This window comes from Aegilops tauschii, chromosome 2, assembly GCF_002575655.3.
Source record: "Aegilops tauschii subsp. strangulata cultivar AL8/78 chromosome 2, Aet v6.0, whole genome shotgun sequence".
Taxonomy (NCBI): Eukaryota; Viridiplantae; Streptophyta; class Magnoliopsida; order Poales; family Poaceae; genus Aegilops; species Aegilops tauschii.
Genome location: NC_053036.3, coordinates 180,302,919 through 180,447,097, shown reverse-complemented (window position 1 = coordinate 180,447,097; position 144,179 = coordinate 180,302,919).

The window sequence follows — 144,179 nt, the reverse complement described above, 5'->3', positions numbered from 1 at the left end:
AATCATATCACCGGAATACCATACATATAACATACTTGGGATAGAAGTCGTTGCATATTTGCCTAGTAGGTTGTGCACAAGTTTCGTATCTGCCTATTGTGCAATCGTGCTAGCGTCTCCCTAGCGTCGTGCAACAAGAGCATTTTCGTGTATTCCACATTTTGGCTCATTCCTTGGTTGCACGACCCCACTTATCTATTTGCGTGTGTGTTTCCGTGTACCATATCTTGCTATTGGTCTACTTGTTGCATTTGCAAATTTGTGAATCTTTTTCAACATTATTGAGGCTCACTAACAATTGCATCAAATTTTGTGCCACCATCCTAACCGAGCTCCACCATAATCTTTTACTTGTGTAGGTGTGAGAACCGACAAGAATTGGTACCAATAGTGCTATTTCCTTGTTCCACATTTGAGTGATCATTGATCCATCTTCAACATCGGTCAAGGTACATTTGTTATAAGTTCTTCTCTTTCTCCCACTCACATATTTTCTTGGAATGATGGATAGGCCAAGTGCTTCTACCAACCCACTCTTCATCGAGCAAGACGACGACATGTCATCCTATGTCACCAAGAGCCACCTCTTTGGTGCAAAAAGAGCTTTGCATCAAGAACAACAAGCAATGAGCGAGCACATCGACAGTCTCGCCACCGACTTGCGACTCTCCAACCAACGAACAACAGACTACTTTGACATCAAGCTCGACACACACAAAAAACAGAACGATGCAAGAATGGACAAGATTCGTGCCTTGTTGGTAAACCACTCTTCTACCACTCCGTCCTACTCAAGACGGAGCCGCTCGAGTCGACACTCCGACGACACCCTCTTCGGTTCAAGTACACCGACATCAAACACTCTACACCGAGCCGCGTGCCAAGACCGTCAAGCAACTCACAATCCTCTACACGGCAATCATCCACAAGAGCAATTCGACGAGCAAGCACATCGTCATCGCCAAAACCAAGCTACTCTTGCACAAGTACAAGAAAGGCAACGTCAATGTCACCAAGAGGAAGAGCGAGCGCGTGAACACCAAGACGAACAAGATGCCGAGGCTCAACGTCTTCAACAACAACAATGTGAAGGACAAGCACTTGAGGTGCAACGTGCACTTCGAGAGTCAAGTCGAGCCGTCGCCAACCGCAAGCGAGATACACGCAATAAAGAAGAAGCACTTCGCGAAGAAATTCAAGAACAAAACTACCAAGCAAGAGTGCATCATCAAGTTCCTCAAGTTCCTCCACAAGATCTACAAGCTCCTCCACAACCTCAAGTTCACCAAGAGCATGATGACTATGGAAATCCTCCACACCAAGAGCAATACGAGGTTGACAATCATCCATGTCAAGGGTGTCATCATCATCCCCGACCCCAACACAATGAAGAGCAACGCTACGGCAAGCTCAAGTTCACCATGCCCAAGTTCAATGGAAGCAATGATCCCGAAGAGTAGCTTTCATGGGCATTGAAGGTTGACAAGATCTTTCTCTTGCACAACTATGAGGAAGAGAAGAAGATCGCCGTGGCATCCATTGAGTTCCAAGACTATATGGTGGGAAGAAGTCCTTGAGCACCGAGAAGCAAGAGGTGAACCACCAATCACCACATGGGATGAAATGAAAGATGTCATGCGAGCATGCTTTGTGCCAACATACTACAACCACGACCTCTTCAAGAAACTCCAACTCCTCAAGCAAGGAACCAAAAGCGTTGAAGCATACTACAAGGAAATGGAGATTGCCATGATATGAGCCAATGTCACGGAAGACGATGAGCAAACAATGGCCCGTTTCTTGAATGGCCTCAATCATCCCATCAAGAAGATTGCCGACTTCCAACCCTACTCCAACCTCATTGAGATAGTGCATCAAGCTACCAAAGCGGAATGTCAAGTGCATGATGACTTCAACTATGCCAAGTACTCTTCCAAGAGCTACGGCTTCTCCAACAACCAAGCTTCAACAAATCCAACACCTTCTACCTCAACCAAGCCATCTAGAAGCAACGGCGACAAGTCAAGTTACAAGAAAACTTCGACAAACTCAAGTCGTCCTCCTAGTACAAGAAACTTCAAGCCGAGAGCTTCATCATCTATTCCAACCGATGAGACCGTCAAGACAAGTTCCATCAAGTGTTTCACATGCGGCGGCCGAGGCCACAAGTCCTTTGAGTGTACCAACAAATGCACCATGATCCTCAACAACGACGGAACCTATGACTCCATGGGTGAAGAGGAAATGGAAGCCCTTGAGCAAGTGGTCATGCACCGGCGCATGAACGAAGATGAAGATGATCAAGTCTTTTGTGACGAGGATTCGAGCCCCACTCTCGTTGTCTCCAAGGTCTTGACTCTTCAACATTAACAAGATGAAGACCAAAGATGCCATATCTTCCACACCAAGGCCGGCATCAATGGAAGGTCCATCAAGTTCATCATCGATGGAGGGAGTTGCCATAACTTGGCAAGTGAAGAACTATGCTCCAAGGTCAAATTATTCAAGATGAAGCACCCACACCCCTACAAGGTTCAATGGCTAAGCGATTCCGGCACTATCCAAGTCGAGCATACGGTGAAAGTCTCCTTCAAGATCAAAGCATATGAAGACACTTTAGAGTGTGATGTTGTTCCGATGTCCGTTTGCGACCTCCTTCTTGGTCGACCATGGCAATTTGACCGAGGTGTCATCCACAACGGGCGTACCAATCAGTATAGCTTCAAGATGAAAAGAAAGGAGTACGTGCTATGACCTATGTCTCCAAGTCAAGTGATCGCCGACAAGCAAGCCACCAATCATGGAGAAAAGAGTGAGAGAGCGACCCACACAAAAGAGAGTGAGCGCCACAAGCCAAAATGGAGTGCCTCCACGATGAGCGACAAGAAGAACTTAGATCTATTTGACACCAAAAGTGAGATGAGAGAAGTGTGTGAGAACCCATCAAGTGTTATGCACTATGTCCTTTTGTGCAAGGACGAGGCACCAAAAACTAACACCTCTCACAGTCTACCTTTAGTGTTGTCTTCTCTTTTGCAGGAATTCCAAGACGTTTTCCCCGATGAGCTACCTCCGGGACTACCACCACTACGAGGCATCGAACATCGAATCGACCTCATCCCTAGAGCACCTCTACCTAACAAGGCTCCATACCGCGTCAACCCCGAGGAAACTAAGGAGATCCAACGACATGTACAACAACTCATCGACAACGGTCATGTACGTGAAAGCTTGAGCCCTTGTGCCGTTCTGGTAATCCTTGTTCCAAAGAAAGATGGTACTTATCGCATGTGTTTTGATTGTCATCCTATCAATGCTATTACCATGCGTTATCGTTATACTATTCCACGCTTAGATGATATGCTAGATGAACTTAGCGGAGCCACCATCTTATCTAAGATTGATCTTAAGAGTGGCTACTATTAAATACGCATCCAAGAAGGTGATGAATGGAAAACCACATTTAAGACCAAATTTGGCTTATATGAATGGCTTGTTATGCCAATGGGTTTATCCGAAGCACCCGGTACTTTCATGCGAGTCATGCATTTTGTTGTTCGACCCTATATTGGTGTATTTGTTGTGGTCTATTTTGATGATATCCTTGTCTTTAGCAAATCCGTCAAAGATCATGTCACCCATCTTAGAACCGCATTGCAAACCCTTAGGAAAGAGCGCCTTTATGCTAATATGGACAAATGCCTTTTTGGTGTTGATAAGCTTGTTTTCTTGGGTTTTATTGTGTCTTCTAAGGGTGTTCATGTAGATGAATCTAAGATCAATGCTATTAAAACTTGGCCCCAACCAACCAACTTGCAACAAGTGCGTAGTTTTCTTGGTTTAGCCGGTTTCTATCGTAGATTTGTGAAGGATTTTAGCACCATTGCTTCACCTTTGCATTCTTTGAGTATGAAAAATGCGCCTTTTGTTTGGGGACCATCCCAAGATACCTCATTTAATGAGCTAAAGAATTTTCTTACTCATGCTCCCATGCTTGCATTACCAAACTTTGACAAACCTTTTGGAATTCATTGCGATGCTAGTGGTAATGGCATAGTAGGTGTGTTAACGCAAGAGAAGCGCCCCATTGCATACTTTAGGGAGAAACTTTCCGGAGCGCAACTCAATTATCCCATCTATGACAAAGATATTTATGCTTTAGTGCGAGTTTTGCGTGAATGGGAACATTATCTTCGCCCTCATGAATTTATCATCCATACCGATCATGAAACTCTCAAGTACCTAAAGGGTCAAACTAAGTTGAACAAGCGTCATGCTAAGAGGAGTGAATTCATTGAGTCATTTCCTTGTGTCATCAAGTACATCAAAGGTAAGGAAAATGTTGTGGCAGATGCTCTTTCCCGCATATGCATGCTTGTCACTAAACTTGAATTAAATGTCATTGGCTTTCAGCACATAAAAGACTTGTATGCGCATGATCCTACTTTTGCTATTCCTTATGCCAAGTGTTTAACGCACACATCTTGGAAACGCTATCACATCAAGGATGATTACCTTATGAGAGCTAACAAACATTGCATTCCCGAGTCTTCTCTTCGTTTGCTACTTTTGCAGGAGGCTCATGGAGGCGGACGAATGGGACACTTTGGATGCGACAAGACATTCGCTATGCTCTCCAAGAACTATTTTTGGCCCAAGATGTTCCGCGACGTCTCACGCTTCACCAACCGATGTTCGACATGTCGCAAAGCGAAGTTACAAGCTCAGTCCCACGATTTTACATGCCACATCCTATTCCATATCAACCTTGGGAAGACATTAGCATGGACTTTGTACTTGGTTTGCCTAGAACCCAAAATGGAAAGGATTCTGTGTTTGTTGTTGTGGACTGATTCTCTAAGATGGCTCATTTTATCCCATGCAACAAGATAGACGATGCTTCACATATTGCAAATCTTTTTTGTAGGGAAATATTGAGCCTCCATGGAGTGCCAAAGACGATTGTCTCGGACCGCTAAGTCAAGTTCTTGAGTTACTTTTGGAAGACTCTATGCGCCAAGCTCGGAATCAAGCTCTTGTTCTCTTCGGCATACCATCCTCAAACCAACGGCCAAACGGAGGCGACGAACCGAACACTCTCCACTCTACTATGTGTGTTGATCAAGAGGAACATCAAGGAGTGGTAGGAGTGCCTACCCATCGCCGAGTACGCCTACAACCGTGCAAGACACTCCCCAACCAGCAAGTCCCCCTTCGAGGTCATCTATGGTTTCAACCCGTTGTCCCCATTGGACATTCTTCCCCTTCCACTACAAGAGCGCACCAACATGGATGCGAGTGCACGAGCAAGCTACCTCAAGAAGATGCATGAAGATACAAGGAACACCATCGAGCGCCATGTACAATGACTCGCGACCAAGCTCAACATCAACAAGCAACCCATGATATTCAACATCGAAGATCTTGTGTGGCTACACCTTCGCAAGGAACGCTTCCCCAATGAACGCAAGTTCAAACTTCTACCTCGAGACGATGGACCCTTCAAGGTTCTAGCACGCTACAACAACAACACTTACAAGATCGACCTCCCAAGCGACAAGTACAACGTGAGCGACATGTTCAATGTCAAAGACCTCTCGCCATACCATGGTGATGAAGCTTTTGGTCCGAGGTCGGATCTTTCCCAAGGGGGAGGGGGGGAGATGGTGCAAAGCATCCCATGATCACCCCCATGGATGTATCTACATCTCCCATGACACCACTTGGACCAATGACAAGAGCTCGAGCAAAGGCTATTGAAGATAAGGTGAACTCGCTCCTCTCCAAACTCCCATTCTCTACACATGAGACATGGCTACTACCTCAAGTGGAAACACTATGTGTGATCAGGTACTCGGAGGAAGGCTGCAGAACAGGTACATCCAATGGATAAGACGGCGGACACATCGAGTATGAAGGCCAAGAAGAAGAGCTATCGAAGAAGCTCCAGCCAGCGGACGTCCGCCCAGGACCAGATGACCGGCGCCTGACGCTCCAGCCAGCGGACGTCCGACCAGGACCGGACGTTCAGCGCCTTAAGGCCCAGCTGACCCAAGTCCCAGCCGACAAAATCTACAGCGAGCGGACGTCCGGCCCCCTCCGGACGACCGACCACACTTCCTAGCGAGCGTACGTTCGGCCGCCACCAGACGACCGGCAGTTCCACACCTGAGCCGATTCTACAAAAGACCAAAGTGACTGGACGACCGGCCACCTCCGGACGTCCGATGCAACTGTTACAGAACGTAATTAGCGGAAGTCCGAGCCTTCCGGACGTTTAGGCCCTCGCGAGCCACCGGACGTCCGCTAGCTGCCGGACTTCTGCTGCTTGTGTGTGCACAGCTTTGAGCCTGAGGCCCATGTACCCTTTCATTCCGCCCCCTTTTGCACTTAGACTATAAATAGACCTCCTCCTCCTAGTTAGGCTTAGCAAAGAATTAGCTCATATTTGTGTGAGAGCTTTGCTCATCCACTTGGTTACTTCTCCATCGAAGTTCACGACCTCTTTAGAGAAGATCCCCCAAGCGCATTCAAGACCCCATCATGAGAAGACCCTTCAAGACCTCCTCACGGAGAAGACCTTTTGTATCGTCCTTTGTTGACTTTGAATCGTGTATCACTCTTTGTGTACCGAGGATCTATCAGATGTGTGACCAAATCTTGTTGGTTGAGTGATTTCTCTCGTGTTTCCCCTCGTGTTCTTCGTAGGATCCCCTCCAATCGTGATAGATCGGGCATCTAGGGTTCTACCCTACATCAGTAGTTTAATGTACAAATATTGTTGACAAATGGAAATGTAATGAAGAAAAGGATGGGCAAGATATCATTCAAATATATGATGCCTGGTTAAACAGGATGCCATTGCATATTTCACATATATTATGACTGGCTAAAAGAGATGAGACCGCATAATTCCCATATATGATATAGAAACTAAACAGGTGGCATTACAGAACATGTCTAAACTAAGCAGATGAGATATATGATGTCGAAAGTAGGCACTTCAAAGTAACATATGATGATATGACTAACATCATCATGCCAAGTTAGAGCAAACACCTTGGGGGGTAAATAGGAGTAGTCAGCTGCATCTGAGTCCGCCTCGAAATAGATATCTTCCTCTAGACTACAATCTAGAGAGAGGGGGGGGGGAGGGTTTGCCATTGAACCCACCAGGGAGTGATGTCTGCATGACATTGTATTGCCGCGCAAAACTCTTCTCTTTTTCTCTACATGTTCAGCATGACTGTGTATAATATCTGACATGCATACGAAAAATATATAGTGAGATTATGTAAGGAGAGCATGCAGAAATCTAGAGTGATGGTAACAACTAGTGGATGGACCCAAAAATAATGATAGCAGGCTGATGATAGCTTTAATTTAATAAAAAGACAGATGATGATTGCTTTACTATTTGTTTCCCACCCAAGATGAACAACATAGGCATACCCTAGGTGAGCTAGATAATAGACAGAGATACTATTCATTGCTGCCTCGATATGTGCCCCACAACTAATTTTAAAACTCAAGTTTGAACATTAATTTGGACCTGACTTGGAGTCTAAGAGGTGAACATGATGATAAAGTAGCAGGTAATAATAAGCAGTGCATAACATAAGCAGAAACAAAATAGTGCGACCTGTCTTGTGGACCCGTGTACTCCTCAGGTTCATCTACTTAGTTGATGATGGTGATGCTGTTGCGGTGGATGCCGGCGGCAGGGAAGGAGATCTGAGGTGACGAAAGATGGTCAGGAGTCGTGATGTCTGGTTTGGTGGATGCTTCTGTCGATGGAGCACCTCAGGTGAGGTGGACGACGTCGCAGCAGGAGCAGGACAAACCACACAAAGTTTTCTTCGACACCTACCTGTATCTGAAATAATTCTGTAAGGGCTCCTTTGGCTTGCAGGATTCTAAAAACACAGGGATAGGAAAAATACCGGAATAGGATAGGAATGCACGTGGGAAATATAGCATTTGTAAACACAAGATTTCTATCAACTTGGGTGTTTGGTTCAAAGGAATTGGTAGAGCAGAGGAATGCAAAAAAAAATGGCCAAATTAAAGTGAAACCATATGAAAGCGTGTACAATTAGAATGTTATTCTGCCACTAATGCACTTGGTCTTGTTTTCGTGCATAGGATTTTGAAAAGTAGGTTCAGGTGGGTGTTTTGCTCCATGCATTTCAACGAAATGCATGAATAATTGAATAATAGAGTGCCATAGGAAAATTTCCTATTGATATGTTTTTCCTTAAGTTTTTCCTTTGAACCAAAATAGCCCTAACGGATCGACATGAATGTAGAGTAATAAGTGATGCAACAAGTGCACAACCTCTTTGTCGTAGCCGTGTCGACCTTGGCATCATTGGGTTGCTCGCTAAAGAAGTTGAGGCAGAGGTGGCTGTCGGAGGTGTGGTGGAAGACCTGAGGAATCTGTAGGCGACGTCCAGGGCACTGCTCTGTTGTGATGGATGGTTCCATTGTTGGAGCAGCTCCGGCGAGCCGTAAGACATCGAGGCTAAAGCAGTACAAGATAGACATCATTAATCTCAAGTGGGATTCTAATAGCATATCCAATAGATGATGTAAAATACATTACCAAAGAGTGATAGATGTAAAATTTACATCACCAAAAAACACCTGACTACAACTGTTGAATCTAGACTTAACTGTCGAAACTGAAATTTACTATGGAATCTAAATGTTATTGTCAAAACTGAACGCACCGGTAGCACAGAGGCACTTCACATGTAGTTTAGGCCGCTCAAGCACTAGTAGAAGAGAAACAATGATTAAAATCCGCAGGAGATCGACATGGAACACAGTAGCAGACAGCAGCCGGAGCAGTAGAGCCTGGAGGAGCAGCGCTAACTAGAACCCGAGCAGCAACTCGTGTAGCTGCAGCAGCCCATGTACCAGCATCAGCAGCGCGAGCGAGAGCAAGAGCAGAACAACAGCACAAGCGTGTGGGAGAGCAGAGCAGTAGCGCGAGCAAGCAAGAGCCGGAGCAGCAGCAGCAGATCCGGCTGGTATGGACGCCACCGCCGAAGGGGCCTCGTACTGGGGGAGAGCCGCTATGGAGATGTCGCCCGCGGCTCCGTCTTCAAGGTAGCCACGCCATGGGGGTGCGGGATGGAGCACCATCGGCGCCGGGAGGTCGAGTTAAGGAGAAGGTGTGATGCAATGAGTGTACAACCTCTTTGGTGGCGCCGAGTAGGCCTCGGCTTCGTCCGAGGAGTCAGTGAGGATGTTGCGGTTTCGGTGGAGCAGGTTAAGGCGGCGCAGTGGGGATGGAGCAGCCGCGATAGACGAGGCGATCATCAGAGCAGCTCCTTGGAGGTGGAGGACGGGGCGGCTGAACTGGCGGGACAACGAGATGGACGATGTATCCTCATCCGAGGAGGTGGATGAGGGACATCGAGCTCTCCCTCTGTGTGCTTATTTTCTTCACAAAGATCTACATGCCATCATGGAGGTGCCTCCCGAGCCTTGGTTCCAATGTGGTTGTCGGAAACCTTGGGCTCGAGGGTGGCGTGCTCCGTAGGGGTCGGGCAAGCTGCCCCGACAAGGTTCTTTCCATGGCTGCCCTGGCAAAGGTCCTGCCGGGGGAGCCTGCCCTGTCCTCTTGGTCCTTGTGTATTCGGCCTTGGCGTCGCTTTGAGCATCCTGCGGCCTTGACCCCTCCCTCCGCCCTGCTAAGTGTGGCCGCGGGCGCGGCTCTGACTGCCCGTGCACAAGTAAGGGGTACAAAGGAGTGCCCCTATTTTAGTACACCGTCAGGAGCCCCCGGGCCTGGGCCACACATAAGCGCAACGCGTTGTTGGGCTAGGCCCAAAACGGTGTGCGGGCAGGCGGAGCGGTTTTTACCGCAGTTACTTTTTCTGCCGCCGCACTTCCCCACGACCCGCGTTGAATGCGTGACATGGGGGTCGTGGGTGACGTGGGGGGCATGCATGGGGCAGTCAAATCCCCCTTGTCAGGGAGGCGGGCGGCGTCAGCACCGAGGCCCCCTTGTCGAGGACGTGGTCAAGGAATCGTCCGAGGAGGAGGCCGACGCCCCCTCGGCTATGAAGAAAGGACGCGTCCTGCATCGGGCCAGCTCTGGTGAGCCGGTCCGATCCGGCAGGGCCGAGTCGTGGCAAGAGGTTCAGGGGGAAACCGTGCGTGTGACGAGGGCCACGGTGGCGAAGAAGAAGGCCGCGGTGGCGAAGAAGAAGGCGACCGCCTCTTCTTCATCCAAACGCTAGCGGACTCCATCGCCTTCCCCTCCTCCCGCAAACGCCGACACGGAGGTCGCCTTCGACTTTTCGTGCATCATCCCGAGGAGGAAGAGGAAGGCAGCAGAAGAGGAGGTGGAGGACGAGTAAGAATTCCACCCCTCGTCATTCCCATCCTCTCCTATCGTGCCGCCTTCCTTGATTCATTTTTGTGTTTGTAGGGAAATGGAGACGCCCAGTGGGCAGCGAAGAAGGCCAAGGCCTCGACAGGCAGCCAGCCCCCGACGGGTACCTCAAAGGCGCCGCTGGTGGTGGTGAGCAGCCCGGATAGCAGCCCGCGGCACAGCCCCAGGCTCAGCCCCCAGCGTGCGTTCACCACCTACTCCCCATCAACGTGCGCCGGGGTGTGCCTTTCTGGTACTGACCTTGCCGTGGCTGCAGGAGGAGGACGACAGCAGGAGGAGCCACCAAGGCCCACCCCCACCACGCCGCCCCCATCGACCACACCGCCCCGAGGGGTGTCCCCGGCAAGGGAGCCAGACACCAAGCCCATGCGCACGGAGGAGGAGGAGGTAGACTTGGGCACTGGTGGCCCCGTCCTGGCAACAGATGTTGGCGGGGAGGGGGCCACTTCTTCTCATCCCGGCACGGGTGAGTCATCTGATTTTCCTTACTCTTCTTCTTTTTTGAACCTTGATCTTGGCCTCACCTCATCCTCCCTTCCGGCATCTAGATCCTCCCTTGGCGGGCCAAGGGGACATCGACACCGTGATCACGGAGGTCGCCAAGGACGCCGAGGTTGAGGCCGATAAGATCACCTCCGAGGAGGCTGCCAAGACCACGTCCGAGGATGCCACCAAGGGGCTTGCCAGAGAGACCGGCGAGGCTGCCGCCGAGGAGGCCGGCAAGGGCGCTGTGTAACGCCCACGATGCGGCTATATCTCCCACGTGTCGAGGCATGACTTAGAGGCATAACCGCATAGTGGTTTTGTCGCAAGAAGGGTCATCTTCACACAATCCCATGTAATGAACAAGAATGGGATAAAGAGTTGGCTTACAATCGCCACTTCACACAATACAAAAATATTAATCATACATCATCCAAAATACAATCATACATAGACCGGCTACGGTCAAAATCCAGATGAAAATAAGACAACCCCAAATGCTAGATCCCCGATCGTCCCAACTGGGCTCCACTACTGATCATCAGGAAAAGACACATAGTAACGACCACGTTCCTCGTCGAACTCCCACTTGAGATCGACGTCATCATCTGCACTGGCATCGTCGGCACCTACAACTGTTTTGGTAGAATCTGTGAGTCACGGGGACTCAGCAATCTCACACCCGCGAGATCAAGACTATTTAAGCTTGTAGGAAAGGATGGCGCAAAGAGGTGGAGCTGCAGCGGCAAAAGCATATATGGTGGCTAACTTGCGCAAATGAGAGCGAGAAGAGAAGCAACGGAACGGTCGTCATCTAGCAATGACCAAGAAGAGGTCCTGAACACCTACTTACGTCATGCATAACACAGACCGTGTTCACTTCCCGGACTCCGCCGAGAAGAGACCATCACGGCTACACACGCAGTTGATGTATTTTACTTGGGTCAAGTGACAAGTTATCTACAACCGGACATTAACAAATTCCCATCTGCCTCATAACCGCGGGCACGGCTTTCGAAAGATAATACCCTGCAGGGGTGTCCCAACTTAGCCCATCATAAGCTCTCACGGTCAACGAAGGATAAACCTTCTCCCGGAAAAACCCGATCAGTCTCGGAATCCCGGTTTACAAGACATTTCGACAATGGTAAAACAAGACCAGCAAAGCCGCCCGAATGTGCCGACAAATCCCGATAGGAGCTGCACATATCTCGTTCTCAGGGCACACCGGATAAGTCAAGCTACGAGTAAAACCAGCCCTCGAGTTTCCCCGAGGTGGCCCCGCAGGCTGCTCGGTTCGGACCAACACTCGAAGGAGCACTGGCCCGGGGGGGTTAAAATAAGATGACCCTCGGGCTCGCGAAAACCCGGGGGAAAAGGCTTAGGTGGCAAATGGTAAAACCAAGGTTGGGCCTTGCTGGAGGAGTTTTATTCAAGGCAAACTGTCAAGGGGGTCCCATAAATCACCCGACCGCGTAAGGAACGCAAACTCAAGGAACATAATCCCGGTATAACAGTAACTAGGGCGGCAAGAGTGGAACAAAACACCAGGCATAAGGCCGAGCCTTCCACCCTTTACCAAATATATATAGATGCATTAATTAAATAAGAGATATTGTGATATCCCAACATATCCATGTTCCGACATGGAACAAACTTCAACTTCACCTGTAACTAGCAACGCTATAAGAGGGGCTGAGCAAAAGCGGTAACTTAGCCAAACAACGGTTTGCTAGGAAAAGATGGTTAGGGCTGACATGGATAAAATGGGAGACATGATATAGCAAGTGATAGGTAGCGGAGCATGGCAATAGAGCGAACAACTAGCATAGAAAAGATAGAAGTGATTTCGAGGGGTGGTCATCTTGCCTGCAAGGTTCTCAGAGTTGTCGAAAGCTTGATCCTCATAAGCGTACTCGACAGGTTCCTCGTTCACGAACTCGTCTCCCGGCTCTACCCAAGACAAGAACACAAACAAACGGAACCACAATCAACAACGAGAAATGCACAAGCAACATGATGCAAAACATGTATGATATGCAAGATGTGATATGCGATGCATATGCGTGCTCCGGAAGGAAAATGATGAACGTGGCAGTAACTTGGCAAACCAAGAATGCCAATGGAAAGATGAGATGATTTCGGTCGAAATCGATATAAAGATCACCGGAATCGGATGCACGGTTTGCAAATGGCAAGCAAAACAAAAATGACACGAATCTGCGATTAACAGCATGATAGCACATAAAATTCAACAAGTAACAATGCTACGGCACTCCAACATAGCAACAAAGCACATGGTAGTAATCTACAGGAGATGCTTGACAAAAGATGAACACTGAGCTACGGCTAATTCACAACATATCAAGCTCAAACAAGCATGGCAAAAGTGCAAAAGATTACAGGTTCACAGACTTAGTGAAAAACTGGACATGGCAGTAAACAGCATCAGGTAGCAATGTTCGGAGCATGAAATCAACATGCTACAGGAATTTAACATAGCAAAACAAGGCATCGCAGTGTTCTACTAAATGCACATGACAAAAGTCCCTTACTGACCATAAGCCAAAAAGAACCAGAAGATATGATGGCAAGCATGTAAACATAGCAAGTTTCGTTATCAGGTTTCAGACTTAGCAGAAAACAGAGCATGGCAGAAATAATGATATGTAGGCCTCTTTGTGAGCTTGATGCACTCACAACAGAGCAATGCACTACAAACCAAGCACACCGACAGCAAGATGGCATGTTTATAAAGCTATCCATAGCAAGAACAATAGCATAGCAGGTATGGATCAACTACAATAAGCTTGGCAAAATTGCATGTCATGTTAAGAATCTGCCAGAAATATTTTATAGCAAAAGTAGAGCAAGATTCAGTCATGCTATGGCACTCCATAATTGCAAACAATTGCATGAATGGATCAATTACAACAATATCTACAAAACATCCTAACTGAACATCTCCAAAATATGCATGGATCTCTCTGTAACATCAAGTTTACATGGCAACACAATTACAGCAGATAAGGACTTAGAGAAAATCACTGTCCCTGAAATCAGAAACATTCCGGAGCCTATTTGCATGCTTGTGCTAGTCACCACAGAGATCACAAAAATACATGGCATATACCCTTGGAAAGATGGCATGGCATACAACAAAACACATGTAGAGCTCATGCCCATAAGATGCACAGAATAAATGATACAAAAATGACAAATCTCCAAGTTCTGATAAGAACCAGAGAATAACTGCGACTAGCCCTCTTCCAACAGAGATTTGGGCATCAAGATGACCTCTAAAGAACATGGTGCAATTGAACAAAACGAAGAGCATCACGATACAAACAATTTGACATATTACACGCGCGAATCGGAGCTACATGCAAGAAGTTACGCGCTATTGAACAGAGGCACATGCTGAGAAAATACCAACACTAGGGGTCGAGGGAAAGTCAACGTACGGTGCTATTACCAGATCCGATCGAACAAGGGTTGAGCGGCGCTTGCCGGCGACGGGGAAGAGGAAGGAGAGGAGGCCGGCGCGGAGGGGAGGTGGCGCCGGAGGAGGGAGGCCGCGGTGGCGCGCCGGAGGCGGCGAGGGGCGCCGGCGGGCACGGGCTCCGGCGGCGATGGCGGCGGTGGCGGCCGGCTTGGGAGGCGCGCGCGGTGGCCGGAGGCGTAGGCGGCGGTGGCGCGGTAGGGCGGAGGAGCGCGGGCGCCGTGCGGGCCGGCGGGCCCGCGGCGGGCCGCGGCGGTGGGAGGCCGGAGGCGGGCCACGTGGCGGCGGCGCAGGCGGGCGGACGTTGTCCGGCGCGGCCGTTTTCGTCCGGCGGCGCGCGGTGGAGAAACTAGGGTTTCGTCTGCGATTCCGTTTTTTCGGGATGCCCACATATTTATAGGTAGAGGGAGCTAGGAGACTCCAAATGAGGTGCGGTTTTCGCCCACACGATCGTGATCGAACGACCTAGAGCATGGAAGAGAGTTTGGTGGGTTTTGGGCTGGTTTTAGAGGGGGGTTTTGCTGGACACTCAAATGGACTTTGCGGATGCCCAGTTAACCGTTGGAGTACCAAACGACCTCCGAATAGAACGAAACTTGACCGGTAGTCTCCGGGTGGTATATTAAGGCCACTTGACAAGCCTCGGTCCATTCCGAGAAAGTTTGACACACGCACACGAAAGAAAACAAGAGGGGTGCACCGGAGGAGATAGGAGCGCCGGATTGGAAAACGGACAACGGGAAAAATGCTCGGATGCATGAGACGAACACGTATGCAAATGCAATGCACATGATGACATGATATGAAAATGCATGACATGACAAAATACAAAACGAAAGACAAAACCCGACCACGGAGGGAAAATCATAACACATAGCCGAAAATGGCAAGAGGCGGAGTTACAAATATGGGAAGTTACATCCGGGGTGTTACACGCTGCAGGGGAGGCCGGAAAGGCCGCTGCCGAGGAGGAGGTGGTTGATGACCAACCCTCCTCGTCCGCTGCCTCTGGCTCAGGCAAGTATCTGAAGGTGGGCGACGACTTGTTTGTCCACCTCCCAGGGACGGCGAGCACCAGGGCGCCAGCCGAGGGGGAGGTGTTCGATGACGAAATGCTCGCCGCCACCGGGCTCTAGGTCGTCGAGGAACCGGGTGTCGGTCGCGGTGGCACCCAGGAGGAGCACCTTCTTCGGGCCATGGGCGCCAGCTTCTGGAAGCTGCAGATGCTCCACCGCGCCCGCCTGGACAAGGTGAAGTCCAGGGAGGCGGTGGAGGGCAAGGCGGAGGCAGACCTCGGGGACCGCATCGCTGAGGCGCAGACCTGGTTCCACAAGGCCCACGAGGAGCTGAAGGCCGCCCAAGGCCAGCTGACGGAGTGCGAGCTGGAGCTTCTCCTGAAGCAAGGCGAGATTGAGAAAGCTAGGAGGCGACGAGGGAAGAGGCCACCAAGGCCGAGGCCGCCCGGTCCCAGTGGCAGGCCGAGATGGACTCTTAGGAGGAGGACCTCGTCGCCCGTGAGGCGGCGCTTGCTGCCACACTCCGCGGCAAGGATGAGGAGGTCGAGAAGCTTGCCGCGGCGCGGACCCAGGAGCTGGAGCATGATACGTCTCCAACGTATATATAATTTTTGATTGTTCCATGCTATTATATTACCTGTTTTGGATATTTATGGGCTTTACTTTGCACTTTTATATCATTTTTGGGACTAACCTACTAATCGGAGGCCCAGCCCGAATTGCTGTTTTTGTGCCTATTTTAGTGTTTCAAAGAAAAGGAATATCAAATGGAGTCCAAACGGGATGAAACCTTCGGGAGCGATCTTCTTGGAACAATTGCAAACCAGGAGACTTGGAATGGACGTCAAGAAGTCAACGAGGCTGCCACGAGGGTGCCTGGCGTGCCCTAAGGGGGTGGGCACGCCCCCCACTCTCATGGGCCCCTCGTGGCTCCACTAACCTACTTCTTTCTCTTATATATATCCACGTACCCCAAGAACATCCAGGAGCACCATGAAAACCTAATTCCACCGCCGCAACCTTCTGTATCCGCGAGATCCCATCTTGGAGCCTTCGCCGGTGGTCCACCGGAGGGCCTCTACATCATCTCCAAGGACTCTCCGATGAGTTGTGAGTAGTTTACCACAGACCTTCGGGTCCATACTTATTAGCTAGATGGCTTCTTCTCTCTCTTTGAATCTCAATACAAAGTTCTCCTCGATCTTCTTGGAGATCAATTTGATGTAACTCTTTTTGCGGTGTGTTTGTCGAGATCCGATGAATTGTGGGTTTATGATCAAGTTTATCTACGAGAAATAATTGAATCTTCTCTGAATTATTTTATGTGTGATTGGTTATCTTTGCAAGTCTCTTTGAATTATCAGTTTGGTTTGGCCTACTAGATTGATCTTTCTTGCAATGCGAGAAGTGCTTAGCTTTGGGTTCAATCTTGCGGTGTCCTTTCCCAGTGATAGCAGGGGCAGCAAGGCACGTATTGCATTGTTGCCATCGAGGATAAAAAGATGGGGTTTATATCATATTGCTTGAGTTTATCCCTCTACATCATGTCATCTTTCTTAATGTGTTACTCTGTTCTTATGAACTTAATACTCTAGATGCAGGCAGGAGTCGGTCGATGTGTGGAGTAATAGTAGTAAATGCAGAATCGTTTCGATCTACTTGTTGTGGACGTGATGCCTATATACATGATCATGCCTAGATATTCTCATAACTATGCACTTTTCTATCAATTGCTCGACAGTAATTTGTTCACCCACCGGAATACTTATGCTATCTTGAGAGAAGCCACTAGTGAAACCTATGGCCCCCGGGTCTATCTTTTATCATATAAGTTTCCCATCTATCTTTTATTTGCATCTTTTACTTTCCAATCTATATCATAAAAATACCCAAAATATTTGTGTTATCTTATTATCTCTATCAAATCTCACTTTCGCAAGTTTCCGTGAAGGGATTGACAAACCCTTTATCACGTTAGTTGCGAGGTTCTTGTTTGTTTGTGTAGGTATGAGGGACTTTTGAGGAGCCTCCTACTAGATCGATACTTTGGTTCTCAAAAACTGAGGGAAATACTTACGCTACTTTGCTGCATCACCCTTTCCTCTTCAAGGGAAAACCAACGCAGTGCTCAAGAGGTAGCAAGAAGGATTTCTGGCGCCGTTGCCGGAGAGGTCTTTGCTCAAGTCAAGACATACCAAGTACCCATCACAAACTCATCTCCCTCGCATTACATTATTTGCCATTTGCCTCTCGTTTTCCTCTCCCCCACTTCACCCTTGCCGTTTTATTCACCCTTCTTTTGTTCGTCTTTTCGTTTGCTTTAATGTCTTACTTGGCTCGTTTGCTCGTTTGGTTGGAATAGTTGTTTATTTATTGCTAAACAGAGAACCTAAGATCTATGTAACCTCCTCCGCTTGCCAATCATTTTAATAGATCCAATTATGATGAACACAATTCTAGTGATTTGAGTGCACTAGATTATCTTTATGAGGTTTTGCTTGAAATTCGTGAATCTGAAAATTGTGATGAAGAAATTTATGATGAGATTCACGATAGCTCCTTGAATAAAAAGCATGATTGCAATGATTTTGTCATAAATTCTATTAATGTCAATTGTGTTAATCAAAACCCCAAGCTTGGGGATGCTAGTTTTTCTATGTCCACTACTTGTTGCAGTGATCATGATTGGGGTGATTCTTCTTATAATTTTGAAATTTTATTTAAGCCCCATGATGAATATGAGATTGATAATAATGTTTGCAATAATACTGAAAGTGGGTTTGGAAGAGTCTCAACTTTCGATCCCACATATTTGGATAATGTTCAATCTTATGATGTTTTTGATAAAAGTGGGTTTGGAGAGGTCATGACTTTAGTTAATGATAATCCCACTATTTTGGAAGAGTGTCAACTTCACATGCATGTGGATCGTGTTGAGAATATGTTATGAGATAGCTATTTTGTTGAATTTGCCTATGATCCTACATGTAATTATTATGAGAGAGGAAAATATGGTCGTAGAAATTTTTATCTTACTAAATTACCTCTCGTCATGTTGAGATTGCTATCATCTCTTTCTTCTTCCTTGCATATGCTAGTTTTTTCTTGCCTTGCAAATTTGTTCGCTTATAAAAAACCTATGCATAGGAATTATGTTAGACTTAAGTGTGGTTGTCACATGTTTTATAATGCTCTCTTTATGCTTCAATACTTGTCTTTCATGTGAGCATCATTGAAATCTCAATGCCTAGCTAAAAAGGCTTTAAAGAAAAGCGCTTGTTGGGAGACAACCCAATATTTTTCCTTGCTGTTATTAAATAAATAATTCATCTAGCCTCTGTTTAGATGTGGTTTTATGTTTTAATTAGTGTTTGTGCCAAGTAGAACCTATAGGATAACCTACGATGATAGTTAATTTGATTCTGCTGAAAAATAGAAACTTTTGCACGCACGAGATTAATTTTAATAAATCACGGAAACGTGCTTTTGCGTTGATTCGTTTTTCAGTAGATCAATAGAAAAATTGCCCAGGACTTCCTATTTTGGTAGGATTTTTAGAGTTCCAGAAGTATTTGAAAGTTACAGATTGCTATAGACTGTTCTGTTTTTGATAGATTCTGTTTTTCGTGTGTTGTTTGCTTATTTTGATGCATCTATGGCTAGTATCGGGGGGGGTATGAACCATAGAGAAGTTGGAATACAGTAGGTTTAACACCAATATAAATAAGGAATGAGTTCATTACAATACCTTATGTGGTGGTTTTTCTTTCTTGCACTAACGGAGCTTATGAGATTTCCTATTGAGTTTTGTGTTGTGAAGTTTTCAAGTTTTGGGTAAAGATTTGATGGACTATGGAATAAGGAATGTGTTGAGGATATAACCACTGAGTGTAAACTGCCCAGGAGGGGCCGGTCCACGCTCAGCTATACTGAAGCCCATGAAGACAAGAAGATGGCGCTTTACTGATAAAGTTTAGAGGCCCAGAGCCCGGAGGCGGATTAGGGCCCATAGTGGTAAACCGCCATAGTTGTATACTTGTATTGTAAGTTAGGGAAAGGGAGAGACCGAGCCAAACACTTGTATGAGTCGGCCTCGGGACTCTGTAAACCGGCCGGGCGTCAACCTGTGTATATAAAGGGAAGACCCGGCGGCGGTTCAGGGACAACAGACAACAACTCGAGACTCAAGCAAAGCGTATTTGCTCCCTGATCATCGAAACCCCAATAATTCCATCACAACTAGACGTAGGCTTTTACCTTCATCGAAGGGGCCGAACTAGTATAAACTATCGTGTCCCTTGTCCGGTTTAACCCCTTCAGGCTAACCTCGTTGCGATGGCTCCACGACTAAGTCCTTCTACTAGGACATCTGACGTGATATTTCCACGACAGTTGGCGCCCACTGTGGGGTTATCGCACGATGGTTTCGAGTTCCTAAAGGGCAACTTTTAAGGACTCAAGGGGTACGTGGTTGGCCGGATGACCAAGAGTCGTCGCGACAAGCTCTACATCGACGATGCAGGCTGGGGCCCCGAGGCCGGCTCAATCGAGTACGGGTACCGGGCCCCCTTTGGCGGAATGCACGTTTTCATTGGCAAGATCGGCGAACCGGGCCCTGAGCCGGACATCTCCACCGACCTCGTCGAGACGACTCAGCGTGCAAGTCCTGCCCGGGTTCAGTCTGCCATGAGGCGTGCGCTCGTAGGATTCATCCATGGAGCGGAATCTGAACCGGTGTCCGATGGTGAGACGGCCATCTACTCAGATGGTGAATCGTCCACTGGCGAAACTGAGTCGCTATACCAACTGCACAATGACCGGTTTGAGGGATACTCCGATGGCGATAGCATTCCGGGTCCCCTTGAACCGCCAAACCGGGTTGCGATCTTCATGGCCGGTACGCAGCCCACTGTGCAATCTTCATCTACAGCAGCGATGGTCTCCGGATCGGTAGCCGCGGCAGGAGGCCCGGTGCGCCGGCCGGCTCAAGTTCTTGCCGGTTTACTGGATGATTTGACAGCATTGTTGACCACGACGGTGACTACAGAGACTCAAGTTCAGCATAATGCGGATGTCACGAAGCTAAGGGATCAGATATCTCAGGCCAAAGCAGACTTGGCAGCTGAGGAGGCCAGGATGGATGAAGAGCGGGCCGCTTTAGATGCCCAATCACAGCAGATCCAGGCGCAGAATTACCGGCTTATGTTGGATCAGAACGCATCAAACGATGTCATGAGAAGGAAGTACCGGTCTCGACTGTCGCAAATTTACGAGGGTCTGAATCTCTTCAGCACACCAGGAGCTGGGCCTAGCAATCCGGCAGGAGTAAACTGGACCGAGGCACCTGGGGCGGCGTCGGATCAGCCACGGACGATAGACCCGCCTCGACGGACGGACAACCCGCCACAGTATGTCGCAACACCACCGGGTCACTTTTCGAGTCCTTTGGATAACATGATTGCAGTAGTATCACGTTTGGCGGCTATTCCGATGGAGGGTGATTCCTTAGCAGCGATTGAGACTCGACGAGCCAGGGATCTTCTTCAAACCGCCATTGTACAACAACAGGCTTATTCCTACAGCCGAGACAGAATACATTCAACCCCTCGTCTGAGTAAGAGTTATAGCAGGCGCATAGACGAACCGGCTGTGTCAAGCAGTGCGCGGCGTCGTGATGCCCCTCGAGGACCTAATCCGGCGAACGGCGGTTTGAATGCTCAGGATGTAGTGGATAATGGCAGAGCACGAAGGGAGGCCGCATTAGCAGCACAATACGCGGGCCATCGTCAACCCGCCCCGGTTCAACCAGTGGCGTCAGTAGAACGAGGGACCGGGCTTGCCTTCAGATCCTGGGGAGTGCCGTGTCTCATCCCGGCTCTCCGTAATGTGCGATTGCCCAAGGATTTCAAGGGTCCGCATAAGGTGCCTAACTATACCGCTGATCAACCCCCCGAGGCGTGGGTTGAGAGTTATGAGATGGCAATGGAGATGCTGGATGTGGATGAAGCGGCATGTGCAAAATATTTCACCATGATGTTGGAGGGAACGGCTCGCACCTGGCTAAAGAGCCTGCCTGCTAACTCGATTAATTCATGGGCTGAGTTGAAAGCCAAGTTCGTAGCAAACTTCAAAGATACATGCAAGCAATCTATGTCCATTGTAGATCTGGCGGCTTGTGTCCAAGGAGAGAACGAGCCAACAACCCATTGGGTACGCCGAGTTTCAGAAATTTTGCATTCATGCGGCCGCATCAATCCGGATACAACAATTGTGACATTGGAGGGCAAATGCCGGTTCAAGTCCCTAAAAATGAAGTTGGGACGGCTCAAGCGTCATTGCAATGATATGGGAACACTTATGGCGGCTCTGGTTAAGTATGCTGATTCTGATAATACCAAGGACCCTGATTCTGATGAAGAGAAACAGGAGAAGGGAAAGAAGAATGCCGGTTCAAAGGGGCAGCATAATCAGGCGGGCCATGGAAACAATGGTAAGCGTAAAGCGGACAATTCCGATTTTGTGGCTAACACCAATGTGCAGGGTAATATGCAGCGTCGTACGGGTAAACCGCCCCAGCGCAGTGGAGGAATGAATCTGGAACACCTGTTAAACCAGCCCTGCCCAAAGCACGGGACAAAGGAGGCTCCGGCCACACACCTTTGGAAGGATTGCCACATCATGAGGGAATTGAGAAACTCTGATCTTTTCCGGTATGATCAGGGTCCACCTGGTGGTTCCGGTCCAGGATTCCATGGGCCGGGTTACGGTGGTGGCGGTTCAAGCTCAGGGTTTCAGAATAATCAGGGCAATCAGAACAACCAAGGTGGTAACCATCAACAGGGTAATCAGGGGAATCAACAGCAGTCGGGTTATCAGAGCAACCCAAAACAGTTAAACGGTGGACAGTATCATGTCTTCACTACTAGCTTGTGCAAGCGCGATCAGAAGCTCCATAAAAGGGCAGTGAACTCTGTTGAACCGGCGGTGCCCCGTTATCTACGCTGGTCTGAGCAGCCTATTGTCTGGAGCAGGGAGGATCACCCGCCCCGGGTTGACAATCCGGGTCATCTAGCTTTGGTGGTTGCACCTCAGGTGGGAGGTTATAAGTTTACCAAGGTACTCATGGACGGAGGGAGTAGTATCAATATGTTGTACTATGAAACCTTCCAGCGTATGGGGTTGACAGATAAGAATCTTAGGCCGTCAAACATCGTTTTTCACGGAGTAGTGCCTGGTAAATCGGCTTACCCAGTTGGTAAGATAGCTCTGGAGGTGGTTTTTGGAGATGATCATGATTCAAGGTCCGAGATGCTGTCCTTTGAAGTGGTCAAAATCAGAAGTCCGTACCATGCTTTATTCGGATGGCCGGTTTATGCTAAATTCATGGCAAGGCCGTGTTATGTTTATCTGCAGCTCAAGATGCCGGGTCACAAAGGGACCATTACGGTTCATGGCAGCCGTAAGATTGCTCTGGAATGTGAGGAAGGTGATGCGGCATATGCTGAATCGGATTGTGCAACGGAGGAGTTAAAGTTTTATAAGGACAATGTTGATCCGGCAGACATGACTTCCCTGAAGAAGCCCTCTACAGAACATGATCCGATCCTAAAGTTCAAACCGACTGATGAAACTAAACTTGTTGGTTTCGTTCCTGGCGATTCATCCAAGCAGTTTAGTATCAGCACAAATCTGGATCTGAAATAGGAAAGCGCGCTCATCGAGTTCATCTGTGAGAACCGGGACATTTTTGCATGGAAGCCTTCTGACATGCCAGGTGTACCGAGGGAACTCGCTGAGCACACTCTCGATATTGATCCCAAATTTAAACCGGTCAAACAGTTCCTTCGCCGCTTCAACGAGGAACAACGCAAGGCCATTGGAGAAGAGGTGGCCCGGTTATTGGCTGCTGGTTTTATCATTGAAGCATTTGAGTGGTTGGCTAATCCGGTGCTGGTACTTAAGAAAAACGGCACTTGGCGTATGTGTGTGGATTACACAGATTTGAACAAAGCTTGCCCAGCTGATCCCGTCGCCCTCCCTCGTATTGATCAAATCATTGATGCTACAGCGGGTTGTGAGCGTTTGAGTTTTTTGGATGCTTATTCTGGTTATCATTAGATCAAGATGGCAGTTAAGGACCAGGAGAAAACAGCTTTCATTACTCCCTTTGGAGCCTTCTGCTATGTATCTATGCCCTTTGGGCTCAAGAGTGCCCAGGCGACTTATCAGCGTTGTGTGCAGAATTGTCTTCATACTCAGATTGGGTGCAACGTTCATGCTTATGTAGATGACATTATGGTAAAATCCAGGAAGAAGGAGACATTGATAGAGGACCTCAAGCAGACCTTTAACAATCTTTGGGTTTATAAAATGATGCTCAATCCGGACAAGTGTGTTTTTGGTGTTCCGGCAGGCAAGCTCTTAGGCTTTCTGGTGTCTAACAGAGGCATTGAAGCCAATCCGGAAAAGATCAAGGCGATTACATCCTTGGCTAAACCGGCGTGTATCAATGATGTTCAGCGATTGGCGGGTCGTATTGCGGCTTTGAGCCGGTTTATCAGCCGTTTGGGAGAGAAGGCAATTCCTCTGTATCAGATGTTGAAGAAAACAGACAATTTTGTCTGGAGTGACGTGGCTAATGCGGCGTTTGAGGACTTAAAGCGGCAGTTAGTTGAACCGCCAGTTCTTGCTGCTCCGGTTGATAAGGAGCCACTGCTGTTATATGTGGATGCTAATGCCCGGGCTGTCAGTGTCACCATTGTGGTGGAGCGCAAGGAGGCTGGGAAGGAATACCCGGTTCAAAGGCCGGTTTACTATATCAGCGAAGTGCTCATTGAGTCAAAGCAAAGATATCCGCATTGGCAGAAGCTGGTGTATGGGGTGTTTATGGCAAGTCGGAAGCTTAAACAGTACTTTCAAGGTCATCCCATCACAGTGGCCAGTTCTGCTCCTTTGGGGGATATAATCCAGAACAGGGAGGCAACTGGCCGGGTTGCTAAGTGGGCTATTGAGCTTGGGCCACACAGTTTGAAGTATATGCCTCGCACAGCCATCAAGTCCCAGGCTCTTGTGGATTTCATCAATGACTGGACCGAGTTGCAGGCACCAGAAGACAAACCGGATAGTACATACTGGACTATTCACTTTGACGGGTCCAGGCAATTGGAGGGCTCGGGGGCTGGAGTTGTCCTTAATTCCCCTCGAGGTGATAACATTCATTATGTTCTTCACTTAATGTTCCCTTGTACTAAAAATGCAGCTGAATATGAAGCTTTACTCCATGGTCTTCGAGTGGCTAAGGAGATGAACTTAAGCCATGTACAATGCTTTGGAGACTCAGACTTGCTAGCCCAGCAAGTCTCAGGTACTTGGGATTCCAAGGATCCACTCATGGCGGCTTACCGACGAGAGGTGGATATTGTGGCCGGTCACTTTAAGGGTTATCAAGTGGAGCACATTGATCGGCGCAAAAATGAAGCAGCCGATGCTTTAAGCCGGCTGGGATCTCAGCGTAAACCGGTGCCACCCAATACCTTTTTGGACGTCTTGCATAACCCGTCGGTTCAACTACCTACAGAGGAGGACCTCGCTATTCCTGATCCGGAGGCACAGTTGGTGGCCGCTTTACATGTCATTCCGGATTGACGGTTCCATACTTGGCATATGTGAACCGGGGCGAGTTACCAGATGATGAAATTTTGGCCAGACAGATAGTCCGGCGGTCCAAGTCCATGGTTGTTCACAACGGTGAGTTACACCACTGCAGTGTTTCTGGTACGTTCCAGCGCTGTGTTTCTCCTGAAGAAGGCCGTGAGATTTTACGTGAGATCCACGAAGGAGACTGTGGTCATCACGCCGGTTCAAAATCCTTGGTTGCCAAAGCTTTTCGTCATGGCTTCTATTGGTTGACGGCTCACGCTGATGATGAGGACTTGGTCAGACGGTGTGACGGCTGTCAGAAATTCTCAAGGCGAGCTCACGTTCTGGCTCAGGAGCTACGAATGATCCCTATCACCTGGCCATTTGCTACTTGGGGGCTTGATATGGTGGGTCCTTTTAAGCGATCCAAGGATAAGAAGACCCACCTCTTGGTGGCGGTTGACAAATTTACTAAGTGGGTTGAAGCGGAGCCAGTAAGCAAATGTGATGCAGCCACGGCGGTTCAATTTCTCAAGAAAGTGATCTTCTGTTTTGGTTTTCCACATAGCATCATCACAGATAATGGCACGAACCTTTCCAAAGGCGAGATGGAGGAATTTTGTCAACGAGAGCACATCCGGCTTGATGTAGCGTCTGTGGCTCACCCCCAGTCTAATGGTCAAGCTGAGAGAGCTAATCAGGAAATTTTGAAGGGTATAAAGCCCCGGCTCATGGTCCCTTTGAAGCGGACGCCGGGTTGCTGGGTGGAATAACTACCATCTGTGTTATGGAGCATAAACACCACCCCAAACCGGTCTACAGGTTATACGCCTTTCTTCATGGTTTACGGAGCAGAGGAGGTACTCCCCACTGATATTCGTCATGACTCGCCTCGGGTTGCCAATTATGTTGAAGCGGACAACGAGCAAGCACGTCAAGAAGCACTGGACCTGTTAGATGAGAAGCGGGATATGGCTTTGGCTCGTTCGGCGGTTTACCAGCAAGACCTGCAGCGTTATCACAGCCGCCGGGTTAGAACAAGAACCTTTCAAGAAGGCGATTTAGTGCTCCGACTCATCCAGGATCAGACCGATATATACAAGTTATCCCCACCTTGGGAAGGGCCCTTTGTGCTAAGCAAGAATCTGCACAACGGATCATACTACCTCATTGACGTTCGAGAAGACTGAAGCACTTCTGAGGAGGAGACCCGGCGGCCGTGGAACATAGCTCTTCTTCGGCCTTACTACACCTGAGTTATAGGCTCTTCTTATGTACATATTATGACGATGTATATATTATGATCAATATAATAAACCGGCATCCTTGCTACAAGCAGGGCCTCTGCCGTTCTTCCAATATTTCTTGGTTACAAGGGGGCTTCTGCTTCCAGAGCGATGACCCGTTTTGTCCATTAAACCGGCTATCATGCCATCATACAGCTTGGGAGCTTCCCACCCAAGGGGCCAAAGAGAGTTCTATTGCTAAAAGCACGACTCAAACATAGGCACCCATTGAGCACAGCTCACAAAGTTACTTGGGGGCTCTTTGTGTAAAGTAACAAAGAGTTTGAAAGGACCCTTGCAATCGGGTATCGACCCACGGCTTGGAAGCCTGGTGTATTCACCTAAAACCCCGGGTTAACCTGCCTTCATCAAGTAAGGCACTCCTATTTAGGTAATCCTGGCACGACCCGCCGAACGTTTGACAAGTTACTCTCATTGAGACCCTGAACTTGTCAAAGTTAAAACGACGATTGGTTAGTTGGAGGCCCATCTTAAAAGGCTTTGTCAAATGGTTTAACTCAGCGGCCTGGCAGCCCACGAAAAGCCTCGAATTTGGGCCTGGCAGCCCTCGAAAAGCCTCGACTACAAGTTTTTATTTGTTTTTTGTCTTTGCAAATTTTATCCTTATTTGGTCACCTTTTAAGGTAAACCGACATCTCTTGATCAGGCCAGGCTATATGTCTTCATCTCAACCCGGTGTTTCTTAACCCGGTGTGGCTTACAGTTATCATCTATTAAAGCATATAATCAATGGTGAACCGGCATCTTTCAATCCGGTCTGGCTTTGACTACCTGTCGCCAGTATGATCATCCGGTGTTCATCACAACCCGGTTTTACTTCATACATACCAGCATTGCATGGTGGAAGTTGGGTATTCACCCTTACTACAAATAAGTTGGTAAACCAACAACATAATTTCATATCACAGGTATGATTTATTTTTGCTATTTTTACAACCTTGGTTATCTACCAGGTTGTGTGTTGGGCATTTTGACAGATCTTTTTATGCAGACACAGGGATTGCATAATATTATGAAGGTATATAAACCAGCACTGAAATTATCATGGCAGATCAAACAAAGTTACATCCCAGTGCACGATGGCAGCAGATCAAAGTATTTCAACTAGCCTATTACAAGGCACTTTAAGGCCCAAAATAAGCGATTGTTCTTTACACAGAACACAATCTGTGAATATCAACCCAGTTGCCGAATGAAGACTCATCGCCGGGTTGACGAGAGGTTGATGGATCTTCTGGTGTCGGTTCAGCCTCCTCCTCCCCATCCAGCGGCTGGAAGTCAACGGTGGTCCAGTCAACCCGGGTTAAAGCTTGAAAGACAGCTTCTTCACTTATAAGTTCGGACGGATTAACGTCAGGAGCGTAAGTGTGCTTACGGATTGGCGGGATTAGATTTTGCACTTCCTTTACAGCAGTGTCAACCCGTTGGTTGTTGGTGGCATAGAAGGACCGATGAACAGTCAAATTAGCCTCTTCCGCCAATTGACTTGCCAGAGGACGCATCTCCTTTGTCAGGACTTTGAGGGCTTCATTATCAAATTCTGCCCCGTTTTCTTGTTCACCAGGAAAGCCCTTGGCAATATCAATCGGATCCAGGTCAGCTATCCATGCTTTGGCTCGGGTAAGTGCCAACAAAGTGCCAGCCCTTGCAGCGGATTGCTTCATCTCTTCTATCTGCGCCGGCGTCATGGATAACCTTGCTAGAGTGCCTTGATCAATGTTGGGGCCGGTTTGTTGTATGAGACCGCACAGATAACCCATTGGGCACCGGTATACAGTTGCTCTATCAACGTATATGTTGCCTTCAGCTTCATTTGCATGTCAGAGCCCAGATGAGCAACACGGCCACCTACAACGGTTTAAGATTTTGATGTTAAACCGGCAATTTCAAAGATGGTTATTCAAGAAATCTTGGCAAGAGTATTTACCAAATATTGCAGAGGTCATGGCATTCACTTGGCGCTTCAACCCAGTTAGCTCTTCCACCACCGGTTTAAGAGCTGACTCGGCGTCTTCAGCCTGCTTCAGCAATGCAGTCTTTTCAGTTTCCCAGTTGGCACGCTCAGTCTTGAAACTGTCCTTCAGTTGTTCCATGGTTGTTAAAGCGCCTTTCAGCTCCTCTTTGGCCTTGGAAGTGTCTGATTGCTGGGACTTGATATTCTCTTGAAGATCGGCAATCTTGGAGTCTTTGTTGTTTATATTGGCCTACAAAAGATTAGATGGTGAGGATATTCTTTTTCAAAGTCCCAAGCATATAACTAGTTATACACTTGGCACTTGGGGGCTAATGCGGATTGCTTATTTACTGCTGATTGATTGAAGTCCCAAGGATCAATACAAGAATTAATCTTGGCACTTGGGGACTAATGTGTATTTGATCACAAAATACACAGACAAGGGAATTAACATAATGCAGTCTGGAACATCAAAGTCCCGGTTTGTCTTCAAGAGACAAACCGGCCCTTGGGGGCTACTCAGCCGAAGTTCTTTCTTTTTAAAGTCCCAGTTTGTCTTCAAGATACAAACCGGCCCTTGGGGGCTACTCAGTTGAAGTGTTCTTTCTTTTAAAAAGTCCCGGTTTGTCTTCAAGAGACAAACCGGCCCTTGGGGGCTACAATGGAGATATACAGAACAAGTAAGATTAAAGTGTTTGGAAGGTTACCTCATAGCGCTCCTTCATCATGTTCACCAAACCGGCCTCATAATCTCGGCTTGTGTAAAGACGGTGTAGGAAGCCGGAATGAAGCTCTTCGGCAGAAAGGTTGACATAACTCGATAAATATGTTTTCCCTTTCCCCTTGCCCATAGCAGCAAATTCCTCCTTGGCAGTATGCTTCGATAGGGCAACCGGATTGCCTGGAACGGAATGAGCAGTACCAATGATAATAACATCATCATCGCCACCTTTTGACGGACTCGGCGGATTGACAATATCCCTGGCTGGGCTCGGCGGATTAGCAGCTGGGTTCGGCGGATTGGCAGCTGGGCTCAGCGGATCAGCAGCTGGTCTCGGAGGTGTAGCATGCGGGCTTGATGGATCAATATGCATAGCTGGATCAGCTTCTGGCGGATTAGCATCAGTGGCTGGATCTTGTGGGGCAGAATCATCCATGACAACCTTAGTGTCTCTACCAGCATCTTCTAGGGTCTTCTCCGGTTCAACTTCATCAGTGGGGCCACTGGTCTTGGCTTTCTTGCTCAACCGGCCCTTGGCACTATAATATCGAAACAGAAGATTAGTATGGTAAACCGATGCATGAAGAAAAAAGTTAAAGGGCAGTATGCTTACCCAGCGACAGTCCTGAGGGGAGGCAATTGTGTGGTTGATGAGTCGCCAGATGAAGAGTTAGAAGTTACCTGATAATTTGAATCAGACGGATTAAGTGGGTATCGGAAGCAACCCGCCAAGGGACAAGGTTTATTAAAAGAGGAAGAGACCTCTGGACGACGTTTCCGAGGTGGAGTGTCTGGTAAACCGGAGGAAGTGACTTGTTGGCCACTGTGCCGGGTTGTGCGACGACCTTCATGTTGCTGTGTCTTCAAAGAAAATTGTGGATCCAAATGAGCAAGTGGGTGAGAGTGTTTTACTTTCCGAACTGCACGACGAAATTTTTGAACCGGAAGGTGATCTGAACCGGAGGAAAGGGAGATTACCTCAACATGCTCAGCGCGACTGGCTTCCGCATCATCCTGGTAATAGTCATTGTTAATAAGGTGTATGAAAAAGGAGCCAAGGGAGTCAAGTTCTACCTCTTGATCCGATTCCTCGATATCTTCGGGCGGATCAGCAGACTCGCCGGTTTTCTTTTTGGCCGGTTTCTTTATGACTTTGCTTTTGGCACGAGGAGCCCTTGCCGGTTAGTCTGAAGCTTTCGTTTTCCAGAAGGAGCTATTGGCCTATAAAATTAAAACAAAAGGTTTATTAGAACAATGTTAAAGCGGAGGCGGATCAAGAAAGCACAAGGTTAAAATCTTTACCGCTGGCGGTTTGTTGGAGGTATAAAAAGGGGCCAGCCCAGTTTGGCTGCATGCAGCGATCGGTTCATCTAGCATCTTCTTCACAGATTCAGTGACTTCATCATCAGTCATTTCTATCTCATTAAACCGTTGAGGATCCTTGGCATTGTCGGTATACTCGTGCATCAATCCGGAGCGGCGGCATATGCCACGCAACCCAGCAGCGAACGAGGTCAACACCAGTCAAACCGTTGGCTAGGAGAGCCCGGAGCTTGGCGAGTTGAGGTGCATAAACCTGTCGTTCCATGGCGGTGAGCCATTGAGGCAGTGGATGGCCATTGCTGAGCCGGTGAGCACGGTAACCCGGCAAAGGATTTTCTCCTGCAGGAGCAGTGTTTTGACAATAGAACCAGGTTAGATTCCAGTCTTTTGGATGGCTGTGGTGTTTGGCGTGAGGAAAATGAACTTCTTTCCTCTTCTGAATCGACACACCACCAAGTTCAGTGTTGGGGCCGTTAGAGAACTCAGTTCGGCCATTTAAGTGGAAGAAATCCCGGAAGAGTTCAACAGTTAGTTCCTCTTGAAGGTAAACTTCGCAGAACACTTGGAAGTTGCATATGTTGGACACAGAATTTGGTCCAATGTCCTGAGGATGCAGTTGAAAACTAGCAAGGACATCCCGAAAGAACTTTGATCCGGGAGGGCTGAATCCCCGGTCTAAGTGCTGCATAAATACAATCACTTCTCCGTCTTGAGGTTTAGGAGGGCACTCAGGGCCAGGGACTCGCCAATGAAGGACATTCTTTGAGGCTAAAGCGCCAGTTACAACGTATCCATTGAATTGAGTCTCTGTGATCCGGGAAGGAGCCCAGTTGCAAGCTGAGAATTGCTTAGTCATTTTGGAAGATAAACTGTAAAAGAAATGCGAAGGCCGGTTTAAGATTCAAGGTTGAGGTGCTCTAAAACGGTGTTAAACCGGGAAATTTAAAAAGGACAAATTTGAAAGTTGAACTGGATACTGCTATCCAAGTCAGAGTGGCGGTTTAAGTGAGGGCTAATGGTATCCGGCGGATTACTATTAACTAAAGGTTAAACCTCCCTTAAACAGAGGAGGCAGAGCTGAAATCTACTAAGTGTTTACAGAAGCAGGTTTCACAATATGACCATATAATTTTGGATCTACCGTGGTTTAATAAAGAAAATTTTTCTGAGCCCTATAATGGCACTAAGAGGAACAGAGAAGGTCCAGATGAAGTTTATCCAGGAACAGCAAGACGCTGTGGTGCGGCAGACTAAAAATTATGGATCTAGCCGCAAAAGAAACTAGCAGGCATATCTAGATTCAGTATAGAAGCTAAGGGAAAGGCGGAGAAGCATTGATGAACACGGATAAACTCGAAGCCCTAATGGAGATCTAGGGTTACGGGAAGGAAGACTTACCAGGGCCGCGCAGCAGCGGAGGAGTACCGCAGGAGCTCTGGTACGAACAGGGTGATGCAGCGGCCTAGTTGGTGCAGGTTCGAGGATCGACGGCGGCGGCGGCGCTCGAGTTCTTCGGGTCGCGAGGAGGAAGACGAGAGGCAAGGGGGGAAATGGGAAGACCCCCGGCCCTATTTATAAAGGCAAGAGGATAAAACAACAGGCGCGAAAATCGAGGGGCCTGAAGCGGCAAAAGAGGACGCAGCTGTCGCCTCGATCTTCGGGAGAAATTAATGAAGGGTATCTTTTTATGCAGAGATGACATCATGACGATTTACTGCAGTGATACAAGATGATGTCACGGCGGTTCACCAAGGTTTACAGGGAGAAGACAACATGGCGGTTTACGTAGAATCATTACAAGATGTTCATGGAATTTTCCTAAGTGTTGAAGATTGACATGAACAGGTTCAAATCAATCTGGGGCCTAATGTTGAGGATATAACCACTGAGTGTAAACCGCCCAGGAGGGGCCGGTTCACGCTCATCTATACTGAAGCCCATGAAGACAAGAAGATGGCGCTTTACTGATAAAGTTTAGAGGCCCAGAGCCCGGAGGCGGATTAGGGCCCATAGTGGTAAACCGCCATAGTTGTATACTTGTATTATAAGTTAGGGAAAGGGAGAGACCGAGCCGGACACTTGTATGAGTCGGCCTCGGGACTCTGTAAACCGGCCGGGCGTCAACCTGTGTATATAAAGGGATGACCCGGCGGCGGTTCAGGGACAACAGACAACAACTCGAGACTCAGGCAAAGCGTATTTGCTCCCTGATCATCGAAACCCCAATAATTCCATCACAACTAGACGTAGGCTTTTACCTTCATCGAAGGGGCCGAACTAGTATAAACTCTCGTGTCCCTTGTCCGGTTTAACCCCTTCAGGCTAACCTTGTTGCGATGGCTCCACGACTAAGTCCTTCTGCTAGGACATCTGACGTGATATTTCCATGACAGAGTGGCAAGAGCCTAAGCTTGGGGATGCCCATGGCACCCCAAGATATTCAAGGACAACCAAAAGCCTAAGCTTGGGGATGCTCCGGAAGGCATCCCCTCTTTCGTCTTCGTTTATCGGTAACTTTACTTGGAGCTATATTTTTATTCACCACATGATATGTGTTTTGCTTGGAGCGTCTTGTATGATACTAGTCTTTGCTTTTTAGTTTACCACAATCATCCTTGTTGTACACACCTTTTGGGAGAGACACACTTGATTTGGAATTTATTAGAATACTCTATGTGCTTCATTATATCTTTTGAGCTAGATAGTTTTGCTCTAGTGCTTCACTTATATCTTTTAGAGCACGGCGGTGGCTTAATTTTGTAGAAATTGTTGATCTCTCATGCTTCACTTATATTATTTTGAGAGTCTTATAGAACAGCATGGTATTTGCTATGGTTATAAAATTGGTCCTAGAATGATGGGCATCCATGTTGGGTATAATAAAAACTATCATAGAAAGTGAATTGGATGCTATGATCAATTTGATGCTTGATAATTATTTTGAGATATGAGGATGGTGATATTAGAGTCATGCTAGTGGAGTAATTATGAATTTGAGGAATACTTGTGTTGAAGTTTGTGATTCCCGTAGCATGCACGTATGGTGAACCGCTTTGTGATGAAGTTGGAGCATAATTTATTTATTGACTGTCTTCCTTATGAGTGGCGGTTGGGGACGAGCGATGGTCTTTTCCTACCAATCTATCCCCCTTGGAGCATGCGTGTAGTACTTTGTTTTCAATGACTTGTAGATTTTTGCAATAAGTATATGAGTTCTTTATGACTAATGTTGAGTCCATGGATTATACGCACTCTCACCCTTCCACCATTGCTAGCCTCTCTTGTGCCGTGCAACTTTCGCCGATACCATACACCAACCATATACCTTCCTCAGAACAGCCACCATACCTACCTATTATGGCATTTCCATAGCCATTCCGAGATATATTGCCATGCAACTTTCCACCGTCCCGTTTATTATGACACGCATCATCATTGTCATATTGCTCTTGCATGATGATGCAGTTGACATCGTATTTGTGGCAAAGCCACCTTCATAATTCTTCCATACATGTCACTCTTGATTCATTGCATATCCCGGTAAACCGTCGGAGGCATTCATATAGAGTCATATTTTGTTCTAAGTATCGAGTTGTAATCTTGAGTTGTAAGTAAATAAAAGTGTGATGATCTTCATTATTAGAGCATTGTCCCAAGTGAGGAAAGGATGATGGAGACTCTGATTCCCCCACAAGTCGGAATGAGACTTCAGACTTAAAAAAAGAAAAAAGAAAAGGGAAAGGCCAAAAAAAGAGAAAGGCCAAATAAAAAGAAGAAAAAAATTAAAAAAATGAGAGAAAAAGAGAGAAGGGACAATGCTACTATCCTTTTACCACACTTGTGCTTCAAAGTAGCACCATGATCTTCATGATAGAGAGTCTCCTATGTTATCACTTTCATATACTAGTGGGAATTTTTCATTATAGAACTTGGCTTGTATATTCCAATGATGGGCTTCCTCAAAATGCCCTAGGTCTTCGCGAGCAAGCAAGTTGGATGCACACCCACTTAGTTTCTTTTGTTGAGCTTTCATACATTCATAGCTCTAGTGCATCCGTTGCATGGCAATCCCTACTCACTCACATTGATATCTATTAATGGGCATCTCCATAGCCCTTTGATTTGCCTAGTTGATATGAGACTATCTTCTCCTTTTTTGTCTTCTCCACAACCACCATCCTATTCCACATATAGTGCTATATCCATGGCTCACTGTAACATCCCAAATTTTCAATTTGGAATGTTATACATAGATCATCATTGCATATCATATTTTATTGCATTTTGGCTTGATCCTAGAAATTTCACGCAACTCAAGGACCCACAGAGAGAGTTGGGAATTTCATTATTTTCATATTTTTTTTTCTGAAAATTTCAAAATAGGATCATTTGATTTTATTTATTTCATCTTCAATTATTTCTATGATAAAAATATGAGAGAGGGAATAAAATGACTTTCCCAAAATAAGGAAATATTGAGGATTGGATAATAAAATCAAATAAGATTTTATTTTGGAATTTATTGCTATTTTATCTGAATTTAGGAAAAATGCGCGTTTTTCAAAATTGCATTTAGGCCCCAAGTAAATGTTCATCTTGACAGGCATGATTTTAGAAGTCGGGGAAAATTTATTTTGGGATTTTTGGAGTCCGTTTAGTATTTCTTTTATTTGTTTTTCTGCGCGTAATGTCTTTTAAAAAAAACGAAACCGACTTTGGGCCGTGTTCGGCCAGGACTCCGCCTGGCCGGGCCTTTATAAGTCCGCCCCGCGCCAAACCCTAACCCTAGCCCCGCCGCCGCCGCTGCCGCCGCCGGATCCCGCGCCACCCGCCACCGCCCCACCGGACCCCGTCGCCGCCCCGCCGACCTCGCCGAACCCCGCCGCCCCCTCGCCGGAGGTAGCCACCGCCCCGCCGCCGGCGGTTTTCCTCGAGAAAACCGCTTGGTTTTCTGCCGGTTTTTTGTTCGTTTTTTTTTCTTTTAAAAAAACCCTAGATCTGTTTTTTCTTTTCGGTTTAGTTTATTTTAGCGGACGTTCGTCCGTACGTTCGTTTTAACGAACGGATTTCGTCGTTTAGCCGCAGATAGCGAACGTTCGTTCGTTAGCCTGTTCGTCAGTTTTTCTTTTTCTCGGATTTTCCGCGATTATTTTTGATCTCGATTTCTGATCCGATTTTCGTTCTAGTATAACTTTTCGCTCGTTTATCGGAATCAGGCGATTCAAGCGCCTCGAGTTTCGTCTCGAAACCCTCTTTCCGATTAATCAACTCAAATAAGTTTTTGCTTCTGTAAAATTTGACTTAGGTCTAGATTAGTAAATGAAGCTTGTTTCTTTCGCCGTTTGATTTTTGTTGCTTTGTTTGATTTGATTCTTTTTGCAAACCGGAGTTCTTAAGTTGAACTTTCTGGTTAGATCTTTTATTTGAGTTTTACCCATGCATTAGATGAGTACTTATTGTATGCTTTTTTGTTTGCGATAGAGTACCCGGAGTGCGCCACTTGCTACTTTGAATCTCTAGGTTTCACGGATCATCAGCAAGGCAAGTAACACTTTGATCATACCTTTTTACTACCTAGTTTTATTGCATTAGATCAATCCTCAAACAGTTGCATGATTAGGATTTGATTAATATGTGGGTTTTGGGAAGTAGATGAGGTAGTACCTATTACCTGTTTTATTATCAAACCCTTGGGAGTTACTCTACGTTTGCTTATTATGCCATGCTATGCTAGTAGACGTGGATTGGGTGAGTGTATCCATGACAGATGTGAGAATTGTTAAGTTAATGGTTTATTTAAGGTGGCAACTTTAATACACATCTGGGTGGATTGAGGCACCTGGGTATTCCAGCAATTGCCTGTTTTTCTTTATGGACCGCTGAGGGAGTCCGGGATTAGGGGGTATCCGGACAGCCGGACTATATACTTCGTCTGGACTATTGGAGCATGAAGATACAGGACTCAAGACTCCGTCCCGTGTCCGGGTGGGACTCTCCTTTGCGTGGAAGACAAGCTTGGCGATTCGGATATTATGTTTCCTTCCTTGTAACCGACTCCGTGTAAACCCTAGCCCTCTCCGGTGTCTATATAAACCGAAGAGGTTGGTCCTTAGAAGGCTGATCACAATCACAATCATAATCATCATAGGCTAGCTTCTAGGGTATAGCCTCTACGATCTCGTGGTAGATCTACTCTTGTACTACCCATATCATCAATATCAATCAAGCAGGAAGTAGGGTTTTACCTCCATCGAGAGGGCCCGAACCTGGATAAACATTGTGTCCCTCGCTTCCTGTTACCATCAGCCTTAAGACACACAGATCGGCACCCCCTACCCGAGATCCGCCGGTTTTGACACAGACATTGGTGCTTTCATTGAGAGTTCCTCTGTGTCGTCGCTGCAAGGCTCGATGGCTCGTCTCGTTGTCAAGGACAACATTACCTCTGGGGGAGCGCTGGCTGTAGGCCAAACTCTCCGACTTGGCGGCTTCATCATGGCTGCCCCATCGGTTGTCGCACCGATGATGGCCTCTCGGGTCATCACACATAACCTTCGCGTCAATTCGGAACTCGCCGAACAGATGGATCCGATAGAGCTCTCCTCCCTTAATGAGCTCTTGGATCGCATCGCCACTTTGGGAGTCGCTATGGACTATGACCGGATCGGGCTTAAACCCGACCAAAGGGACATTAAAACCCCGCCGGCCACCCATGAGATAGCGGTAGTGGAGGATCCACATACGGATTACCCCTCTATTTTGAGGACGAATTATGTCCAGATCACCGAGCTCCCTGAGCCGGACTCCCGCTCAAGGGAAGACATGACCCAGATCCCGGACTTAGGATCGGGTATTGGGCCGGAAAAATTGGGCAGTACCCCGGATCCCAAGCTGTCGAACTCGGAAACTCCCCTGCCCCTAGGCGCTAGATCGGATCAGAATTCGGATTCAGCTACGAACATCCACCCGTACTTAAACCGTCTCTCCCATATCAGACAAGAGCCCCATGAGACAGTACATCGCTACTGGGCCAGATTCCTCCTTGTGCTAAATAAGGTCAAGGACTGTCGTGAGGAGGACGCAGTCTCACTTTTCTGCAAAAACTGCACGAACAAAGGAATCCTTAATGCCATAAGTCGCCGTGACATAGTACACTTGGCTGACTTGGCAACCATAGTACAGACGTACTGTGCGATGGAAAGCACCTCGAAAACCCAGACAGGATTTTGGGATAGTCCGGCTCTCACCAAAACCTTTGTTCGAGCTAAACGGGCGAACTCTCGTAAGTCGTCCGATCCAATCCCCAAGAAGCCAAAGCCCACCCCAGGGTGCGGAACCGTATTGTAAGAATGGCTCAATGGGCCATGTAAACTCCACAATACACTGGACACAACACCAACCCATAGCCTTAGGGCATGTTGGATACTCCGGCAGGTAGCAAAAAGTGGCGAGGATCTTCTTGTAAGCCATAAAGCAGAACAACATCCCGCCGGAGAACACAATACGGTACTAACAGTCTTCGAGACTTTTGCCTCAAACAATAGGCGCAAGCGAGCTCATCGAAGCTCCGCTGAAATCTGCCATGTGGCAAAAATAAATCCGTGGAATGACACTGCTATAACTTTCAATGCTAGTGACAAACCTCGATTCCAGACCGTCCAGGCACCAGCCGCCCTGGTCCTTAGCCCAATCGTGGACGGCTTTCGGCTCACTAAAGTACTCATGAACGGTGGAAGCGGACTATACTTGATCTATGAAGAAACACTCAGCAAGATGGAAATTGATAAAAGCCGCATTGGACAAAGCGGCACAACCTTCAGGGGAATTATCCCTAGTCGGGAAGCGCGGTGTGCGGGAAAAATCACACTCGATGTGGTATTCGGCACCCCGGAGAATTATAGGTCCGAAGAAATCACATTCCAAGTGGCTCCTTTCAGCAGCGGATACCATGCCCTTTTAGGGCGGGACGCGTTTACAAGCTTTCAAGCTATACCCCATTACAGGTACATGAAGCTTAAAATGCCCGGACCCAATGGAATCATCACTCTAGCTAGTGATCCGGACGTCGCACTCCACGCCGAAAACAAAACCGCAGCACTAGCCCTGGAAGCATTATCCGAAGCCCTAGCAGCCGAAGAACTAACAACGCTGCATGCCACCATGGACAGGGGCGACGTGATACTCGACAAGCGGCCCAAGTCCACCTCATTTAAACCCGCAGACGAGATAGTCAAATTCCAGGTCCATCCAACAGACCCAACGAAGACAGCCTCCATTGGGACACAGTTGAGCCCCGCAATGGACGCCGCACTGCGAGATTTCTTACGCGAGAATTGGGACATTTTCGCCTGGCACCCATCGGACATGCCGGGCATCCCACGTAGATTGGCCGAACACAGCCTCAATATACTAAAAGGATACAAGCCTGTCAAGCAGACTCTAAGGCAGTTTTCAGAGCCCAAATGGCAGGCCATGGGGGAGGAGCTAGCCAAGCTACTCGAGGCCGGATTCATCAGAGATATCAAACATCCGGATTGCTGGCAAATCTGGTAATAGTACCAAAGAAGGACAAATCCTGGCGCCTATGCGTTGACTTCAAAGACCTCAAGAAGGCTTGCCCCAAGGATCCCTTTCCCCTCCCTCGCATTGATCAAATCATCGATGCCACAGCAGGACATGACTCGCTGTGTTTCCTCGACGCATACTCTGGATACCATCAAATAAAGATGGCAGAGTCCGACCAAGCTGCAACAGCTTTCATAACGCCATATGGTCCTTTCTGCTTCAACACTATGCCTTTCGGGCTTAAAAATACCGGCGCGACCTATCAACGCATGATTCAAACATGCCTGGAAAAGCAAATCGGCAAAACAGTGCAGGCATACGTGGACGACGTGGTCATAAAAACAAGACACGTCGAAACCCTAATAGACGACTTGAGGCTTACGTTCGATAACCTCCGACCATACGACATCAAGCTGAACCCGGAAAAATGCGTTTTCGGCGACCCCTCCGGTAAACTGCTGGGCTTCATTGTTTCCAATAGAGGAATTGAAGCAAATCCGGCAAAAATCCGAGCTCTGTCACAGTTGGCTATACCAACAGACCTCAAGCACATCCAGAAACTAGCTGGATGCGTGGCTGCTTTAAGCAGCTTTATCTCCAGGTTAGGAGAAAAGGCATTACCTCTTTACTGCCTTCTTCGGCACACTGAACACTTCGTGTGGACGGATGCAGCCGCGGCCGGACTGGACGAAATAAAGACCTTATTGGCCAGTAACCCAGTCCTAACAGCGCCAAATATTGGCAAACCTATGCTGCTGTACATAGCTGCAACACATCAAGTTGTAAGCGCAGTGCTCGTCGTCGAACGAGAGGTTGACGGATACAAATACCCGCTCCAGAAGCCGGTTTATTACGTATCCACTATCCTCACCCCATGCAAATCCCGATACCCACACTATCAAAAAATAGCATACGCGGTTTTCATGGCATCCCGGAAGCTACGACACTACTTTCAAGAGTGTTCGATTACGGTGGCCTCCGAAGTACCACTCAACGACATAATAAATAACCACGACGCTACGGGCTGAATTGTTAAATGGGCCATCGAGCTCCTCCCGTTCGACATAACATACAAACCACGACGGGCCATCAAGTCGCAAGTACTAGCTGACTTTGTCGCCGAATGGACAGAAGCCGAACTCCCTAAAGAGTACGGCGCGTACTCTAACTGGATCATGCACTTCGGCGACTCTAAAATGCTGGCCGGATTGGGAGCAGGTGTAGTCCTCACATCTCCCACCGGAGACACGGTCCAGTACGTCCTCCAAATATTATACACAGACTCCAACAATGCAGCCGAATACGAGGCTCTGTTGCATGGTCTTCGGATGGCAGTCTCTATGGGCATTCAGCGCCTAGAGTGCGCGGGGATTCAAACCTCGCAATATCACAAATAAACGGAGGCTTTGATGCCAAGGATCCGAAAATGGCGGCCTACTGTAATGCCGTCCTCAAAATGTCAGATCGGTTCGAGGGGCTCGAATTCCACCATGTGGCTCAAGAAAACAATCAAGCGGCGGATATCCTCGCCCGCATCGGCGCTAAACGCGACCCTGTCCCACCTAACATATTTCTGGAAAGGCTGTTCAAGCCATCCGTGGTATGGGAAGGGGAGTCCGGCAATACTAGCACGGATCCGAATACACCCCCAGATTCCGAACTATCAGACATAATCGGAGGCTCCACCACCGAAATAACATCTTCGGCCCACGAAATCATGGCTGTAATCACCCCGTGGACTGAGCCTTTCTTGGCCTACCTAAATAGGCAGGAGCTCCCCGATGACCAAAATGAAGCACGCTGCATCGTCCGGCGTTCTAAAGCTTACAAAGTCCATGAAGGGGAACTCTACAAGAAAAGCGCTACCGGAGTGCTCCAAAGATGCATCTCCGAAGAGGAAGGGCGGCAGCTCTTGGCTGAAATCCATGCTGGACTAGGCGGGCACCACGCCGCGGCTCGAGCATTAGTCAGCAAGGCCTTCCGTACAGGCTTCTATTGGCCGACGGCCCGAGCAGACGCATAGGACCTTGTCGAACACTGCGTTGGTTGCCAGCTCTTTGCCAATCAGAGTCATATGCCCCCTACCGCTCTCCAAACGATCCCCATAACTTGGCCCTTCGCGGTCTGGGGGCTGGATATGGTCGGACCTCTTAAAGGGGCAAGCCATAAGAAAAAATACTTATTGGTCATGGTGGACAAGTTCACCAAATGGATAGAAGCCAAGCCAGTCAAAAGGGCCGAGTCCGGACCAGTAATAGGCCTTTTATCCGGGGTCGTACACCGATACGGCGTCCCCCACAGCATCATCACTGATAATGGCTCAAATTTCACAGCCGATGAAGTGAAAACTTGGTGCGGAAAAATGGGCATTAAGCTCGACTATGCTTCCGTCTACCATCCCCAAACAAACGGCCAGGTCGAACGGGCAAACGGTCACATCATGAGCGGCATCAAACCCAGACTAGTGCGGTCCTTGACAGAGTCAGACACGCACTGGGTCGAAGAGCTCGACTCCGTACTCTGGGGGCTGCGGACGACGCCGAATCGCACCACCGGATACACACCATTTTTTATGGTGTACGGCGCGGAAGCAGTACTACCCTGCGACATAATACATGATTCGCCTCGCGTACGTATGTACAAAGAGAAGGAAGCCGAGTTAGATCGGCAGGATAACTCGGATGCCCTGGAGGAGGAGCACGACGTCGCAAAAGCCCGCTCCGCATTCCATCAGCAGCAGGCTCGTCGGTACCAAAGTAGAGAAGTGCGGGCCAAAACTTATAATATTGGCGAGCTCGTTCTACGCCTACCGGAGAAGAAGAAGGCAAGCTCAAACCCAAGTGGGAAGGTCCCTTGTCATTGATAAAGTTCTCACCGGAGGAGCGTACCGCTTACGTAATGCATCCGATAACAGACTGGAGCCATACCCATGGAACGCGGCCAGACTCCGGAGATTCTACGCCTAGCACCGAACTCAGTGTTCGTCTCCTTACCCCCTCCTTTTTAATTATGCTCCCTCCCTTTCCCTTTCTCGACCTTTTTTTCCTCTTCACACAAAGTATTTAATACAGTACGGACGCCCGGATCACTCCGGCCGCACTATGTGTGTAAGCTATACCTGGGGGCTTCCTATACGGAAGGTAAATATAATTACTTTAATGGCTTTTTGCCCATCACATATGCGTTCTTTCTCCATATGTGCCTTTTCTTCACCATTATATGCATCGATATGACTTAAGATGTGGCCAAGCTGGGTTGCCTGGCTCTTGTGTTTATGCCCTACGTTCCCGTTAATTCGGCTAGGGCATAAGGGGAGCACCTCTGCGATTATTACTGCCGGTTCAGCCGGATGTGTACCTCAGACTGGGTGAAGCCGAAAGCTAGCGTCCTTAAGGGAATATTCGGTCGGTGAACAAAAGATGTATTCGTTTATTACAATGTAAATCCCCAGAAATTTTGTATCCTGCGTCCTTGTTCGCAGTCCGGACATGTGCATCGTCGCATGCGTACCCAGGGAGAGGAACCCCTAACGGAACTATTCTCCCTGGAAGATGTTTCTTACTATCGATGTAATATAACATAACTAGTTGGGTACTTGTCTGTTCAAGCACTTATGACCCCTACGCCTGGTTTCCACGCATACCCCGGTTCTGCATAACTGAGCGGGTATTCGGACACACCCTGGACTGTAGGATCCGGGGGCTGAAGCGAAATGGTCCGCCATGACAAATGATTCTAATCCGGCTAGGGACTACTTATGTCCATTGAATTACACAGTCACTTGGACTGACTATATTCCTCTTCTATACCATCCAACAGGCTATCTAGCTTACAATCCTGTTGAGAATACTTTGCGGCTAACGCTACCTGGTCATACACCAGACTCACGGGAATTTCTTGCCCATCTCGCCCCGCCGGTCCGACTTCGGCCATATGGTTCGGGTCCAGCTTGGTGTAGCGTGTCTTCACCATAGCCCAGGCTTCTCTTGCACCTTGCCGGCAGGCTGACATCTTCCACAATCGGAAGCGCCGCCGTGCTCCTTGAAGCATGTCCACAAGCTCCCCCATGCCATTTGGTAGGAAGCTTGATGGCCACAAGGCCTGAGCAACGCCCTGCATCACCTGTTGCGCTCGCTCGTGCAGTTGTGAGAGGTCTTGCAGTAAATCTCCTGCAGACGAGGGCATCTCCTCCTCAGGGCGGCCTGTTAACATTCCTGCAAGCAAAATTCTTTCAATATGCTTCCTCGCCGAGCTGTACTACAGTTTGTCTACGAACTTACCATAAATGTCGCGTCGAAGCCTTTTGTTCTCCTTCACGGAGTCTTCCTGCTGAGCGCGGACGTCTTTTAATTCCACGTCCAGCCGAACATTGGCATCTTGAAGATTGTTCTTCTCCTGCCTAACTTGCATAAGAACGCGCTCGCCAGCCTTTAGCTGCCTTTTGAGATGCGACTCGTCATCTCCTACGCCCTCCGGATTCACCCCGGGATTGTCTGCAGAATTTTCTGTTAGACTTGTCATACCAGCCACTTACTAACTGGTGCATCTTCGTAAAATTGCAACAAATGTTACCAGATGAGGCCTTCTGGGATTCCTCTAACTTGGCAACCGTGGCCCTCAGCTGGGCCTTGCACTCCTCCAGCTCCCGAGACAATTGCTCATTCTTATCTACAAGGACCTGTGCATAAATTGATCCTTAAAACAGTTGTTCCAACCGTTTCAAGTCTCAGGGGCTACTGCTATACATGCTTATCAAATTTTCTTACCCGTATATCTTTGGTATACTGGTCCATCGCTCGGGTGAGCCCACCCTGAGCAGCTCGGATGTATGCGTCTCCCGAATTGAAAGCATTAAATGCCTCTTCGAAAAAGATGTTGTGGCGAAGTACGGCTCGTCGGCGCCGGTGATTCATGGCGCTCTCTACTTCGGAATTCGTGGCAGAGAGTATGTCCACGTCCTCTGTCGGAGGACAATACGGCATCAGCCGTATGTCCGCCTCCTCTAACGAAGCCGGCTCTGGAATCCGGCTGGTGGAGGCGTGATTGGCAGGATCCCCGGATATAGTCCGGCTATTCCTCTTCCTGCCAGGACACGAAGGGCGCTGTCACATTTCAAATATAATAATCGCAGAACAGGTTTTTACCTTACCTCTGTAGCAGCGTTTCGGCCCTAACCGCCTTCCTCTTAAGCCTGCCCGATCCGGACACCCGTTGCCGACGGGCCCCTAGGGGCTCGGCCCCGCGCTCCGATCGTCGTCTCTGCAAAAACACGACACTTCAGGTGCAAGGCGTGATATTAGAAAGGACTCCTTTTCGGAGGATAGGGTTCTCGGCTTGGCTTACAGGCGACGTGGGCAGCAGTCCGGGATAATCGGCGGTAATGGCCACTGAGGCGCCATCGCAGCTCGCCTGATAGAATATCCCGTTGACGAGCTCCACAGTAATATCCGGATCTTCTTCGAGCCCTGGATCAAGGGCCCTTCCGGGGTCCTCTGGCTGCGGGGAGGGGCTGGAGATTCCTTCTACGGCCCTCCTCAGTTCTTGCTCGGAAATATCGAGGTAAATAATCTTGGCAAAGAACACCACAATAAGTGAAGCAGGGGAAAGAATGATGACATACCCAGTTTGGGAGGTTGTACATAGAAAACCCATCCCCTGGTTTAATGTGAAGGAATTCTTCTTCTTCCCCTTTATATAAATCGGACAATATCCTTGCCAGAGCCTTGGCAGAGTCACCTTTACGGCCACAGCGGGTGGCATCATCTTCCCCATTGTAGTACCACATGGGCTTCCCCCGACATTGAAGCGGTTGCACTGCCCGCATTATGCATATTGCCATGACCTCGACTATCGTCAGCCCGGATTTGGCCAGTAACTTTATCCGGCTCATCAGAAAATTTATTTCTCTGGTATCCTCCTCTTGGGGGCCCCGAGGGCGCCAGCTTCGACGCGCCTTCGGCGGAGCGTCGCTGAACTCAGGGAGACCTGTCCGGACTGGATCCGGAAGGGGAACGTCGTCGACATAAAACCATTCCGAGGGCCAGTTCTCCGGTGCCTTCTTGGGAGTGCCGGATAGGTATCCGATCTCGGCGATGCGCCATACTTCGGCTCCGTCCACTTGACATAGGGATTCTCCCTGGTTGCGAGGGACAAGGCAGAACAACTTCTTCCATAACCCAAAGTGAGCCTCGCAGCCTAAGAATAGCTCACAAAGGGCGACGTATCCTGCTATATGCAGCACGGAGGCAGGGGTGAGGTTGTGCAACTGGAGGCTGTAGAACTCCAGGAGCCCGCGAAGAAATGGGTGGATAGGAAACCCGACACCCCTTAGCAGATGCGGGATGAGGCATATTCGCTCCTCTGGGGAAGGATTAGGAGATCCCTCCGCTTGCTCCCCGCCATTATAAGTGGCTATTCCGGCTCGAACAGAGACCATGAACACCGGTGGGAGAAACCCTTGGGTTTGTAACTCTATCAAATGGCTATGAGGGACTGAACACTCTTCCCAGTCACCCGGCTTGGAGCGGGGAGAGCGAGAAGAAGAGCTGCGACGACCGGCAATGTTGGAATGGTTTTTTCGGAGCTCTCTGATGGATGCTTGCTCGAGGGAAGAGGATGAGGTTTGGATCTGAGAATCCCCGTCTCCTCAAATAGACGGTCAACCTGACGAACCAGGGGGTGGCAAATGCAAAAATGCCTCAGCTCCTCGCATTCGCTCGACACGTGGGGAAGGTCATTATTGAGGCACAGAAGCCGAGGAGTATAACATTGATGGGAAGCCGGACATTATTCGTCGTTACAGGTACTTTGGAGTATTCGGAGATGGAACCCGCCTTGCAATGCCGAAGACAAGACTGTGCACCGGACTCCTCGTCATTGAAGCCTGGTTCAGGGGCTACTGAGGGAGTCCGGGATTAGGGGGTATCCGGACAGCCGGACTATATACTTCGTCCGGACTATTGGAACATGAAGATATAGGACTCAAGACTCCGTCCCGTGTCCGGATGGGACTCTCCTTTGCGTGGAACACAAGCTTGGCGATCCGGATATTATGTTTCCTTCCTTGTAACCGACTCCGTGTAAACCCTAGCCCTCTCCGGTGTCTATATAAACCGGAGAGGTTGGTCCTTAGAAGGCCGATCACAATCACAATCATAATCATCATAGGCTAGCTTCTAGGGTATAGCCTCTACGATCTCGTGGTAGATCTACTCTTGTACTAGTCATATCATCAATATCAATCAAGCAGGAAGTAGGGTTTTACCTCCATCGAGAGGGCCCGAACCTGGGTCTGTGTCCCTCGCTTCCTGTTACCATCAGCCTAAGACGCACAGATCGGGACCCCCTACCCGAGATCCGCCGGTTTTGACACCGACAACCGCCACCCAGGCTCAAAGGGATCATGAGATTATTCATGCTAGAAACTTCCGTGTGCAGCCACAAGCTACTATGGGCTCTAGCATAGTTGATTAAGTCGTGCGAACTCTTACAATGGTAGACTAGCAGATGTAGGGGAAAGTAGGTGTAACGGTCTACCCGATCGTAAGGTGCTAGCGCTTCTGAAAGACTATGTCTCGGTCATCCGTTTCTCAAACACCATGTAGTGCAAGAATCCCAACGGAGGAGATCGAGTCTTGTGGGGAAAAGTGCGCAAACCTCTGCAGAGTGTATAAACTAATCATGGTTAGCCGTGTCCCCGGTTATGGACATCTTGAGTATCTAGTACTTGGATTATCATGTGAATCTCATCATGTTACTTTATTTAATATTGTTGGGTTTTAATGATGATGTTTAATTGTGATTGAGAGGGTGTCTACACTCTCAATGTTTAACAACCACCATGATAGTTAAATAAAATTTATTCCTTTGCAGTAGGGAAAAATTGGCTTTCCGCAAAAACTGTAACCATAGAGCTTTCCACCAGCCATACATGCATGTAGTATAGATTTATTCTTTCATTACTCTCTATGTGTTACATTGCCAGCATATTCCATGTGCTGACCCGTTTTCGGGCTGCAACATTCATGTTGCAGGCTTTTCAGATGACGAGTAAGGTGCCTTTAGGTCGTGGTTCTATACTCAGTGATGCCGTTGGAGTTCATGGACTCGCTTATCTTCCAAGCCCTCCGCTGTTATCGTTATTAGATGGCCTTAAGCCATATTTATTGTAATAAGTTTTCTTTTGAGACATTCCTTGTAATAAGTGTGTGATTGCTACTCTGTTATAAATCCTTCAAGTTCTATGCGTGTCAGCATTACTGATCCAGGGATGACACTAAAGCACAGAGATCAGACTGTTTGAGGTCTGGTCGCTACAAGATGGTATCAGAGCACACGCTGACTGTAGGACACGACCCCTAAGCTAAAAGCCCTAGATCACTACTCACTCTTCTCATTTCTGACTCCTCATCATTTCTACTCTTTTAGGATGGCGGATGCAAGGAACAAGTTCACGCAACCGGATGGAGATACACCCTTTGGATGCCACTTGAACGAAGTCACTAGATACCTGAACATCGGAGTACCAAGCTTCACCGGAACCTACAACGCCACTTTACCCGAAGAGGAGCGTTGGATGATTCAAGTTCAAGTCCCGGGAAGGACGTTCATACCCGTCACTGAGTCCATAGAGTTTTCCTTTGATGCACCAACCTAGAGTCTAGGAAAGAGCATGGCAGCTCACATCACCATGGGACGCATTGGAGAAGTTTACCACAAGGTTCTCAAGGATACAATCTACCAGATTTGTGGGCGCCGAGATGAGCAATGGGAGATGATCAGCACCAGGAAGGATAGATCAATTGCAGCTTTCATCCAGGAGTTAAACCAGCACATTCATCACCAGGAGAACCAGATGTGCGCAGGCATGTTAGACCTGAAGAAGGCCATGACCAAGATCACGGAGCTGGAGGAAGAACTCAAGTCTACACGCGATGGATATGAGGAGGAAATAGCAACACTAGTGGAGAAGAATGATGATCTGAAGAAGAGGCTAAAAGTGTTCTTGGGATTTCCCGCAACTGGAGGAGAAGATGATTGCACTTGTCCAGAGAACTACATCATCATTGACGACACCGACTCGGACCCAGACGATAGCGATGATGACTATGTTGATGAAGCTGGAGCAGATATCATGGAATCTTCATCGGAGCAGTTTTTCTAGTCGACCACCATAACAGTAGTAGTATTCCCCCATGTATCTAGTATAGTCCCAGCACTTTTATAACGCTAGTTAGAACGTTGTATGCCCTTGTTTGATTGAATGAACTGATTTTGTTTGCATTTGTCTCATGTGCATATGGGTAGTGTTTTCCCTCTAGACCTCATTCTATTCTATACTCTCATCTTTTCTAAAACCCTCAGATGCCTCCGAGACGTGACAATGGATTTGCTTTCCCACTGGAGCTCACTCAGTTGATCCAGTAGTAGAATGCGTTGATGCAGTTGCTAGTCCAGAATCAGAATCAGGGGAACAACAACAACAACAACCCACCACCACCACCACCTGTTGATCACTTAACCCGTTTTCTTAGGCTAAATCCGCCGGTGTTCTCCAGTAGCATCGAGCCGATTGTTGCAGATGATTGGCTCCGCAAGACAGCAAGGGAGTTAAGCACTGCAGGATGCACAGATGCGGAGAGGGTGCGTTTTGCCGCACATCAGCTGGAAGGACCCGCAGCATCATGGTGGGAGAATTTCACAACCACTTATCCTATCAACACTGTCACATGGGATCAGTTTCAGCAGGCTTTCCGTACTGCCCATGTTTCAGCTGGTGCTATGGCCATGAAGAAGCGTGAGTTTCGCAACTTGCGCCAAGGAGGTCGGACAGTTGGCCAGTATGTGGATGACTTTAGTAAGCTAGCACGTTATGCCCCAGATGAAGTTGCTACAGATGCAGCTAAGCAGGAGAAGTTTCTAGAAGGACTGAATGATGAGCTGAGCATGCAGTTGATGGTAGCAACTTTCAACAACTACCAGCAGTTGGTAGATCGTGCTCTTATGATTGAAGGGAAGTAGCAGTACATTGAGAACCGCAAGAGGAAGTATGGACAAGGGAAGTACACTTCTGGAGCTCAGCAGAAGCCACGTTTTACCCCGAAATCGGGTGGACATTTCCAGCATACCCATGGAGTAGGAAGCTCGCACAACCATAATGGCCCCAAGAATGGTAACGGGAATGGAGGAAGCAACTGCCAGAACCGTACCAACCCGTCAACCCCAGCCAAGAGAGACCTGAGCCAAGTCGCTTGCTATAAGTGCCAGAAGAATGGACATTATGCCAATGAATGTCCTGAAGCCCAGAATGGAAATGGCAATGGAAGCTTAGGAAAGAAGCTGAACCCTTTCAACAGGGGACAGGTGAACCACGTTAATGTGGAGGAGGTTGAAGCCCAGCCAGATGTAGTAATAGGTAAGTTTTTGGTTAAGTCATTTACTGCAATCGTTCTTTTTGATACCGGTGCATCGCATTCATACATATCAAGGGGATTTGTGGATAAGTATAAACTGCCCACCAAAGTTCTTAGAACACCTATGTTAGTAAGCTCACCAGGAGCGGAGTATATGGCCAGTCAAGGATGTTTTCAAGTGCCATTGAGTATAGGTAGGCATGTTTTCCCCTCGGATTTAATCATTTTGGAATCACAAGGTTTGGATGTAATTCTGGGTATGGATTGGCTGTCGATGTATGGAGGAAACATCGATTGCGCCAGTAAGACGATTTTGCTTACAACCCCAGAAGGAAGAAGGATCAAGTATGTATCACGGCATGAGCCGAAGAGGACACAAGTAAATTCCTTATCAGGAGTTGTGTAGGAGGAAGTACTAGTGGTGAAGGATTTCCCTGATGTATTTCCAGAAGAGTTGCCAGGCATGCCACCGGATAGAGACATTGAGTTATTGATCGAGCTTTTGCCAGGCATAGGGCCAATATCTAAGAGACCATACAGGATGCCCGCACAAGATTTGGAGGAAATTAAGAAGCAAATTAAGGAGTTACTGGATAAAGGCTATATTCGCCCAAGTTCTTCACCTTGGGGATCACCAGTGCTTCTAGTGGAGAAGAAGGATGGATCATTAAGGATGGTTGTTGATTATCGAGGACTGAATGAAGTGACCATCAAGAACAAGTACCCACTGCCGATGATCAATGATTTGTTTGACCAATTGCAAGGAGCTAAGGTATTTTCCAAGATCGATCTGCGATCAGGATACCATCAGTTGAAGATTCGAGAGCAGGATATACCTAAGACAACTTTTACCACTAGGTATGGGCTATATGAGTATACCGTTATGTCATTTGGTCTGACTAACGCACCTGCATATTTCATGAACATGATGAACAAGGTGCTTATGGAGTTTTTGGATAAGTTCGTCGTGGTGTTCATGGATGATATTTTGGTCTACTCGAAGAACGAAGAGGAGCATAAGGAGCATTTGCGTTTGGTACTTGAGAAGCTCAGAGAACATCAGTTATATGCCAAGTTCAGCAAATGTGAGTTTTGGTTGAAAGAAGTTGGATTCCTCGGACATGTTATATTCGGAGAAGGAATAGCAGTAGATCCCACCAAGGTTGTCACTGTGACAAATTGGGTAGCACCAACAACAGTTGGAGAGATCCGGAGTTTTCTTGGGCTGGCAGGATACTACCGGAGATTCATTGAGAATTTCTCGAAGATTGCGAAGCCTATGACGGAGTTGTTAAAGAAGGATACCAAGTTTAAATGGACTGAGGAATGTGAGGCCAGTTTCTAGGAATTGAAGAAACGTTTGGTTACATCGCCAGTGTTGATTTTGCCAGATCAGCGCAAGGATTATGAGGTGTATTGCGAAGCTTCACGTGGAGGACTTGGAGCAGTGCTTATGCAGGAGGGAAGAGTTGTTTCATATGCTTCACGAGAGCTGAAGCCCCATGAGTTAAATTATGCCACACATGATTTGGAGTTAGCAGCCGTAGTGCATGCATTGAAGACTTGGAGACATTTTCTCATCGGAAACCATTGTGAAGTGTACACGGATCACAAGAGTTTGAAGTACATTTTCGCGCAAAAGGAGCTAAATCTCAGGCAAACGAGATGGTTGGAACTCATCAAAGATTATGATATGAGATTGCATTATCACCCCGGAAAGGCTAACGTAGTGGCCAATGCGTTGAGCCGTAAGAGCCATGTCAACACACTCATGACCGGAGGATTACCAAAGGAGTTAGCCGAGGACCTTCGCGATTTATGTTCGGAGATAGTTCCGAGAGGCTATGTTGCAGCATTGGAGATTCAGTCAACGTTGATGGAAAAGATCAGAGAAGCTCAGAAGGCTGACAAGGAGATTGCCTCTATAAAGGAGAAGATGAGCAAAGGAAAAGCTAAAGGATTTCGTGAGGATGAGCATGATACCTTATGGTTTGAGGACCGCGTTTATGTGCCTAATGACCCGGAGATCAGGAAGTTGATTCTACAGGAGGCCCATGATTCGCCGTATTCAATTCACCCAGGAAATACCAAGATGTATTTGGATTTGAAGGATACTTTCTGGTGGACCGGAATGAAGAAGGATATAGCAGAGTATGTAGCAGTATGTGATGTCTGTCAGAGAGTGAAGGCAGAGCATCAGAAGCCGGCAGGATTGTTACAGCCATTGCCAATACCCGAATGGAAGTGGGATAAGTTAGGCATGGATTTTATCACGGGATTGCCCAGGACTCGTTCAGGCTATGACTCGATTTGGGTTGTAGTCGATCGTTTGACGAAGGTAGCTCATTTCATCCCAGTGAAGACCACTTACACCAGTGCTAAGTTGGCAAAGATATACATGACCAAGATCGTATGTCTGCATGGAGTTCCGAGGAGCATTGTATCAGATAGAAGAACCCAGTTTACCTCAAAGTTCTGAAATCAGTTGCACAAAACTTTGGGTACCAGGCTAGAGTTCAGTACAACTTTTCACCCGTAGACAGATGGACAAACCGAGAGAGTCAATTAGATTTTGGAGGATATGCTGAGAGCTTGTGCGCTAGATTATGGATCTAGCTGGGACGATAATTTGTCGTATGCAGTGTTCTCCTACAACAACAGTTATCAATCCAGCCTGAAGATGGCCCCTTTCGAAGCTTTGTACGGAAGGAGGTGCAGAACCCCATTGTCGTGGGATGAAGTTGGAGACCGTCAGTTGTTTGGACCAGATTTGGTTAAAGAGTCTGAACAGAAGGTGAAGTTGATTCGCGATAGGCTCAAGGTAGCCCAATCCAGGCAGAAGAGCTATGCAGATTCAAAGCGCAAGGAGACAGTTTACGAAGTCGGATACAGAGTTTATCTTCGTGTATCTCCACTTCGAGGAGTTAAGCGTTTTGGAGTTAAGGGAAAGCTAGCACCACGTTTTGTGGGACCATACAAAGTTTTGGAACGTATGGGAGAAGTTGCCTACAAGTTGGAGTTGCCTGAAGGATTGTCAGGAGTTCATGACGTGTTCCACGTTTCCCAATTGAAGAAGTGCCATGTAGAGATGGCTGATATACCACTGAGAGATACAGTGCCGCTGGAAGCAATTCAGTTCGATAGTGATTTGACCTATGAGGAGAAACCAGTCAAGAATCTCGAATATGCCAGCCGAGTCACCTGCGGCAAGGTTATCAAGTTTTGCAAAGTTCAGTGGAGCCACCACACCGAGGATGAAGCCACCTGGGAGCAAGAGGAAGATCTGCTGAAGGACCACCCTCACCGATTTTCTAGCCAACCCGAATCTCGAGGGCGAGATTCATCTTAAGGGGGGTAGGTTTGTAACATCCCAAATTTTCGATTTGGAATGTTATACATAGATCATCATTGCATATCATATTTTATTGCATTTTGGATTGATCCTAGAAATTTCACGCAACTCAAGGACCCACAGAGAGAGTTGGGAATTTCGTTATTTTCATATTTGAGTTTTCTCAAAATTTGAAAATAGGATCATTTGCTTTTATTTATTTCATCTTCAATTATTTCTACAATAAAAATAGGAGAGAGGGAATAAAATGACTTTCCCAAAATAAGGAAATACTGAGGATTGGATAATAAAATCAAATAAGATTTTATTTTGGAGTTTATTGCTATTTTATTTGAATTTAGGAAAAATGCGCGTTTTTCAAAATTGCATTTATGCCCCAAATAAATGTTCATCTTGACCGGCTTGATTTTAGAAGTCGGGAAAATTTATTTCGGGATTTTTGGAGTCCGTTTGGTATTTCTTTTATTTGTTTTTCTGCGCGTCATGTTTTAAAAAAAAAACGAAACCGACTTTGGGCCGTGTTCGGCCAGGACTCCGCCTGGCCGGGCCTTTATAAGGCGCCGCCCCGAGCCCACCCGAGCCTCAGCCCGCCCCGCACCAAACCCTAACCCTAGCCCCGCTCCCGCCGCCGCCGCGCTGCTGCCGGATCCCGCGCCGCCCGCCGCCGCCGACGCCGGACGCTGCCCCGCCGGACGCCGCTGCCCCGCCGCCGCCCCACCGGACCCCGTCGCCGCCCCGCCGACCCCGCCGGACCCCGCCGCCCCCTCGCCGGAGGTAGCCACCGCCCCGCCGGCGGCGGTTTTCCTCGAGAAAACCGCTCGGTTTTCCGCTGGTTTTTCGTTCGTTTTTTTAAACCCTAGATCTGTTTTTTCGGTTTAGTTTATTTTAGCGGACGTTCGTCCGTACGTTTGTTTTAACGAACGGTTTTCCTCGTTTAGCCGCAGACAGCGAACGTTCGTTCGTTAGCCTGTTCGTAAGTTTATCTTTTTCTCGGATTTTCCGCGATTATTTCTAATCGTGATTTCTGATGCGATTTTTGTTCTAGTATAACTTTTCGCTCGTTTATCGGAATCAGGCGATTCAACCGCCTAGAGTTTCGCCTCGAAACCCTCTTTCCGGTTAATCAACTCAAACAAGTTTTTGCTTCTGTAAAATTTGACTTAGGTCCAGATTAGTAAACGAAGCTTGTTTCTTTCGCCGTTTGATTTTCGTTGCTTCGTTTGATTTGATTCTTTTTGCAAACCAGAGTTCTTAAGTTGAACTTTCTAGTTAGATCTTTTATTTGAGTTTTACCCGTGCATTAGATGAGTACTTATTGTATGCTTGTTTGTTTGCAATAGAGTACCCGGAGTGCGCCGCTTGCTACTTTGAATCTCTAGGTTTCACGGATCATCAGCAAGGCATGTAACACTTTGATCATACCTTTTTACTACCCACTTTTATTGCATTAGATCAATCCTCAAACAATTGCATGATTAGGATTTGATTAATATGTGGGTTTTGGGAAGTAGATGAGGTAGTACCTATTACCTGTTTTATTATCAAACCCTTGGGAGTTACTCTACGTTTGCTTATTATGCCGTGCTATGCTAGTGGACGTAGATTGGGTGAGTGTATCCATGACAGATGTGATAATTGTTAAGTTAATGGTTTATTTAAGGTGGCAACTTTAATACACATCTGGGTGGATTGAGGCACCTGGGTATTCCAGCGATTGCCTGTTTTTCTTTATGGACCGCCACCCAGGCTCAAAGGGATAATGAGATTATTCATGCTAGAAACTTCCGTGTGCAGCCACAAGCTACTATGGGCTCTAGCATAGTTGATTAAGTCGTGCGAACTCTTACAGTGGTAGACTAGCAGATGTAGGGGAAAGTAGGTGTAACGGTCTACCCGATCGTAAGGTGCTAGCGCTTCTGAAAGACTATGTACCGGTCATCCGTTTCTCAAACACCATGTAGTGCAAGAATCCCAATGGAGGAGATCGAGTCTTGTGGGGAAAAGTGCGCAAACCTCTGCAGAGTGTATAAACTAATCATGGTTAGCCGTGTCCTCGGTTATGGACATCTTGAGTATCTAGTACTTGGATTATCATGTGAATCTCATCATGTTACTTTAATTAATATTGTTGGGTTTTAATGATGATGTTTAATTGGGATTGAGAGGGTGTCTACACTATCAATGTTTAACAACCACCATGATAGTTAAATAAAATTTATTCCTTTGCAGTAGGGAAAAATTGGCTTTACGCAAAAACTGTAACCATAGAGCTTTCCACCAGCCATACATGCATGTAGTATAGTGCTACGTCTTGAGCTTGCGTTGGTTTTCCTCGAAGAGGAGAGGGTGATGCAGCAATAGTAGCGTAAGTATTTCCCTCAGTTTTTGAGAACCAAGGTAGCAATCCAGTAGGAGGCTCCTCAAAAGTCGCACACACCTACACAAACAAACTGAGAACTCGCAATCAACGCAATAAAGGGGTTGTCAATCCCTTCACGACCACTTGGGAAAGTGAGATCTAATAAAGATAGTATGATAAGATAAATATATTTTTGGTATTTTATAATATAGATGCAAAAAGTAAAGATGCAAATAAAAGTAGATTGAAAGAAAATATGATAAGAGATAGACCCGGGGGCCATAGGTTTCACTAGTGGCTTCTCTCAAGATAGCATAAGTATTACGGTGGGTGAACAAATTACTGTCGAGCAATTGATAGAAAAGTTCATAGTTATGAGATTATCTAGGCATGATCATGTATATAGGCATCACGTCCATAACAAGTGGACCGACTCCTGCCTACATCTACTACTATTACTCCACACATCGACCGACTCCTGCCTACATCTAGAGTATTAAGTTCATAAGAACAGAGTAACACATTAAGCAAGAGGACATGATGTAGAGGGATAAACTCAAGCAATATGATATAAACCCCATCTTGTTATCCTCGATGGCAACAATACGATACGTGCCTTGCAACCCTTTCTGTCACTGGGTAAGGACACCGCAAGATTGAACCCAAAGCTAAGCACTTCTCCCATGGCAAGAAAGATCAATCTAGTAGGCCAAACCAAACTGATAATTCGAAGAGACTCCCAAAGATAACTCAATCATACATAAAATAATTCAGAGAAGATTCAAATATTATTCATAGATAAACTTGATCTTAAACCCACAATTCATCGGATCTCGACAACACACCGCGAAAAGAGTTTAAATCGAATAGATCTCCACAAGAGAGGGGGAGAACATTGTATTGAGATCCAAGAAGAGAGAAGAAGCCATCTAGCTAATAACTATGTACCCGTAGGTCTATGGTAAACTACTCACAACTCATCGGAGGGGCAAGGATGTTGATGTAGAAGCCCTCCGTGGTCGATTCCCCCTCCGGCAGAACGCCGGCGAAGGCTCCAAGATGGGATCTCGCGGATACAAAAGGTTGCGGTGGTGGAAATTGTGTTTCGTCCTGCTCCTGGATGTTTTCAGGGTACGTAGGTATATATAGGAGGAAGAAGTACGTCGGTGGCCGCCCGAGGGGCCCACGAGACAGGGGCGCGCCCTACAGGGGGGGGCGCCCTCCTATCTCGTGGGAGCCTCGGAAGCTTCTTGGCTTGCACTCCAAGTCCTCTGGATCACGTTTGTTCCAAAAATCACGCTCCCGAAGGTTTCATTCCGTTTGGACTCCGTTTGATATTCCCTTTCTTCAAAATACTGAAATAGGCAAAAAACAGCAATATAGGCTGGGCCTCCGGTTAGTAGGTTAGTCCCAAAAATGATATAAATGTGTAAAATAAAGCCCATAAACATCCAAAAGGGGTAATATAATAGCATGGAACAATCAAAAATTATAGATACGTTGGAGACGTATCATATAGCTTTATTCTTTCATTACTCTCGATGTGTTACATTGCCAGCATATTCCATGTGTTGACCCGTTTTCGGGCTGCAACGTTCATGTTGCAGACTTTTCAGACGACGAGAAAGGTGCCTTTAGGTCGTGGTTCTATACTCAGTGATGCCGTTGGAGTTGATGGACTCACTTATCTTCCAAGCCTTCCGCTGTTATCGTTATTAGATGGCCTTAAGCCATATTTATTGTAATAAGTTCTCTTTTGAGAAATTCGTTGTAATAAGTGTGTGATTGCTACTCTGTTATAAATCCTTCAAGTACTATGCGTGTCAGCATTACTGATCCAGGGATGACACTAAAGCACAGAGATCAGACTGTTTGATGTCTGGTCGCTACACTCACGCTCATGTATTGCATGAAAGTTGAAAAAGTTTGAGAATATTAAAGTATGAAACAATTTCTTGGCTTGTCATCGGGGTTGTGCATGATTAAATACTTTGTGTGATGAAGATAGAGCATAGCCAGACTATATGATTTTGTAGGGATAGCTTTCTTTAGCCATGTTATTTTGAGAAGACATGATTGCTTTGTTAGTATACTTGAAGTATTATTGTTTTTATGTCAATATGAACTTTTATTTGGAATCATTTGGATCTGAACATTCATGCCACAATAAAAAAATTACATTGAGAATTATGCTAGGTAGCATTCCACATCAAAAATTCTGTTTTTATCATTTACCTACTCGAGGACAAGCAGGAATTAAGCTTGGGGATGCTTGATATGTCTCCAACGTATCTATAATTTTTGATTGTTCCATGCTATTATATTACCTATTTAGGATGTTTATGGGCTTTACTTTGCACTTTTATATCATTTTTGGGACTAACCTACTAATCGGAGGCCCAGCCCGGATTGCTGTTTTTTTGCCTATTTCAGTGTTTCGAAGAAAAGGAATATCAAATGGAGTCCAAAGGGGATGAAACCTTTGGGAGCGATCTTCTTGGAACAGTTGCAAACCAGGAGACTTGGAGTGGACGTGAAGAAGTCAACGAGGCGGCCACGAGGGTGCCCGGCGCGCCCCCCACCCTCGTGGGCCCCTCGTGGCTCCACCGACCTACTTCTTTCTCCTATATATATCCACGTACCCCGAGAACATCCAGGAGCACCATGAAAACCTAATTCCACCGCCGCAACCTTCTGTATCCGCGAGATCCCATCTTGGAGCCTTCGCCGGCGCTCCGCTGGAGGGGGAATCGACCAGGGAGGGCCTCTACATCATTTCCAAGGCCTCTCCGATGAGTTGTGAGTAGTTTACCACAGACCTTCGGGTCCATACTTATTAGCTAGATGGCTTCTTCTCTCTCTTTGAATCTCAATACAAAGTTCTCCTCGATCTTCTTGGAGATCTATTCGATTTAACTCTTTTTGCGGTGTGTTTGTCGAGATTCGATGAATTGTGGGTTTATGATAAAGTTTATCTATGAGAAATAATTGAATCTTCTCTGAATTCTTTTATGTGTGATTGGTTATCTTTGCAAGTCTCATCGAATTATCAGTTTGGTTTGGCCTACTAGATTCATCTTTCTTGCAATGGGAGAAGTGCTTAGCTTTGGGTTCAATCTTGCGGTGTCCTTTCCCAGTGACAGCAGGGGCAGCAAGGCACGTATTGCATTGTTGCCATCGAGGATAAAAAAGATGGGGTTTATATCATATTGCTTGAGTTTATCCCTCTGCATCATGTCATCTTTCTTAATGCGTTGCTCTATTCTTATGAACTTAATACTCTAGATGCAGGCAGGAGTCGGTCGACGTGTGGAGTAATAGTAGTAGATGCAGAATCATTTCGATCTATTTGTTGTGGACGTGATGCCTATATACATGATCATGCCTAGATATTGTCATAACTATGCACTTTTCTATCAATTGCTCGACAGTAATTTGTTCACCCACTGTAATACTTATGCTATCTTGAGAGAAGCCACTAGTGAAACCTATGGCCCCCGGGTCTATCTTTTATCATATAAGTTTGCCATTTATCTTTTATTTGCATCTTTTACTTTCCAATCTATATCATAAAAATACCAAAATATTTATCTTATTATCTCTATCAGATCTCACTTTCGCAAGCTTCCGTGAAGGGATTGACAACCCATTTATCGCGTTGGTTGCGAGGTTCTTGTTTGTTTGTGTAGGTACAAGGGACTTTCGAGGAGCCTCCTACTGGATTGATACTTTGGTTCTCAAAAACTGAGGGAAATACTTACGCTACTTTACTGCATCACCCTTTCCTCTTCAAGGGAAAACCAACGCAGTGCTTAAGAGGTAGCAGAGCAGAAGCACAGGGAAGCGCTTGATGCACAAGCCCTGGCCCACGGCGACAAGGTGAAGGAGCTGGAGGTGGAGCAGGATGGCCTGAAGACTTGGACCGAGGAGCTGGCGAAGGAGAAGGACACAGTCAACTGCGCCCTGACGGTGGCGCAGGCCGACTTCCTTGACAAGGCCGAGCAGCTCTCCCGCGCCAATATCTCCATCAAGGACCTGAAGCTGAAGCTGGAGGGCCTTGAGGGGATGCTGTCGGAGGTCAGGACCTGGGAGGGAACCTTGACGAAGATCCTGGCGGAGGAGAGGCAGCTGCGGAAGAACAACGCCGCCAACCACAAGGATTTCGTGAAGGGCGAGAACCTCTGGATCAGCCGCCTCGCCGACGTCGCCAACAGGATCACCAAGCAGCTGGCCGACATGGGGATGCCAGACGTGAGGTACGCCCCGGAGCCGAATGTGAGCCCCATCGCCAAGCTGACCCTGTTCTTCGAGGGTGTTCTTGGAGCCCTGGAACGATTCAACTCCAACTGGGCGAGCTCCCTGGCCAGCGAGGCCCGGATAATTTGCCGGGGTGCCATGACCAAGGTCCTCACCAAGCTGGCATACTGGAACGCCAACCTTTACTTCGACGCCGCGCTCGATAGCTTGCTGGAGGATGCAGACCTCACGGTGCTCGAGGAGCGTATCGAGCCCATCATCAGCCGGGTTGGCGGAATTCAGAGGGTAGAGGGCAAGCACCGGGATTAGGCACCCCATTTCTTATCGCCGCTGCAGGTTCATGACCAAGACAATGTTTATCCTTAGTTAGAACCGCAGCAACAATTGATGTAATATAACTCTGCAGTGTTTTAAAACGATGCATGTTATTTCCCTGTTCAACCTCTCCTTGTATGTCCACCCTACGCCAATTGGGCAGGCTTGTTAGCGCGTAAACCCAAACCGCAGCGCTTTGAAGGACAGATCCTTTAGCGGCCGGCAGGGTGTGCTTGCTGCCGTGCGAACCACCTTGCCGTTCTCAGCGCGACCGCTCGAACTGTCGAGCAGACTCGAGACAGAGTGAGAGCGTTGCCAATAGCGGAAGGCCACCCTGCCGTTCTCGACGCAGCCGCTCGATCTGTTGAGCGGACTCGAAATAGACCAAGGGCGTCGCCAATAATGGAAGGGCCCCACTGCGTGCAGGTTTCTCATACAAAGGAAAGATCTCCGAGGAGGATAACCTTATATGAATAGGAATTACTCAGAGTTTTTGCATGACTTAGCTTTCTTGTCGTCGCGCGAACGCTTGCTGCATCCGCCGACAGTGCTGCTCGCTTGGTCGCCTTCTTCCTTAGAAGCCATGGCGACAGAGAACTGCTAGGCTGATGACCGAACCAGATTCTCACAACTGCGGCCCCCTACCTGGCGTGCCAAAGATCTCGGTGGGAACGACACCTATGGGATCACAGGAATCCCTACTACGGTTGCGGGGCGTGCCTAAGATCTGCATGCCATCATGGAGGTGCCTCCCGAGCCTTGGTTCCCATGTGGTTGTCGGAAACCTTGGGCTCGAGGGTGGCGCACTCCGTTGGGGTCGGGCAAGCTGCCCCGGCAAGGTTCTTGCCGTGGCTGCGAAGGCTGCCCCGGCAAAGGTCCTGCCGGGGGAGCCTACCCTACCCTCTTGGTCCTTGTGTATTCGGCCTTGGCGTTGCGTTGACCATCCTGCGGTCTTGACCCCTCCCTCTTCCATGCTAAGTGTGGCCGCGGGCGCGGCTCTGACTGCCCGTGCACAAGTAAGGGGTACAAAGGAGTGCCCCTATTTTAGTACACCGACATAGCGGCCCTTTCGGCTCAGGGTTAGAAGGGGGATTTCGCGTGTCGGGATTTGGCAGCTGGAGGGAGTTTTCGCGTGCGTTATAATTTCGGGATAGAAAGGCACGGGTTTTGGGAGCACGATATCTGAATTTTCGGGATATAACAAGGCGCGGGTTGAATTTTAGAGACAAGCCTAATGTGTTATATTGTACGTACCAAATCAATTCGCACTTCCCTCAACGAAAAAAATGAAAAAAACTATTCACACCGCACAAAGAGAGAGTCTTGTCCTATTTTACTATACAAATGCTATTCAAAGCTATGAATCCATGTTATGTCCAATTAAATTTTTCGCTGGCTGTATAATGCCTGTAACCTACTCATACCAATATTTTAGTGCATTCCAAATGTCTATACTACCGCTGCAATTTGAACTAAATTTGAATTGGTTTCTCTATTTGAATAAGAATCTACAATCATGATTGTTGCCAACTTAAACCATCATTCGTGTATTACCTTAACAAGACACCACATGATTACTATAGAGATAGATATGAACTATGTGTACTATATGAACTCGAATTCAAATTTTTGAATACACTTGATGTTGATTCCGAATAATAGTACATTTGATGTACCAACTAGATATTCATAATCTAAACCATGTTCAATACATACACCGTGTGTATCACACAAAGTATAGTGCCCCGCCCCCTACATTATGACAAGTATTTAGCCCTCAGCTGCAAAAGCCACACATTGTCCCAAATTATAATCAATGTTCTACATTATGATATCTTCTTCAAATACTCGAATCCACTTTTTATAATGAATTATGATCTCTGTTCATCTTTTACACCTTCACGATCCTCTTCTATTTGTAGCTAGCTAGTGCTAACTTTCTATCGTGCCTGCACACCCCCCCTCTCACCCTCCCTTAGCGTCCCCTCCATCGCGCACATTCGTTATTTCTCTTTAGGTCATTCACCCATGGTGTGTGTAGGCCCCCCGGCTCCTTCTTTCCGGCACACACCTGTCGATATACCTCTCTAGCCAAGTGTGCCGCTACCACAAACACACACTTCCCCTCTTCTCTTCTTACCGTCCATGCCCCCTATGTCCAATACGGTTCCACGCAGGTGCACACTCCCGCCCCTCTTTTCATCAATCTCATACTCGCACACTCCTCCCCCTCGACATAGTAGGCCTCTCGCACCACCTCCTAGCCGCACCCCTCTCCCCCTGTCCGTCTCTCCGGACCTTATTTGCTTCTAACACATGCATGCATGTATACGTACCGATCTCCCTACATATAGCTAGGTCAACTATAATTCTTTTTCCCCATGCACCGATCGACTTACCACACTAGTTATGTCTCTCCCTTTCTCGGACACATGAAGAATGACCTTCCTATGTAGTTACGTCTGCTTACCACAACCATATCATCCCCCCTCATCATCCTTGCATACCTCCCAACCCGTCTCTCACACGCACGTGCATAGACAGGCAGACATCCCCGTTCATCTCTTATTGATATTGCACTCGTACCTCCGACTAGCAGGCCTCTCCCACCATTTGTGAGAAGCTCCCAACCTTGTTCCTCTGCTACACATATGCAAGGATGCCGATCGATCTCCCTTAATACATTGCTAGGTCTCTCTCCTTCTCTACACATATACTAGTCGATCTACCTCTCTATAGTTAGGTCTCGGCCCCCTCCCCCCCCCCCACACACACACCGATAGTAGAATGTTGTAGGTAGGTATCCATGCCACAGAGAAAAACTGCACCTCTGCCCTCTCACATTCCAGTAGGCCAGCCGCCCTGTATCTTTGACATTGGCAAACACAAATTCAATGGCACTCTTTATTGATTGCGCACCCACACACTTCATCCCTGTTTTCGATTCTACCGATATCTCACACCGATGATCCCTTCATTCTCTTCTCATGGATCGCTCCCTCTTTATATGATATATCCATGACTCTATTTCACACACATTGCATATGTTACATTTTTTGAGATATCATCGACACATTGCCTCTGTTTCGCACAAACCATCTCTCTCACACCCACCCACGTAAGTACCTGCACCTAAAGAAGAGGTGCACCAGGATGCACGTACTCACGTCTCGTTCCCGGCCACTGATGACCCGCAAGTATACGGGTTAGTTGTAGCCTCTTTCGATAAGTAAGAGTGTCGAACCCAACAAGGAGCTAAAGGTAGAACAAATACTCTCTCAAGTCCTATCTGCCACTGGTATGACTCTACGCACGCTTGACGTTTGCTTTACCTAGAACAAGTATGAAACTAGAAGTACTTTGTAGGTGTTGTTGGATAGGTTTGCAAGAAACTAAAGAACGCGTAAATAAAAAGTAGGGGCTGTTTAGATAAAGATGCAATAAAGTAAATATAACGAGTGTGGAAAAGTGGTGGTAGGAGTTGTGAAATTGTCCCTAAGCAATTGACTACTTTACTAGACCGATAGCAAGTTTTATGTGGGAGAGGCATAAGCTAACATACTTTCTCTTCTTGGATCATATGCACTTATGATTGGAACTCTAGCAAGCGTCCGCAACTACTAAAGATTCATTAAGGTAAAACCCAACCATAGCATTAAAGCATCAAGTCCCCTTTATCCCATACGCAACAATCCCCTTACTCGGGTTTATGCTTCTGTCACTCAAGCAACCCACCATAAAAGAATCATGAACGTATTGCAACACCCTACAGCGGGAATCCCTCATGCTTGCGCGACACAGAGGGCACAATAGGACAACAACATAACCACAAGCAAATTAAATCAATCATAGCAATTCATCAACCACCAATAGGACAACGAAAATCTACTCAGACATCATAGGATGGCAACACATCATTGGATAATAATATGAAGCATAAAGCACCATGTTAGAGTAGAGGGTACAGCGGGTTGCGGGAGAGTGGACCGCTGGATATAGAAGGGGGAACGTGATGGAGATGTTGGTGAAGATGACGGTGGTGTTGGTGAAGATCGCGGTGATGATGATGGCCCCCGACGGCGTTCCGGCGCCACCGGAAGCAAGGGGGAGAGAGCCTCCATTCTTCTTCTTCTTCTTCTTCTTCCTTGACCTCCTCCCTAGATGGGAGAAGGGTTTCCCCTCTGGTCCTTGGCTCCCATGGCTTGGGAGGGGCGAGAGCCCCTCTGAGATTGGATCTATCTCTCTGTTTCTGCCTTCTGGAATTCTGCCCTGGCACCGCTTCCTTTATATCTGGAGATTCGTAAGTCCGATTGGATTGAAACCTTTGCCCAGATCGTTTTCCAAAAATTAGCTTTCTTGCGGCCAAAGAAGGGCATCAACCGCCTTACGGGTGGCCCATGAGGGTGGGGGGCGCGCCCACTTTAAGTGGGCGTGGGCCCCTATCTCGTGGCCACCTCGGGCATCGTCTCGCGTTGATTCTTCCTCCCAAAAGTCACAAATATTCCAAAATAATTCTCCGTCCGTTTTTATCCCGTTTGGACTCCGTTTGATATGGGGTTTCTGCGAAACATAAAACATGCAACAGACAGGAACTGGCACTGGGCACTGGATCAATATGTTAGTCCCAAAAAATAGTATAAAAAGTTGCCAAAAGTATATGAAAGTTGAATAATATTGGCATGGAACAATCAAAAATTATATATACGATGGAGACGTATCAGCATCCCCAAGCTTAATTCCTGCTCGTACTTGAGTAGGTAAATGATAAAAAAGATAATTTTTGATGTGGAATGCTACCTAGCATAATTTTGATCATATGTCTAATCATGGATGAATATTAAGACATGAATGATTCAAAGCAACAGTCTATCATTTGACATAAAAACAATAATACTTCGAGCGTACCAATAAAGCAATCATGTCTTTTCAAAACAACAAGGCCAAAGAAAGCTTATCCCTACAAAATCATATAGTTTGGCCATGCTTCATTTTCGTCACACAAAATGCCCCCATCATGCACAACCCCGATGACAAGCCGAGCAATTGGTTCATACTTTTTAACGCGCTTCAGCTTTTTCAACCCTCACGCAATACATGAGCGCAAGCCATGGATATAACACTATAGGTGGAATAGAATATAATGATGGAGGTTATGTGGAGAAGACAAACACTACAAAAAAGACACATCCGTGACATTTTGGGCCGAACGAATTTTTTTTCTGTCACACATATGACACTTCTATGACGATAATTGTGACAAAACCTGGTATCATCATAGATGTGGTGGGCTCCTACTTCTATGACAAAAAATCATGACAGAAAATGGGCTTTTCGTCCTGGGCGGGCCGGAGACGCAGCTGCATGACATTCTTTGGGCCGTCCATGACGGAAAAACCGTGGTAGAAGCGAGGGGGAGGAAAATTTCAGGGAGTTGTCGGTTACGGCGGGAGGTCGGGGCCGAGCGATGCGCGTTTCTCTCGTACACGTGCGAGGCGTTGGCTCTAACTGAATCCGGGCGAGGCGTTGGGCTCTAACTGAACCCGAGCGATTGCACCGCAGGCTGTGCGTTACTGAACCCGAGCGATCGATCGATGGCTATTAACTGAACCCGATGGAGCGATTCCTTTGCTACTGCTGCTAACTGAAGCCGATCGATGCTGCCTCTGGGATGAACAGTGAGCGTTGCGGGGGGGTTTGGATGAACAGTGAGCGGTGGCGTTGCCTCTGGATGAACAGGACCCCGTGGTGTGGAGGGCTGGATGAACAGTAGGCGGTGGAGGGGTGGCCGTGGAGGGGTGGTTGAACAGGACCCCGTGCTGTGGAGGGCCGGATGAACAGTAGACGGTGGAGGGGTGGCCGTGGAGGGTGGTTGAACAGGACCCCGTGGTGTGGAGGGCTGGATGAACAGTAGACGGTGGAGGGGTGCCCGTGGAGGGGTGGTTGAACAGTAGCCGGTGGAGTAGCGCGCGGTGGAGGCTGGATGAACAGGCGCCCGTGGAGGCTGGAGGAGGTCGACGGTAGCCCGTGGAGGCTGGAGGAGGTCGACGATGGAGACGAACAGTACCTCGTGGAGTCCCGTTTTGCGGTACGCCACACCCCTCCCGATGAACAAGACCCCCGTTTCGACCGTAGCGCTCCAACACAAGTCCGTTACGTCCGTTTTGCGGTACGCCACACCCCTCCCAATCAACAGGACCCCCGTTTCGACCGTAGGAGGTCCGTTTCGTCCGTTTTGTGGTACGCCACACCCCTCCCGATCAACAGGACCCCCGTTTCGACCGTAGGAGGTCCGTTTCCTCCGTTTTGCGGTACGCCACACCCCTCCCGATCAACAGGACCCCGTTCCGAATGTAGGAGGTCCGTTTCCTCCGTCGTGCGGTACGCCAGGCGTCGTTTCCATCACCTATTCCGTCCAAGCCCTCCCGATGAACACAACCACGCATTCCGTTCCGACCCAGCCGCTTGGCTCCCCATGAACACGACGACGACGCTGTTTCTCCGTTCCGACCCAGCCATGTACGTATGCGCAAGTAGGCGTTCGAAACCCTACCCGTATGTATGTACGTGGCCGTATTTTCTTTCTTGCACCCTCGCCGCTGTACATACGTGTACATGCTACGTGCGCTCCTCTACTACGACACGTGCGCGCCTCTACTACGACACGTGCGCGCCTCTACATCGACCAGTATGTACGTACACGTTCATGACCAGAATGACAACGCTACGTACGCTTCGACCAGGTGGGTCCCGACTGTCAGGCACTTCCTTGCGTGCGAAGATGTAGCTGGTGGGTCCCACCAGTCAGGGGGCGAATCATTTTTTTCCCCAACGCACTTCCTTGCGTGCGAAGATGTAGCTGGTGGGTCCCAGCAGTCATGGGGGCGAATCGTTTTTTTTGCCCGGACACACTTCCTTGGGTGCAAAGGTGTAGCTAGTGGGTCCCAGCAGTCAGGGGGGAAACGTTTTTTTCGCGAAATATGGTGGCCCGTCCGGTGGGTCCCCGCTGTCAGGTGGAGGAATAATTATTTTGCGCGTAATAAGGAGGCACTTCCTTGCGGCCGCCGTGGACCCAGCTGTCAGCCTCTCCACGGACAGTACTCTTCCGATGGAAGTCGGTCGTTGACCACATTGACCACGCCGCGCCGAGAGCACCACGGCGGTGGACGACGGCGAGGCCTAGGAAGGGGACGACGCGGAGCCGGGGAAGACGCGGCAGTGGATGCCCACGCGAAGAGAAGTACGAGGGTGAGGCTGCCGTCGCCGCAGAATAACAGGGGGTGTGGGTGAGTAGAGGGATGGCCTGGCCAGCGGTGGGAGTAGTAGGGGCGGTGAGGCCTCCGCGGCATCATAGCCGGCCACGGGAGGCAGGAGCACGCGACACGACCGGCGCTGCTTTGGGCGGCTGGAGCACGAAGACCAGAGGTTGAAGAAGCACTACGGCTGTTGGATGGACATCGTACGGTCACAGGAGCTAGAGTCGTTCATATTGACTTAGTTGACAAAGCCCTCCATCCCCGTAAACTTAGTAGGCCCACAAGTCAGCCTCCCACCAAGGTGAGTCCCAGCTAGCAGGGGGAGTATTCATTTTTTTGTGCGTAATAAGGAGGCATTTCCGGTGGGTCCGAGCTGACAGCGGGGGGAACGTTTTTTTCGCGAAATACAGAGACCCTTCTGGTGGGTCCCAGCTATCAGGTGGAGGATTCATTATTTTGCGCGTAATAAGGAGGCATTTTCCTGTGTGGGCCCCTACTATCAGCCTCTTCCGATGGCTGTTGTTTCTTGACCATGTTAACCTCGCCGCGCCGAGAGCACAAACGCGGTGGACGAGGGCGGGGCCCAGGAAGAGAACCACCCAGAGCCGGCGAAGCCACCGCAGCGGATTCCCACGCTGAGGGGAGAACGAGTGCTGACTGGTCGGCTGCGGGGTCAGGCTAACGTCGCCGAAAAATAACAGGATGTGTGGGTGGTTAGAGGGATGGCCTGGCGGCAGCACAGCCAGCCACGGGAGGAGGGAGCAGGCAGTCCCACCGGCGCTGGGTTGGGCGGCTGGAGCAGGAAGATCAGAGATTGAAGAAGCACGGCGGCCGTTGGATGGACATCCAACAGTCACTGCTATGTGTTGACTAAGTTGACAAAGCCTTGCGTACGCATCAAAAAAAATTAGGACAGCATCATCGTCAACCTAGTAGGCCCAGAAGTCAGCCTCCAAATCTGTGGAAAACAGCATACAGCCCATTAGCCATTATTTTCAATAATTTACAGCCCATTTGCTAATTCTTAAGGATATTTGAAGCCCATATTCTTTTTATTAGCATTACAGACCATATATTCTGGGCACTGCTAAAAAATTCAACGAAATTTTGCATATTTCGGTGGGGTCCGAACTCTTTTAATCACGAAATTTTGAGTCACGTTAAAAATAGTTTTCAAAAAATTATATCAAAATAAAATTCAAAAAACAATTCTCCGCAAAAAAATGAATGAAATTTAGAATCTTAACTAGCAAGATGCCCGTTCGTTGCACGGAACATGAAGATGCATTTGTATGAGTAGTTTATCTTGTGGGTGAAAAGATGATATATTAATGTAATTGCCAGTTGGCTTTGGTTTTTATAAGAGTAGAGAGTAGAGAAATCCTGAAAAAAATGATATTTTAATGCAATTGCCGGTTGGCTTTGGTAAAAATTTACAGCCCATTTCTTACAACTTATAGCCCGTTTTTTGGGGAAGCCCATTTCTTATCCCTCCTCGTCTTGAAAGATTTGCAGCCCAGCAAGGCTGAGAAAAGCAAGTAGGCCTCGGTTTTGGTATTCTCCAAAAAAAAGAACTGGGCTAGCCAATTTTAGAAAGAAAAAATATCAACTGGGCTCGTCATGTGCTTAATAAAAGCGTAAGTGTGGGCTAGACGGGCCACAGCCCCCGCACAGCGCGCAGTTGAGCTCCGTCTCTGAAACTGAAAAACAACTGGGCGAGCTGCTGGATCCCTGGTGTTATCTGCTCGTTGTGTAATTTTCTCGTTTATTGACTACATTGACAATGGCGTGGAACCTATTGTCAAACAATTAGGAGGAAGTATTGTTTTGGCTTGTAATAACGAGCCACCTGCTTGCGAAATGCAATGACCCTGGTGGGTCCCTACTGTCAGCCTCTCCACGTACAGTCATCTCCTGATTCCTCTTGGTTGTTGACCATGTTGACAACACCAGACGGCGGCGAGCACAGTGAGCTAACCAAGGCGGAGAACGACGGCAAGGCCTCGGACGGGAACGAACAACAGCCATGGAAGATGCGGCAGTGTAGTGGCAGGTGGAGGGGAGTACGAGGGCAACAACATGCAAGTCAAGCATACAAATGGTACAAAAAGCCCAAGGATTAATTGTTCATCAAATTTTTAGACAAAACCCAGATTGAACATGACAGTAACATCTAACCCAACCACTCTTTTTTGCAGTCACAAACAAATGGATCGGTCTGATCCATAAAATCAACATCCTGTGTAGAAAAAATTTATTTTAGGATGTCTACAGCTTGTTGTAAATAGAAGCCAAGCACGTTTAGAAGCCCATTTGTCCACCTGAAACTTCTTTTTTTGCTGTTCAACATGTTCGTCCGTGAGAAATCTCTTGCTGTAAAAATTAAGCCTCATGGACAATAGTAACCTCGCATTCAACAGGAAGAATGTGACAAAGCTTGTGTTTGCCTGGTTGGATGCATATCGTCCCATCGTTATTGTCCTCAAACGAATGTCATGAGAACTGAGAAAATCCTTGTGCTTATTACGCCAATGATTGGTTATATGTTTTTCTCCATGTTGTTCTGCCTAAGTAGACATGAAGATTGAAAACATTTAAGGTCTGAAAAAAGAGTATGTCGAAAGAACGACAGCTGAATAGTTAATTCTAGTACAATATATACGGGCTTTCAATGTGCATAAAATCATCACCTCTATGTATAAATTCTCCAGAGATCGAAAGCATCACAGCAAGCCAATAATTATGTCCAGATCAAAACTATACATTCTGATATATATGATCTTGACAGAATCCAGCAGCATTGATAGGCTATCAATGGATGAACTCTTCATTGAGCATATAACATAATATTAGTACCCAAAGTGTACTCCAAGATGATATAGAACTTATGCGCACAAATGAAAAATGCAGCATATGATTACAAATGTGTAGATGATAATATACGGTACCTAAAAAGGTGAGGAGCCAAGCACCAACTCCTTGTGATTATTAAACGGGTCACGAATTACACCCAAGGTCTCCAGTTTGGGCACAGAGACGACAGTTATTTCTGAAGGTGTATAACAATTATGAAGGAGCAACCTTTCAAGTGAAGGGGCATCTTCGATGATGAGCTGCTATCCTTCAAAACAAATTCCAATGCTTTTAAGGTGAGGCGACTTTATTTGGAGACAACTGATACCGATTTCTATTCCCAAAACAATCAGCAAGCGCTCCAGGGCAGGGCAACTGCAGTGGATGATGCTGTGCAGTGAGGCCTCCGACAGATAAACCACCATAAGCGAAAGTTTTTTTAGCAGTGGGAGTCGAAGCATTTGTACCACATCGTCTAGTAGATGGCACCAGGCGAAGGTGGCGGTGTGGAGAGAGGAGGAAAACCGCGAGATGGACAACGGTGGTGTGGGCACGAATTCTTGGTATGTTCGTGGTATGAAACTTTCGTGGTCATGGTAGAACTCAAACTGCTGGAGTTTTCCGAATTCAGGGGATGTCAGCCAAGCGTCCACCTTGCCGGGTATGGACAGCAGGTAGCTTGTTGGGATGCAGAGGCGTTGAACAGGGCCCTGCTGGTGAGAAGAGACGATGGCTCTGATGAGACCAAATTCAGGAAGGACAGATATCTGACGACAGTCGATATAGAGGGGCGCGGTGCGCCATAGAGGGCGCCACCGAGTTGAGAGGACTTGTGTGTGGCAGCAATCCTTGGTGGGGAGAAGCGAGATTATCTCCTCAAGGATGACGTCCGGGAGATCGCTGATGCGGTCCACCTGAGATTCTACCGGTTCCTCAGATCCGGGTGGGGGGGGGGGGCTCGCCGCTTCTCCCCGCGCTACCGGGTGCAGGATCTACAACCAGCGTCGCCGCTGGCGGGAGCCTCATCTTCTTTCCGCTGGGGCCAGCCGACTCCATTTTCCTTGTGGGCGTCGCGCCGAGCTCACGAGTTTGAGCAGAGTAGCCAGAGACGAGCCTAGTGGCAGTGCGAGTGGGGAAGAAGGAGGGCTGGGGATTTCTGTAGGAGTGGAAGAAGAGGAGCAGGCGTTTTCTGTACGAGTGAGGAAGAAGGTGAGCGGGGTTTTCTGGACGAGTGAAGAAGATTGGGGAGCGGGGGGAATTGGGTGGGGAGACGGAAGCGGGAGAGCAAGTTGTTCGTGTTTATAAGGCCCGCTGCACTAACTACTCGCTTTTTCCCAAGAACCGCTCTCTTCTTTTGCGTTGCTGCATGACTGGCCATGCATGCAGGATGCATGTTCCCGCCGGCCACTGCATGCGCCTGGTTTGTTACTAGGCCTATTTAATAGGGTGGTTATGGAGTAAATTAAGGAGATTTATTTCTTTGTGTGCATCCACCAAATTAGAGGATGCGGTACTGGATGCAGACACTCACATTAAACTAACATTCAGAAGAACAAAAGTTCAGCATGTCTATGCATCTCAATGATTCATGCTACCTCTTGAGCACTGCGTTGGTTTTCCCCGAAGAGGAGAGGATGATGCAGCAAAGTAGCCTAAGTATTTCCCTCAGTTTGTGAGAACCAAGGTATCAATCCAGTAGGAGACCACGCACAAGTCCCTCGTACCTACACAAAACTATAGCTACTCGCAACCAACGCGATTAGGGGTTGTCAATCCCTTCACGGTCACTTACGAGGGTGAGATCTGATAGAGATGATAAATAATATTTTTGGTATTTTTGATAGATAGATGCAAAGTAAAAAGTAAAAGGCAAAGTAAAAACAAAGCAAGTAAATAAAGCGTTAGAGATTGATATGATGAGAATAGACCCGGGGGCCATAGGTTTCACTAGTGGCTTCTCTCAAGAGCATAGATATTCTACGGTGGGTGAACAAATTACTGTTGAGCAATTGACAGAATTGAGCATAGTTATGAATATATCTAGGCAATGATCATCTATATAGGCATCACGTCCAAGACAAGTAGATCGAAACGATTCTGCATCTACTACTATTACTCCACTCATCGACCGCTATCCAGCATGCATCTAGAGTATTAAGTTAAAAACAGAGTAACGCCTTAAGCAAGATGACATGATGTAGAGGGATAAATTCATGCAATATGATAAAAAAACCCATCTTGTTATCCTCGATGGCAACAATACAATACGTGCCTTGCAACCCTTTCTGTCACTGGGTAAGGACACCGCAAGATTGAACCCAAAGCTAAGCACTTCTCCCATTGCAAGAACTACCAATCTAGTTGGCCAAACCAAAAAGCATAATTCGAAGAGACTTGCAAAGATAACTCAATCATACATAAAAGAATTCATAGAGGAATCAAATATTTTCCATAGATAATACTGGATCATAAACCCAAAATTCATCGATCTCAACAAACACACCTTAAAAAGAAGATTACATCAAATAGACCTCCACAAGGGAGGGGGAGAACATTGTATTGAGATCCAAAAAGAGAGAAGAAGCCATCTAGCTACTAGCTATGGACCCGAAGGTCTGAAGTAAACTACTCACACTTCATCGGAGGGGCTATGGTGTTGATGTAGAAGCCCTCCGTGGTGGATGCCCCCTCCGGCGGAGCTCCGGAACAGGCCCCAAGATGGGATCTCGTGGATACAGAAGGTTGCGGCGGTGGAATTAGGTTTTTGGCTCATGTTCTGATCGTTCGGGGATACGTAGGTATATATAGGAGGAAGGAGTATGTCGGTGGAGCGTCAGGGGGCCCACGAGGTAGGGGCGCGCCCAGGGGGGCGCCCTCCACCCTCGTGACCGCCTCTGGTACTTCTTGGAGTAGGGTACAAGTCTCCTGGATCATGTTCGGTTGGAAAATCACGTTCCCGAAGGTTTCATTCCGTTTGGACCCCGTTTGATATTCCGTTTCTTCGAAACACTGAAAGAGGCAAAAAACAACAATTCTGGGCTGGGCCTCCGGTTAATAGGTTAGTCCCAAAAATAATATAAACGTGGAAAATAAAGCCCAATATAGTCCAAACCAGTAGATAAAGTAGCATGGAGCAATCAAAAATTATAGATACGTTGCAGACGTATCAATTCACCATACTATAACCAATATACAAAAATGTGAGAAGGTGTGGAAATAAAGAAAATCGGTCGATGCTTCTCTGAGCAAAGGGCCTCCCTGCGCACGCATTAATTTCCTGGGCACGCTTGTTTCTTCTCAATGTTGCGAGCACATTGAGCATGTTGGCAACTCCACAGCTAGCTAGCTGCCTCATCTTGCAATTGATGCTGACACATTTACAGCAAACACATGAGGAAATAGAGATGACTCAACATGGGTCCATATTGTGTAGTTCCCCTGATATCATATTCATTGTCCTGAATCTGAAAAGATAGGAAAATAGTAGCTATACTTAAACGGTGTTGCAAAACAGTAGCACATATCAATAGCTCGGCATGACAAAACGCGATCATCTGGACGAAGGGGATACTGACCTGCCTGAGGAAGATTACATATAATTTCATAAGTCCTTGGTTGATTTGCACCTTCGGCTGCACTGCTTGTTTGCTCCTCCACACATGACAGGATCATTCCGCACTGCATTCAGCAAGTCAACGTACGAATAAGCTAATTTCATCTTGCGGTGGTCATTGTACCTAGTTACGAATGTAGGAATACCTGGAGCACCATGAGGTTAGCTGACAGCAGGTAGATGCAGCCATATAAATTTTGTGTGGTGCTACCAAAATTGAGGTTTGTATCCCTTCCCGTTATGAGAATTCTTCTTTAAGTTGGTAGAATGTGACGGCTTGTTCTTTGCATCAAACTTGCCTTTCCCCTGAGATTTTTTTCTTGTTGTTTTGGGGCTGGTTGGGCTGGAAGTTCTTCTCGTGTACCATGTGGGCACTAGAAGCTCCCTCGGCGACCCGAGCACGTGTGTCTTTTGCTCTCGCCTTCTCCTCAAAATCAAGAGTGCTAATGAGATCCAAAACAGAAAACTCATGTCTCTTGTTTTTCAGAGAAGTAGCAAAATCGTTCCACGAAGGTGGAAGCTTGGCAATGATGGTCCCAGCAACAAATTTGTCCGGCAACACACACTTAAAGTACTCAAGTTCCTTAGAGAGTGACTGTATCTCATGAGTCTGCTGAACAACAGAGCACTCATCAGTCATCTTGTAGTCACAGAATTGCTCCATGACGTACAACTCGTTGCCAGCGCCCGAGGGCCCAAACATGGCCTCGAGCGCAGCCCACATGTCTTTGCCGCTGTCAAACAACATATACCAATCCACAATGGAATCGTCAAGAACACTTAGCAGGGCGGCTTTGAAGAGGGTATCCATGTTCTGAAAAGCTTCCTGCTGTGTAGGATTAAGATCGCCCTCAGGCTTACCCTTAGTGGCGTCATAGCAGTACATGATCTGAAACCAATATACTGCTCTTGTGCGCCACCTTTTATATTGCACCCCCTTAAAAGTAGGCGGCTTCAAAAGCGCAGCAAAACCACTCAGAGTAAATTGCCTGTGATCAGGTTTTTGGATTGGATTGTTGAATATATGAGCAATTTAGTATGAGATTTAATCCAAATCAGCAGTAAATAGATCATGACGACAATTGCAAACATCAAAGTAATGATGCGGACTAAACCAGGAGGACAGAATCACATACTGTACAGCGGGAGCAGAACCGATGTGGTTGATGTTGTCACTCATGTCGTTGATGAAGAGGTTACCGAGGTCGGGGAAGAAGGCTGTCGTTGAGGAAGTCGTCGCTGGCAGCAGTCACAGGAGTGTGCTCCCCAAAAACCTGATCGCCCCTCTCCCGTATAGGATCACGAAAGGCGGGGTTCGGAGGACTGCTGTCCCTTCTCGCGGTGCACGCCGGAAGGAGGGCTGGAGAAGAATTGTGTGGCGGCGCTAAGATCTGGAACGGTGCGAAACCATATGATACAGCGGCGGCTAGGGTAGAGCATGTCAGGTCGAAGTATAATAGTAGGCCTTTGGCCCCCAAACCCCACGTACAAGTCAATAATAGCTCAAAAAAGTGAATAATAGCCCCACCAAGGTTTGTCTAAAAAAATGGAGTAATTAAGGCGTCCGTTAGTCCCTTTAGTATAAATACAATATCATTAATAATGGCCCCACCTTTTGTCTCACAAAGTAGAGTATGTTGGAGTACAACCGGCTACACGTTTACAATCCGCTTCTCTTCTCTCTCCTCTTCTCTCTCCTTCAACTAAGCACAAATACTATATTTAAATCCTTATAGCCTGCTTATGTCATCTAATTATAGTACTTGCTCTAAAAGTTACTATCCACTGTGTAGTCTGAAATGCCGGGCGTGCAGTGGGCGGTGCCCTCGGTCGGCGCGCCGCTTCAATGCCAGAAGCAGTGAGAGGTCGCGTCACCCTGACTTGCCATCAATGTGGAGCGGCGGGCTCAGCTGGCGCCGGGCGGGAAGCGTGCGCGGGAGGGGGGAGGGATTTTTGTTGGGCCAAGAAGGTGAGAAGCCAACTTGGGATCGGTCCGGACGGGGAAATATCATGTGCTCCCATACTCTGCATATGACACTAGTCTATGTTACTACTCCCTCCTTTCCGGTTTATAGAGATGTTTAGAGTAACATAGTAATATGTTATAGTACAAGTTACTCCCCACTATGACCAGCCTTGGCCTCTCCCAGTGCTCCACCATGTATAGCTGCTACGCGTGCCACGTAGGCGTAAAATATGATGTGGCACCAATAAACTAAGCACCTATGCATTGAACACTTGAGTTACTAAGCCATTTAATGCACTTAGCTCCTCATCTAAAGAGCATTAATAGTATAGCCAGCTGCTGGCTATAAGCCTACAGCCCATCTTATAGTCAACATGTACAAAGTGCCTAGGAGCACGTGCTAGAGCTGGCTCTTCACGAAGAGCCCGCTTACCTTCTCTCTCGTCTTCTCTTTCCTCCAACTAAGAAGAAATATACTACTGTTTATTCCTTATAGCCCGCTGACTCAGCTCTATTGTACTTGCTCTAAGCACATCTAAGCACTTGCTAGCACCCCCTTGACCGTGGACCTTGACGGTGTACGTCACCTTGTGTCTCATAATTTTCCTCGTCATCATCTGAGTCCTAGAAGATCTCACCCACATCATCATTAGCATGCAGCCGCCTTGATAGACAACGTGCACAGAAGGAGTAGAGGCGACTGGGGACGCACCACCACCACGTCGTGGGCACTCCGTATGTGCTCGTGTGCGTGCAGTGTGCGTGTTTTTCCATCGGTGCTAGCTCTAAGGCCGAGGCTGCGGTCGTCTTCGTCTCCGACTAGTAGTTGAGAAACGACGGCAAAGAGGTGCTGCAAGAGATGCGTATGCGCCGTTGCGTGCGAGCTTCGCCGTAGCACGATGAACCAGACGTCGCCGCGGATGGCGCACGCCTCCATGCAGTCAAGTGTGAGCGCATGCATTTGTTATTCACGTGCATTCTGCAGCCGAGCGTGTGTGCAAGCACGTCTTGTGTACGTGCATTGTGTGCTCCATGCTGTGTGCGTATGTGCATGAGTTGGATCGGATGGAGTTAGTGCGTTGGCTTGTGTACATATTTTAGAGTGTAGATTCACTCATTTTGTTTCGTATGTAGTCCCTTATTGAAATATCTAAAAAGACTTATATTTGGGAATGGAGGGAGTATAAAATATCTTCAACTTAGCATCCTGATGTACCGTTTCTAGTGGTTAGCGAAAAGTTCATGTTCTTTTAGTTGTTTATAGGTGGGCAGGCGGCAAAAACAGGGGAAAACGCGCAAGGTTCCTTGCAGATGCTCCACCGCGAGGTTTCTTGCTCCTCCTCGGTCGTCGGGAATCTATGCTCTTCAACTCTTTTCTTTTACGTGAGCTTTGTTCATCCTTTTCCCAACACGCAAGACATCTAGCATCAAGGTGCACGTGTCATGCAAGAAAATGGAGATAATCAGATAAGCAGTGCGTAAGTGAGTCGTGCGAGGGGGGGAGCGGGGGGAAACCCTTTTCCGTAAGTGAGTCGTGCACTTCGATGGCACCTACGCAATATTTTTTCTCCTCGATGGCACGTGAATGGCACGTGAATAGTGCACGTACTCAACGACGGAGCACGGGATGGTAGCAATGACAAGGTCAGCCCTTTTTTGGAGAGAGTACGTACTACTAGTAAATAACTTTGATGTGTCCCATCAACTTGCAGAACGACGAGAAGCTTGATTACGCCTTCTCCCTCGCCAACGTGTGCGCGGTGGCTCGCAGCACGAGGAGAAACTTTTGCTTACAAGCGGTGGACGTGCAGCAGTTCATTTGGTGTCAGATTGCCAGAAGCACTACTGTAGAACCATCGACTTCCGGAAGAGGCGAAGAGCCAAGCGCAAGGTGACCTACTAACCATCGACTTCCGGAAGAGGCTAGGCGTAGTGGGAGTAACATAAGTAGGGGTACCTCCTTTTTTTATTCTAGAAACAACCACACGCGAATATCAAGATGCAGAGGCCGGGGGTCATCCTCCTTTTCTAAAAAAACATAGAACAAATTTCCTGCAGTCGGTGCTCAGCCCTCCTCTATCTCTCTTCTCAGCCAGCCAGCGGACGCGCGGAGCCCATCGTCTGTTTGCTCACATGCGGCCCCACATGTCAGTGAAAACGCAAGAGGACCCACTGAACCTGCACATCTTTCACCTCGATGTGCTGGCGATGATAAACAAATCCAATAAAGATCTTCGGTGGCCGCTTTTGGAGTTACTCAAGAGTAGTAAGATTCTATTTACAGTTTAACCGAAGATGCACATCTCGTGGCTTCAACTTATCAACTACTACCACTCTATTTTCTTTCATGACACGACCTAGATGCTGGATGTCCCACGTGTCGGCAAAAGGAGGAAGAACCCGACCAAATCTTCGGTTGTGCTCTCGGATTAGACTAGTTGTGCTAACTTAAAAAATTTATTGTGTACTCCCTCCGTTCCAAAATACTTGACTTCCATTTGTCCAAAAATGGATGTGCCTATATACTAAAACATGTCTAGATACATATATATTTTGACAAATACTACCTCCGTCCGGGTTTATTGGTCCCCATTATATTTCGTGCCAAATTTTGACCATAGATTAAACTAACAAAATGTCTACGCATGTTACCAAACATTATATTTTTTAAAACTATGTTCAAGTACGAATCCAATGAGATAATTTTTCTTGACATGCATTAACATTTTGTTAGTTAAATCTTTAGTCAAAATTTGACACAAACTACAAAGGGGACCTATAAACCAGGACGGAGGTAGTAGAACGGAGGGAGTAGAATGGATGCAAGTTTTTGTATTGGGAAGAAGAGTACATCCATATATTGATAGAGCGTTGGAGTTGGTCTTACAAGTGGGACCGCAGTTGAGGAAACCGACTATCGGCAAACCCCCACCTCGCCCGCCGCGCGATGGCTGAGTTAGAGAAACGATGAGGTTGAAGAGATTGCTCTAGCACGGACTCCAAGAAATATGGTGTCAGATGGAAGTCGTGCTGGTGGCGTGTGCCGTACTCCTGGACGTGAATGCTTGTTCTGGCCCATGCCACCCTACTACTCCTACTACTTACTAGTATATAGTACTACTAGTATCGAGGATTCGAGGTGCTGGTTACGTAGTACAATATGGCTACAGTAAAAACACCCGCACGACGCGCGAAGCATGTGAAGCTAGTACAAATAGTGTACTACTATAGTTGATTGGCCTCATCCGATAACCTGTTGCAATGCACGTACAATTATGTATTCAGAAAATATTTTTTTGCCTTGTCGCACCACTCACTCACAGAAGCAACTTGAAAGCCATTCATAAATTTAGTAAGTTTATCACAGGCATATCATTTTATTACATACAACAGGTCATCAACCCACATCGACAACGAGGATACATTATAAATACTAAAGTTTTCACCACACAACAAATAACAAGCAATGAAATGAACTTCAACTCAACCATTCCTCGGCGTTGGAAACGCTTGCTTTGAACCACAAGTGATTCTCTGGGACAGGGCATCTATTGTCGATCTCGAGACCAACGCAGAGCTGATCATCCAGGCTGAAGCGGCCTACTATATCAGTACCAGGGTAGGGAACCACGCTAATGTCCGAGGTATAGACACAGTTGCTTCTCATAAATGGTGCTAGTAACGTTGTGTCAACAGCAGTTGGATCGCCTTTCACGATCATCGGATAGTTTTGTCCAAGGAAGAGCGAGTTTTCTCCAAGACTATCAATTCTGTACCAGGGAGAAGGTGTTGGCGCTAGCACACTAGTATCCATCCCGAATACCATGCAACGGGTGTTGGAATAGGTCCGGAGAGTGCGACCATGGGAGATTACACCTGCTTCCTTAGTAGTAACATCATCAGTGGGCTGTATACACACGAGAAGACGTGATCCATCGGAATTAGTTGCCAGGCGCCAACGAGTATATGGGCGCTGCTCGTCCTCATGCTCGTGATCATCACCATCGTCATCTCCCCCTTGGTTATAAATTTTTTCAAGTATAGGTGGTGTAATGGTCACAGGACCTTGGAAACACAAGAAGAAGGTTAATTAGTAAAGGGAAACTTGCTAACCCGCATGCATGTGGATGAAACAATTATAATTACGGTGGAGGACAAACGTACCAAAATCATAACGATTCCATGCAAAAACAGTGCCACGAGTGGTGGCAGCAAACACAAGGCCCTCGTATTGAATTGCATCACAATACTCATGCGTGTACAGAAACTGATTTTTGAGCAATGTCCATCGAGTCAAACCAGCAACGACGGCAACAAGCTTGTCGAAGATAGCAACAACTTCATAGTTGTTGTAATTCCAAGAGTGGGTGGGAACTCGAGAAATTGCTATCTTTCGTAGAAGACAGTCACCATGATTGTATTTGAGCGAGCGTACAATACCGGTGTGCTCAACCTCTGGGCAGTCTGCTGAGATTTTTGGAAGTGGAACCCGGTCACGAGTGTACACATTCACAAGTTCCCACTCGCAGTTGGACCCAATGTAAACAACCCAATCTCCATTTGCGACTGCCCAAGCCTTGCCCTCAAGCGATGGCATCTTAACATCATATGTATCATTATCAAGCGGCATCAACTTGCACAGGGCGAGGCCTCCGTCGTGATGGCGCCAGTCATCAGGGTCACGGCAAAGAAGATAGGGGAGATCAAACTGCTCCTTGACTCTTGGGTTCCTTGTAATGATGTTATTAGTTGAGTCAAGAATGGGCTTGAACGAACCTGCCATGCTAGCCGAGGTGATGACGTCGCACCGATCAATGAGTTCCTCCACCACGTCATCTTTCAGATCAGGGCAAGAATAACGGGGTCGTTTCTGTCCTGTTCCCTCCATGGAGAAGACGATCGAACAATGGAAGAAGAAAGCATGAAGGGCTGAAGGAAAATGGAGGAGGGAGAGGAAGAGCGTGTGACAGCAGTTCCAAATCGAGAGGGAAAGGCAAAGAGTCGGTGGACGGTTGCCAGTTTGCGACGTTTCACGAAGGGGCGCCCCGGCGTACACGTCGGTTCGGAAATACTCCTACTACTCGCCATCGTCTCACTGATATGTTGGAACGGGACCACATGTCAACGAAACATGGTGTGTAATTTCTCGTGCAAAATGCGATCTGGCCGCGTTGGCCCGAGGTGCCGCATTAGTTTTTTTTGAAAGTTTGCCGCATTAGTTATCGACCTTTATTTTTTTAACATGCAATCTGAATGGATAGCTCCTGTGGTCATCACACGTGAGCGGATATAGTGATGGTTGATTCGCCCGAGCAACTTATTACTGTGGGAATATGCGAGTACCAACGGATTCAAGGAACAGAGAAATGATGGTTGCTTCGTCCGAGCAACTTACTGTGGCGAAGGTGGGGCTCTGTGATTTGACTGCTCACTAGTCATTACTACTGCGGTGCAACGACCGGGGTGAATCTTTCCCTGAAGTTGTGTTGTGCACTCAATATTGCTGCATGGCAGGTGGAGCCGGATGAAGGATGTCCAACATGTCGGCGAAATGAAGTTGAATTGTTTCTGGCATTGCTATCAATCCTTCAGGATTTGTTTATATGTACACATAATTTTGATGAAATTGTACTGTGATGCTATGAAGGTTTCAACTCTGGTTCCCGCAGGAAAAAAAAGGTTTCAACTTAGGATTCATGTGTCTTGCCTCCAGATTATCTCGTTACAACATTCCATCAAATACAAATGAAACTACCATGGCTAATGCATCTCAATGGTTCGCAAATCAGCGCCAATATTCACATCACAACTGAAGACAAAGTTGTGGGAAGGAGTACAAATAAAGAAAAAAATATAATTGATCGATGTTGTTCGTAGGCATGGCTCCATTTCCTTGGCACATTGTTCATTGCTTGGCAGCTAGTTTCACCCAGCTCTGTAGCCAAAAAAGAGGTGTATGAAGGACACCACAATCCGATCATTTTGTGCAGCTCCACTAAAATCGGGCGGACCATCCCTGTTTGCAAAGATATCCAGTCAGTGTGATTACAATAATAGTGGAACTAGATGACGAAACATAACACACATAAATAGAAGCCGATCACCTCTACGATCTCTCTTTAGGACTAACTTATTTTTGGAGAAGATTAGGCACGGAGTTGGATGAGGAGGATAGCAAAACCAATCTCCCTTTCCGCAGTCCCACAGAAATGTAAAAACGTTGCCTGTGTGACATTTTGGCGGAACTGCACAAAACACTCTTCAGAAAAGTGATTTGTGCAGTTCACCAAAAGGTCGCAATAGCAACGAGGTGAAAATGGATAGCCCTGTTTGCAAAAGGAGGTCGAAAGGAAACAATTACTGCCCAATAACACGAGTTGAAGACACATACGCCGACAAAAAAGAAGCATGTTCCATGTAAAAAGGGAAAGATAGCAAATGGTCGTTTATCAAAAATGGTTTGAGGACGAGATTGCAAGATGGAAAGTACGCCGGCCGAGGTACGATTTAAGCAAACAACTAAAGAAGATCCACATGCAGCAAGTGGGAAGATGGGCAGTGGAGCAAGGCCGGAGGAAGCTGTACCTCAGGGTTGTCGGTGTGTTACTAGGAGGGCGCTGGCGGCCGGGATCTGCCCATACTATGGCTGCGAGCAAGTGGCGAAGGCCCTACCGCGCCGGATCTTGGTCAGAGAGAACGGCGGGTACCACAGATCGGGACGAGCTGCCTCAACGCCGTCGAACGGAGAGACGATGCACATCCTCCCTTTCCGCCGGCGGACGGGATGCGGCCGGATCACTGACCAACGCTGAGAGAGAGAGGCCACGGCGGCCTTGTGTGAGATTGTGTGACGAGACTCACGAGAGACAAACCCATTTTTCCATTTTCCCCACGGTAATCGTTTTATATTCTAGGCGTGGTACCCGACCCTCCTTCGAGTAAACAACCGCTACATGCGTCAAATTATCACGTGGGCTGCCTTTTCGTACAGAAATGAACTCCACCGTGTACCCGCGTGGGTGTGGCCGGGAACGAGACGTGAGTACGTGCGTCCTGCATGCACTTCTTCTTTAGGTGCAGGTACGTATGTGGGTGGGTGTGAGAGAGATGGTTTGTGCGAAACAGAGGCAATGTGTTGATGATATCTCAATCAGAAAAATGTAACATATGCAATGTGTGTGAAACGGAGTCATGGACGTGAGATATCAATAGAATTGAAAACAGGGATGAAGTGTGTGGCTGCGCGATTGATACGTCTCCAACGTATCTACTTTTCCAAACACTTTTGCCCTTGTTTTGGACTCTAACTTGCATGATTTGAATGAAACTAACCCGGACTGATGATGTTGTTTTATGTGTAGAAAAGAAAAGTTCTCGGAATGTCCTGGAAATCCACGGAGGCACTTTTTGGAATTAATAAGAATTTTTGGCGAAAGAATTAATGCCAGGGGGCCCACAGCCTGTCCACGAGACAGGGGGGCGCCCCCCTAGGGCGCGGCCTCCTATCTCATGGCCCCCCTGGACCTCCACCGACGTCAACTCCAACTCCGTATATTCACGTTCCGGCAGAAAAAATCAGAGAGAAAGTTTCATCGCGTTTTACGACACGGAGCCGCCACCAAGCCCTAATCTCTCGGGAGGGCTGATCTGGAGTCCGTTCGGGGCTCCGGAGAGGGGGATTCGTCGCCGTCGTCATCATCAACCATCCTCCATCACCAATTTCATGATGCTCACCACCGTGCATGAGTAATTCCATCGTAGGCTTGCTGGACGGTGATGGGTTGGATGAGATTTACAATGTAATCAAGTTAGTTTTGTTGGGGTTTGATCCCTAGTATCCACTATGTTCTGAGATTGATGTTGCTATGAATTTTCTATGCTTAATGCTTGTCACTAGGGCCCGAGTGCCATGATTTCAGATCTGAACCTATTATGTTTTCATGAATATATGTGTGTTCTTGATCCTATCTTGCAAGTCTATAGTCACCTATTATGTGTTATGATCCGACAACCCCGAAGTGACAATAATCGAGACACTTCTCGGTGATGACCGTAGTTTGAGGAGTTCATGTATTCACTATGTGCTAATGCTTTGTTCCGGTTCTCTATTAAAAGGAGGCCTTAATATCCCTTAGTTTCCACTAGGACCCCACTTCCACGGGAGGGTAGGACAAAAGACGTCATGCAAGTTCTTTTCCATAAGCACGTGTGACTATTTACGGAATACATGCCTACATTACATTGATGAATTGGAGCTAGTTCTATATCACCCTATGTTATAACTATTGCATGAGGAATTGCATCCGGCATAATTATCCATCACTGATAAATTGCCTACGAGCTTTTCTTATATTGTTCTTCGCTTATTTACTTTTCCGTTGCTACTGTTACAACTACTACAAAAACCCAAAAACATTTATCTTTACTTTTGCTACCGTTACCATTATTATCATACCACTTTTGCTACTAAACACTTTGCTGCAGATACTAAGTTATCCAGGTGTGGTTGAATTGACAACTCAACTGCTAATACTCAAGAATATTCTTTGGCTCCCCTTGTGTCGAATCAATAAATTTGGGTTGAATACTCTACCCTCGAAAGCTATTGCGATCCCCTATACTTGTGGGTTATCAGCGATCGATAAAGAGTGCCATCGAATTTGTGTTTGCCCATGTCAAAGATACAGGGCGGCTGGCCTACTGGAATTTGAGAGGGCAGAGGTGCAGTTCTTCTCCGTGGCATGGATACCTACCTACAAAGTTCGACTATCGGTGTGTGGGGGGGTAGAGACCGGTCGACTAGTATATGTGTGGGGAAGGAGAGAGACCTAGCTATGTATTGATGGAGATCGATCGACATCCATGGATATGTGTAGTAGAGGAATAAGGTTGGGAAAAAGACAAAGGTAGAGCGTCGGAGGGTTGGTGGTGGAGTGGCGTCTCACAAATGGTGGGAGAGGCCTGCTAGACAAACGGAGGGTATGAGTGCAATATCAATAAGAGAGGGCGGGGGATGTCTGTCTGTCTATGCACGTGCATGTGAGAGACGGGTCGGGAGTTATTCAAGGACGATGAGGGGAGAAGATATGGTTGTGGTAAGCATGCGTAACTACATAGGAAGATCAACCGTCGTGTGTCCGAGAAAAGGAGAGACATAACTAGCGAGGTAAGTGTATCGGTGCTTGGTGAAAACGAATTATAGTCGACCTGGCTATATGTAGGGAGATCAGTTCATATACACGCCTGCATGTGTTAGAAGCAAATAAGGTCCGGAGAGGCAGACAGGGGGAGAGGGTGTGGCTAGGAGGTGGTGTGAGAGGCCTACCATGTCAAGGGGGAGGAGTGTGCGAGCATGTGATTAATGAAAAGAGGGGCAGGAGTGTGCACCTGCGTGGAATCATATTGGACATATGGGGGCATGGACGGTGAGAAGAGAAGAGGGGAAGTATATATGTGTTTGTTGTAGGCACACTTGGCTAGAGAGGTATATCGACCGGTGTGTGCCAGAAAGGAGCCGGGGGCCTACACACACCGCTGGTGGACGACCTAAAGAGAAATAATGAACGTGCGTGATGGAGGGGACGCTAAGGGTGTGTGAGGGGGGCGGGCGTGTGCATGCACGATAGAAAGTTAGCGCTAGCTAGCTACAAATAGAAGAGGATCGTGAAGGTGTAAAAGACAAACAAAGATCATAATTCATTATAAAAAGGTGGATACGGATACTTGAAGAAGATATCATAATGTAGAACATTGATTATAATTTGGGCTAATGTGTGGCTTTTGCAACTCAGGTCTAAATACTTGTCATAATGTAGGGAGCGGGGCACTATATTTTGTGTGATAAACACAGTGTACGTATGGAACATGGTTTAGATTATGAATATATAGTTAGTACATCAAATGTACTATTATTTGGAATCAACATCAAGTGTATTCAAAAAATAGAATTCGAGTTCATGTAGTACACATAGTTCACATCTATCTCTATAGTAATCATGTGGTGTGTTATTAAGGTAATACACGAATGATGGTTGAAGTTGGCAACAATCATGATTGTAGATTCTTATTGAAATAGAGAAACGAATTCAAATTTAGTTGGAATTGCAGCGGTAGTATAGACATTTGGAATGCACTAAAATGTTGGTATGAGTAGGTTACATGCATTATACAGCAAGCGAAAAAAATTAATCGGACATAACATGGATTCATACTCCCTCCTTCCATCTATATAGGGCATAATGATATTTTTAAGACCGCCTTTGACTATTGACAAGATTAATAGTACATGACATGCACAATGTGAAAATTATATCATCGAAAGAACCTTTCATAGACGAAGTTAACGGTGTGCTTTGTGTAAGTTGCATGTCATATATCATTGCTCTAATATTTGGTCAAAGTTAGCATCGAAAAACGCATTAGGCCCTATATAGATGGAAGGAGGGAGTAGCTTTGAATAGCATTTGTATAGTAAAACGGGGCAAGACTCTCTCTTTGTGTGGTGTGAATAGTTTTATTTTTTTCGTTTTCTTTTTGGTTGAGGGAAGTGCGAATTGATTTGGTACGTACAAGTACAACATTACTACACGTTAGGCTTGTCCCTAAAATTCAACCCGCGTCTTGTTATATCCCAAAAATTCAGATATCATGCTCCCAAAACTGGCGCCTTCACAACCCGTGCCTTGCTATCCCGAAATTACAATGCACGCGAAAACTCCCTCCAGCTACCAAATCCCAACACGCGAAATCCCCCTTCTAACCCTTAGCCGAAAGGGCCGCTAGTTCAAATAGGTGGGGGGGTACTTTTGTAACACACCCTACATTTTGGACAAGCACGTCCCTAAGTCATGCTTCACCCCCTCCCATTGCCCCCTTTTCGCCATTCGAAATCCCAGGCCACCATAACCTCTCCGCTCCAGCCGCAAAACCCCACCCTCCTCCATCCGCCACGTCACCGCTGCCCAGCCGGAGCCTCTTCCCCGACGACGTCGTCCACCGCAACAGCTCGACGTCCCTCGTCCACCTCCCCGGATGAGGATCCGTCGTCCATATCGTCGTCCCGCCGGTTCAGCCGCCCCGTCCTCCACCTCCAAGGAGCTGCTCCGACGATCGCCTCGTCTATCGAGGCTGCTCCATCCCCACAGCGCCGCCTTAACCTCCTCCACCGGAACCGCAACATCCTCACCAACTCCTCGGACGAAACCGAGGCCTACTCGGCGCCACCAAAGAGGTTGTACACTCATCGCATCACACCTTCTCCTTAACTCGACCTCCCGGCACCGACGGTGCTCCATCCCGCACCCCCATGGAGCGGCTACCTTGAAGCCGGCGCCGCGGGCGACATCTCCATGGCGGCTCTCCCCCAGTGCGAGGCCCCTTCGGCGGCGGCGTCCATACCCGCCGGATCTGCTGCTGCTGCTCCGGCTCTCGCTTGCTCGCTCACGCTGCTGCTGCTGCTGCTCCGGCTCTCGCTCGCTCGCGCTGCTGCTGCTGCTCCGGCTCTCGCTCGCTCGCGCTGCTGCTGCTGCTCCGGCTCTCGCTCGATCAGTCGCTCGCCCAGCTGCTGCTGCTGCTCTCCCCCTCGCTCGTGCTGCTGCTCTGCTCCGATTAAGCCACACTTCAGTCGACTGAATCGACTTTTGGGTCAGTCGATTTTCAGGGGTTGGGGGGGGCTCGCCGGAGTTAAGGAAGAACCACCCACAACGGGGACGGGGGCTCACCGGAGAGGTACCCCACTATCTATCTTAGGGTTCAGGGTGGGGGGCAGGGGGGCTAGAGGGCTGGCCGGGGCGGCGGTGGCGAGTTGTTTCGGGGCGGCGAGGCGGCGCTGGGGCCGGCTGTTCGGCCGGTGGTGGCTGGCGACTCAGGGGGGTGCAGGTTGAAGATGAACTGCAGGCCCTCCCTAAACTACATGTCAAGTGCCTCTCTGCTACCATTGCGTTCAGTTTCGACAGTAGCATTCAGATTCCACAGTAAATTTCAGTTTCAACAGTTAAGTTCAGAGTCAACAGTTTTTACCTCATCTGTTGTAGTCAGGTGGTTTTTGGTGATGTTAATTTTACATCCATTTTACATCATATATTGGAGATGCTATTAGAATCCCACTTGAGATTGACGATGTCTGTCTTGTGCTGCTTCAGCCTTGACGTCTTACGGCTCACCGGAGCTGCTCCAACGACAGAATGATCCGTCACAACAGAGCAGTGCCCTGGGCGCCGTCTACAGATTCCTCAGATCTTCCTCCACACCTCCGACAGCCACCTCTGCCTCAACTGCTTCAGCGACCAACCCAATGATGCTGAGGTCGACACGGCTACGGCAAATAGGTTGTACACTTGTTGCATCACTTATTACTATACATTCACGTCGATCCATTAGGGCTATTTTGGTTCAACGGAAAAACATAGAAATAGGGAATTTTCCAATGGCACTCTACTATTCAATTATTCATGCATTTTGTTGAAAGGAATGAAGCAAAACATCCACCTGGACCTACTTTTCAAAATCCTATGCATGAAAACAAGACCAAGTGCATTAGTGCCAGAATAACATTCTAACTGTACACGCTTTCATATGGTTTCTCTTTATTTTGGCCATGTTTCTTTGCATTCCTCTGCTCTTCCAATTCCTGTAAACCAAACACCCAAGTTGACAGAAATCCTGTGTTTACAAATGCTCTGTTTACCATGTGCATTTTCCTATCCTATTCCGGTGTTTTTCCTATCCCTGCGTTTTAAGAATCATGCAAGCCAAATGAGCCCTTACAGAATTACTTCAGTTACAGGTACGTGTCAAAGGGAACTTTGTGTGGTTTGTCCTGCTCCTGCCGCGACGTCGTCCACCTCACCTGAGCTGCTCCATCGACAGAAGCATCCTCCAAACCAGACATCACGACTCCTGACCGTCTTTCGCCGCCTCAGATCTCCTTCCCTGCCGCCAGCACCCACCCCAACGGCATCACCATCATCGACTCAGCAGATGAACCTGAGGAGTACACGGGTCCACAAGAGAGGTCGCACTCTTTTGTTTCTGCTTATGTTATGCATTGCTTAAACTTACGTGCTACTTTATCATCCTGTTCAGCTGTTGGACTCCCAACTCAGGTCCAAATTAATGTTCAAACTTGAGTTCTAAATTAGTTGTGGGGCACATATCGAGGCAGCAATGAATAGTATGTCTGTCTAATATCTGGTTCACCTAGGGTATGCCTATGTTGTCCATCTTGGGTGGGAAACAAATAGTAAAGCAATCATCATCTGTCTTTTTATTATTTTAAAGCAATCATCAGCCTGCTATCATTATTTTTTGATCCATCCACTGGTTGTTACCATCACTCTAAATTTCTGCATGCTCTCCTTACATAATCTCACCATATTTTTTCGTATGCATGTCAGATATTGTACACAGTCATGCTGAACATGTAGAGAAAAAGAGAAGAGTTTTGCGCGGCAATACAATGTCATGCAGACATCGCTCCATGGTGGGTTCAATGGCAAACCCTCCCCACCCCTCTCCAGATTGTAATCCAGAGGAAGATATCTGTTCTGAGGCGGATTCAGACGCCGCTGACCACTCCTATTTACCCCCCAAGGTGTTTGCTCTACCTTGGCATGATGATGTTAGTCATATCATGCATATATTGCCTTGCAGTGCCTACTTTTGACATCATATATGTCATCTGCTTAGTTTAGACATGTTCTGTAATGCCACCTGTTTAGTTTCTATATCATATATGGGAATTATGCAGTCTCATGTCTTTTAGCCAGCCATAATATATGTGAAATGTGCAATGCCATCCTGTTTAACCAGGCATCATATATTTGAATGATATCTTGCCCATCCTTTTCTTCATTACATTTCCATTTGTTGACAATGTTTGTACATTAAACTACTCTTCGTGTGAATCAGCCATTTGGGTGGGAGATGGAAAAATCTGGAGTGAAAACAAGGCCTTCAGAGCAGACACTACTACTTGTCGAAGCAGATCTCTTGTTGGGTCCCGATAGCTCCTCAGAGATGGATTCAGAGACAGATGACCAGTCCTATTCCCCTACTGAGGTGTATGCTCTAACTTGGCACGGTTATACTGCTCATATCATGCATACGGTGTCTTGCATTGCATAGTTTAGACATCATATACACAATATTCAACACTTTGTTCTTAGTTCAGACATCATATCGAATGCCCTCTGTTTAGCATATAAATCACATATGTTAATTAAATGATGCGATCCTGATTACTTAGATAACATGTAGGTGAATTATGTCATCCGATCTTGTTTAGTTATTCATCGTATCTTTGAATTATGTTATGCTATGCTATCCAGTTTAGATAGACATCATATATGTGAAATTATGTCATGCTATCCGTTTTAGTTAAACAATATACTTGTCAACTATTTCATGCCCTCTTTTTTCCACACTATCTATTGCATCTGTCTCTCATAAAATGTCTGTACATTCAACTATGTTTCCTGTTTATCAGCCATTTGAATTGGAGTGGGTGATGCCAGTATCTAGCGGAATAAAAACACGGTCTTCAAATAAAACAGTGCTACCTCTTGGTGGAGATAGCACCCCGGTTGTACATGCACAAGAACCAGCCCTACCACACATAACCCAACTCTCGCAGATTGTACCCCTACTGCGACGGATAGAGAACCAGCTTCACCCAATCTAACCCCAACCCCAGCCGATAGTAACCCAGTTCCTGTTGACACAGCACCATCTCCACCACAGAGCTCCCAAACAAGAGCAGTTAGAAAGGCAGCGCCAGTGCCCAAAGGGCCAGTACTATCACAGCGAACCCCAACTCCACCAGTTAGTACGCCTATTCCTGTGGAGGAAGCACAACCAGCCAGTTGTAGTTTAGTATCTATCGCATTTGATGTTGTTAAATCGTATGTGCGTATCTTCCCATCTTGGAAATATTATACTGAAGATGAAGGAAAATGCCAGTTGCAGGTGTTTGTCCAGGAGTTATGTGTAAGTAATGTTATTCATGGCAATTACTTTGCTTCGTCCCATACATCCTACCTCCATGATGGTTATAATACAGCAAATTTTCCCATTTTTCTCTAAAGAGAAGGTCCTATTTGGAAACTCAGGATGAGGTAACCTGTGCTAATACCTCTGCTATCTTCAAGAATGCTTGGTGGCAGTATCGGAATTACCTGAAGAAAACGTACTTCACCGGCAAAGAAACTCATCAAATTCCCTTACGTTCTCCTGAGACACATTTACTGGATGATGACTGGGAACGCCTTGTTCTGTACTGGTCCCGAACCAAGAATGTGGTAAGGTCTATGAGCTCATTTTCTATTTTTAAGTATTATATTCTTGCGTCTTACTGTACTCTGTTCATGTAGAACAAGTGCCTAAACCTGAAGAACAACTGTTCTAATTTAAGATTCCATTGCTATCATAGTTCAAAAAAGCGCTAGGCGTTAATTGTGTGTTTTGCCACCGCCTTGCGCTTTACTGACCAAAGCGCATGCTTATGCACAGTTTTGCACAGATTAAGCGTAGTTATGCGCAATGCGTTTTGCCAACGCCTAGAGCCTAGGCGCGCTTAAGCGCTCGCTTAGGCGCGCCTTTTTTAACTATGATTTCTTTGCTCTTGTATCACTGTATTTACTGATACAAACTTATTTTTAAATTGAAGGATCCAATCGAAACTCCAATGGCATAGTAGGTATGTTCACGCATGTTTCTTTAACAGGTTTGCTCTTATCAATAGCTCTTTTGATTTCAATTTCAATTGTGTATACAGTTGACTTTCATATCATGCACATTACTAGCATCACAACAGAGCCAATAGTGTTGTTGTACATGTAGACCCGTGGTACCCATCTGAAATCTTGTTGTGCCGTGTAGTTTCCCATGCTTTGTATTCTTTCACTGCTGCTTTGTCTTGAATTGGTATGATTTGAACCGTGTCCCTATTTTGATTTGGCAAGACAATGAATTGACCATAGGACATAGATATATGTTTGTTTGATGCTTTTATTATGTACTAGTACTTGGCAATAGAAGACTTGGTAGTTTAATCCTGTCCACCTTACTAATGAACTGGTTCACCGAAATGAGTTTCATATACTAGTACATGCTAAACTTGTTATGTGTCTACTTGTTTCTTCTTTTAGAATGCTGACAGAATATTGGGGAAGAGTGCCTTATTAAGCAATGGTAAAGGAAGTAATGCAGATAAGGTTCAGAATAGTGACACATCCTTGTTGGTCTCCAACAAAGCTGATAAAACACCTAAGGAAGACTATCTTGAAGACAGCGAGACAATCCCAAAGTCCTGTCTTGGTTTAGTGTTCGAGTTACTGGCCACTACCGCTTGCACAAGCTATTCAAACTCACTGTCTGAATCAGTTCGGTTTCTTGAGTCTCAACTACAAGCTGAAAGACATCGATCAGTTGTGCTGCGACAAGAAGCGGAAGGACTACGGAAGTCCCTGGAGCAACAGCAAGTGTTGGAGGATTTTAGCGCCAAACAGGACAAAGCTAATCAGCTTGCTAAGCTTATTGCCAGCATGGTGGATACCCAGGATAACATTTCTTGAGCTCTTCTGAAGTTGTTTCAGTTATGCTCTTGTTTTTCTGCCGCGTTTATTTGCACTGGTGGCCAATTTCGACGGCCAGTGTATGTAATATGCTGCTTTGTTCCCTATATTTGCACTGGTGGCGAACTTTGATGCCCAGTGGATGTAATATGTGTAATAGCGGTAATAGGCTAGCCTTAATTGCTTGCTTATTTATTTCCTTATTGTCTTGTTTAGTTGTTTGCTTGTAGTCACTGCAGCTCTTTTTCTGTGTTTTTCTAGTGGCCATAATAGCCTATTTTTGGTAACTAGGCCAAAATAATCATGGCAACACACGGACTGTTGTAACCATGGGCCTCCTGCAGGCCGTATGATCCATGGGCCTTCGTTCGGCCGTAGGACCATTGGCCTTCTATACGGGCCGTAGGATCCATCGGCCTTCTATACGGGCCTTAGGGATCAATGGGCCTTCTACGGGCCGTAGGGTCTATGGGCCTTCTATGGGCCGTATGATCAATGGGCCTTCTACGGGCCGTACTATCCATGGGCCTCATACGGGCCGTAGGATCCATGGGCCTTCTACGGGGCGTATCATCATTTCGCCAATCATGGGCCGTACTATTCGTGGACCATAACGGGCCGTTAATAGGCCGTATTTGATAACTCTATGAAAACATCCCAACGGGTTTTTTTGACATGAAAACGGCCCAACGTATTAACGGTCCGCAAACGGACCGACTGTAACGGCGGGCTGAATTTGGCCCACAAGCAGAAAATGACAGTAACGGGCCGTATGTAACCGAATGCTGCAAATGAGCCCAAGAATCAATGGGCCCTGAGAAGGCCGAAAGATAACTTGGGCTGGAAACGGCCCAATGGAATAACGGGCCGTTAATTGGTATAAAGTGATACACTGTTCATTACGGGCCAGTTTCACAACGGGCCGTTAATGGGCCAAGAGTTACAAAGGTCCTCATATGGGCCGAAAGAAGTCATGGGCCACACATGGGCCGAAAGTTAAAACGGGCTGAATCATATTGGACGGCCCAGATGACGCTACTGGGCCTAATTCGGATAGGGCGTAACGGGCCCTGGGTTAGCGGGCTGTAAATGGGCTATATGCGAACAGGCCGTTAACAGGCTTTCCGTGGGCCGGCCCGCCACATTTTGACCAAGTCAAACGGGTCGGCCTTTTCACAGGAATGGGCCTCTGTTGGTCCGTGCCATGTGTTGCCGTATCATAGGCGCCTTCGGTCCAATGAGCGGATGACATCTGTCCCAACGGTGAGCCGACACGTGTTTCCTCCAGCCAATGATGATTTTACACGTGGAAAATCCCCATTGGTCGGGGCTGTTAACGGGTTATCGGATCCAAAACCCGACCCGATAGCTTAACGGCATTCCGTTACGATGGATGCCACGTGTCGGTCACCCTTGACGAAAGCACTTCTGTGACGCGTGATTTATCGTCATGGAAGTGGACACTTCCGTGATGATAATTTTGGTAATGTCATGGAACACTTCTACGACAGCACAGGTATGACTGTCTTGATTCTGTCATAAATTTGTCATGGATGTACATGCATGACAAAAAACGCGACCTACTGTGACAAACACGTATCATCACGGAAGTGTATTTTTTTTGTAGTGAAAAGGGGAGAAAGTCTCACATCGACGCGGCTAATCAACGGGCTATGGAGATGCCCATCAATTGATGTCAATGCGAGGAGTAGGGATTGCCATGCAACAGATGCACTAGAGCTATAAGTGTATGAAAGCTCAACAAAAGAAACTAAGTGGGTGTGCATCCAACTTGCTTGCTCATGAAGACCTAGGGCATTTGAGGAAGCCCATCGTTGGAATATACAAGCCAAGTTCTATAATGAAAATTCCCACTAGTATATGAAAGTGATAACATAGGGGACTCTCTATATGAAGAACATGGTGCTACTCTGAAGCACAAGTGTGGAAAAAGGATAGTAACATTGCCCCTTTTCTTTTTCTTTTTTTCTTTTTGTTCTTTTTGGGTGGGCTTCTTTGGCCCCCTTTTTTATTTAGGCTTCTTTGGCCTTTCCTTTTTTTCTTTTTCTTTTTTTATGGGGCAATGTTCTATAATGATGATCATCAAACTTTTATTTACTTACAACTCGATATTACAACTCGATACTGGAACAAAGATATGACTCTATATGAATGCTTCTAGCGGTGTACCAGGATGTGCAATGATCTAGCGTAGCAATGACATCAAAAAACGGACAAGCCATGAAAACATCATGCTAGCTATTTTACGATCATGCAAAGCAATATGACAATGAATGCTCAAGTCATGTATATGATGATGATGAAAGTTGCATGGCAATATATCTCGGAATGGCTATGGAAATGCCATGATAGGTAGGTATGGTGGCTGTTTTGAGGAAGATATAAGGAGGCTTATGTGTGATAGAGCGTATCATATCACGGGGTTTGGATGCACCGGCGAAGTTTGCACCAACTCTCGAGGTGAGAAAGGGCAAGGCACAGTACCGAAGAGGCTAGCAATGATGGAAAGGTAAAAGTGCGTATAATCCATGGACTCACATTAGTCATAAAGAACTCATATACTTATTGCAAAATTTTAATAGCCCTCGAAGCAAAGTACTACTACGCATGCCCCTAGGGGGATAGATTGGTAGGAAAAGACCATCGCTCGTCCCCGACCGCCACTCATAAGGAAAACAATCAAAGAAACACCACATGCTTCAAATTTGTCACACAATGGTTACCATACGTGCATGCTACGGGACTTGCAAACCTCAACACAAGTGTCTCTACAATCCACAACCACCCACTAGCATGACTCTAATATCACCACATTTATATCGCAAAACTATTGCAAGGAATCAAACATATCATATTCAGCGATCTACAAGTTTATGTAGGATTTTATGACTAACCATGTGAATGACATATTCCTGTCATCTCTCTAAAAAGATATATGTGAATCAAGAGAGTTTAATTCTTTCTACAAAAGATATGCCCACGCTCTAACAAATATAAGTGAAGCAAAAGAGCATTCGACAAATGGCGGTTTTCTATATAAAGAGAAACAGGCAATCCAACTTCAAATGATATAAGTGAAGCACATGAAGCATTCTATAAAGCCACACTCAAAAGTTTAAGTGAAGTGCAATGAGAATTCTATAGATCAACCGAGGACTATCTCATACCAGCATGGTGCATAAAAGAAAAGTGAAAACTAAATGCAAAAGACGCTCCAAGACTTGCACATAATGCATAAACGAAACGAATACGAAAACATACCGATACTTGTTGAAGAAAGAGGGGATGCCTTCCGGGGAATCCCCAAGCTTAGACACTTGAGTCTCCTTGAATATTTACTTGGGGTGCCTCGGGCATCCCCAAGCTTGAGCTCTTGCCTCTCTTCCTTTTCCACATATCGAGACCTCCTCGTTTAGACACTTCATCCACACAAAACTTCAACAGAAAACTCGGTAAGATCCATTAGTATAATAAAGCAAATCACTACTCTAAGTACTGTTGCAAACCAATTCATATTTTGTTTTTGCATTGTGTCTACTGTAACATAACTTTTTCGTGGCTTAATCCACTGATATAAATTGATAGATTCATCAAAACAAGCAAACTATGCATCAAAAACAGAATCTATCAAAAACAGAACAGTCTGTAGCAATCTGAACAACCACCATACTTCTGGTACCCCAAAAATTCTACCACAATTAGGAAAAATAAACAAGTTGTATAGAAAGACAGTGCAGAAGGAACCAGAACCATTTGACGTTCCAGTTAAAAATGTAAAATCGCGCACTACAGCCAAAGTTTCTGTCCTGCACCGTACAAACCAACAAGCATTGTAAACATCCTAAAGGCAAACCTTGGCACATTATTTTTATAATACAATGGAATTGTACAAGGGGATAATTATTTTTTATGAAAAGTTTCTGTAATCAAGATTCAACAATGCTTGTCTTTCTCACTTTCACTTTCCTTTTTGAAAAGTTTTGGGTTTCCCTCTTTATTTTTTTGTTTTTAAACTATATAAAAGCACTCAACATACATAAATGACTCTCTAAAACTTCCGGGTTGTCTCCCTGGAAACGCTTTCTTCAAAGCCATTAAGCTAGGCATATAGTGCTCAAGTAATGGATCCACCCGAATCCCAAGGTATATCAAAGCCAATTTTAATTAACAATCATTTGTAATTTAGTAGTGAGCACAAAGCAACATATATCAAGCAAAGACGAAGTCTAACTATCTTCCTATGAATCGGCATGTCATAAAAGAACAATTCATGCACACCAAGTAAAGGCCAATGCATAGTATAAGCAATATTTCTTGCAATTTTATCCTATTGGAAACATAGAGAGGTGGAGATATAGTTCCTATCTCATAATAATTGCAAGTAGGAGCAACAAGCACATGCATATTATATCTATCAAAATCATCATGTGCAATGGTAAAAGGCAACCCACCAATATAATCCTTAATAAGCACAAACTTCTCCGATATAGTGTAGTTTGGAGAATTCAAAAAGATAATAGGACTATCATGCGTGGGTGCAATAGAAACAATTTCATGTTTAACATAAGGAACTATAGCAAGTTCGTCTCCATAGGCATAATTCATATTGGTATCTTGGCCACAAGCATAGCAAGCATCATCAAAAAGAGATATTTCAAGAGAATCAACATGATCATAGCAGTCATCATAGCAATCATCCTTCGGTAAGCACGAAGGGGAATTACACAATGTATGAGTTGAAGAGTTACTCTCATTAGAAGGTGGGCACGGGTGATCAATCCGCTCTTCCTCCTTTTGTTCTTCGCTCTCCTCATCATCTTTCTCATCCAATGAGCTCACAGTTTCTTCAATTTGTTCTTCCATAGCTTCCTGCAAGATATTAGTCTCTTCTAGGACAGCGGAGACTTTCTTAATAAATCCATTAATATTGTAATTGTATTCATAATTTTCATAGCAATATCGAAATATAGCAAGATTTTCAGGCCTATAAACATCATCATCAAAAGCTTCATACTTTTCAAACAAAGATTAAATTTCATAAGCAGCCTTAAAAGCAATAAATTCTTCAATTTGTTCAACATCATAGTAATCATATATACCATTAGCATAAGAAGCTAAGGTTTCATTATCATTAAATTTGCATGAAAAGGGAAGGTGTGGATCCTTCATCCTAGAGCAACAAGTAATATCATATCTCAAGCATAGATCCCGAGCATACCAACGCAACATATTAATTTGATCCCATAATATTTTCCCTTTTTGTGTCAAGCGATAATCCCTAAAGTATTCACGTTGATCCAACGTGTCTCCCATTATAAAGTTGAGTTGGGTTTTCACAGGATTATCAAAGTAGTACAAAATATTTCTCACATGATGATCATCGAGGGTTTTAGGAGTTATCCCATCTCCATGAGTAGCAAGTACACCTAATTTTTTTCGTGTTTCGTGTTTCATATCCATAACTAAAGATAGAGAACAACTTAGAACAGCAAATAAAAATTACTTAGTGATAAAGCAAACAAGCACACACGAGAATATTCACCCCACGCTATGACTCCCCGGCAACGGCGCCAGAAAAAGGTCTTCATGACCCACAAGTATACGGGATAGTTGTAGCCTCTTTCGATAAGTAAGAGTGTCGAACCCAACAAGGAGCTAAAGGTAGAACAAACACTCTCTCAAGTCCTATCTGCCACTGATACGACTCTATGCACGCTTGACGTTTGCTTTACCTAGAACAAGTATGAAACTAGAAGTACTTTGTAGGTGTTGTTGGATAGGTTTGCAAGAAAGAAAAGAACGCGTAAATAAAAAGTAGGGGCTGTTTAGATAAAGATGCAATAAAGTAAATATAGCGAGTGTGGAAAAGTGGTGGTAGGAGTTGTGAAATTGTCCCTAAGCAATTGACTACTTTACTAGACCGATAGCAAGTTTTATGTGGGAGAGGCATAAGCTAACATACTTTCTCTTCTTGGATCATATGCACTTATGATTGGAAATCTAGCAAGCGTCCACAACTACTAAAGATTCATTAAGGTAAAACCCAACCATAGCATTAAAGCATCAAGTCCCCTTTATCCCATACGCAACAATCCCCTTACTCGGGTTTATGCTTCTGTCACTCAAGCAACCCACCATAAAAGAATCATGAACGTATTGCAACACCCTACAGCGGGAATCCCTCACGCTTGCGCGACACGGAGGGCACAATAGGACAGCAACATAACCACAAGCAAATTAAATCAATCATAGCAATTCATCAACCACCAATAGGACAACGAAAATCTACTCAGACATCATAGGATGGCAACACATCATTGGATAATAATATGAAGCATAAAGCACCATGTTCAAGTAGAGGGTACAGCGGGTTGCGGGAGAGTGGACCGCTGGATATAGAAGGGGGAAGGTGATGGAGATGTTAGTGAAGATGATGCTGGTGTTGGTGAAGATCGCGGTGATGATGACGGCCCCCGACGGCGTTCCGGCGCCATCGGAAGCAAGGGGGAGAGAGCCCCCCTTCTTCTTCTTCCTTGACCTCCTCCCTAGATGGGAGAAGGGTTTCCCCTCTGGTCCTTGGCTCCCATGGCTTGGGAGGGGTGAGAGCCCCTCCGAGATTGGATCTATCTCTCTGTTTCTGCCTTCTGGAATTCTGCCCTGGCACCGTTTCCTTTATATCTGGAGATCCGTAACTCCGTTTGGATTAAAACCTTCGCCCAGATCGTTTTCCAAAAATTAGCTTTCTTGCGGCCAAAGAAGGGCATCAACCGCCTTACGGGTGGCCCACGAGGGTGGGGGCGCGCCCACTTTAAGTGGGCGTGGGCTCCTATCTCGTGGCCACCTCGGGTATCGTCTCGCGTTGATTCTTCCTCCCAAAAATCACAACTATTCCAAAATAATTCTCCATCCGTTTTTATCCCGTTTGGACTCCGTTTGATATGGGGTTTCTACGAAACATAAAACATGCAACAGACAGGAACTGGCACTGGTGTAACATCCCAAATTTTCAATTTGGAATGTTATACACTAGATCATCAATGCATATCATATTTTATTTACTGTTGGTTTGATCCTAGAAATTTTACGCAACTCAAGGACCCTCAGAGAGAGTTGGGGATTTCATTATTTTCATATTTGAGTTTTCTCAAATTTTGAAAACAGGATCATTTGATTTTATTTATTTTATCTTCAGTTATTTCTATTATAAAAATATAAGAGAGGGAATAAAATGACTTTCCCAAAATAAAGAAATATTGAGGATTTAATAAAAAAAATCAAATAAGATTTATTTTGGAGTTTTTGCTATTTTATTTGAATTTAGGAAAAATTGCACGTTTTCAAAACTGCATTTTAGGGCCAAGAAAATGTTCATCTCATTCCAAATATTTTATTTAGACGGTGAAAATTTATTTTGGTATTTTTAGATTTTTATTTATTTTTTTTAGGATTTATTCTCTTTTTGGCGAAATTGTTTAAAAAAAATCTCCCGCGCCCGACTGGGCCGAAGGCCCAGCCGAGCCAGGCCGGCCCGCCTCCGCGCCGCGCGCCGCCGCCACCGACCCGGACTAGGAGTCCGACCCGGACTAGGAGTCCGAGCCGGACTCCTCTCCCCGCCGCCTTGCCCCCTCCCCCAAGCCGCAACCCCCTCCCCTCTTAAATACCGCCGCCGCCGCCCCTCCCCACCCCGCCACCCGACCCGCCCCGCCGCAGCAGCAGCAGCAGCCGCAGCCGCCGCCGCCAGGAGCCGCCGCCGTGCCGCCGCCGCACCGGAGCCCGGTCGGAGCTGCGCCGGAGCCGAGGCGAGGTAGCCTCCCCGCCGCCCCGGTTTTTCTAAAGAAAACGATCCGGTTATTTTAGAAAACCCTAGTTTCGTTTTTTTATAGATCGGTTTTATTTTTTCCGGTTTATTTATTTAGCGAGCGTTCGCCCGTTCGTTCGTTTTAACGAACGAATTCACCGTTTAGTTTCAGTTAACGGACGTTCGTTCATTAATCTATTCGTCAGTTTTTCTTTTTCTCGGATTTTTCCACGGTTATTTCAAATCGCGATTTCTGATCCAATTTTCGTTCTGGTATAACTTTTCGCTCATTTATCGGAATCAAGCGATTCAAGCGCCTAGAGTTTCGCCTCGAAACCCTCTTTCCGTTTAACCTACTCAAACAATATTTTTTCTTTTGTAAAATTTGACTTAGATCCAGATTAGTAAACGAAGCTTGTTTCTTTCGCCGTTTGACTTTCGTTGCTTCGTTCGATTTGATTCTTTTTGCAAACCGGAGTTCTTAAGTTGAACTTTCTGGATTAGATCTCTTATTTGAGTTTTACCCGTGCATTAGATGAGTACTTATTGTATGCTTGTTTGTTTGCGACAGAGTACCCGGAGTGCGCCGCTTGCTACTTTGAATCTCTAGGTTTCGCGAATCATCAGCAAGGCAAGTAACACTTTGATCATACATCTTTACTACCCAGTTTTATTGCATTAGATCAATCCTCAAACAATTGCATGATTAGGATCTGATTAATATGTGGGTTTTGGGAAGTAGATGAGGTAGTACCTATTACCTGTTTTATTATCAAACCCTTGGGAGTTACTTCTACATTTGCTTATTATGCCATGCTATGCTAGTAGACGTGGATTAGGTGAGTGTATCCATGACAGATGTGAGATTGTTAAATTAATGGTTTATTTAAGGTGGCAACTTAAACACACATCTGGGTGGATTGAGGCACCTGGGTATTCAAGCGATTGCCTATTTTTCTTTATGGACCGCCACCCAGGCTCAAAGGGATCATGAGATTATTCATGCTAGAAACTTCCGTGTGTAGCCACAAGCTACTATGGGCTCTAGCATAGTTGACTAAGTCGTGTGAACTCTTACAGTGGTAGACTAGCAGATGTAGGGGATGTAGGTTGGTACTGTCTACCCGATCGTAAGGTGCTAGCGCTTTTGAAAGACTATGTCTCGGTCATCCGTTTCTCAAACATCATGTAGTGCGAGAATCCCAACGGAGGAGATCGAGTCTTGTGGGGAAAAGTGCGCAAACCTCTGCAGAGTTTATAAACTAATCATGGTTAGCTGTGTCCCCGGTTATGGACATCTTGAGTATCTAGTACTTGGATTATCATGTGAATCTCATCACGTTACTCTAATCAATTTTGTTGGGTTTAATGATGATGCTTAATTGGGATTGAGAGGATGTCTATCTTCTCAATGTTTAACAACCACCATGATAGTTAAATAAAATTTATTCCTTTTGCAGTAGGGAAAAATTGGCTTTATGCAAAATTGTAACCATAGAGCTTTCCACCAGCCATATATGCATGTAGTATAGCATATTTATGTTCATTACTCTCTATGTGTTACATTGCCAGCATATTCCATGTGCTGACCCGTTTTTCGGGCTGCAACGTTCATGTTGCAGACTTTTCAGACGACGAGTAAGGTGCCTTTAGGTCGTGGTTCTATACTCAGTGATGCCGTTGGAGTTGATGGACTCACTTATCTTCCAAGCCTTCCGCTGTTATCGTTATTAGATGGCCTTAAGCCGTATTTATTGTAATAAGTTCTCTTTTGAGACATTCGATGTAATAAGTGTGTGATTGCTACTCTGTTATAAATCCTTCAAGTACTGTGTGTGTCAGCATTACTGATCCAGGGATGACACTAAAGCACAGAGATCAGACTGTTTGAGGTCTAGTCGCTACAAGATGGTATCAGAGCACACGCTGACTGTAGGACACGACCACTAAGCTAAAGCCCTAGATCAGTACTCTCTCTTCTCATTTCTGACTCCTCATCTTTTCTACTCTTTTAGGATGGCGGATGCAAGGAACAAGTTCACGCAACCGGATGAAGATACACCCTTTGGATGACACTTGAAGGAAGTCACTAGATACCTGAACATCGGAGTACCAAGCTTCACCGGGACCTACAACGCCAGTTTACCTAAAGAGGAGCGCTGGATGATTCAAGTTCAAGTACCAAGAAGGACGTTCATGCCCGTCACTTAGCCTATAGAGTTTTCCTTTGATGCACCAACCTGGAGTCTAGGAAAGAGCATGGCAGCCCACATCACAATGGGATGTATTGGAGAAGTTTACCATAAGGATCTCAAGGATACTATTTACCAGATTTGTGGGCGCCGAGATGATCAATGGGAGATGATCAGCACCAGGAAGGATAGATCCATTGCAGCTTTCATCCAGGAGTTAAACCAGCACATTCGACGCCAGGAGAACCAGATGTGTGCAGGCATGATAGATCTAAAGAAGGCCATGACTAAGATCACGGAGCTGGAGGAAGAACTCAAGTCTACACGCGATGGATATGAGGAGGAAATAGCAACACTCATGGAGAAGAACGATGATCTGAAGAAGAAGCTAAAGGTGTTTATGGGATTTCCCGCGACTGGGGAGAAGACGAAGATTGCACCTGTCCAGAGAACTACATCATCATCGACGACACCGACTCGGACCCAGACGATAGCGATGATGACTATGTTGATGAAGCTGGAGCAGATATCATGGAGTCTTCATCGGAGCAGTTTTTCTAGTCGACCACCATAACCATAGTAGTAATCCCGCATGTATCCAGTATAGTCCGAGCACTTTTATAACGATAGTTAGACCGTTGTATGCCCTTGTTTGATTGAATGAAGTGATTTTGTTTGCATTTGTCTCATGTGCATATGGGTAGTGTTTTCCCTCTAGACCTCATTCTATTCTATATTCTCCTCTTTTCTAAAACCCTCAGATGCCTCCAAGACGTGACAATGGATTTGCTTTCCTACCGGAGCTCACTCTGTTGATCCAGCAGCAGAATGCGTTGATGCAGTTGCTAGTCCAGAATTAGAATCAGGGGAACAACAACAACAACCCACCACCACCACCACCTGTTGATCACTTAACCCGTATCCTTAGACTGAATCCGCCGGTGTTCTCCAGAAGCACCGAGCCGATAGTTGCAGATGATTGGCTCTGCAAGACAGGGAGGGAGTTGACCACTGCAGGATGCACAGATGCGGAAAAGGTGCATTTTGCCGTACATCAGCTTGAAGGACCCACAGCATCATGGTGGGAGAATTTCACAGCCACTTATCCTATTGACACTGTCACATGGGATCAGTTTCAGCAGGCTTTCCATACTGCCCATGTTTCAGCGGTTGCTATGGCCATGAAGAAGTGTGAGTTGCGCAACTTTCCCCAAGGAGGATGGACAGTTGGCCAGTATGTGGATGACTTTAGTAAGCTAGCACGTTATACCCCAGATGATGTTGCTACGGATGCAGCTAAGCAGGAGAAGTTTCTGGAAGGACTGAACGATGAGCTGAGCATGCAGTTGATGGTAGCAAGCTTCAACAACTACCAGGAGTTGGTAGATCGCACTCTTATGATTGAAGGGAAGCAGCAGCAGATTGAAAACCGCAAGAGGAAGTATGGACAAGGGAAGTACAATTCTGGAGCTCAGCAGAAGCCACGTTTTACCCCTAAACCGGGAGGACATTTTCAGCATACCCATGGAGGAGGGAGTTCGCATAATCATAATGGCCCCAAAATGGTAACGGGAATGGAGGAAGCAACGGCCAGAACCGTACCAACACATCAACCCCAGCCAAGAGAGACATGAGCCAAGTCACTTGCTATAAGTGTCAGAAGACTGGACATTATGCCAATGAATGTCCTGAAGCCCAGAATGGAAATGGAAATGGAAGCTCAGGGAAGAAGCCGAACCCTTTCAATAGGGGACAGGTGAACCACGTTAACGTGGAGGAGGTTGAAGCTCAGCCAGATGCAGTAATAGGTAAGTTTTTGGTTAAGTCATTTACTGCACTCGTTCTTTTTAATAGTGGTGCATCGCATTCATACATCTCAAGGGGATTTGTGGATAAGTATAAACTTCCAACCTAAGACCTTAGGTCAGCCATGTTAGTAACCTCGCCTGGAGCAGAATATATGGCTAGTCTATGGTGTGATTGGTTACCATGAAGGATTGGTAACTACGTATTTCCCTCGGACCTAATAGTATTGGAATCGCAAGGATTGGATGTGATATTAGGCATGGATTGGTTATTCAAGTATGGAGGGAACATTGAATGCGCTAGTAAGACGATTTTGCTTACAACGCCAGAAGGAAGAAGGATCAAGTATGTATCCCGGCATGTGCCGAAGAGGACTCAAGTAAATTCCTTATCAGGAGTTGTGCAGGAGGAAGTACCAGTGGTGAAGGATTTCCCTGATGTATTTCCAGAGGAGTTGCCAGGCATGCCACCAGATAGAGACATTGAGTTTTTGATTGAGCTTTTTGCCAGGCACGGGGCCAATATCTAAGAGACCATACAGGATGCCCGCAAAAGATTTGGAGCAGATTAAGAAGCAGATTAAGGAGTTACTGGATAAAGGTTATATTCACCCAAGTTCTTCGCCTTGGGGATCGCCAGTACTTCTAGTGGAGAAGAAGGATGGATCATTAAGGATGGTTGTTGATTATCGAGGATTGAATGAAGTAACAATCAAGAACAAGTACCCACTGCCGATGATCAATGACTTGTTTGACCGATTGCAAGGAGCCAAGGTATTCTCCAAGATCGAATTGCGATCAGGATACCATCAGTTGAAGATTCGAGAGCAGGATATACCTAAGACGGATTTTACCACCAGGTATGGGTTGTACGAATATACCGTTATGTCATTTGGTCTGACTAACGCACCTGCATATTTCATGAACATGATGAACAAGGTGTTTATGGAGTTTTTGGATAAGTTCGTCGTGGTGTTCATTGATGATATTTTGTTCTACTCGAAGAATGAAGAGGAGCATAAGGAGCATTTGCGTTTGGTACTTGAGAAGCTCAGAGAACATCAATTATACACCAAGTTCAGCAAATGTGAGTTTTGGTTGAAGGAAGTTGGATTACTCGGTAATGTTATATCCGGCGAAGGAATAGCAGTAGATCCCACCAAGGTTGTCACTGTGACAAATTGGGAAGCCCCAACAACAGTTGGAGAGATCCGGAGTTTTCTTGGACTTGCGGGATACTATCGGAGATTCATTGAGAATTTCTCGAAAATTGTGAAACCCATGATGGAATTGTTAAAGAAGGATACCAAGTTCAAATGGACTGAGGAATGTGAGTCCAGTTTCCAAGAGTTGAAGAAATGTTTGGTTACATCGCTAGTGTTGATTCTGCCAGATCAGAGCAAGGATTACGAGGTTTTTTGCGACGCTTCACGTCGAGGACTTGGAGCCATGCTTATGCAGGAGGGAAGAGTTGTTTCATATGCTTCACGACAGCTGAAACCTCATGAGTTGAATTATGCCACACATGATTTGGAGTTAGCAGCCGTAGTGCATGCATTGAAGACTTGGAGACATTTTCTCATTGGAAACCATTGTGCGGTGTACACGGATCACAAGAGTTTGAAGTATATTTTCACGCAGAAGGAGCTAAATCTCAGGCAAAGAAGATGGTTGGAGCTCATTAAGGATTATGATATGAGATTGCATTATCATCCCGGAAAGGCTAACATAGTAGCCGATGCGTTGAGCCGCAAGAGCCATGTCAACACACTAATGACCGGAGATTTACCGAAGGAGTTAGCCGAGGACCTTCGTGAGCTATGTTTGGAGATAGTTTTGAGAGGCTATGAAGCATCATTGGAGATTCAGTCTACTTTGATGGATAAGATCAGAGAAGCTCAAAAGACTGACAAGGAGATTGCCTCTATAAAGCAGAAGATGAACAAAGAAAAATCTAAAGGATTTTGTGAGGATGAGCACGATACCCTATGGTTTGAAGACCGTGTTTATGTGCCTAATGACCCAGAGATCAGGAAGTTGATTCTGCAGGAGGCCCATGATTCACCATATTTGATTCACCCAAGAAATACCAAGATGTATTTGGATTTGAAGGATACTTTCTGGTGGACCGGAATGAAGAAGGATATTGTGGAGTATGTAGCAGTTTGTGATGTATGTCAGAGAGTAAAGGCAGAGCATCAGAAGCCAGCAGGATTGTTACAGCCATTTCCAATACCCGAATGGAATTGGGATAAGCTAGGCATGGATTTTATCACGGGATTGCCCAGGACTCATTCAGGCTATGACTCGATTTGGGTTGTAGTTGACCGTTTGACTAAGGTAGCTCATTTCATCCCAGTGAAGACTACTTACACCAGTGCCAAGTTGGCTAAGATATACATGACCCGGATCGTATGTCTGCATGGAGTTCCGAGGAGCATTGTATCAGATAGAGGAACCCAGTTTACCTCAAAGTTCTGGAATCAGTTGCACGAAACTTTGGGTACCAGGCTAGAGTTCAGTACAGCTTTGCATCCGCAGACAGATGGACAGACCGAGAGAGTCAATAAAATTTTAGAGGATATGCTGAGAGCTTGTGCGCTAGATTATGGATCTAGTTGGGACGACAATTTGCTATATGCAGAGTTCTCTTACAAGAACAGTTACCAATCCAGTTTGAAGATGGCCCCTTTCGAAGCCCTGTATGGAAGAAGGTGCAGGACCCCATTGTCGTGGGATGAAGTTGGAGACCGTCAGCTGTTTGGACTAGATTTGATTAAGGAGTCTGAGCAGAAGGTAAAGCTGATTCGCGATAGGCTCAAGGTAGCCCAATCCAGGCAGAAGAGCTATGCAGATTCTAAACGCAAGGAGACAGTGTACGAAGTTGGAGACCGAGTTTATCTTCGTGTATCTCCTCTTCGAGGAGTTAAGCGCTTTGGAGTTAAGGGTAAGTTAGCGCCACGTTTTGTAGGACCATACAAAGTTTTGGAGCGTATGGGAGAAGTAGCCTACAAGTTGGAATTGCCCGACGGATTTTCGGGAGTTCACGATGTGTTCCACGTTTCCTAGTTGAAGAGGTGTCACGCAGAGATGGCTGATATACCGCTAAGAGATACAGTTTCGTTGGAAGCGATTCAGTTGGACAGTGATTTGACCTATGAGGAGAAACCAGTCAAAATTCTTGAGTATGCCAGCCGAGTCACCCGCAGCAAGGTTATCAAGTTTTGTAAAGTTCAGTGGAGCCACCACACCGAGGATGAAGCCACCTGGGAGCGAGAGGAAGATCTGCTGAAGGACCACCCTCACCTATTTTCTAGCCAACCCGAATCTCGAGGGCGAGATTCATCTTTAGGGGGGTAGGTTTGTAACATCCCAAATTTTCAATTTGGAATGTTATACACTAGATCATCAATGCATATCATATTTTATTTGCTTTTGGTTTGATCGTAGAAATTTTACGCAACTCAAGGACCCTCGGAGAGAGTTGGGGATTTCGTTATTTTCATATTTGAGTTTTCTCAAATTTTGAAAACAGGATCATTTGATTTTATTTATTTTATCTTCAATTATTTCTATTATAAAAATATAAGAGAGGGAATAAAATGACTTTCCCAAAAAAAAGAAATATTGAGGATTTAATAAAAAATCAAATAAGATTTATTTTGGAGTTTTTGCTATTTTATTTGAATTTAGGAAAAATTGCACGTTTTCAAAACTGCATTTTAGGGCCAAGAAAATGTTCATCTCGTTCTAAATATTTTATTTAGACGGTGAAAATTTATTTTGGCATTTTTTGATTTTTATTTATTTTTTTCTAGGATTTATGTTCTGTTCGGCGGAATTGTTTTAAAAAAAATCTCCCCCACCCGATTGGGCCGAAGGCCCAGCCGAGCCAGGCCGGCCCGCCTCCGCACCGCCGCCTCCGCGCCGCACGCCGCCGCCGCCGACCCGGACTAGGAGTCCGAGCCGGACTCCTCTCCCCGCCGCCTTGCCCCCTCCCCCAAGCCGCCACCCCCCCTCTTAAATACCACCGTCACCGCCCCTCCCCACCCCGCCACCCGACCCGCCGCAGCAGCCGCTGCCGCTGCCTCCTGCCGCAGCCCCGCCGTCCCGCCGCCCCACCGGAGCCCCGCCGGAGCCGAGCCGAGGTAGCCGCCCCGCCGCCCCGGTTTTTCTAAAGAAACCGATCCGGGTTTTTTTAGAAAACCCTAGTTTCGTTTTTTTATTGATCGGTTTTGTTTTTTTCCGGTTTATTTATTTAGCGAGCGTTCGCCCGTTCGTTCGTTTTAACGGACGAATTCACCGTTTGTTTCAGTTAACAAACGTTTGTTCGTTAATCTGTTCGTCAGTTTTCCTTTTTCTCGGATTTTTCCGCGGTTATTTCAGATCGCGATTTCTGATCCGATTTTCGTTCTAGTATAACTTTTCGCTCGTTTATCGGAATCAGGCGATTCAAGCGCCTAGAGTTTCGTCTCAACACCCTCTTTCAGTTTAACCTACTCAAACAAGATTTTTCTTCTGTAAAATTTGACTTAGATCCAGATTAGTAAACGAAGCTTGTTTCTTTCGCCGTTTGACTTTCGTTGCTTCGTTCGATTTGATTCTTTTTGCAAACCGGAGTTCTTAAGTTGAACTTTCTGGATTAGATCTCTTATTTGAGTTTTACCCGTGCATTAGATGAGTACTTATTGTATGCTTGTTTGTTTGCGATGGAGTACCCGGAGTGCGCCGCTTGCTACTTTGAATCTCTAGGTTTCGCGGATCATCAGCAAGGCAAGTAACACTTTGATCATACCTCTTTACTACCCAGTTTTATTGCATTAGATCAATCCTCGAACAATTGCATGATTAGGATGTGATTAATATGTGGGGTTTGGGAAGTAGATGAGGTAGTACCTATTACCTGTTTTATTATCACACCCTTGGGAGTTACTTCTATGTTTGCTTATTATGCCATGCTATGCTAGTAGACGTGGATTAGGTGAGTGTATCCATGACAGATGTGAGATTGTTAAATTAATGGTTTATTTAAGGTGGCAACTTAAACACACATCTGGGTGGATTGAGGCACCTGGGTATTCCAGCCTATTTTTCTTTATGGACCGCCACCCAGGCTCAAAGGGATCATGAGATTATTCATGCTAGAAACTTCCGTGTGTAGCCACAAGCTACTATGGGCTCTAGCATAGTTGACTAAGTCGTGCGAACTCTTACAGTGGTAGACTAGCAGATGTGGGGGATGTAGGTTGGTACTGTCTACCTGATCGTAAGGTGCTAGCGCTTCTGAAAGACTATGTCTCGGTCATCCATTTCTCAAACATCATGTAGTGCGAGAATCCCAACGGAGGAGATCGAGTCTTGTGGGGAAAAGTGCGCAAACCTCTGCAGAGTGTATAAACTAATCATGGTTAGCCGTGTCCCCAGTTATGGACATCTTGAGTATCTAGTACTTGGATTATCATGTGAATCTCATCATGTTACTCTAATAAATTTTGTTGGGTTTAATGATGATGCTTAATTGGGATTGAGAGGATGTCTATCTTCTCAATGTTTAACAACCACCATGACAGTTAAATGAAATTTATTCCTTTTGCAGTAGGGAAAAATTGGCTTTATGCAAAACCATAACCATAGAGCTTTCCACCAGCCATATATGCATGTAGTATAGCATATTTCTGTTCATTACTCTCTGTGTGTTACATTGCCAACATATTCCATGTGCTGACCCGTTTTTCGGGCTGCAACGTTCATGTTGCAGACTTTTTAGATGACGAGTAAGGTGCCTTTAGGTCATGGTTCTATACTCAGTGATGCCGTTGGAGTTGATGGACTCACTTATCTTCCAAGCCTTCCGCCGTTATCGTTATTAGATGGCCTTAAGCCATATTTATTGTAATAAGTTCTCTTTTGAGACATTCGATGTAATATGTGTGTGATTGCTACTCTGTTATAAATCCTTCAAGTACTATGCGTGTCAGCATTACTGATCCAGGGATGACACTAAAGCACAGAGATCAGACTGTTTGAGGTCTGGTCGCTACAACTGGGCACTGGATCAATATGTTAGTCCCAAAAAATAGTAAAAGAAGTTGCCAAAAGTATATGAAAGTTGAATAATATTGGCATGGAACAATCAAAAATTATAGATACGATGGAGACGTATCAGCCACACCCGCGCGGTTACATGCTGGAGTTCATTTATGTAAGAAAAGGCAGCCCACGTGATAATTTGACGCGTATAGCGGTTGTTTACTCGAAGGAGGGTCGTGTACCATGCATAGACGGAACAAAGTTCGACTTGACGCGTTAGTATTAAATAAAGTTATATTCCTCAATGGCACGTACACAATATAAAACGATTGTCGTTGGGAAAAAAGAAAAATCCGCTCCACTATATACAATGGAGCCTGCCTGCTAGGGTTTGTCTGTCGTCACACCATCTCACACAAGGCGGCGGTGGCCTCTCTCTCTCACCGTTGGTCACTTATCCAGTCGCATCCCGTCCGCCGGCGGAAAGGAGGATGTGCATCATTTCTCCGTTCGACGGTGTTGAGGCAGCACATCCCGATCTGCGGTACCCGCCGTTCTCTCTGACCAAGTTCCGACGTGGTAGGGCCCTCACCACTTGCTTGCTGCCGTAGTATGGGCAGATCCCGGCCGCCGGTGGCCTCCTAGTTACATCCCAACGACCCTCAGGTATAACTTCATCCAGCCTTGCTCCACTGCCCATCTTCCCACGTTGCTGCATGTGGAAAATCCTACATGTGGATCTTCTCTAGTTGTTTGCTTAAAACGTATCTCGGCCGGCATACTTTCCATCTTGCAATCTCGTCCTCAAACCGATTTTGATAAACCACCATGCTGCTATCTTTCCCTTATTACATGGAATATGCTTCTTTTTTGTCGGCGTATGTGTCTTCAACTCGTGTTATTGGGCAGTAATTGTTTCCTTTCTACCTCCTTTTGCAAACAGGGCTATCCATTTCACCTTGTTGCTATCACGACCTTTTGGTGAACTGCACAAATCACTTTTTTCTTAAGAGTGTTTTGTGCAGTCCGCCAAAGTGTCACACGGGCAACGTTTTTACATTTCAGTGGGATTGCAGAAAGGGAGATTGGTTTTGCTATCCTCCTCATCCAACTCCGTGCCTAATCTTCTCCAACAAGTAGTTAGTCCTAATGAGAGATCGTAGAGGTGATCGGCTTCTATTTGTGTGTGTTATGTTTCATCATCTAGTTCCACTATTATTGTAATCACACTGACTGAATATCTTTGCAAACAGGGACGATCAGCTTGATTTTAGTGGAGCTGCACAAAATGATCGGATTGTGATGTCCTCCATACACCTCTTTTTTCGTTACAGAGCTGGGTGAAACTAGCTACCAACCAATGAACACTGTGCCCAGGAAATGGATCCATGCCTACGAACAACCTCGATCAATTGTATATTTTCCTTTATTTGTACAACTTCTCACCACTTTGTCTTCAGTTGTGATGTGAATATTGGCGCTGATCTGCGAACCATTGAGATGCATTAGCAGCCATGGTAGTTTCATTTGTATTTGATGGAATGTTGTAACGAGACAATCTTGAGGCAAGAGGACACATGAATCCTAAGTTGAAACCTTTTTTTACCGCGGGAACCAAAGTTGAAACCTTCATAGCATCACAGTACAATTTCATTATGCTGGAAAATTATGCATACATATACACAAATCCTGAAGGATTGATAGCAATGCCAGAAACAATTCAACTTCGTTTCGCCGACATGTGGGACATCCTTCATCTGGCTCCACCTGCCATGCAGCAATATTGAGTGCACAACTATAGGGAAAGATTCACCCAGGTCGTTGCACCGCAGTAATAATGACTAGTGAGCAGTCAAATGACAAAGCCCCACCTTCGCCACAGTAAGTTGCTCGGACAAAGCAACCATCATTTCTCTCTTTGTTGAATCTGCTGGTACTCCAATATTCCCAGAGTAATTAGTTGCTCGGGCGAAGCAATCATCACTTCGCCTTTCCTACAGTAAATACTACTACCTCCTTTTTATTATTCTAGAAACAACCACACACAAATATTGAACGGTAGCCACACAACAAATGAATCAAAAATCGAAACCAACCAATGAACTACTATTAATGGTGAGCGTTTGCTAGTATCATGTACTCCGTCTGTCCATGTATATAGGGCTTAATGCGTTTTATGAGACTAAATTTGGCCTGTTTGGATCCATGGGTTATAGTTATTTTGGGCTAGTTCGGGCTCAAATAGCCCTAAAGTATTCAAACATGAGGGTTAAATTGGAGCAAGTTGCACCAAACCCACCAAAAAAAACTATCCCAACCAAGAGGTGTTAATTGGAGATAGTTCTCATTGGGCCCACTGAAAAATCACTTTTCTCTCTCTATCCTGCCAGCCAAGTGGTGCTAATTGGAGCTAGTTATCATGGGGCCCACTGAAAATCACTTTTCCCTTTCCATCAAGTGCATTTATTGTCAATCTAACCCTGTCATCCAAACACCTCTTTGGCTTGAGTTAGTTCAGGGTTAGTCATGAGTTAGTCTAACCTCTAGCTAAGTTAGAGTATCCAAACAGGAGCAGTATAGGACATGCAACTTGCTCAAAGGATACCATTGTACGTGAAAGATTTTTTTTTTGAAACGGGACGTGAAAGGATCTTCGAATGATATAATTTTCAAATTATATTAAATCTTATCAATAGTCAAAGGCAAACTCGAGGAATACATTAGGCCCTATATAAATAGTCAAAACCAAGTGTTACTACTACACCAAACAAGTTCAAAACAAGAAACTGGACCCACTCACGGCACGGCGCGCCTGTCTCGTTTGGTCCGTTGGTCAAAGCGCTTCCTCTTCTTGGCATAACAATAGAGTACATTTTTTTTTAGAATGCTCTTGGCATGTTACTAACATGTGATGAGTTAACCGACCTCAATAGACGGCAAAAACGCCAGTCCACCACACTTTGAGAGAGACGAGGAGCGAGAAGCGATATGGGCTGGTGGATTACTAGAGCTAGGTGCCGCACGGAGGCCAAGAAATACTGGTGATAGAGTGGGTTGGCCATGTATGATGTAACTAAACTGGGATGCCGTGTTTCGAACTCTTCCGGTCTACCGTGGAGAAGATTGGGTAGATTTTATATCGCCGAATAAAAATATTAAAGAGTCCAGACGCTCCACCGTGAGGTTTCTTGCTCCTTATCGGTCATCGGAAAGTGTTCTTCTAAGCTTTGCCAACACGTGGGACATCCAGCATCCAGGTCCACGCGTCATGCAAGAAATGGAGTTAAGTATAGTAGGAGAGACTCACAAACGGTCACGAACGTAGGTGGAGTATGTGCAGGAATCACCTGAAAAAAGGAATACGAGCATGAAGAGAAGAGGTGCAGGCACCGACACATGTACTCTTTGCCTCTTTCCCTAATACTCACGCCCGGGTACATGGTGAGCTCATTTCTGTATGAAGAGGCAACTCACCAGATAAACTGGTGATTGTAGTAGTTGTTCATGGGGACCACGTGTGGAAGAATCAAAGATCGATCATGACGCGGTGGCCCGTTTTTTATATATTAAGTTATTCTATTCGATGGCACATACGCCACGTTATTTTCTCAATGGAACGTGAATCGTGCACGCACTGAATGACGGAGCACGGGATGGTAGCGATGTATGCCAACGTGGTAGTCAATTATTTTGCCAGTCAGCTATCACACCCTTTCGATGCCACGCCAATGTACCCACTAACAGCAAGTTAGACTTGTTCGGTTCAACCGCCTCCCTGGGTGTTTGGAGAGGAATTGGCCGTCACGAGGCGGTTCTATAGGTGGGTAGGCGGCAAAAAACAGGGGAAAACGCGTGAACCAGCTAGACAAGAGATTTGGTTGATTTTATATCGCTGAATAATATAAAATATTATGAGTGCAGAGGCTCCACCGCGAGGTTCCTTGCTCCTTCTCGGTCGTCGGGAATCTATGTTCTTCCACTCTTTTTTTATATGAGATTTGTTCATCCTTTTGCCAACACGCGGGACATCTAGCATCAAGGTGCACGTGTCATGCAAGAAAATGGAGATAAGAAGTGCGTAAGTGAGTCGTGCACTTTGATGGCACCTAATACTATGCAATATTTTTTCTCCTCGATGGCACGTGAATAGTGCATGTACTCAGCGATGGAGCATGGGATGGTAGCCATGGACATGGTCGGCCCTTTTTGGAGAGAGCACTAAATAACTTTCATGTGTCCCGTCAACTTGCAGAACCACGAGAAGCTTGCTTACTACGCCTTCTCCCTCTGCCATCGCCAACACGTGCGCGGTGGCTCACAGCACGAGGAGAAACTTTTGCTTACAAGCGGTGGACGTGCTCAGTTCATTTGGTGTCAGATTGCCAGAAGTACTACTACTGTAGTACCATCAGTATTGTTCGACTTCCGGAAGAGGCGAAGAGCCGAGCAAAAGGTCACCTACTAACCTAGTACAGTATACTATAGCCAAAGCTGGTCCACCTTTTGGGAGCATGGTTAATTAATATAGGCGGCTCTTGCAGCGGCACATCATTTAGAGCAAGTACCCTCTTCGTAGGAACTTAAAACGCAGGAATAGGAAAATCATGAGGGGGATGTTGTCGGTGTCAAAACCGGCGGATCTCGGGTAGGGGGTCCCGAACTGTGCGTCTAAGGCTAATGGTAACAGGAGGCAGGGGACACGATGTTTACCCAGGTTCGGGCCCTCTCTATGGAGGTAATACCCTACTTCCTTCTTGATTGATCTTGATGATATGAGTATTACAAGAGTTGATCTACCACGAGATCGTAGAGGCTAAACCCAAGAAGCTAGCCTATGATTATGATTGTGTATATCTATCGACTAGCCTGGCCCTGGTTTATATAATGCACCAGAGGCCTAGGATAACAAGAGTCCTAGCCGAATACGCCGGTGGGGGAGGAGTCCTTGTCTTGATCACCAAGTCTTGTGGAATCTTCCTTGTATGCGGCAGCTGTCCGAACTGGCCCATGAGTATACGGCCATGGGGGTCCTCGGCCCAACCCAACTGATCGGGAGTCAACGTGGTGAGTACCCCCTGGTCCAGGACACCGTCAGTAGCCCCCTGAACCCTTCTTCAAGTTGGGGATGCTCCTCGATTCTTCCGAATTTTTCTTCATCTTCGATCATCGGTCTTGAAAACTGGTTCAACAAATCTTCTCATCTTCGATCTTGAGGATCGCTGAAGTGCATTCGAAGAGTTTACACGTCGGGTATCCGAGGAGCCCCTTTAAGTTTCCGGCCTTTATCAATGCCTCGTTATTTTTATGCCACACCTCGGGTTTGAAGTTGTCCTCTTGCATCCGATCTCCAATGTCGGACTGTATTCGAGGTATCTTTTTGTGACAGCCTGATTTTTGGCCCTTTCTTTTTCTTTTGTTTTTCCGAGGTTTTTGCCTGAGTTTTCTTTTTCCGTGGCTTTGTGGTCTGGAAACTGAAGAAGATGACCTCTTCTTTGATTCCAGAGTGGCTTGTCATTCCCAAATCCTTCCCTAGACCCTGCCATTTCCATCCTAGCCCAAATCCCAATATTCTTTTTATTGGGAATATTCCTTTTCTATTAAAGGAATAACTCCAATTGCCCTAGGTTGTGAAGCAACCTATATTTCTCTCACTCCAAAAATTCCCAAATAATTCTCATAAATTGTTTGGGTCATATCTTGATCAAATATGGCAAAACTTTTCATTGCCATGTTCAGAAATAATTCCCCAATATTCCTTTTGCTATTTTGCCCTAAATGGCACTTTGTGAAGGAAGTGTCATTTATATTTTTCCTAGTGGCTCCCTACCTTTTTGGGCATGTTTATATGTCCAAATAATTGCCTCATGCACAAGTTCAAATTTATTTGCCTAGCCAAGCTTCCTCAGTGAATTTTCAAAATTTCTATCAGACAGAAGGCTTTGTGAAGGAAGTACTAGCTAGGAGTACCCAAATGAGTTGAACTTTTTCACACTTCTTAATGTACCCATATTAATCCGCTCCACCCATTTTCAGCCCCATCCAATCATCTATGTGAGCACAGGAGCAAATCTTTGATTCTGGCATTATTTTCAGGTTGTGAAGCAAGTATATTTTATATTGCTTCAAAAATCCTGATAAATTACCAGATAATTCTTATCCTCATGAAACATCCCTCCACCCAATTTGGCATCATTTTATTGATCCATTTGATCACCATAATTATTTCAAGTTTCTGGACAGAAATGATGTTTGTGAAGCAAGTGCCATTTTGGCTTGGCCATTTGGCATGATCTTTTTACAACATCTTTATATGTCCATATCATGAGGATTTGCCAAGTTGCATCCCATTCCACCACTCCATGTGAGTGCACCATCATGATCTTCATTTCTGGACCAAATATGCAGTTGTGAAGCAACTATGATTAATATTGGTCCATTTCCCCTCAAAACCTCCAGGATCATAGTCCCTCCATAGCTAAACACCCGAGACAGCTTATTTGGCCCATAGCATATCCCTGTTGATCACCAGTGCTCACCCAAGTTTACTGCAGTAAACTTCAGAGGGTGATAACTATTTAAGCCTAGCTGTTTTCACCAAGTTACCACCATAGTTGAGGCCTCCCTAGGAAGTACTAACCCCCAGGCATCGTTTGGCATCGATTGTGGCCCTGTGTGCGCCAGTGCATGCGGTGACCGCCTCTCCGGCATGCCATGGACGCGAGCTGGATGTCTTCTTGCTCGGGCCCCTCCTCTGCTCGGCGTCCCAGCGAGCACGGGCCTGTCCAGCGTGTTCCCAGCGTCGTCGCCGTCATCCCGGAGCCCTACTCTTCCTCTAGCCACCACCATCGCCTTCCCCACACTCCGGCGAGCATCCCTGCCCTCTCAGCCCATCACCGGAGCTTCTGTTGTCGTCGTCCCCGAGCTTAGTCGCCGCCGTCGTGCTCTCTGTGGCTGCGAGCCGCCGCGACCCCGCTCCTCCTCAGCGCCCCCAACCGGTTCAGGCGAGCGTGGTGCTTCCCCCGTGTACCGCCGGCAGCCTCGCCCTCGCCGAGGACCACCGGAGTCGCCTGAGCCAGACGCCGGCTGAGCCCCGCCCCATCTCTCCTCTGTTCTTCGTCGGGTGCGAGAAAGATGCCGGGCGAGGGAGAGAGAGAGAGATGGATAAGGTAGGCCCCACTTGTAAGCCTCTAAGCTGCCCGGCCCCGCGTTGACCCCGCTGCCGCTGACCTGGATAAGTGGAGGCGTATTCCCCAGAATACGCTTTCCGTTTTTCTGTTTTGGCCCAGTCTGTAAATATTTTCTTTACAGATAGGTCCCACGCAGAAAAATTATCATATCTTTTTATCTGTAACTCCAAATAAGGTGAAACCAACGCTCACTTCTTCGTTTCGTCGAGTCCTTTCCATTGGTGTCACTTTCATTATGTTTTGGCATACTGAAAATGACCATTTTGCCCCTGCCCTTATTCAGCCCCCTCCGAGAGAGAACGTTTTCCGGCGATTCATTCCGCGAGTTTCTCGCACTTCTCCCCGGTGCCTTCTTCATCCCCAGGCAAGCCTCAATACCCACTTGCATGATAGTCATGCATTAGCCATGGTTTTCAACTTGAATCCTTATTAAATATTTGCTTGTTGAAAAGATGGTTATCGTTGTTCCGGTGATGTTTGGAGTTGCATGTTCACTTTTGTGCTATGTTGTCTTGTACTCTGTTGTCATGTTCTACCTGCTAGTATCTCCTCTCATATGTTTATGCTTGCTAGTAGTACATGTTGATGTTGGTGATGGTCATGCTAGTCAGTATGCCATGCTCAGTGGATATGATTTATTGTTGATATGGTGGATAGTTATGTGATACCCTCATGATTATGTTGATATCATGTTCATGCATTTTATCATGGCTCAGCATATTTGCATTCAAGTTAACCGAATTAAATTGAACTTGAACATCTGTTGGCTGAGTCATGGTGCCGCTGAGTCAATGATGACCAGTGCAACCATGCTTACCGGTATGGGACGATCCTAACTGGGTCTATTGTCGTGCCTCTCGCCGGTGCCTCCAACGAGGGAAGGTTATGGGCGCGCGCTACCCCGATCGGTAGGCGGACATAAGCCTTGTGTGCCCGTTGTTGAGTTAGTTTTTGGATCCGTGTCCCAGAGTGGGACGGTCCACGACGGTGGTCGTTGTGTCTAGAGGTAGGCACGGGGCCAACCATGACTTAGCCCAGAGGGGAGTGAGTCGGAGAGGCCGGGAGAGTGTCATGGCAGTAGATCGGTTTTGTCGGAACGTCGTTGGTCCACCCGAATGGGAGTGCGAGGCCATGGGTTCCGTAGTGTGGGTACAGTGTACTAACCTCTGCAGAGTGTATATTAAATCTATCGATAGCCGCGCCCGCGGATAAGGGCCTAGTTCGAAAGTAGGGTACACCATGAGTCAACAGTAATAAGAATAATGTGTTTAATAACAATGAGATAAGTTGGTTGTAAGGATCATAGGCCATGTGTTGGTCGGGTTGTGATTGCGGTAAGGATCACGGGCCAAGTGTTGGTCGGGTGGTGATCGCCATAAGGATCACGAGGGTATCGAGGATACCGAGTTGTTGTTTGTGATGTTGTACGAGAATCGTCGGTAAAGATCAAGCTCCTTGTGGTCATTTACTGATTACTATGGTATTGTTCATACCAGGCTTGATTTGATCCTGAGATGATCGTGTGATGTCCGAGGTTGGTAAGTGATGCATGTGTTGGTTACGAGGTAACCCGAGCAGAATAAGTGGTGCATATAGTGTCATCATGTTGCATGTTAGTATTGTCGGATTAATATGTTCATGTTGTGTTAGCTGTATCATGTTTATGTTGATCGTGCAATGTTACTCTGATGATCTCATGATAATTCCTGTTTAACCTGTAATTGCCATGTTGTTGTTTGTCTTGAATGCTTCTGGTTATTGTGAGCTTGCAAGTACATTCAATGTACTGACCTGGCATGTCATGCCAATTTGCAGGTCATTCCGGATTTGATAGCTTGTTTGCCGTGGAGTCCTTGTATGCGAGCTAGGATAAGCATTCCAGCCAGAGTCCCTGCGGAGTGGAGTTCACCACCGTCGTCGTTGTTCCGCTGCTAGAGTTCTTCCGCTGCTTCGTGTTGTTCTGCTGCTTGCATAGAGCAACTGAGGATGGCGTAGTGTCGCTGTGCTGATGTTATTCATTGTAATATAGGAGAGCTTGTATTCATATTCGTGTAATAATAGAAAGCTGGTTTGTTCTGTGCTAAGCAGTGTCGTATTCCAGAAGACTTCTCCTCGATCTCTGGGCTGGAATACTGGGCGTTCCGGTTTTCTCTGAGCCGGGGTGCCACAGGCTTCGTATCAGAGCAGGTCTGGCTGTAGGACGCCCTAGACCGCGCGAACGTTAGAAAGTGGTAGTATAGACCCCAGTTTGTTTGTTGCACTTGATTGCTGCATTTGCTTGTCGCATAGCATGCATATAGATTATTATTTACTCGCTAACGGTTTATCTGGTGAGTGTAGTTGGCATCGGTTCGGATCCACTACAGCTCAACCTTTGCATTTCTCCAGTTCCCTTTTTCTTTCAGTGTTTGGTGTTAGTTCTGTCCCAGCAGAGTGATGCCAAGTGATCCCAACACTATTTGCAAAAATGGTGCTCAGGTATCGCACTGATGTCTTTCCTTCAGTCCCGTCTATCATTTCGGTGATGGACATGTTTCTATCCCGGATCGTTCTTTTTATTTTGTCGTGTTGGCAACCCTTAATGATCTTAGTATCAAGAAAGGGCAATGTCAGCAGCCTCAGTTTTTCCCCGCAATCCTATTTCCTGGACGAGTACGGATCTTTTTCCATCCACTAGATAATAATGTGGTTGCGACCTTCGTGTCCCACTGCATGGTTACCAAGTATGTCCTCGCCTCCGAGCTAGTTCAGGTTGCCACCTGGCTAAGCTAGCACTTGGTGTAGCGCTGTTTACACCAATTCTTCCACACATTTATTCGTCCTCATGCACACCACCACAGCATATTAGACCGCAATACCGGAGTTTCCGCGAGATTTGTGTGCTTAGGTGTGCATGCATATTATTGTGTGACTAGCAGTAATATGTGATGATTGCTTGATTAATTATATCAGTAGTATGCTTGTGTGCTTTTGTTTTAGTCGTTTCTGTTGTTTCTTTCTTTGTGCCTTCAGTGTTACAAATTTTTCCCCTATTAAAGTTGCTCGTCAGCTGACACTGGACCCGAAGAGTCAGCAAGGAATGCATATATTTGGAAGCTCAGCTAAACAGAATGGAATTATCAGCTGACTGCAGTGAAATTGGGAATATCTTGTCGGGATGCAAAAGAAATCCTGGATGGACCGTCAGTATCAAGTTTGCATTAGCGTGCACTCATCACAACAAAATGATTAAATCAGCAAGAAGATAGATTGTTTGCAAGGTTAACAGAATATTATCAAAGGTATGGCTCAGATACATGTTTAATGTTTCGTTGAGGATGATTTTGGAACTCGATGTACCTAGAAGCAAGCAAAAATATGGCATATACTCAGAAAGGAGGATAGTCCAGTAAAACCCTATTTCATACAAGAAATCAACATCAGAAATATTAAGATGGTATGTATATGTGGTACTCGGTCCGCATATCACAATAAGAAGCTTCTGGTGTAAGCAACCAATCTTCCCTCGCAAGATACCAGATAAGCTTCCAAGGCAAGATTCATCTATCTTGCTCAGTACGATACATGGATGACTTCTCACGCAAGGTACTCTGTCTTCTTCAGTAAGCAACCGCAAAAGCTTCCAGCATAAGGTACTGAGTCTTTCCCCAGCAAAGTCTTTAAGGGGGTAAGCTTCTGAAGCATGATATTCATACTTCTTCAGCAAGCTGTCTGATGAAAGTTTCGAGCACAAGCCAGCCAATATTCCTCAGTAAGACATTGGTACAAGGTAGTACGCTGTGAATTGACAGCATATGACAGTGAATCCCAAGAATTAGATCCGCAACATTTTGGTCAGAATCAAGAATCAGTCATAATACACGTCTGGCTCGGAATCAGGTCCTCATATATATGCAATGAGCATACCATCAAGATCTTACAAGTCACTCGGATGAGGATCTGACAACCACGTGAGGATGGTTACGAGAATAAAGCCAGTATACACTGCAGTGTGACAAAGGATTATGAGGATTGACGACATCAATGAGCTCAATACAAGTACCCGCGAACCTGGAAAATGATCCTGATGAGCCCTTGTCCCCCTTTTCTCCAATGACGGCACCACGCCTATGATCCGAGCTGTTTCTAGCTATCCGGGGTGGATGCCGATTTTTGTTTCTCTCTTCAACAACTGTCACGAGTCTGAGCTGCTTTTCGGCCGTCTCGTACAGCTGTTGAGTTTCTTTTTGTGACAGTAGCCCTATAGCTGCTTTTTGGCTATTTTAGGGAGCTGCCACCTTCTTCTTATCGACCCGGTCTCGTGCTCTGAGCTGCTTTTCGGCCGTCCTAAGCCGTGGTTGAGTTATTTCAGTAATGTCCCAGATCTGAGTTGTAAAGACCGTTCTGGTGGCTACTGACTTATTTGCCGATTTCCTGCAAGGGTTTCGGGTGATCATTTCCCAACGATCAGAACTTGAGAGGTGTTGAACCTGCCATTTAATGGGTTACCTTATCAGAAAAACGAGGATAAACTACAACTGCCGAAAAATTGCACCGACAGTACCTATGGTCGTACAGAGAAACAATATGGCCCAGCTCTTTCAGCCAAAGATCCAGACCAAGAAAACAATAATGAGGGAGCAAGAACAGTGATGCAGGTATGAAAATTGTACACGACCCCCCATGGTGCAGATTCCCCGGATAGTCTAAGTCATATTGATCCACATGGATATGCGTATAGCATGAGTAATCGGCATGAGGAATAACAGTCTGGAAGCCTGAGTCCTCACTTATATGAATCATCATGGGTAGCCAGTCGTGAACAAAAAAAATTCGTCAGAACCACCGTCAGTCAAGTCTGCAGGTATTATCATACAGGCCAAACCCTTTATGCTGGCCGTAACAGGAGACAATCAAATATTTGGTACGGATCGGATACTCACGGCAGTGGAACCGGTTAAGATGATTCAGAAACTTCTGCGATGAGTCAGAATCTGTCAGGAAACAGTTATGTTTTAAGTCACTGTTTAGAACCCAAAGGACCTGCATTTAGTGGACAAACCCAATGCAATGAGTCAGAGCTTGAGTTTTCATCAGAGAATTCTAATCATCATTACATGAAAGTTTGTCAGTGCCGAGTGGCACACCCAACGGAAATCACTTTTGGATTTGTGAGACAGACATATATTTCAGTCGTGATAATTAAATCACACTCAGCTAGTCAGCAGATCTAAAAAGAAATTGGAACCTATATAAGCATGAGTAAGCCAGTTAAGATCTGTCAGATTGTGGATACAGTAAAGCAAACCACCCCAGGGCCAGTCAGATAAAAATTTAATGGGAACAACAATAAAGGAAAAAGGATACCCGAGTTGGAAACGGTTTCCGCAAGTCAGAATATTCATACTTGTTCCCTGAGCAACCAATCTCGAGGACGAGATTTCTTTAAGGGGGTAAGGTTTGTGACAGCCTGATTTTTGGCCCTTTCTTTTTCTTTTGTTTTTCCGAGGATTTTGCCTGAGTTTTCTTTTTCTGTGGCTTTGTGGTCTGGAAACTGAAGAAGATGACCTCTTCTTTGCTTCCAGAGTGGCTTGTCACTCCCAAATCCTTCCCTGGACCCTGTCATTTCTATCCTAGCCCAAATCCCAATATTCTTTTTATTGGGAATATTCCTTTTCTATTAAAGGAATAACTCCAATTGCCCTAGGTTGTGAAGCAACCTATATCTCTCTCACTCCAAAAATTCCCAAATAATTCTCATAAATTGTTTGGGTCATATATTGATCAAATATGTCAAAAATATTCATTGCCATGTTCAGAAATAAATCCGCAATATTCCTTTTTCTATTCTGCCCTAAATGGCACTTTGTGAAGGAAGTTTCATTTATATTTTTCCTAGTGGCTCCCTACCTTTTTGGGCATGTTTATATGTCCAAATAATTGCCTCATGCACAAGTTCAAATTTATTTGCCTAGCCAATCTTCCTCAGTGAATTTTCAAAGTTTCTGTCAGACAGAAGGCTTTGTGAAGGAAGTACTAGCTAGGAGTACCCAAATGAGTTGAACTTTTGCACACTCCTTAATGTACTCATATTAATCCCCTCCACCCATTTGCAGCCCCATCTAATCATCTATGTGAGCACAGGAGCAAATCGTTGATTCTGGCATTATTTTCAGGTTGTGAAGCAAGTATATTTTATATTGCTTCAAAAATCCTGATAAATTACCAGATCATTCTTATCCTCATGAAATATCCCTCCACCCAATTTGGCATCATTTGATTGATCCATTTGATCACCATAATTATTTCAAGTTTCTGGACAGAAATGATGTTTGTGAAGCAAGTGCCATTTTGGCTTGGCCATTTCCCATGATCTTTGTACAGCATCTTTATATGTCCATATCATGAGGATTTTCCAAGTTGCATCCCATTCCACCACTCCATGTGAGTGCACCATCATGATCTTCATTTCTGGACCAAATATGCAGTTGTGAAGGAACTATGATTAATATTGGTCCATTTCCCCTCAAAACCTCCAGGATCATAGTCCCTCCATAGCTAAACACCCCAGATAGCTTATTTGGCCCATAGCATATCCCTGTTGATCACCAATGCTCACCCAAGTTTACTACAGTAAACTTCAGAGGGTGATAACTATTTAACCCTAGCTGTTTTCACCAAGTTACCACCATAGTTGAGGCCTCCATAGGAAGTACTAACCCCCAGACATCGTTTGGCATCGATTGTGGCCCTGTGTGCGCCAGCGCGCGCGGTGACCGCCTCTCTGGCATGCCATGGACGCGAGCTGGATGTCTTCTTGCTCGGTCCCTCCTCTGCTCGGCGTCCCAGCGAGCACGGGCCTGTCCAGCGTGTTCCCCGCGTCGTCGCCGTCCTCCCAGAGCCCTACTCTTCCTCTAGCCACCACCATCGCCTTCCCCACACTCCGGGGAGCATCCCTGCCCTCTCAGCCCGGCACCGGAGCTTCTGTTGTCGTCGTCCCCGAGCTTAGTCGCCGCCGCCGTGCTCTCTATGGCTGCGAGCCGCCGCGACCCCTCTCCTCCTCAGCGCCCCCAACCGGTTCAGGCGAGTGCGGCGCTTCCCCCTGGTACCGCCGGCAGCCTCGCCCTCCCTGGGGACCACCAGAGTCACCGGAGCCAGACGCCGGCCGAGCCCCTCCCCACCTCTCCTCTGTTCTTCGTCGGACGCGAGAAAGATGCCAGACGAGGAAGAGAGAGAGAGATGGATAAGGTAGGCCCCACCTGTAAGCCTCTAAGCTGCCCGGCCCCGCGTTGACCCCGCTAACGCTAAAGTGCATAAGTGGAGGCATATTCCCCAGAATACGCTTTCCATTTTTCTGTTTTGGCCCAGTCTGTAAATATTTTCTTTACAGATAGGTCCCTGACAGAAAAACTATCATATCTTTTTATCCGTAACTCCAAATAAGGTGAAACCAACGCTCACTTTTTCGTTTCATCGAGCCCTTTCCGTTGGTGTCACTTTCATTATGTTTTGGCATACTGAAAATGACTATTTTGCCCCTGCCCTTATTCAGTCCCCTCCGAGAGAGAACGTTTTCCGGCGATTCGTTCCGCGAGTTTCTCGCACTTCTCCCCGGTGCCTTCTTCATCCCCAGGCAAGCCACAATACCCACTTGCATGATAGTCATGCAGTAGCCATGGTTTTCAACTTGAATCCTTATTAAATATTTGCTTGTTGAAAAGATGGTTATCGTTGTTCCGGTGATGTTTGGAGTTGCATGTTCACTTTTGTGCTATGTTGTCTTGTACTCCGTTATCATGTTCTACCTGCTAGTATCTCCTCTCATATGTTTATGCTTGCTAGTAGTACATGTTGATGTTGGTGATGGTCATGCTAGTCAGTATGCCATGCTCAGTGGATATGATTTATTGTTGATATGCTGGATAGTTATGTGATACCCTCATGATTATGTTGATATCATGTTCATGCATTTTATCATGGCTCAGCATATTTGCATTCAAGTTAACCGTATTAAATTGAACTTGAACATCTGTTGGCTGAGTCATGGTGCCGCTGAATCGATGCGGACCAGTGCAACCACGCTTACCGGTATGGGACGGTCCTAACTGGGTCTATTGTCGTGCCTCTCACCGGTGCCTCCAACGAGGGAAGGTTATGGGCGCGCGCTACCCCAATCAGGTAGGCGGACATAAGCCATGTGTTCCCGTTGTTGATTTAGTTTTTGGATCCGTGTCGCAGAGTGGGATGGGCCACGACGGTGGTCGTTGTGTCTGGAGGTAGGCACGGGGCCACCCATGACTTAGCCCAGAGGGGAGTGAGTCGGAGTGGCCGGGAGAGTGTCATGGCAGTAGATCGGTTTTGTCGAAACGCCGTTGGTCCACCCGAATGGGAGTGCGAGGCCATGGGTTCCGTAGTGTGGGTACAGTGTACTAACCTCTGCAGAGTGTATATTAAATCTATCGATAGCCGCGCCCGCGGATAAGGGCCCAGTTCGAAAGTAGGGTACACCATGAGTCAACAGTAATAAGAATAATGTGTTTAATAACAATGAGATAAGTTGGTTGTAAGGATCACGGGCCATGTGTTTGTCGGGTTGTGATTGCCGTAAGGATCACGGGCCAAGTGTTGGTCGGGTGGTGATCGCCGTAAGGATCACGAGGGTATCGAGGATACCGAGTTGTTGTTCGTGATATTGTACGAGAATCGTGGGTAAAGATCAAGCTCCTTGTGGTCATTCACTGATTACTACGGTATTGTTCATACCAAGCTTGATTTGATCCTGAGATGATCGTGTGATGTCCGAGGTTGGTAAGTGATGCATGTGTTGGTTACGAGGTAACCCAAGGAGAATAAGTGGTGCATATAGTGTCATCATGTTGCATGTTAGTATTGTCGGATTAATATGTTCATGTTGTGTTAGATGTATCATGTTTATGTTGATCATGCAATGTTACTCTGATGATCTCATGATAATTCCTGTTTAACCTGTAATTGCCATGTTGTTGTTTGTCTTGAATGCTTCTGGTTATTGTGAGCTTGCAAGTACATTCAATGTACTGACCTGGCATGTCATGCCAATTTGCAGGTCATTCCGGATTTGATTGCTTGTTTGTTGTGGAGTCCTTGTATGCGAGCTAGGATAAGCATTCCAGCCAGAGTCCCTGCGGAGTGGAGTTCACCACCGTCGTCGTTGTTCCGCTGCTAGAGTTCTTCCGCTGCTTCGTGTTGTTCTGCTGCTTGCATAGAGGAACTGAGGATGGCGTAGTGTCGCTGTGCTGATGTTATTCATTGTAATATAGGAGACCTTGTATTCATATTCGTGTAATAATAGAAAGCTGGATTGTTCTATGCTAAGCAGTGTCGTATTCCAGAAGACTTCTCCTCGATCTCTGGGCTGGAATACTGGGCGTTCAGGTTTTCTCTGAGCCGGGGTGCCACAGGCTTCGTATCATAACAGGTCTGGCTGTAGGACGCCCTAGACCGCGCGAACGTTAGAAAGTGGTAGTATAGACCCCAGTTTGTTTGTTGCACTTGATTGCTGCATTTGCTTGTCGCATAGCATGCATATAGATTATTATTTAGTCGCTAACGGTTTATCTGGTGAGTGTAGTTGGCATCGGTTCGGATCCACTACAGCTCAACCTTTGCATTTCTCCAGTTCCCTTTTTCTTTCAGTGTTTGGTGTTAGTTCTGTCCCAGCAGAGTGATGCCAAGTGATCCCAACACTATTTGCAAAAATGTTGCTTAGGTATCGCACTGATGTCTTTCCTTCAGTCCCGTCTATCGTTTCGGTGATGGACATGTTTCTATCCCGGATCGTTCTTTTATTTTGTCGTGTTGGCAACCCTTAATGATCTTAGTATCAAGAAAGGGCAATGTCAGCAGCCTCAGTTTTTCCCCGCAATCCTATTTCCTGGACGAGTACTGATCTTTTTCCATCCGCTAGATAATAATGTGGTTGCGACCTTCATGTCCCACTGCATGGTTACCAAGTACGTCCTCGCCTCCGAGCTAGTTCAGGTTGCCACCTGGCTAAGCTAGCACTTGGTGTAGCGCTGTTTACGCCAATTCTTCCACACATTTATTCGTCCTCATGCACACCGCCACAGCATATTAGACCGCAATACCGGAGTTTCCGCGAGATTTGTGTGCTTAGGTGTGCATGCATATTATTGTGTGACTAGCAGTAATATGTGATGATTGCTTGATTAATTATATCAGTAGTATGCTTGTGTGCTTTTGTTTTAGTCGTTTCTGTTGTTTCTTTCTTTGGGCCTTCAGTGTTACAAATTTTTCCCCTATTAAAGTTGCTCGTCAGCTGACACTGGACCCGAAGAGTCAGCAAGGAATGCATATATTTGGAAGCTCAGCTAAACAGAATGGAATTATCAGCTGACTGCAGTGAAATTGGGAGTATCTTGTCGGGATGCAAAAGAAATCCTGGATGGACCGTCAGTATCAAGTTTGCATTAGCGTGCACTCATCACAACAAAATGATTAAATCAGCAAGAAGATAATTGTGTGCAAGGTTAACAGAATATTATCAAAGGTATGGCTCAGATACATGTTTAATGTTTCGTTGAGGATGATTTTGGAACTCGGTGTACCTAGAAGCAAGCAAAAATATGGCATATACTCAGAAAGGAGGATAGTGCAGTAAAACCCTGTTTCATACAAGAAATCAACATCAGAAATATTAAGATGGTGTGTATATGTGGTTGTTGTTTGTCTTGAATGCTTCTGGTTATTGTGAGCTTGCAAGTGCATTCAATGTACTGACCTGGCATGTCATGCCAGTTTGCAGGTCATTCCGGATTTGATTGCTTGTTTGCCGTGGAGTCCTTGTATGCGAGCTAGGATAAGCATTCCAGCCAGTCCCTGCGGAGTGGAGTTCACCACCGTCGTTGTTGTTCCGCTGTTAGAGTTCTTCCGCTGCTTCGTGTTGTTCTGCTGCTTGCGTAGAGCAACTGAGGATGGCGTAGTGTCGCCGTGCCGATGTTATTCATTGTAATATCGGAGACCTTGTATTCATATTCGTGTAATAATAGAAAGCTGGTTTGTTCTATGCTAAGCAGTGTCGTATTCCAGAGGACTTCTCCTCGATCTCTGGGCTGGAATACGGGGCGTTCCGGTTTTCTTTGAGCCGGGGTGCCACACTTTTGCAGCCGAGCACCAACGCCGAGCTGTATCCGAGCTCCAACGCCGGACAGTATCTGAGCTCCAACGCCGGACTATATCCAAGCTCCAACGCCGGACTGTATCCGAGCTGTCATAGATCACCTTGGTTCTAAAAAGTAGAAGGAGTTTAGCCGTGATTAATACCGGAAATGCCCTCTATGGAGCCAGCCACTGGAGCTTGAGCTTTATGCCGGACTGCTTCCAAGGTGGTGCACCACCTCGACCGCGGGCTGATTTTTTGCGAATATTTTTAACTGGTGCAATTTATTCTCTGCCGAGGTATATATATATCCGGTAGCCCTCAAGGTGTGTATCATTCTAAAACCCGAGATGCACCTGAAGGAATACATGAAACCGCTGTTCCTAGTAGCCCCTGAGACTCAGGTCGGTGCGCGAAATCGGCCTGAGGATCAACTCCTAGCTCGGAGCATACGTAGGAATAAAAAGGAAGTGTAATATATTAGAGATAATAGTGATCGGCGAACGGGCCCTTGAGAGAGGGTCTTGAGAAGTTGCCACAATATATTAGCTTGACGCCAGATAGGTCCATATGGTACCTATTGTTGTCTGAAGACGCGTTTGCCCATAGTCCGGTCATGCCGAATACTGAGCACTTTGAACTCTCTGCATTGAATAAGCAATGCAGTAGCCCCCGAGACACTGGTCGGGTGGCAACACCAGATCAGGGGATCGATGTGCCCCTTCAATATTATAAATGATAAGCACGAAGCCCAGTAGCCCCCGAGCCTTAATGTGGGCACGGGTGGCCGAATTAAGGATCGATCTCCGAAGTAAAATCACAAATTATGTGTAATGATTCTATTTATCCAAGTACTCGACATCATTAATGCTCGGATCTGCATTGTACAAAACTTTGTTGACCGACCATCGGCTTCAACCTCTTCGGCCAGCAGCCAAGGAGTGTTTCTCCTACTTTACAAAGCCTTTATGAGGGCAAAGATTTATGGCAAACATGGCAATCTGGCCATACGGTTTTATAAACAAAGCTACGCGGAGAGATATGTTATATTACTTTTTAACGTAAGAAACATCTTCCAAAGAAAATAGTCCCGCTATCGGTTCCTTTCTTTGGGTTCTCATGCTAAGCATGATCATGAAACCTCAGCTCCGATCAATATGGGAGCAAAATATTGAGGATTTAGTTCAGGGAAAGTTCCCGAACTCTATGGTATTAAAGAACCAAAATTTTCATTTCTGTCGTTGCCGACCAATGTGATTCTTTAAGATTGCTAGCTTTCGGCTTCACCCAGTCTGAGGTAATAACTCGGATGACCCGGTAGTAACAATCACAGAGGTGCTCCCTTTACCACCTAGCCGAACAATCGGGAACGTAGGGGTAAGCACAGGAGCCAGGCAACCCAGCTTGGCCAAAATCTTAAGTCAAATTGATGCATATTTATGGCTTTATAACGATGATTACGGAAGGTGGCCCTTGTATATTAAATACAAATGCCGACGATATGTTTATTTTGACTCCGTTGCGACTGTTTATCAGTTGAAAGTGGCCCATCGTCGGCTTCTACCCCTTTGTAGATACTACGCAGGGTGTTTCCGCAATAACAAGACAACTCTTAGCTAACGTCACGGTGCCCGAAGGTGGTTATGTTAGCGAAAACGAGGCAATCAGATATCCGGACTTTATAACTTTCACTTAGTCATAGGAGCTTTGAACTGGGGAAGCTAGCTACAAGCCCCCGGTTAGTGTTCGGCGACAGCCGAGGTCAAGCCGTAAACACTTCGGTCAATCTTATCAATGGCCCGTCATTTGACATAATCATCGGATCGCTGACCAGTTTATGCTTATTGTGACAGTCAGCTTTAGGCTTTCTCCACTGAGGTGCTTAACCATGCGAGCTCGAAGCACAATCACAGTGGTTCTCCCTTTGCACACCTAGCCGAACAAAGCGGAACGTAGGAGGCAAGCGCAGGAGCCGGGCAACCCAACTATTGACCGAAGACACAATTTGAAACCGATGCATATATAACAATATCCGAGAATGTTCTTTGCTGAATCTCTAAAGGTGTCCGGCGTTGCACATTTACTATAAAACAGCTCATGTAAATTTTAAGAGCCCCCAAGTGACTTGGGGAAAAGAATTTTCTGTTATAATGATTGTGTGTACTGAAGTACTTATATCATATCTGTGTTCACCCGAACTTTAAACGCGTCTTAACTGACCGTCGGCTTCTCCCTCTTCGGTCAAGGACCGAAAAGTGTTATGTACTCCACCTGTTGAGAATATCGACGGTGTTTCCGATAACCAGGCAATCAGGCCATAAGGCTATAACAGACAAAGCACGCTCAGGGAACTTATGCTATATTACTGACGAAGTGTAAGAAGCATCTTGGAAGAAAATAGTACCTCCACCGATACCATTCTTCGGTTGCTCATTGTTATGATGAGACTTGTGCAATAGATTTTTTGTACTCATGAGTTCCGTTGTGTGCCGACCATGATTGAAAACAAAAAGAGTGCTAGCTTTCAGCTTCACCCAGTCTGAGGTCCGAGCTCGGATGACCCAGTCGTGACAATCGCAGAGGTGCACCCTTTACTCCCTAGCCGAACAATCGAGAACGCGGGGTTAAGCACAGGAACCAGGCAACCCAGCTTGCGGAACAGTTAGGTCAATATGGTGCATATTGTGGTGTAATACACGAACAAGGAACGAAGCCGTACAAGTATAATCATATGCAAGAGGAAAGGCTTCATAAAGGAAGCCCCCAAGTAAACGGGGTATTTGAATTTGTGTGTCACAAACAAAGTTTTGACAAGGAATTTTGTCACAAACAACTTTTTGCCAAAAATGTATAATGGTTGGTCGAACCAAACAAAACTCAAAACAGAAAGTCTTTGAGCATGAAAGCGACTTAGCTGGTTAATGTGCTCGGTGTTGATGATGCGATTCGGGCTTGTGGTGGGACGAAGACGCCCATTAATATGTGACAGATCCGACAAGGTTCGCAGTCCTCGGCATGATCGAGGTCCCAGCCCCCAAGCCTGAGGTGTCCGAGCAAGGAGTTCGGCACTCCGGAGTAGTGACCGCATAGTCAAGATCGACTACCTGCACACATAAAACAGTTAGGTCCAGGAAATAATAATAATATATATATATGTATATATAATCCTTGCATAATTGCTTTATGCAAAAATAATTTATTTAAAGAGATGTGGCCTGGTGCCGAAGCCAATGTCGTTGCAAGGTGTCGGCGTGACGCAATGAAGGCGTGATGAAGCCTGAATTTGCAGGGCGGCCCGGGCTCCCGATGCGGCGTTCGCCGAACTACAGACGGGAAACGGACGAACCATCGCGCAACCATCGTTAATGCGGCCATCATTTGACAGACCTGTGTATAGATGATGGAACAAACCAGAGTAATAATTTTTCAAAAAAATAAACCCAAGCAAAAAAATTGCTAGGATTAATAGCACCTGGTTTATCTGTTGTAGCAATCTGAAAAAAAGGTTACTCCCAAAATTGGGACTTGATCCGCACACCCATTGCGTGGTGAGCGATGGAGCGGCGGCATGGCTATGCAGGCAAAGGTTGGCTTGCCGAGGCAAAGCCCCCGGTCCAGCTAACGTGACGAAGTTGGTCGGTTGACGCCGCCGAAGTCTCCGGAGTAGGTCGATGAAGGGATGACGAAGCCCCCGGTCTAGATGAGGAGACGGAGCAGGTCGGTGAGGAGATGTTGCAGCTGCCATGTTAGCCGAGGTATTGAAGTAGTTCGGCGTGATGGACATCGGCTCGATGAAGCAACGGTTCGGCCATGCCGATGCAGGTCGTAACTTGTGACATGGTCAATGCTGGCTTGATGAAGTGACCATGCGGCGATGGTGGTGTGCCCTGCTCTGTGTAATCCATGGGGTGGCGATGTTGGTGACGATTTATCTTTCGCGATGCCGAACTCTTGTTCGGCTTGCCGAGATGAGCATCCGAAGAAGTTGAGCTCGGCTCAACAAAGTGACGACGTGTCTAGCGCAGGTCGGCAGCCATAGAGCAACATTGTCGGGCTGGTTTAACACTAGCGCAATGGTGAAGATCATATTGGAAAAGACTTCAAAATTAGCGGGATGTGTTTGGGAACAAAACACAATACCCCATACAAAACTTCCTTCAAAAAGGATGTCTGAAATCCCGTTCATAAAAAAGATGAATTCGGGTCGGATTCGTTCTCGCGTAGAAACAGATCCGAAAAGTGATCCACTAATAGGAAGGTTCCCGGAGTTTGGACGGTCGGATGGAGCTGAAATTTTGAGTGGTGGTAGAATGGGAATTCCGCAGCAGATGAATGGTTGGATCTTCCAAAGGACCTCCGAGCTGGGCTCTGGAGACCACGCCCTAAACTCATCCATATTCACGTCCAGATCTGATAGGGCTCGGTATATCGTGGATTGCCAGTGATTCCTCCATCGGAACTCGACGAAATTTTCCAGGGTTATTGTAGACTCAATTCCGCACAATCCCACTGAAGCAATCTTTAAAACGACACTCGAGGAGGCGGTGGCGGCGGATACAAGTTCGCTGTCCAGAAAAACAGCACGGTCGCCCGGGGCAATGTTGACGTTGAGCCCCCGGGCTCCGAGGATAATTCCTCCATGATCATGATAGAGATCGGAATTGATGTTGATGAAGGCCCTCATCCGAACATAACGATCGGAGGTAGGGCGCAGTCCTTTGTTAAGCCATGGTGACCAGTCGAGCCGGTGACGAAGAAGTCGATGTCGCAGTTGATCTACAGTCAAGCCATTGATCCTTTCGTCAATCACACAACGGAACACTCAATGAAAGCACCAATGTCGGTGTCAAAACCAGCGGATCTCAGGTAGGGGGTCCCGAACTATGCGTCTAACGCTAATGGTAACAAGAGGCGGGGGACAGGATGTTTACCCAGGTTTGGGCCCTCTCTATGGAGGTAATACCGTACTTCCTGCTTGATTGATCTTGATGATATGAGTATTACAAGAGTTGATCTACCACGAGATCGTAGAGGCTAAACCCTAGAAGCTAGCCTATGATTATGATTGTGTATATCTATCGACTAGCCTGGCCCTTGTTTATATAATGCACCGGAGGCCTAGGATAACAAGAGTCCTAGCCGAATACGCCGGTGGGGGAGGAGTCCTCGTCTTGATCACCAAGTCTTATGGAATCTTCCTTGTATGCGGCAGCTATCCGAACTGGCCCATGAGTATACAGCCATGGGGGTGATAACCCACAAGTATAGGGGATCGCAACAGTTCGAGGGTAGAGTATTCAACCCAAATTTGTTGATTCGACACAAGGGGAGCCAAGGAATATTCTCAAGTATTAGCAGCTGAGTTGTCAATTCAACCACACATGGAAACTTAGTATCTGCAGCAGAGTGTTTAGTAGCAAAGTAACATGATAGTGGTGGTAACGGTAACAAAAGTAAAGACAGCAAAAGTAATGTTTTTGGTATTTTGTAGTGATTGTAACAGTAGCAACGGAAAAGTAAATAAGCGAAAACCAGTATATGGAAAACTCGTAGGCACCGGATTAGTGATGGATAATTATGCCGGATGCGGTTCGTCATGTAACAGTCATAACATAGGGTGACACAGAACTAGCTCCACTTCATCAATGTAATGTAGGCATGTATTCTGTATATAGTCATACGTGCTTATGGAAAAGAACTTGCATGACATATTTTGTCCTACCCTCCCGTGGCAGCGGGGTCCTATTGGAAACTAAGGGATATTAAGGCCTCCTTTTAATAGAGAACCGGAACAAAGCATTAGCACATAGTGAATACATGAACTCCTCAAACTATGGTCATCACCGGGAGTGGTCCCGATTATTGTCACTTCGGGGTTGCCGGATCATAACACATAGTAGGTGACTATAGACTTGCAAGATAGGATCAAGAACTCACATATATTCATGAAAACATAATAGGTTCAGATCTAAAATCATGGCACTCGGGCCCTAGTGACAAGCATTAAGCATAGCAAAGTCATAGCAACATCAATCTCAGAACATAGTGGATACTAGGGATCGAACCCTAACAAAACTAACTTGATTACATGATAAATCTCATCCAACCCATCACCGTCCAGCAACCCTACGATGGAATTACTCACGCACGGCGGTGAGCATCATGAAATTGGTGATGGAGGATGGTTGATGATGACGACGGCAACGAATCCCCCTCTCCGGAGCCCCGAACGGACTCCAGATCAGCCCTCCGAGAGAGATTAGGGCTTGGCGGCGGCTCCGTATCGTAAAACGCAATGATTTCTTCTCTTTGATTTTTTTCTCCCCGAAAGCCAATATATGGAGTTGGAGTTGGCGTCGGAGGGCCACCAGGGGGCCCACGAGGTAGGGGGCGTGCCCTAGGGTGGGGCGCCCTCGTGGACAGGGTGTGGGCCCCCTGGTCTTCATCTTTGGCGAGGATTTTTTATTATTTATTCTAAGATATTCCGTGGAGCTTCAGGTCATTCCGAGAACTTTTGTTTTCTGCACATAAAACAAAATCATGGCAATTCTGCTGAAAACAGCGTCAGTCCGGGTTAGTTCCATTCAAATCATACAAGTTAGAGTCCAAAACAAGGGCAAAAGTGTTTGGAAAAGTAGATACGACGGAGACGTATCACCTCCCCCAAGCTTAAACCCTTGCTTGTCCTCAAGCAATTCAGTTGACAAACTGAAAGAGAAAAAGAAAAACTTTTACAAACTTTGTTTGCTCTTGTTGTTGTAACATGAAAAGCCAGCATTCAAGTTTCAGCAAATATTATGAACTAACCATACTCACAATAACACATAGGTCTCACAATTACTCATATCAATAGCTTAATCAGCTAGCGAGCCATAATAATAAAACTCGGATGACAACACTTTCTCAAAATAATCATAACATGATATAACAAAATGGTATCTCGCTAGCCCTTTCTGAGACTGCAAAACATAAATGCAGAGCACCTTTAAAGATCAAGGACTGACTAAACATTGTAATTCATGGTAGAAGAGATCCAGTCAAGTCATACCCAATATAGACCAATAATAATGAATGCAAACGACAGTGTGCTCTCCAGCGGGTGCTTTTAATAAGAAGGGTGATGACTCAACATAAAATTAAATAGATAGGCCCTTCGTAGAGGGAAGCGGGGATTTGTAGAGGTGCCCGAGCTCGATTTTGAAATAGAGATAAATTATATTTTGAGAGGCATACTTTCATTTTCAACATAAAAACTAAGAGACAACGATATCTTCCATGCTAAACAAATTATAGGCGGTTCCCAAACAGAATGGTAAAGTTTATACTCCCCCTCCTCCACAAGCATCAATCCATGGCTTGCTCGAAACAACGTGTGCCTCCAACATTCAACGTGTCCCAGGGGGAGTTTTGTTTGCAATTATTTTGATTTAGTTTGCATAAAGCATGGGACTGGGCATCCCGGAGACCAGCCATTTTCTCGTGAATGAGGAGCGGAGTCCACTCCTCTTGAGAATAACCCGCCTAACACGGAAGATAAGGGCAGCCCTAGTTGACATATGAGCTATTCGAGCATGCAAAACGGAATGTTTATTTGAAGGTTTAGAGTTTGGCACATACAAATTTACTTGGAACGGCAGGTAAATACCGCATATAGGTAGGTATAGTGGACTCATATGGAACAACTTTGGGGTTTAAGGAGTTTGGATGCACAAGCAGTATTCCCGCTTAGTACAGGTGAAGGCTAGCAAAAGACTGGGAAGCGACCAACTGAGAGAGCGACAACAGTCGTAAACATGCATTAAAATTAATTTACACCGAATACAAGCATGAGTAGGATATAATCTACCATGAACATAAATATCATGAAGGCTATGTTGATTTGATTCAACTACATGCGTGAACATGTGCCAAGTCTAGTCACTCAATTCATTTAAAGGAGGATACCATACCATCGTACCACATCATAATCATTCTAATAGCATGTTGGCACGCAAGGTAAACCATTATAACTCATAGCTAATCAAGCATGGCACAAGCAACTATAATCTCTAAATGTTATTGCAAATATGTTTACTTCATAATAGCTGACTCAGGAACAATGAATCATCATATTTACAAAAACAAGAGAGGTCGAGTTCATACCAGCTTTTCTCATCCCAATAAGTCCATCATATATCATCATTATTGCCTTTCACTTGCATGACCGAACGATGTGTATAATAATAAGAGTGCACGTGCATTGGACTAAGCTGGAATCTGCAAGCATTCAACTCAAGAGAGAAGACAAGTAATATGGGCTCTAAGTTAAATAAACAATCATGCATATAAGAGCCCCTAAGCAATTTAATCATGGTCTTCTCCTACTGACCCCCAAAGAAAAGAAAAGAAATAAAAACTATTTACACGGGAAAGCTCCCAACAAGCAAAAGAAGAACAGGAAATCTTTTTGGGTTTTCTTTTTAATAACTACTACAAGCATGGAAATTAAACTAACTAATTTTTTTTGGTTTTTCTCAAGATTTATCAAGCACACAAGAAGAAAACTAGAAAAAGAAATTTAAACTAGCATGGATATTACAGTGAAAGAGTATGAGCACCGACATCTAGCAATGAGTGTGTGTGAACATGAATGTAATGTCGGTGAGAAATACGTACTCCCCCAAGCTTAGGCTTTTGGCCTAAGTTGGTCTATTGCCAGGGATAGCCTGGCGGATACCCGTAGGTGAAGCTGGGGTCATACTGCGATGCAGCGGCTATCGCCTCCTGAGCTGTAGCGTGGCGTCGAGCAGCCTCCGCTCTCCTCTCATACTCATCTGCCTCCTCTCTGGTAATAATATATCTTCCTTTTGTCTGAGAATCAAAGAAGGCAGGAGCAGGAAGAGTAATATGGACAACATGCCGTTTGTTAAAGATTAGTCGATACTGGAGAGGTAGTTCAGTCCTTTCAACAAACTGGTGGTAGACCATAGAATCAAAATCTAAATAAGTAGGGGGTAACTCCATATCACCCTCACGAATGTCTACCTCAACAAAATTAGCCAAACGGGTTGCATAAATTCCTCCAAAGAAATCTCCGTTATGTCTATTATGATGCAACCTAGGAGCTACAATGGCTCCCATATGATAAGATTGGTCTCCCAACACAGCACTCCTGAGAATGCTGAGATCAGGGACACACATGTGACATGCTTCATCCTTAGCATTTATGCATCTACCTATGAAGAGAGCAAAATAATGTATAGCAGGAAAGTGAACGCTCCCTATAGTGGCTTGTGTTATATCTCTAGATTCCCCCATAGTTATACTAGCAAGAAAGTCTCTATATTCAGATTTAGGGGGATCTCTGACACTACCCCAAGATGGAAGTTTGCAAGCAAAAGTGAAATCCTCTAAGTCCATGGTATAAGATTTGTCATAAAGGTCAAACATGACTGAAGGAGAATTATGCGACGATGAAAACTCAAACCTCCTCACAAATGAACTTGTGAGATCATGATACTGGGGGCATTTGTCAGCTTCAAAGTCCTCGAGACTGGCGTTACGCAAATATGCGCTAAATTCTTCTTTGATTCCTGCTTGATTCATAAAATTTTCTGAAGGCCATTCACAGGGCCTCACAGGAGCGTCTCTTGGTGGTTCCTCGTCAGCATCACGTATTGTAAGCCTGGGACCTTGCTTTCTTGAAGAACCACCTTGGAACATCTTCCTAAACATATTGTTTCCTCTGAATTTTTTTTTGAAATTTTTAGTAACTTCAAATAAAAGTGAACCAACTTCAATAAAATTGATAGCAACAACTCCCACAAGTACCTAGAGCCTATATCAAGCATTAGAACTACTTGGAATCATATAAATTTGACATGCAAGCTCGAGAACATGGTCACCTATGCAGCACAAATTTGCAACGAATAAAGCACTAGAACAAAAACTAATTGGACCAATGGAGGAGTCACATACCAAGGAACAATCTCCCCAAGCAGTTTTGCGAGAGGTGCTTTGAGCAAGGAGATCGAAAATCACAGCAACAGGGGCTGGAACTCGTGCTTGAGTTGGTTTTTCGTGTTTGTGTGAGGCAGAGGAAGAAGATGGGTGCAGGGATAAGTGGAGGAGGGCCACCGTGGGCCCACGAGGCAAGGGGGCGCGCCCAGGGGGGTAGGCGCGCCCTCCACCCTCGTGGCCAGGTGGCAGCTCCCCCCGCGGTAATTTTTGCACAGTAAATCCTCAAATATTCCCGAAAAAATCATATTAAATTGGCATGGCATTCTGAGGACTTTTATTTTTGGGATAATTTTATATTGCATGGATAAGTCAGGGAACAGATAGGAAAATACTATTTACTTTATTTCTACTAAATAACATAAAATTTAAAGAGGGTACAGAAGGTTGTGCTTCTAGTTTCATCCATCTCGTGATCATCAAAATGAACCCACTAACAAGGTTGATCAAGTCTTGTTAACAAACTCATTCCGAATAACACGGAACCGGAGAAATTTTGAATAACACTAAGTTACCTCAACGGGGATATGAAAATCCCCAACAATAAGAATATCATACTTTTTATTGATAGTAGGGAGAGGAAATTCAAAACCTCCTAATATAATCGATGGAATTTTTCCAATAGAGTTGATACTGTAAACTTGAGGTTGTTTCCTCGGAAAGTGTACAGTGTGCTCATTACCATTAACATGAAAAGTGACATTGCCTTTGTTGCAATCAATAACAGCCCCTGCAGTATTAAGGAAAGGTCTTCCAAGAATAATAGACATACTATCATCCTTGGGAATATCAAGAATAACAAAGTCCGTTAAAATAGTAACGGTCGCAACTACAACTGGCACATCCTCACAAATACCGACAGGTATAGCAGTTGATTTATCAGCCATTTGCAAAGATATTTCAGTAGGTGTCAACTTATTCAAGTCAAGTCTACGATATAAAGAGAGAGGCATAACACTAACACCGGCTCCAATATCACATAAAGCAGTTTTAACACAATTTGTCTTAATGGAGCATGGTATAGTAGGTACTCCTGGATCTCCAAGTTTCTTTGGTATTCCACCCTTCAAAGTATAATTAGCAAGCATGGTGGAAATTTCAGCTTCCGGTATCTTTCTTTTATTAGTAATGATATCCTTCATATACTTAGCATAAGGATTTGTTTTGAGCACATCAGTTAATCGCATACGCAAAAAGATGGGTCTAATCATTTCAGCAAAGCGCTCAAAATCCTCATCATCCTTTTTCTTGGATGGTTTCGGAGGAAAAGGCATGGGTTTCTGAACCCATGGTTCCCTTTCTTTACCATGTTTCCTAGCAACGAAGTCTCTTTTATCATAACGTTGATTCTTTGATTGTGGGTTATCAAGATCAATAGCAGGTTCAACTTCTACATCATTATCATTACTAGGTTGAGCATCATCATGAACATTATCATTAATATTATCACTAGCTTCATGTTCATCACCAGATTGTGTTTCAGCATCAGAAATAGATATATCATTTGGATTCTCAGGTGGTTCAGCAATAGGTTCACTAGAAGTTTGCAAAGTCCTATCATTTTTCTTTTTCTTCCTTTTAGAAGAACTAGGTACATCAATATTATTTCTCTGAGAATCTTGCTCGATTCTCTTAGGGTGACCTTCAGGATACAAAGGTTCCTGAGTCATTCTACCAGTTCTAGTGGCCACTCTAACAGCATAATCATTTTTCTTACTATTCATTTCATCAAGCACTTCTTTCTAAGCTTTAAGTACTTGTTCTACTTGAGTGGTAACCATAGAAGCATGTTTGCTAACAAGTTTAAGTTCACCTCTAATATTAGCCATAAAATCACCCAAGCATTTAATCATAAAGGTATTCTGTTTTAATTGTCTACCAAAATAAGCATTAAAGTCATCTTGCTTAAACATAAAGTCATCAAACTCATCCAAGCACTGACTAGCAATTTTAGTAGGAGGGACTTCAGTTTTATCATATCTATAGAGAGAATTTACCTTTACTACTTGTGTCGGGATATCGAGATCAGGAGGTTCTTCAGTGAATAAGGAATTGAGATCATATACTTCTTCAACAGGCGGTAAATTAAGACCGTGTATTTCTTCAATAGGAGGTAAATTGTTAACATCTTTAGCTTTAATACCTTTTTCTTTCATAGATTTCTTTGCCTCTTGCATATCTTCGGGACTGAGAAATAGAACACCCCTCTTCTTCGGAGTTGGTTTAGGAATAGGCTCAGTAATTGGCTCAGGAGCTGGCTCGGGAGTTGGCTCAGGAGGTGCCCAATTATTTTCATTTGTCAACATATTATTCAATAGAATTTCAGCTTCATCCGGTGTTCTTTCCCTGAAAAGAGAACCAGCACAACTATCCAGGTAATCTCTGGAAGCATCAGTTAGTCCATTATAAAAGGATGATCAGGCAAAGCATTAAGTAACTTGAGAAGCCTCCCCCAAGCTTGTGGGAGACTCTCTTCTTCAATTTGCACGAAGTTGTATATTTCCCATAAGGCAGCTTGTTTCTTATGAGCAGGGAAATATTTAGCAGAGAAGTAATAAATCATATCCTGGGGACTACGCACACAACCAGGATCAAGAGAATTAAACCATATCTTAGCATCACCCTTTAATGAGAACGGAAATATTTTGAGTAAATAAAGGTAGCGCGATCTCTCATCATTAGTAAACAGGGCGGCTATATCATTTAACTTAGTAAGATGTGCCACAACAGTTTTAGATTCATAGCCATAGAAAGGATCAGATTCAACCAAAGTAATTATATCTGGATCAACAGAAAATTCATAATAATCCTTATCGGGAACACAGATAGGTGAAGTAGAAAAAGCAGGGTCGGGTCTCATTCTATCTCTAAGAGATTCTTTACTCCATTTAACTAGCAGCCTCTTAAGTTCGTATCTATCCTGGCAAGCAAAAATAGTTGCAGAAGGTTCTGCATCAAAAAGATAACCCTCAGGAATAGCAGGCATATTTTCATCATCACTATCATCATCGTATTCAGATTCAATAATTTCTCTTTCTCTAGACCTAGCAATTTGTTCATCTAGAAATTCACCAAGGGGCACAGTAGTATCAAACATAGAAGTAGTTTCATCATAAGTATCATGCATAGCAGAAGTGGCATCATCAATAACATGCGAAATATCAGAATTCATAGCAGTAGCAGCTTTAGGTGTCGCAAGCTTACTTATAACGGAAGGAGAATCTAGTGCAGAGCTAGATGGCAGTTCCTTACCTCCCCTCGTAGTTGAGGGCAAAATAGTAGTTCGATCGTCTTTCAAGTTCTTCATAGTGTCCAGCAGATATAAATCCCAAGTGACTCAAAGAATAGAGCTATGCTCCCCGGCAACGGCGCCAGAAAAAGGTCTTGATAACCCACAAGTATAGGGGATCGCAACAGTTTTCGAGGGTAGAGTATTCAACCCAAATTTGTTGATTCGACACAAGGGGAGCCAAAGAATATTCTCAAGTATTAGCAGCTGAGTTGTCAATTCAACCACACCTGGAAAATTAGTATCTGCAGCAGAGTGTTTAGTAGCAAAGTAACATGATAGTGGTGGTAACGGTAACAAAAGTAAAGACAGCAAAAGTAATGTTTTTGGTATTTTGTAGTGATTGTAACAGTAGCAACGGAAAAGTAAATAAGCGAAAACCAGTATATGGAAAACTCGTAGGCACCGGATAAGTGATGGATAATTATGCCGGATGCGGTTCGTCATGTAACAGTCATAACATAGGGTGACACAGAACTAGCTCCAATTCATCAATGTAATGTAGGCATGTATTCCGTATATAGTCATACGTGCTTATGGAAAAGAACTTGCATGACATCTTTTGTCCTACCCTCCCATGGCAGCGGGGTCCTATTGGAAACTAAGGGATATTAAGGCCTCCTTTTAATAGAGAACCGAAACAAAGCATTAGCACATAGTGAATACATGAACTCCTCAAACTATGGTCATCACCGGGAGTGGTCCCGATTATTGTCACTTCGGGGTTGCCGGATCATTACACATAGTAGGTGACTATAGACTTGCAAGATAGGATCAAGAACTCACATATATTCATGAAAACATAATAGGTTCAGATCTGAAATCATGGCACTCGGGCCCTAGTGACAAGCATTAAGCATAGCAAAGTCATAGCAACATCAATCTCAGAACATAGTGGATACTAGGGATCAAACCCTAACATAACTAACTCGATTACATGATAAATATCATCCAACCCATCACCGTCCAGCAAGCCTACGATGGAATTACTCACGCACGGCGGTGAGCATCATGAAACTGGTGATGGAGGATGGTTAATGATGACGACAGCGATGAATCCCCCTCTCCGGAGCCCCGAACGGACTCCAGATCAGCCCTCCCGAGAGAGATTAGGGCTTGGCGGTGGCTCCATATCGTAAAACGCGATGATTTGTTCTCTCTGATTTTTTTCTCCCCAAAAGCCAATATATGGAGTTGGAGTTGGCGTCGGAGGGCCACCAGGGGGCCCACGAGGTAGGGGGCGCGCCCTGGGGGGCGCCCCCCACCCTCGTGGACAGGGTGTGGGCCCCCTGGTCTTCATCTTTGGCGAGGATTTTTTATTAATTATTCTAAGATATTCCGTGGAGCTTCAGGTCATTCCGAGAACTTTTGTTTTCTGCACATAAAACAACATCATGGCAATTCTGTTGAAAACAGCGTTAGTCCGGGTTAGTTCCATTCAAATCATACAAGTTAGAGTCCAAAACAAGGGCAAAAGTGTTTGGAAAAGCAGATACGACGGAGATGTATCAGGGGGTCCTCGTCCCAATCCAACTGATCGGGAGACGATGTGGTGAGTACCCCCTGGTCCAGGACACCGTCAGGTGTCTCCAACAGTGTTCCTCGGCTCGCACCTAGCATCACGGTGGTCGAACTTGGAGTCATTCATCTGGTACACGTGGCATCTCAGATCTGGACACAAAATGACGTACACCATCAAGGTCCACTGTCAAGGGGGTCAGGGCAGACGTGACCTCTCACTGCATCCGCCATTTGCAGCGGTGCGCCGGCCCAGGGCACCGCTCGCTGCAGTCCCAGCTCTACCCGCCTCCTCGCCGCATTCAAAAACCCACATTTAAACCCGCGTGGAATGCGAGAAACCCACTCCGGCCACACACGTCCGTTCAGGAGTAGGATGCCGGCCAAGCTCCTCCTTCCACCATTTTGTCCATTCTTTCGGCACCATCTGACGAGTAGGAAGAGCAGTTCTCCAGCATAAAAGCCGTCTGGGTGGCCCGCCAAACCCGGGAGTTAGCTGCTCCACCTACCTCGCCTAGCCCGTCGGAGGCAGTTGTCGCACCAAGCCAACACGTGGTTCCACAGCTGGCCGCTCCAATACAGCTCGAGGAAGAGTGTCGACTTGCTCCACTCTTGCTTGTCGGGGAGCATGGCAGCACGGGCATCATCACTTCCCTCGACGCCGCCGCGTCGTACAATGCCTCTCATGTCTGCAACTGCGCCATCTGCCATCAACATGCGCGTAGCCGCGCCATGCAGGCAGAGAAAGAAGCTACCGCAGATGTCGACGAGGTTACGCGGCTACGCGGATGTCGATGAGGTGATGGCAAGCATGTCCCCACCTGCCGCCATCATCGAGGAGAAGTAGAACACGGGAGGCCACCACCAATTGTATCCCATGAAAGCTACCGCCGAGGCGACACCGGCGAATACAGCCGGTGTCTTGCAAGATTCTTCTTCAGCCGGATGCTGGAGGAGGACAAAGAGATTGGGCGGCAACCATTTAGATTAGGTATATTAATTCTACCAGGCTGGTTGTAATGGGAGTATCATAAGTAGTACTTCCTCCGTCTCAGTTTATAGGACATACACGTAGTTCTAGGTTAAGAATTTAATTAGCTATATATGTATTAATATGTGATGAAAAATATATGTTTAGAAACTACATCCGCTTAAGTATCTAGTGATATATTTTTGGTGATATATAACACATATTTAGTTAGTCAAATCGATGACCTTGAACCACACGCATGCCCTGTAAACTGAGACGGAGCGAGTATCATGCATGCCAACTAGTAGGCAAATTTGATGAGGCGACATAGAATTAAATGAAGAAAGAGAGGGTTGAGTATCATATT